This window comes from Eutrema salsugineum, unplaced genomic scaffold (genome assembly GCF_000478725.1).
Source record: "Eutrema salsugineum unplaced genomic scaffold, Eutsalg1_0 scaffold_6, whole genome shotgun sequence".
NCBI lineage: Eukaryota > Viridiplantae > Streptophyta > Magnoliopsida > Brassicales > Brassicaceae > Eutrema > Eutrema salsugineum.
In genome coordinates this window covers 4,624,917-4,758,338 of record NW_006256547.1, presented here as the reverse complement: position 1 = coordinate 4,758,338, position 133,422 = coordinate 4,624,917, and the positions used below count along the sequence as shown (strand labels likewise).

The following is a 133,422-nucleotide window of genomic DNA, read 5'->3' as shown; positions in this document are numbered from 1 at the left end:
AACTTTACCTTTGTTGTGACCTTCTCTCTGTGACTCCACTCTTCTCAAGGTACAATCTCCAAAACCATTAGTGATCCTCTCAAAGAAATCTCCAGAGAAGCTTCTGCTTCCACACCCAACAGATCTGGACCTCGACACTTTCCTCTCGCTTGGTGTGACTGTTGTTGCCGTAACCACAACGTTAGGGCTCCCATCTTCCTCTACAATCACATCAATGCCGTTTCTGTTACTACTCCCACCTCCAGTTGCTCTCTTTGACATAGAAGAAGAGGTCGAAGAAGACGAAGAAGATCCCGCCGTTGTCAAATCTCCCTTCTCTGTTTTCGACAAAACGTTTTCAGTCTGGCTCGTGGGTTGTGTTCTCGTCGTTGTTGTCTTGGAAGAATCATGAAAGTTTCCGACTTTCTTGCTGCTGCTATGGTGTTTGTAAGAGTGGAGATGCAGAAAAGACCAAAACCCACTCCGTTTCCTCGGGCTGAAGTCAGAACCTCCGTACGCCGACGTCGTCGTCGATTGGCTTCGCTTGTAGACGATATTCGCCGTCGATGAGGAGGAAGTCGAAGCTGTCAACATCTTCTTCTTCTTCTTCGCCAGCAAAAAAGGAAGCTTGTTGTTGTTGTGGTTGTTCGTGACGTTTCTAGCTCCGGCGACGGAGAGGGAGAGAGAGGCAGAGAGGTTAGCGGCGGAGGCGGTGGTGGAGCCTAGAGAGTCAGATCTGAAGGAAGGAGAGGAGGAAGAAGAAGAGGAAGAGAGGTGTTTTGGGAGTGGGAAAGAGGAAGTGACGAGCTTTCCGAGTTTTTCTTGGAGACAGAAAGCACAGATCCCACCTGGGTTCTTCGTGAAGGGATGGTTTATGCATTGCATCCCATCACCCATGTCTTGATCTTTTGCCTCCACCATTGAATGACCAAATCTTATTTTTCTTCTTCTACTTCTCTTTAGCTCCTCTGTTTTTCTTTTTGTGTATGGATTTTTTTGATTCTCGAGACTGATTTTTCTCTGTTTCTGTATGTAAAAGTGGGTAGAAAGATTCACGGCATCTAAAATGAAAAAATCAGCTTTCAGTAGTTTTATTTTTTTGTTTCTCTTCTTTTGAGAGAGAGAAGAGAGAGAGAGAGATTGATTGAGAAAGAAAATGGAGGAGGAAATGAAGGGGGGAGAGAGAGTGGGTTAGTGCAGAGAGTCTGGAGAGAGGAGGGGTCGAGTTCCCAGGTGCACGTGGGATCCTGACTTCTTTCTTTCTTTCTTGGCCTCTCACTCTTCTCTCACTCTCTCTCTCCCCTTTGTTTTTGTTGTTGTTTAGCTCTTCAAATCTTCCAAAAGTTTTCAACATTAATGTTTTTTTTTTTTTACACTCTTTAATCAAATTTAGGATGGACTAAAAAGGCTTATGGTCCATTATGTACCCCCCCACAGCGACGTGGCTTTTTCTTTTTACTATTTCCATTACCATAACTAAATCCAGCTTTTGCTTGCTTTCACTAAATTTCCCGGAGCTTCTGGCCAAAGTTAACTTAGCTTATCTATAATTTCTAGGAACTAGTATTTACTTGACGAATACCCGTGTATACGTTCAGGTTTCTTTTGCATTTTATAAGAAAACAGTCATTTAAAACTTACCATGAAGCAGCCAATAAAAATAGAAGACACCCCTATGGCCCTATTAGTAATTACAGTGATAGAATGGCTTGATTTTTACACACTGTTATCAACTGTTATGTTCACACCAAAAAATAAACTGTTATAGAATAAAAAATCAATGATGTTATTGAATTTGATCTTGTTGAAGCTGGCTATAGAAAAGAACCTTTAGAGCGGCAATGTGGTACTCAAGTTTCATTTGAGAAAAAAGGCGAAGATCTAAACAAATGTTAACTTCTAGATGATGAGCTCTACATAGAGAATCAAGTATGTGTGATGAATTGGTTTCCTTCGAGTAAGAATGATGAATGGCCGGGCTCTGATGTGTGTAGCCTAGCTATTGTTTCATTCTTTCTATATCGAATGTGTGGATCTTTAATATTTGTAACTGTGTTGTTAAATTACAAACGGATATTAGACTTTACACTTCGGTATGTTTACAGTTCTCTTTTTTTTTTTACCTCATATGTTTACAATTATCTAGATAGTTCGAAACGAGTGGGAATATATATAATTGAGAATGAATAAGAATAGATAACGAATCGAAAAAGACAATATCAATATTTTTCACTCCAGAAGACGACATTTTCTTGGACTAGCCGCTGATTTCTATTGAATATTTGGTTGTAATTTGTAATATGACCAAAAGGTGACGAGATGTGGAGAAGTAGAAAGAAGAGATCAGTGGTCCATAACAACATTGAATTTTCATGTCTTTTTGAGCTTATATTACACCATTTGACCATTGTCTCGTCTCTCTCATAGACACGTCTTCTATTTGGTTGCCCGGTCCCCATCGATTTTTTTTTTTTTCAATTCTGTATACTCCATTTTACATATGATCAATGGTTATATCTTTGACACACACAAAAATGATAGAAGGTTATATTCTTCGACAAAAAAATATGGGGGCAGTTTATGAAATAAATTTTTATTTTTTAATTTAAAAATATTCTATACATTTAAACTAAATTGCAAAGAGAAAAAAGTTAATACAAATTTAAAGATTCAAAAAAAAAATCAACAAGTATAAGTGATTAATTTTTCCAGATAGTTTTTTTTCTCATAATGTCCCATTCGTTTTTTACCAGAACGATAATATGGGTACTGGATCGGAGAATCCAATGGTGGCTGTGACACTAAGCGTGAGTTTACAATCACATGCACATCTTTGAGCTTTATTCTAGAAAACGGAGAGAGCTTGGAAAGATTTCACGCCACATTGGGAGCACATTATCTACGAACTACTATTTCCTAATTTTATTTTATTGATCATTAATTGACTACATGCATGGGCTACAACAGCCTAGAGCCTACACATATAATACTATTATAGCTTCACGTAATAGTGTAACTTGATGGAGAGACCGAAATAGATTAAAATAAGTTAGCTACCTACATTAAAGGCTAATTTGCATGGACATGCTCGCAAGAGCCTGACCTCGCTCCATACATTACCGCTACTTCATCTTCTTTTTCTAATGCTTAATTTAAAGTTATTCATTTGAACCAAAATAAAATTTCGTGATACAAAATGCCAAAAAGTTTAAATATTCGCAAAAAATGGGATTAAACTAAATGATATTTATTATAAACTGGCAAACTACACAATCAACATTAAAAAATGTGTACATGGCTAATTAATAAAAGAAAGTTATTGATGATCAGTCTATTAATAAAAGAAAGTTATTGGCTGAAGCTGAAGAGACTTGTTTCGATTACCTTGTATATAACACAAACTTTACACAAACTTGTATGTTTTGGGTCTTTGCCAATTTTGATCGATGGTCCGGATTCCTTAGGCCTTTAGGCCCAGAGAAACTAAGGCCCAAATAATTCTCCCGCGTAAAGGAAAATAAAAACCTAAACTATCTTCCCTGAGAAGTTTCGAAACTTAGTCATCCCGCCGGGAAAAATGACCGTCGCCGCCGAAGAATCGACTCACCATGCTCAGAGACCTCCCACTGATAACGATATCGTCCGTCTAGCCCAGTACCACCATTGCCAGACTGGCTTTTCTCTCCCACCATACCTTCTCTCTCCGGCTTCCCACGATTCTCTTCTCTCGTACCTCCAATCTCGCTCTTCTTCACCCTCGCCGTCGAAACCTGTCTCCGAGTATGTCGTTGCTCTTTTATCTCTTATTTCTCTGTCGCCGAATACTCCGCCTCTCTCGTCTCTCCTCGCCTCTCTTCTCATCTCCTACACCCAAATCTTCAATGCCGGCAAAATTCCGAGCGATTCGGATTCCCTCAAGACGATTCAGCTCTTCGGTACTCTCTTACGATACTTACACATTAAGGAGCTGAAATCTGTCGTCGATTCGATCTTATCGGGTGTGTCTAGAGTTGTCACTGTCGATGACGCTCAGTTGTTTGATTTATTGCCTGTGTGCTTTGATTTATTGCGAAATCCGAGAGAAGCGAAAGCTAGTGAAATCGAATACGTTGATTCGGCGATAGATCGCGTTCTTAACTGTGAGTGGCATAAAGGGTTGTTGACTAAAATGGTTTCTCTTGCAAAGGAGTTTCCATTTCTGGATAAGGAGAGAAAGAGTGAATTGCTGGAGAAGGTGTTTTTTGGTATCAAGGGTATAGACTTGCAAGATCTGCCTTCACTTGTGTATCAATTGTTGGTTCTTGCTTCAAAAGGTTTTTGCAAGAGGGAGGTGATCGGAGGAGTTGTTGGTTTTTTTGGGTCCAAAGCCGAAACGAAAGTAGCCTCCGTCCTTAGACAGATCGAGGGAACCGTTCTTCTTCATGTGAATTTCGCAGTGAAGCAGGATCCTTCACTGGGGCAAGAGGTTGTGGCGTTAGTCAAATCCGATCTTAGGGCTTTCAATCATTTTACAGTTGCGGTTCTGTTTTCGGTTGCTAGGGTCAGAAAGTTTGGTGAGAACTCCTTGGGGATATTGAAAACGGCTTTGCTTACTACATACAACGATTACAGACTCTCCAAGTAAGTAGTAGCAAACTTCTTTTCACTGTTTGTTTCTTGATGTTTCATGAGGTGGACTCTCCTTTGCTTTATAGACATGTGACTAGGAGAAACAATTACGTCGACCTTTAGTGAAAAACAAATACACTATACTGTAGGGAAAATATAAACTTTCTTCATAAATAGGGTACATTTTACCAATGTTTTCATCAATTATATACAGAGATTGCAAGTGGCTACCTAATGAGCTGAAGGAAGAGAGTTTCCTGCATGCCAGATTGGTTGAAAAATCTTTACTAAGAGCGGTATTTTCCCCTGCTTTCTTACTTTCGGGTCCTGTTTATCATACCAGGGCATACCTGTAAGAAGATTAAGTAATATATTTTCTTATATTTTATTAGGTTAGTGAATGCAGATATGGGAGGGAGCATGTGGTTCCAAGTGTTATTCAGTTTGGCTTTATGTTGCTAGAATCTGTCGAAGAAGGTAGATCCAATGAGTTTGTTGATTCTAATGGCGTACTGGGTATTGAGAAGCTTAGCATTCAGATTCTGGGAACCCTATTTGAAGTCCATGATATGACCAGAAACGAGGTTGATAACTATTTTATACTGATGCCTTAAGTTTCTTTAGACTGACACTGAAACTTTTATGCTATTTCTTTCCATCTGTAATACAAAACTTAGTTGAGTGAATTATTTTGCAGATAATTGAACAATGCAAGTTTCGCATTCTTTCTTTGAAGTGTGCAAAGAGCAAGCCAATAGTAAGGTCAGTATCTTTTAATGGATACGATTGTCAACCATTTTTCCAAGTGCTGAGGAAGTTGAGCTTGTAGGTTATTAGGGTGTCTTGTCCAGAGATACTCACTTATCATGTTGGAATTTGTCCACCATCTTAAAGAGTTATTGGATTATTTCACTTTCATGGAGGGAAATATCAGCTGTTTTCTTGTTTCTGCTATTATCCCGCTCATCAAATTCAGCCATGAACTTCAGGTAAATTAAATTTGTTGCACATTCTCTTTTGTTCTATTCTCTTCTGCAAATCTGCTTCTGCTTGGAGTGTCTATTTGTAAGCATTTTTCCAATCTATGGAATTGGGAAGAAGAAACAAGCCTATACGCCAAGACCTCAGTTTAAACTTAACTTGATGATGCAGGACTATACCATTTTGGTGATTCGGAAGGCTATGTTTAGACGGGAAGATACAGTTCGTGTTGCAGCGACAAAGGTATTAACTGATCTTATACTTGCTGAGAAACAAGCTAAGAGAGACAGCTCATTTACTCTGCAAGACTCATCAAGCCAAGCCAGTTCTAGTCAGCACACTGAGATGAGCTCTATCGTGAGGGGAAACCTCTTTACTGAACTGAATGGGTTGCTTCAAAGATGCCTCTACCAACAGGTGTCTTTTTTCGTCCTTGATCACGAAAAATTTTCTTTCTAGAATTTGACGACCTTCTTAGAGCTCTTTGGTTCCTGTATGTAGGCAAAAGTGAAGGAAGTAGTTTATGATGGGCTTGTGAAATTAATCCTGATCGATCCATCAAGTGGAGGACATGTGCTGGACTTTCTTATGCCTCACTTTCTTCGTTTCTTCAGACAGGTAACTGTCAAATGCTTCATCCTCTCTCCACTCTGAGAATGACTTCGCCGCTTTTTTGTTAAAACAGGAAAAAGTTGCTATATCTTTTGAACTTCTCTGGACCCTTCTTTTTTTCTTTCTACAGTGACAGTGAGGAGCTGTTGCGAGGTTTTTTAAACTTGTTTTAACGCAAGAAAAAAGTTCCTATATCTCCCATGACGGACACATTTTCATGCATGCTTTGTCAATTTGTGATTATCCTGGCAGGACACAGATTTTCAGCTTGGAATCACTTCATGCATTAAAGTAGAAGGTGGCAGATTTATCATTGACGAGCCCTTGGATAGACTTCTCTTTTGTATCTCTTGGATTTTGCTCCTCCAGCCGCACAACAGCTCTGATCGGCCTTCCGATACCGCGTGGCCATGCTTTGGCTTCTCACTTACACAAGAAACTGAGGTATTGCTACAGAAAAACTTGTCTTGTGTTACCTAATAGAGGGCAATTGTAAATAATAATGTGTGGGTACATTCAATTTCGTATGGCAGCAGCAGGTAGGAAGAAATGTATCTCAAGAAGTGTACTCCAGTGCTTTGGTGAAGGTCCGAAGCTTCCTACTAGGCAAGAAATTAGGAGGTACGTGACAAATAATCGTTGTTGAGAAATCCAGCTTAGCCTAACTGAACACGTTGGTCTGCTGTTACATTCGTTTTCTTTTATGTCTGCTTCGTATAGGTTGTGTGTTAGGCTTACTCTAGTCTCAGAATTGATAGGAGTATTTAAATTGTTCTGTTTATTTTATGCATTTTACAGATATTGTTGGGCAGTCTGAGGACACAGTTTCTGCATCTCTTGAAGAAGATAAAAGAAAATCCTACTGTTCGATTATATTGGGAATCGTTAAAGTGCTGCTTAATTATATTATAACGGATCTAGAGAAACAGCCAGAAGGGAAAAAAGGTGAAATCGAAAAGGAGATTGTCGCTTTGATTGATCTTTATGAATCACTTGAAAAGGACGTGGGAAAATCGAAACAGGGCAATATTGGCAAGAGAGTACGATTTAGCTCCCGTAATAAATCTGATGATGCTGATGTGGGAAACGCAAGTATTAATGAAGAGCGAGAGAAAGTTCCCTTTTTGGCTACTTCAAGTATCTACCAGCTATTTCTAGTCACTTTCAAACTCTATAGCAGTAAATCCGTTGGTAATCTTTCAGATTCGCAGGATCACAGCCAGTCGTCATCAGCCAAGACAGAAAAATCAATTTCTAGTGTTTTCTCTTTCACTTTGCATGTTTGTGTTGGACACATAAGATCATCTCTTTGCATGAAAGAGGAAAATCCACTTAGACCGTTGGTCTACGGTGACATGAAAGTTCTGGGACCTCCACTGCTAAAAGTAGTTTACCTGCTAAAGCCAGGGCCCCTTCTTGCAACCGGACAGACAAATAAAGAGAATAAAGGAAGGAAGGATGCTGAAGGAAGAAAACAGTGTCTACATCTTGCCTTTCTTGGCTTGAAAGAGCTGCTCAGTATATATTCAACTGGATCTAATTTGAATGGTTTGCTTGAAGATTTGCTGGCAGTGCCTGCTACTGAGGATGATGCTACTTTAGAAGAGTGCAGCGAATCTTCAAAAATTGAAGATCTACTTGTAAAGAGCGTCGAAAATTTCATGGAGAAAATCATGAAGCCCATGATCACGGACCTCATCGCGCAAAACTCTAATGATGTAGAGGTAAATTCCTTTTAGCTTCAAAATAAAACTGTCTGCAGTTTCTCCTGAGGACATTCTTTAACGTACAGGGAAGCTGATAATATAATATTCACTTGCATTTTCAGATTCTTTGTGACATAATGTTGATGCTTGGGGACACTCTACCTGACAAATTCAAACAACGGCATGGATCATGGGCTCATCAAATATGCAGAAGCTGTGAAACATCTAACACCACCGTTGCTAAGAGCATTGTGAAACTTTCCATCTCGCTTACTACATCCCCTGGTGATCTATGCATAGCCGTGGAAGTGGCTAAGGAGTTGCAAAACGTCATCGGTTTAGAAAACTCTGATAATTTACAAGTGTCTGAATCATACATGGTCATAAACCAGTCAACAAGTGCTTCAGTAACTTCTTGCATATTGCAATCTATTGAGTCAGCAATCGTTGACATGGATTGGGCCTCAAAGAAGCTAAAGAATTTCTATGTGGTCTCTCAGAAGAACATCCATCTCAACCATGATGCTGAGGGTACATTTGGTTTGGCTCTCGAGGAAGCCCTTTACTCAATGGCTGAGTCCACAGTCAGAATACTTTCTTCCTTTGTCTTGATGAACCTCAAAGGTGAGTTTTCACTGCTGAAATTTTCACCTCATCCGCTCCTCATTATTTCTAACTGAGCTTGTTAATCAACCTGTGCTTTCATGATCTGCAGACTCGCAAGCAGCGCAGTTTCTCAGACTAACAGTTAGGTTTTACAAACAATTAGCTCAGATTGTGAAGCTGAGGATTGCTCCCAAAGGTTGCAAGCAAAATCTTCCCAGCCTTAAATTTCAAAAACTCGTGGAACTAACTTGCAGGAGTCTCACGGTTCCTTTATATCCCTTTTTAGCTGAAATGCAAAAGGTAAAGTTGTGAAAGCAGTCATAGATTGACGTTTATTCGTTAAAAATGCATGTTCCAAAAGTGTAACGTGGGGGCTTCGTCCTAATGCAGGAACAACAGGAAAGTGTGAGTTCTAATTCCAAGGGCATAATCAACAAGATCAAACAGGAGAACAAATGCATCCCTGATTTAATATTCCAGATAGAAGACTATGAAAGATACCTTATTCAGCTAAGCAAAGTTACTAAATTTAATTTGTTGAGGCATGCCAAGCGCAGCACTGCCAGAGACTTCAAAATAATTGAAGATGCAGAAACTCCTGCAGGAGGCGAAGATGGAGGAAACCAGGCAGAGACACAGACACGGAACAATGACATTGGCGTTAACGAAGATGATTTAAGAGAAGGGTCAGAAGATGATTCAGAGAAAACATTATCCTCCCGAAATGTTAATTCCGGATCATCACGGGACTTACATTCTGATAAAGCAATAGCAGCAGAAGAGGACGACGAAGAAGAAGGAGAAGGAGAAGGAGAAGGAGAAGGAGAAGAAGGAGAAGAAGAAGAAGGCGAAGAAGAAGGAAGTGGCTTTAGTCGTCCTAAAAAGATTGCAAAGAAGAGTTGGGTTGTGGATGATTCTGATGAAGATTCTGAAACATTTTAGGTTAATGTTTGTAGATAATACTTGAAAGCAAAGAGAATGAACATAAGGCATTATACTATTAGCTCTCAGATTTCCTTGAACAGCAAGTCTTCGTGGCAGGGTCAGTTCACTCTTCAACTCTGCAAAAAAAAATTATATTAGGGTTTCCAGTGCTTATGGAACCAGCAAACATGCGAGGATTTGGACACATTCTGCGTGTTCGACATTGTTGATAAATCATGCCAATGATATGATCTAAAACTGTTTGAGTATATAATATCGCCATACTTTGAAGATCGAATTTACTCCAGTGATTTGTTATCCATTGTGGAATATATGCTACAGTCTCTAACCTTCTGAATATTTTTATTTTACTTTATTCTATTGGTTTTAGACTTTTAGCCTTTTGAGTATTTAAGTTGGAAAAAGTTGGATTTTGCATTAAAGAATGATGGTAGATGTCCAAAATATAAAATGATGGTTTATAAGGAACATGAGACCTGACTTCATTATTATTTAAGTATATTTTTCCACTTTCACTAAATTAACACAACCTTATCCGATTTTACGATCTTGAGAAGTTTTATGTTTGTAAATACATAGTTGGGATTATACTAAGCCAAGTAGATGGTAAAATGGTTATTACATTCACACAATTTCCTAAAATAAACATTTTAAAAATATATATTTGCATTAAATTATATATATTTGACGTAATCTATGAATTCATTAGCTTTTTACAGGCTGTATAATCAGATTAATTTTTGCAGTATTAAAAAAAGTCAGGCAGGCAATAAGAACCCTTGTTAATGAATGAGCCAGGTGTTATGGGGAAGGGCAGTGCTATTGCATTAAATTAAGAACATTGGTGTGTTCAACTAAAGACGAGATTCTCTAATCTTTTGCAATAAACTAAGGCTGATCACAAAACTATTAAATCCCCACCAATACAAGTAACCCACTTTGAAAGTGAGAGAGACAGGTAAGGGACCTCACTGTCTCTTCACAGTCGGATCCTATGAATATGGAGTACAAATCAATAACATTACATGGGATATTGTTACTTCATACAAAGACAAAGCAAAATGTCAAAATAGTTTTGGCCCACATTATTCCAAAAACTAAGAAGTCTAAGAATCTAGGAATCTAGTGAGTTTTGACCAAGTGATAATACTCTTGACGATCGCCATCGTGTTGAAAACCTGACTTTTGCTAGATGACTTTTTATTTATCTGCAAAATTTACATGGCAAAGATTTAAAAAACTGTCTTGATTTCAACATAAATCTCCATCTTTAAATGAATACACTCTTTAAGAGTCTTAACCACTTTTTTTAAGAGTCTTGACCACTTGAAAGAGTCTTGACTATTTTCTTCTAATATTTTGCAGAACGTTTTTGATTGGTTAACAACTTAACATTAATAAGATTACTGAAAATATACACATTATGTATATATATATATTAATACAAAACTCATACTACTGTAATAAAAAGTCGAAACATGAGTACAAATATTTGAAACTCACGTTAATCAAGTTTGTACATTAAATAAGAATTATTCTGTGGTTTGACAAATAGCGAAACCACTATACTAAATGATTGAAGTTCAGCGATCGGTACTTATCCCCTCCGTTTGATAGAATTAGGAAAATAAATAAACTTTTGGTGATGGTCAATTACAAAACGTACTGTCTGACACGAGAACCAGATATCTATTTACATAATTATGGAAAAAGATTTGTGTTGACTGAAAGGTTGTTAGCATAACATGCTAATGTTGTGTAGTATTTATTTTCGGACAATATACGAGATGATGTTTTTCCTTTATTAATAAAACAAAGTATATGTATGATCTATAAAAGAGGGTTATATGAAGTCCAGTTCTTCTTGTCAACGATTCACAATCAACTATAAATAAAAAGTTTTTATAGTTGGTAGACGTTTTATTCTGTAAGAACGAATATTACCGAATAGTTTCGTTGAAATCCTAAATTTAAAATTCTTATTCGTCTAATTGTGAATATAAAACTATACAGAAACGTATGTCGGTTAAAGGTAAAGATTCTCCCACACGTTGAAGCTAATTCGCATGAAACCAAGAGAACATTTTAATAGATAAAAAAAGAAGCACATAGTAGTATTTTTCGTACGTGTCATCTTGTTTGTCGTTTTGTGGATTGGATCAACATAGTATTAGTCTATCACCATCACTAACCACTATATGAGATATTACAAAATCAATGAGAGGTTCATCTTCTTTAAAGTTGGTACTTTTTAATGCATGGTGGCGGGAATTTTTTTAATTTTAAAACGAAATAAATTAACTGATTAAACTCTCTACTCGTAGTTAGTTCCACTAAACATAATTAGCTATAGTGACAAACTGACAATACGTTGATAATGTAGGCAAAAAGATAAAAGCTTCATCAGGAAATTAAAACACACTACAAAGTAACTTTTAATGAAATAATAATATTTTCGGAACCTACTAAATAATAAAACTAGGGACTTCCCATAGATATGCAAACCTCTAAAACACCCAAAACACCCTTTTGGCTTTACATCCTCTATGACAAAACGACAAAAAATAGCAGAAGGGTGAAAAAGTCAAATCAACAATCTCTCTTTCTCTCTCTGTGTTTCAGTACGCGAAACCGCCTGCTCTGTTTCTCGGGTCCCGGCGGTGACCGCCTGAAGTAGACGCCGGAGGGTCAGACATCGTCGTCGTCTTAACAGCCATGAATGAACAGTTCTCTCTTCTTAAGCTTTCTTCTTCTTCCATGATCATCTGCTTCGATCTACACTCCTCGCTACAAAACGCCTTATCACCTCTGACAGATTCAAACAAAAATCCCAGAAAATTAACACAAATCGAGAACTACTTTGGATTTTCGCCGTTATAATCACCGGAAAATGATTTCTTTTCATGGATTAGTTACTTACTTGTACATGTAGATATCTTTCGCTGGAAGAAGTTTCCTTCTGCAGAGAAAACAATGCTCGAGGAATCCAGAATCTGGATAGCAACTTCCACGGCGGAGATCGGAGGCGGCGGAGGCGATGGCGGTGATCATGACGGCGGATTTGTTGACGACTTGATGCGGTTTGGGACTAATTAAGCGGTCACTGAAAGTGTTGTTAGTCGACTCCAGAACAATACTTAGTCCCACCATTTTTTCTCTTAACTCATTATCTATTTTTTTTTCTTTCTTTTGATGTGTTCTTCTTATATGCTTTTGAGATTTTCTTTTCAGGTGTTAATGGCGAAAGAAGAAGAAGAAGAAGAAGGAAGGAGAAGTTTTTGGTTTCCGCAGGGGAAAATGAAAAAAAAAATTAAAAATGTATAAGAGGATAGGTGGGACCTACGAGTGTACTACGCGAGGACGATTGATTTGATCTCTTTTGCTTGATACTCGCCACGTGTTTCCTCCTCTTCATTACTTGTGTAACCTTCTTCGCTCGTTTTCCCTTTTTTTTTTATAATTTTAGAAAATAATCGAGTTTCACTTTGTCGTCTTGTGTGTTTTCGAGTTTCATATGAGATTTTGTATCTTCGAGGCATGTGATCTTGTATTTAACTTTTGTGTGTTACTCTTTCGGTGGATATATGTATCTCTACTCTTTAGTAATGTGGAATGAGTGTAATACTCGTTCATAAGTATTTCTCAATTTCATAATACAAAACGTGTATCTCTGTATTTTTATTTTGGTTTCTTAATATTCATACTTACAAATCAATGTATAGATTGAAAAAATTTATATTTTAAAAATCCATGTACGTTTGAAAATGGGGACTAACTTTCTACTCGCGTAAATCAAGTGGTCTTCATTCTTGCTGTTGAAATGAAAATTTTGAAAAGTTTTTGAGCAAATCTTTTCTAGATGGCTCTGTTGTTACCCAAACGATAAAATAATAAGTGGGTCAGAATCTATAGTTAAAGGCTATAAGCAACCTTGTTTCATTTTATAAAGGCCCAAACCAAGATCTACTCCAATCACTCAGATTTTCGTTTTATTTCTGAACAACACACATTTACACAATCTGAATTTGGTTGTCGATTTTTTACTTTCATAATGTTTACACTGGCCTAAATAAAAAATTCGCATCTACACACAGTTACGATGGTAGAAACTTGTGAACAAATATATTTTTTAATAGCTTAGTATCTTAATATACAATAGAAAAATCATGTCCAACCGTATAATCAAATTAATTATTTTGTTACGAATAATTTGGTATCTTTTGGACACAAGTCAAAGGCAGTCTCGTTACATGAATAAAACTAGTTACAAATCAAGACTGTAAATTGCTATAGTTCAACCATATTTATGATCAATTAGTTTCAAGATATTTTTTTTAGCCAACAAGTATTGATTTTACTGAACATGTCCAGCTAATATACGGACTATCTATTTTGGATAGATTTTTTGTTTTTTTTTTTAATTATTATTATTAACATGCATTACTATATTAATTATAGAGTTAGGTTGGAAGTAACTTTCTTTTTATTCTTGAAACAGTTCTTCACTCTATCTTTTAAATGTTTTCATAATGTACGTTAGCAACTTAACAGGATTTTCTGTGTCAAATAATGGAGATGTGGGGTTGTTGGTTTAGATACAAGCAAAGGTTGATTATGAAAATCATTACTCTTATTGTTGATGATTGGACTACTAAAACATCATGACTCTAAATAAACACAAATAAACATAACTAAAATTTCACTTGGATGTTCTTTCGAATAGTGAATCTGATCTTTTAAGAAGAATTTGTAATATGAAAATTTACGTGACCTTTCAATCTCTTATTTCATATATGTATCAGTGAATTATCAAACACACACATCGATATCATAGCCAGAGTGGAGAAGAACAAAAATTGGATTTCTATCCTAAATTAAATAGAAATTTCTGACATTGCATACATAAATGGGATCTTAATAAAATTTCTCGGTTATTTTAAAAGTTTACTTATGATTGAACATGTGATTAATCGTCAAGATTACATCGTCGACAAGACATAATAACTAAGAGATATGGTTATCAGTTATTTCCGATATTAGGACCCAATTGCTGTCGTTTACTTTACACAAATTCCCTTTGCTTTTCTATTTCATTCGTTTTATATAACTTTGTGTACTCGCATTTTGAAGTGCTAACAATTTGAAATTAAGCTTTGTAAGACTAAGTATATGAATCAAGTTGTTTTTACTGTTTGGCAGTAGAAAGTATAGAGATTTCGACCGTTTAGCCTTGTGGTATACAACTTTTTGGTTTAAAAAAATACTTAAGTAGTACTTTATACTCACTTGGCCTCAACTTTTTGGAGTATGAAGTATACTGTATATATATGATGAGGCCAAGTGATACACGAATCCAAAGAGATAGGGAAAACCAAGTTTTTGCATCGATCTAAATACATCGCGCTCTCCATCTGTTGCATCTATCTAAATCTGCATTTCCTATACTCTATTTGCTCCATCTAGTTTATCCATCTGCATTTTTTTTTTTTTTTTGGTTTACGGCAGAATCAATTTGTCAATAAAGTAAACAGAAGCAAATAATTTGTTTGTCAAAAAGTGTCTCAAATCCAAATCTAAACATTTGACTTCCTCTTTGGTTTTTCAAGATATTCCATTAATTACTGCTTGATTAGTTATGGACTTATGGTTAATGGACTCCACCCAAAAGTAGTCAAATATAGGAACTAGTAAGCCACAATGTGGACAATAACATATAGAATAATATATTTATGTCTCCATGATAGAATTTTGTTCAATGTGCAATAATTATAGCATTATGTTAGAGTCTAAAAAGCACATTTATAACTGTCGGAGATGTGAATTACAAAGGAGAGGACTTAAGTGATATATCTAGTGGGAAATGTCTAACTAAGCAGGGTTCCAATTCCACTTAAAGGATATTGTTATCCATCAATATTCACCAAATCTATAACTTTTAAAAAAATCTATATACATCTGGTATATCACATACATCTTTATGTTTTCAAAACTTTATGTATCATACTGTCATTATTTATAGTTAACCAAAAAAATTAAAGACTGTTTAGTCAATAAAGGACCGATCAGAGCTGAAGTATGGTTTTATTTATAATTTTCTTACTATGTTTGGGCATAAAATGGTCGTATAACCTAAGAACCACTTACAAATGTTTCTTTTGGTGTAACCGATCACAAAGTATTGCTGTAATTATTGATGAACGCGAAGTATTCACAAAATTCTTTTGCTTTGGTACCAATTAAACCAAGTGGGAGTGTGGGACTATGGATGCAACAAAGTGATATATCAAACTTAAATGTCGGGGAAAGAAAATGGTCATGATTTTCTGACTCATCAAACTAATTATAATACTAGGAACAAACGCTAACGGGATGGAATGTTCTAGAATCTAGATGGGAATTATTATAGGTGGAAAAACTAATTCACATAACATATTAGCGAAACAAAAAGGTATAAATCATATAACAATAAGAAATGTTTCGCTTCCACGATTTTAATATTCCACTTTTCATGCTTCATGTTTAATTAAACAATATAATTCTTATAGCTAATACAAATTTTAATATACATCCCTACAGTGTCGACTTAACTATTATTGTATTTTTACAAAATTTCAGTTACAAAATCGTAATTCTTTTTTGACATCCAAAAATCGTAAATCAAATTCCTTATTGCAATCTTTGACGATAGATTTAAGTTTTAGTAATATAGAGTATGATACTGTTAATTACAATTTTTAAAATCTCATTATATTTGATAGGTTGACCACTTAATTGGAGCATCAAAAATCTTTCGAGAAAATAACCGCATTTTTTATAATAGAACTAGACGGCAACTTTTTGTCGAATATGGTCGACCAAAGAAGGAAAACTAGATAACGATTACAATAACACAATATTTATCAAACATACAACGCATAACTTATTAAGAAATACTCCTTATTAGTAAATAACGCATCTTTCTCCTCCTATAAACAACACAACTCCACATATATTAGTGAAAATAAATTAAATATCAGCAATCTTATTTTTTAAAAACAGAGTACAATGAATAGTATAAACAGCTAATTAATCCAACATACTGATGGCTTGGTAGCTTGCTATGGGAGATTATATGAAGTAGACAGAGCTTACATCACAAACTAAACGATTCATAGACACGTATAGGTTAGGCATATGTCTATGCATGTGTTACGTGTAGACTGCGTGGCATTGAGATCAATGGTGGAGATGGAAGTAAGAATATAGGCACGTGTGGGAAAAGCAAAAAAAAGAGAAGAAGTGGATATGAGTGAGGAAAGGAGAAGAGTATGTTTCCTTTGTATTGGGAACATCGCGACTCTGACTCTATATGTACTTCTCCTTCACTACAACAGTACAACTTGTGTTCCTTTTTTTTTCTTTCTAAAAGTTAGTTTCGCCCACGATTTACACAACTTTCTTCTGCTCTTATATACGGTTTATTAAATAGTTACACATTTTTTTTTGGGTTTTAATAGTACACAGAAACATACATATATAAAATACGGAGTAATATGCACCATACATTAATATAGTTATACACATACACTATTATATTATTATCGTATGACGCATGCAAGGATGCATGTATGAGAATTGACGGTAGGAATAAAAATGTAGGAAATTGGAAATACGTCTTGCAAATTTAGTGGAGTGATATACAAACCTGACTTAATAATTTCTTATTAAAATGTTGACAATACTCTTAATTTTAATGGTTTAGCAGATGCTAACCATACCACTCCTTAAAATTCTTTGAATTTTTTTTTTAAATTGCAACAAATCATCCAATATAGAATAGGCTGACTTCACTGAAATTTATTGAATAATATCAGATTTTTGAAAAAAAAGAGTTTTTTCATTTTAAAAGTTGTCACCAATACTTCTCATAATTTATGAAAATCTACACATGGGTTATACATAACTTTTCAATTGTCATGATGATCGTTTTCCCACGTAAGCAGAGACAGGACGTAGAATGTCACTGGTGATAAGGAGTAGAGTGGGAATAAGCAGGAAAAAGGGGAATAAAGAAAGGAAAGGTATATATAATTTTCAAGTCGATTTTAGGTTGATAATTACAGTGCGAGGGAGACAACACATTGCGCTATACCTAATTCTAACTAGTTTCATTTCTAGACTGATGGACCAGTCATATCACTTTCTACTAATATCTTTAGTTTGAGTTCCATAAATATCTTTATCAACAATTTAATTTATCAAAAAATAAAAATAAAGAGCAAAGGTCGCTTCTAGTTCCTTCACATTTTGCTAAAACCACTAAGCTTTTAATTTCCAGACTCTAATTTAGGGCCATTTAGAATTTTAGGAAAAAAGATTGATAAATGATCCCTTCTTCTAAATTATTCTATATTTTTTGAAAATATTTTTTATCACAATTCAAATAATACTTTATTTTTTCTCCTTATAAATACGAACTCGGTTAACAAAATTAATTGATCATGATACTTTACTTATCGTCTTGGATTCTAACCAAAGAGATATTATTTGACACATCATTTTCTTGACTACTACATAAGTCACATAATTGTTGAAGCCTTGAAGGTCTTGAAGATTAGGATAAGATTCTCTAGTTATAAGAAAAACACGATTTCTTCACATACTTTCAGAAGATTCGACGATTAGATAAAGAGATGATCATAAAATGGAACTTTGTACTAATTTGATCAGCATGTTGTGAAGAAATATGATTTGAGTTTTTGTTCTTGTTTTTTGTTGTTTTAAATTGCCACATACCTACACTTTCGTTTGTTTATGTGACGCTTTTGTACGACAAAAATCTGATTCGGAATCGTACTTTTGTGGTCAATAAATTCGCTTATTTAATAAATTATAATAGTATAGAGTCGTCTTGCATTTTAAAATAACAATGGGGTTGATTTTAGTCCATTCCATTTGTATAATTGTTCCTCAAACTATACTTAAGTTTGTACTTATACTTGCATAGATTAGCGTTCCATAAGCAACACAAAGAAAATGGATAACAAATAATGAAATAAATATTTTTGAAACACACACCACGCCAAACTAGAAAAAAAAAAGTTCTATATAAAACGGCATCTTCTCTTCATATTTTAAAATCTCTCATCTCAATCAAAACAAACGCTAACAATGGTGATCGAAGAGAACTCACGTCTCATAAATCTCCAACACAAGTACAACCCGACAATGCCCGAGGTACTTAATTTTATCTAAAAGTATCCATATTCTCAGTATACTTCTGCCTCAGCCAGAGTCTTTCATATATCTCCATTTATATTATTTAATGATAATCTTTTCATTCACATAATTTATAAGGTGGTGGAGGAGATGAAGAAAATTTGGGACATAAGTTTCCCGGTGGCCGCAATGAGCATACTAAACTACCTAAAGAACATGACGTCCGTCGTGTTTATGGGCCGACTCGGTAGTCTCGAGCTCGCCGGAGGAGCCTTAGCCGTCGGTTTCACAAACATAACCGGTTACTCTGTTCTCTCCGGTTTAGCCACCGGTATGGAACCACTTTGCGGTCAAGCCATCGGTTCCAAAAACCCTTCACTTGCTTCCTCAACTCTCAAGCGAACCATCTTTCTCCTTCTCTTAGCTTCTCTCCCCATCTCACTTCTCTGGCTAAACCTCCAACCTCTAATGCTAATCCTCCGCCAACAACAAGACATCACACGTGTCGCCTCTCTATATTGCTCCTTCTCTTTGCCTGATCTTCTCGCTAATAGCTTCCTTCATCCTTTACGTATTTACTTACGTTGTAAAGGCACCACGTGGCCTTTGATGTGGTGCACGTTAGTCTCCGTCCTTCTTCATCTCCCCATTACCGCTTTCTTCACGTTTTACGTCTCTCTCGGCGTCGCTGGAGTCGCTATTTCCTCTTTTCTCACAAACTTCATCTCCTTATCGCTTCTCCTTTGCTACATCTACTTGGAAGACAACAAAAACAACAACAACAACGACAAAACCAGTTCCTCTCTTTGTCTCAAAACGCCGTTGATGCTGTCTGGTTCGAGAGACTCCTCTTGTGACGATGAAGTTTGGTCAACACTGGTCAAATTCGCGGTCCCGAGTTGTATAGCGGTTTGTTTGGAGTGGTGGTGGTACGAATTCATGACGGTCCTCGCCGGATATCTCCCGGAGCCAACGGTGGCGTTAGCGGCAGCCGCCATCGTGATCCAGACCACGTCATTATTGTATACAATCCCGACGGCTCTCTCCGCCGCGGTTTCGACGAGAGTGAGCAACGAGTTGGGAGCAGGACGGCCGGAGAAGGCAAGAACGGCGGCGGTAGTTGCTGTCGGAGCCGCCGTGGCCGTGTCGGTGTTGGGGCTTGTAGGGACCACCGTGGGGAGAAAGGCTTGGGGGAGAGTTTTTACGGCGGATGGAGTTGTCCTGGAGCTGACGGCGGCGGTTCTTCCGGTGATCGGAGCTTGTGAGCTTGCCAACTGTCCTCAGACAACAAGCTGTGGGATCCTACGTGGCAGTGCGAGGCCACGTGTAGGGGCCAAGATTAACTTCTACGCCTTTTATGTAGTTGGAGCACCAGTGGCAGTTGTCTTAGCGTTTGTGTGGGGACTAGGCTTCATGGGCCTATGCTATGGTTTGCTTGGAGCCCAGCTAGCTTGTGCAGTCTCCATTTTGACCGTTGTCTATAAGACAGATTGGAACAAAGAGTCCTCGAAGGCTCATGACTTGGTGGGCAAAAACGTCATTTCACCTGATACCGATCAAATTATTGTCAAATGCGAAGAAGGTCTACACTAACAGAATATATATGTTTCGTTTGTTGTTCGTCATACTATCTCTATTTCTGTCTCATTATTTTTCCTTTTTGTTTTTAAATTTTTTCCATATACATGAAACCAAATATACATTTATGTAAGTGTCTTCATTGGACAAGGAGAGAATGTAGAACTTTATGGAAACCAAAAATGTTAAAGAGTTGCATTATTGAAGAGAGTGGAACATGGATTGGGGTGATGAAGACTTCAATGGATGCGATTGCTATGACCATGACGCGAATATATTTATATATATATAGGGTTGCATGAGTGTATATAGAGATACCGAACCACATGGAAAATAAGAGCTAATTGGCCGAAACACATGTGCAAGCATGTGGATGTGTACCCATACCAAAATGGGCATCATATTAGTGTCCTTGTGGCTTCTCGCTTCTTTTCTTCGCCTTAATTATCTTTCACAACAACTATAGCTTTAAGGTCTCAATACTTTCATCTGATCAAGCAATGTAACCGTAGTTAGTATGTTAAGTAAGTACTGCTGTAAAAACACAAACATCACAGTCAAAATTTTGAAATACTGTGTAATACATAGAAGTATAAATAAGAGGAGATTAAATTATGGAAGATGCAATTATTAATGGTATAATAAGACTAACTAAATAATATAGAAAGCGAAGAATCTATTTGGGTGTAGTGGAAGAAAACCAGAAGGAGATGGGTGGGGAGGGGGAAAAAGGAGATAGACACATCATGTTTGTTTCCTTTGTTGTTAACAACAGATACTACTTAAGACCTTTGAGTTTTGACGTTTTTATACCTCAAACTTAACACGTGTCTTTTCATCTCTTTTTTTTTTTTATTATAACTATTTTTTTTCTCTGTCTACATCAACGTTCGTCTTTTTGAGTTTGAGTACGGGCCGAGACTGTATATATTGGGATATATTCTTCATATATCCGATATACTTAAATCTAGTTAGGATATTTTTCTATTCTCTAAGTTTCCCTATTCTATTGGGTTTAGGTTTTCCTCCAAAGTTGTATAAATACCTTCATCGATACATCTAATAACACAAGTTGATATTCAGAAATACATACTTTGTCATGGTATCAGAGCAGAGATCCAATTTCTCTTTGCTCATCGATTTCTGAAAAGTTTTTTTACCTAAACCAAGTTCTCTTCCTCATTCCCTTCTCTTACTGCTGCCTCTGTTTTTATACACAAAAACAGAGCCGCCGTTAAAATTCTTTTCACATCCTCCTCTTTAAACTTACGATGGCAACCACTGAAACAAAACACAAGACCATATCTCCTTATGACCTCACATCTAATGATAATCCGGGTGCTGTTATTTCTTCCCCGTTACTCAACGGTACGAATTATGATGAGTGGGCACTTAACCTACGCATTGCTCTCAGCTCCCGCAAGAAATTTGGCTTCATCGACGGCAGTATCTCAAAACCTACCGACGACTCGCCTACCCTCGGTGATTGGATTGCTAACAATCATCTCTTGGTTGGATGGATAAAACAAACCATTGAACCCAAGCTTCGTTCTTCGATTTCCACTCGAGAAGTCGCCAAAGACTTATGGGATATTATCAAGCGGCGTTTTTCGATTAAAAGTGGAGCTCGACTACAACAACTCCGAAATTCGTTGGCTTCGTGCAAACAAAACGGGTCGACTGTTGATGATTATTTCGGACGTTTGACAAAACTTTGGGATGGCATCGCTGATTGTATGCCGCTCAAACAATGTAGCTGTGGCAAGTGTACGTGTGATCTTAATACGTCACACGATCAAGCTCGCGAGACTCTGCGAATTCATGACTTTCTCTCTGGACTTGATGATTCAGTTCATGGTGTGGTTCGCTCACAAATCTGCGCCATTACGCCTCTACCAGACCTGGATAGCGTCTACCAGACGATCCTCCAGAATGAAACTATTCGTTCCTCTGTTGTTCAAGAGCCTCCGATGATGAGCTTCGCAGCTCAAGTTCCATCAGCGCCTTATTCTCCCCAGCCAGGCACAGTTCATACGCGTGATCTTTCTCCTCGAAATACTAGTGCGACTCCACCATCTCTTCCCAGACCTTCAAATCGTGATCCGACACGGCAATGTACTGTGTGTGGTCGTTCGGGACAAGAAGCAAGCTCGTGTTTTAAGGTGGTGGGGTACCCAGAATGGTATGGACGTGGCCGTGGTGCTACAGGACGCGGTCGTGGGGCTTCTCCTCGTGCGAACAGCACACAGATTGTGGGAGCCAATTCAGTATCTCTTCCCTCTTCGATGGCTCTTACGGACAGTGACCGGCAGGGTTTAAGCGGTCTCTCTGATGATCAATGGCAGATCATTCAGCGAATGGTTGGTTCTGCCAAGAAAGGTGATTCTTCAAGCGGTAAGCTCAATGATGCTGTTTGGATACTTGATACAGGTGCTACGCACCATATGACTGGACGAGCAGATCTTTTAGAGGACGTTCGTTCTATTACTCCTGTCTCGGTTAAGCTACCGGAGGGATCTAATGCAGTTGCTTCTACGCAGGGCACAGTTCGCCTTACTTCGCGACTGTTTTTACTAAATGTGTATCTTGTTGATGGCTTTGATACAAACCTGATATCGTTTGGTCAATTGGTCACTGACAATCACTTGGTGGGACAAATCACTGATAAGCTATTGATTTTGCAGGACCGCACTACGAGGACGCTGATTGGAGCGGGTGAAAGAGAGAGAGAGGGTCTGTATACCTTTTGTGGCGTTGAGGCTTTGACGTCATTGCATACTCAAGTTCAAGATACTTCTGTTTTATGGCACCATCGCTTAGGTCATCCATCTTCTCGTGTGATCGGGTTGCTTCCAGATGTTCGTGGTGTTAGTAGTAGTAGTGAGCTTTTATTTAAGAATTGTGATGTTTGCTTCCGTGCTAAACAAACTCGTCAATGTTTTCCGGATAGTTTGAATACAGCTAATGCAGTTTTTGATTTAATCCATTGTGATTTATGGGGTCCTTATCGCACAACAGCTTTTTGTGGATCTCGTTACTTTTTAACTATAGTTGATGATTGCTCACGCGCAGTGTGGATTTATCTTCTACCGGATAAAATTGCAGTTTGACGACATATAAGAGATTTTTTGGCTTTAGTGAATACACAATTCTCTAAGAAAGTCAAAACCATACGGAGCGATAATGGCACCGAGTTTCTTTGTCTTTCCCGATTTTTTCAAGAACAAGGAATGATTCATGAGACCTCGTGTGTTCACACTCCACAGCAGAATGGCCGTGTTGAACGCAAGCATCGCCATATTCTAAATGTTGCAAGGGCCTTACGCTTTCAAGCTCATCTACCAGTTGAGTATTGGGGTGAATGTGTCAAAACGGCAGTGTATCTCATGAATCGGACTCCTTCACAACTTCTTGGTGGTAAAACTCCGTTTGAAAAGCTGTATGGTCGTGCTCCATCCATTAAACATCTGCGTGTCTTTGGGTGTCTCGCATATGCTCATAATTTGAATCATCAGGGTGATAAATTTGCCCCTCGGAGCCGTCGTTGTATGTTTTTAGGTTATCCTGCTGGCAAGAAAGGCTGGATGCTTTATGATCTTGACAAGGAAGTCACATTTTCATCTCGGGATGTGGTTTTTTGTGAGGATCAGTTTCCTTTTGCAACGGTTACTGAGCCGATTCAAGCTGCTGATGCGTTACCTTCGTCTTCTTTACCTGTTGCTTCGGTTGAGGATGATGACGATATGTCTCCAACCATTATTGGTCAGCCGCTTGATGAAATTGCTGCCCCTGAACTTCCTTCCCCAGAGCCTATTCCTGCACACGTAGCTAATGATACTAACACTACAGCTGATATTGAGGACGAGGTTATTGAAGAATTAGGACGTGGTCATCGTGTCAAGCAACGGTCTACTCGTTTACATGACTTTATTACGAACTCCGTCACCATTGACTCTTCTCTCTCTCTCGCTCCTTCACCTTCTCCTCAGCTGTCTTCAGGTTCGCTTTACCCTCTCTCTGACTTTATCTCTTATGACAAATTTTCTTCTAAACATCGCAGCTTTCTTGCATCAATTACGGCTTCTGTCGAACCTCGTTCTTTTCGTGAGGCTATGTTAGAAGATGTTTGGAAAGAAGCGGTTCGTTCTGAGTACAAAGCTCTTGATCGAAACCATACATGGGATCTTGAAGATCTTCCTCCCAATAAGAGGGCTCTTGGCAGTAAATGGGTATTTACGATTAAATATCGTTCTGACGGCACTATTGAACGCCATAAAGCACGTCTAGTGGTTTTGGGAAATAATCAGAAAGAGGGAGAGGATTACACTGAGACATTTTCTCCTGTTGCGAAGATGACGACTGTACGAGTTTTTCTGGATTATGCGGCCAAGAATAATCATGAAGTTCATCAAATGGACGTACATAATGCGTTCTTACATGGTGATTTACAGGATGTGGTTTATATGAAACTTCCGCAAGGTTATGCTTCTCCTGGAGAAACTCGTGTCTGCCGTCTGCGGAAATCTTTGTATGGCTTGAAACAAGCGCCTCGTTGTTGGTTTGCTAAACTGGCAGATGCTCTTCTCAAATATGGGTTCGTACAAACTCGCTCCGACTATTCTTTGTTTGTTTATTCCAAACATGGAGCCTTCCTTCGTATACTTGTCTATGTCGATGACTTGATCATTTCTGGAGATGACCCTGCGGTTATACAGACTTTTAAAGACTATCTCTCGACTTGCTTTTATATGAAGGACCTTGGTTTTCTTAAATACTTCTTGGGCATAGAGGTTGCTCGAAGTCCGACTGGATTTTATTTATGTCAATGCAAGTTTGCGACGGACATCGTAGCCGAAGCTGGTCTTCTTGGATGCAAACCTGTTGGCTCTCCTATCGACCAAAATCATCATCTTGGAAGAGCACACGGACGATTGCTAGCTGATCCGGATCGCTATCGACGTTTTGTGGGTCGTCTTATCTATCTTTTGGCTACCAGACCTGACCTGGCTTATGCAGTTCATATTTTATCTCAATTTATGCACTCTCCTCAAGCAGATCACTGGCTTGCTGCAGTTAAAACGGTTCGATATTTAAAAGGAACTCTTGGTCAAGGAATTCTTCTTCGTGCAGATTCTCCTTTGCATTTGACGGGTTGGTGTGATTCTGATTATGCAGCATGTCCTTTAACAAGACGTTCACTTACAGGTTGGCTGGTTCAACTGGGCTCTTCTCCAATTTCTTGGAAGACAAAGAAACAAGAAACTGTGTCTGTGTCTTCTACTGAAGCAGAATATCGAGCAATGGGGGCGATCACCAAGGAGTTGTTGTGGCTCAAAGCTCTTCTTCGCGAGATGGGTTATGATCACCGTGATCCTATGACTCTTAGGTGTGATAGTCAGCCAGCTATTCATCTGAGCAACAATCCGGTATTTCATGAACGCACTAAACATGTGGAGACCGAATGTCATTTTATCCGTGATGAGATTGTCAAAGGTGTACTCAAACCATTTCATGTTTCTACAAAGGACCAGCTGGCGGATATTCTTACTAAGGCTCTCGGTCGCAAAGAATTTGCTGTTTTTTTGTCCAAGGTGGGCATTCAAAACTTCCATGCTCCACCTTGAGGGGGGGTATTGGGATATATTCTCCATATATCCGATATACTTAAATCTAGTTAGGATATTTTCCTATTCTCTAAGTTTCCCTATTCTATTGGGTTTAGGTTTTCCTCCAAAGTTGTATAAATACCTTCATCGATACATCTAATAACACAAGTTGATATTCAGAAATACATACTTTGTCAGTATATGTTGCCTGGCTAGTTGTGTTGTATGGTCCTTCCTTACAAAAGTCAATTGAACCAAATCCCTCCAATCCAATGTCGGGGCTCAGATGAAAATTCGGTGGGCCAAACTCTCTCTTTCATGCTGGCTCACTTTTAGCATTGGACGGCTTAAGTCGGTTGTGATTGAGAGCTAGCCTTCTAATTATCTCAAGAGTCCTACACCGATTATCCAATACTGTATTATCAAAAAGAATTGAAAATAATTTGTTTCAAACTAAAAAGTAATTTAATTATGCATGAATCAAGGATGTATCATGGAAAAAAGAATGGAATAAGGCTCTCAACCTGCGTTTGGTATGGCTTCTTTTCTCCAACAATGTCTCTCTTTGGGTTTGTTAGAACAGAGAGCATAGACTTAAACGCACCAATTATTGGCTTGCTGAAGAGAGAAGTAATCACTCTTGGATCTGGAAGTTTTTATTAGGCCTCCGACCTCTCGCCAAGCTTCTGATTGGCTGCGAAATTGGCGATGGATGCTCTGTGAGCTACTGGTGTGACAACTGGTTGGCTCTTGGTCCGTTAATTGACTACATTGGCCATGCGGGGCCCCGGAAACTTGGTATTCCTATCGGCGCGCATGTTTCTCATGCGGTCGCTGCTGACGGAACCTGGCGCCTTCCTAATGCGAGATCGAGGAGCTTGGAAATTAGAGACCTGCGAAATACTCTCATTTCCACTGTCCCACCACAGACAAGCAACGGACCTGATGTCTTTTCATGGGGAATTGAAGGTTCCCGTCGCCACCAATTCTCGACTAAGTGCACCTGGGATTTCCTAAGGCCGAGTGCTCCCATGGTTACCTGGTTCAAAACGGTCTGGTTCAAGCATGCTATTCCACGTCATGCCTTCCACTTCTGGACTGCAAACTTGAACAGGCTACCAACCAAGGATCGGATGATACAATGGGGAGTCAACGTCTCTGAGGTTTGTGTCCTCTGCAACCTTTCTCCGGAAGCACGTCACCACATCTTCCTCGCCTGCCCTTTCTCGCTCCAGGTCTGGGACAGAGTTCTACAGCGTTTTGAGGCTACTCCCTCAATATTAACTACTTGGCCAACTCTTCTCCAGTGGATGAGGACGCCAACCAGATCGTTCTCTAGGACCCTGAAATGTCTGGCTGCCCAGGCAACAGTCTATCTCCTTTGGCATGAGCGCAACAACAGGATCCATACACAGGTTTCCTTAACGGTGGAGGCTCTTTTCAGGAAAATCGACCGAACCGTGAGAGACTCTTTTTTTGCCCGCCTCCGGAAACGAGGCTGCGAGAAGCTTCTTTCTCAATGGTTCACCCACGCCTGATCATCTGCATCTTGTAATATTGTTCCTGCCCTAGTTTTTATGGCTTTTATTTTTTTTTTGGGCCTGAAGCTGCTGGTTTTGTCTAAAGCATTGTAATTAAACTTTCTTTTGGTAATATATTCACATTTTATCAAAAAAAAAAAAAAAAAAAAAGGATGTATCATGTATCTAAAATACACTTTTCTGTAGCCCATACTCTGCATAGGCCTTAATACTAATAAATAAGCAGTCTGGGGTTATTACAAATATAATGGGCTATAAGGGGCCCATATTAGAAAAAAAAATTAGTTGCTGAAAAGCCTTTTTGGACGAATCGGAGCTTTACTCTCCGCCGCGGTTTACCAGTGGTTGGATACTCCTTCCGGTATAAGGTGAATCCATTCCGTCACCGATTACCGGTGATCGGAAATGCTTCGAGCTGCCCATCGACTCTGATTTTTGTCTCCACGACCACATGAAACCACAAGCCGTTGTCGGGGAAAAGAAATAAAAGGAATCAAGTGGTTGATATTGTACCAGTGACACGTGTTACTTTTCCATCCATCGATCAAATTTTGAACACTTTTTTTTTTTCCTATAGATTTCAAAACCCCCAGAAAAAAAAAAATCACAGCAGTTGGCGCTAATTTCATTTTCTTCCACAAACCTGAATCGAAACGGTTTCTCTGTATCATGACAATCAAATTCGCTTCACTGTTGATGCTCTTCTTATTCAATGCAGCCATAAATTCCCAGTCCACAGGTTCGTTTTTCTGTATTTCTTTTCTCCATCATTGACTTCACTCAAATGCTTGATTTTTTTTGTACTGTTTCTCTTAATCGTAGATGAATCTGGGCTCCCGAATTTTACTTTCAGTTGGTCAGACGATAAGAACAATTTTACATCTGGGGAAATCGCGGGAATTACGATCAAAGTTCTGGGAAATTTTGAAACCAAAGGGAACGCTTCATTAGAGCAGAGAGCATTTAAGCCTACGCTTACTGTTAACGGGAAAAAAGGCAACAGTTCGTACATTTCTGGGGTTTCTCTGGATCTTGGTGACGATGTTAATACTTGGAAGATTACTTTTACTCCCATCTTGTTTGGGATTTTCAACATCGTTATAGACGACGAGAACTTCAAAGTCCTGGATTCGTCGCTCCATTTCGAAGTAGCTCCAGGTTCGGTGTTTTTGATGTTACTTCTGCTTCATTTTTGGTTTTCTAGTATCAGAAAGATAGTAAAAATTAAGTCTTTTTTTTTTTACTTGGTGTGAAGGGTTAATGTACCCATCCGTGTGTGTTGTTTCTTGGATGGGTCTTGCAAACGTGTTTGAGGCTGGGATGAATGCATCGATTCTGATTCTTCCCAAGGATGCATTTGGAAATAACATTTCGTTTTCCGGGAAGGAGACGGAGCTTCAGGGGTTTTCGTTGTCTCTTCTCTACGAAAATGGTTCAATCGCTGGCGATCTTAATATCACACACACTAGATGGATTGAATCTGGTTATATTTCCATTGAGTTTGTTCTTGTGACCTCTGGAAAATTCTTACTTCTTGTGGAGAGGGAGAGCCAAACCCTGAACGGTGTTCCTCTACCTCTCGAGGTTAATTCAGGTGATTTGGTTTTAACGTCTATCATGTGCAATTTAGTTTAAGCTAAGCATTTTCTTTGCTGATGTTGTTGGTTTTTGAGCAGGGCCTTTAGATGTTTCCAATTGCCTGAGCATATGGAAGTCAGAGCTCAACACATGGCAGATATTTTCCAAAATGGAGATCTTGCTACACCAGAGAGATCGATTTGGAAACCTTGTTTCTGGATTTTACGAATTTGATGCTGATGTGGTGGAGAAAGAGACGGGTTTGTCCATACCGGTAGCAGATTTCCGGTTTAAGTATGTCGAGCCAGGGATCCAGCTGATGTCTTTCAGCCTGTCTGAACCAGGGAATTTCTTGCTCACTCTTTCTGATATGGAGCACAATAAGAGCGTCTCTGGTATGCCTTATGAGTATACAGTATATATAGGTCAGTGTTTTGCCAAAAAACTGCTTCATGATATTGATGCTACTTTTTGCTCTTTGGTGAATTTACTCTTATAGCACTCCTCTCTTCTTGACAGGTTATTGTGATGGATCAAGAAGTATAGTAAATGGCTCAGGGATCAATGCTTCTATTGCTGGGGAGTCTCTTGAATTCTCTATATACTTGAAAGATGCTTATGGTTATCCTTCACCCATCCAAGTGAGTAGACTTCAGGTCCGAATCTTGCAAGAGACCGATTCCTCGTATATTTTGCCAACCATACAACCGAGAGAGACACTCAATGGTACAAAAGTATTTTCCTTTATTTTCTTACTTCCAAAATTGGTTGATGTCTTCGCTTGTGGCTTTATATTATCGAATGGTTTAACAGGGACTGGATCAAGTCACCGAACTAATACACCATTCTATGGGAAACACGGCAGAGGAGTAAGAAGTTTATCTGCATATGTGCTTATGCATACCCAATTACACCTGGAGACTTAAAGGGGTTTCCTTCTTGCAGGATTTTGACAGCCTATTGATTCAAGCAAGTACTTTTGACGTAAGTTATACTCCAAAAAGGAGTGGAAATTATAAAATCTTTGTATCATCTGGAAACATAGTCCTCAATGGAGGTCAACCTTTTATCAAGGAAGTAATTGCAGGTATCATGCTCCACACCGTAATTAGTCTAAACAACTAGATACTTTCATCTATCAATTGGGAAATGTCTGTTATCATTGTTTGTGATCAGCACACTCTTGCTTCTCTCAGGTGAAGTGAATGTGGCAGAGTGTAGTGTGACCCAATTCAATGCAAAAGTGCCAAAGCAAATCAAGAATGATATTGTGGTCTTGCTATTGGACGGGTTCTACAATCCTGTGCCTTCACAGCCATCTCGGTTAAAGTTGGAGATCACTTCGTCTAACACATCAAATTTCACTACATGGAACTTTGTTGATAATAGTGATGGGACATATACGGGTAGCTATCTGGCCATGGAGATTGGCACTTACCGAATGTGTGTATCGTTTGACAATAAACATATTAAACCTTGCCCCTTTGACGTAAATGTGTATAGCAGTAAGTACATTACTTCTTTTTTTTTTCACCATTATTTTCTTTCCTTCTCTTTCGCTGGTTAGGGAAAAAGTTAATTATTCTTAATTTTCATGGTTTTGAGATTCTCTCATGACTTAGGTGGATACTTTCCAAGAGCCTATGATGATGCAGTTAACGTGTGGGAAGATGAGTCAATCTCTTTCAATTCACTGGAAAACGACTATTTTGCTGGCGACAATGCGAGCATTCTTGGTTTTTCACAAGTGAGGAATGAATGTGGCATTTCTTCTATTTTTTTGCAGACAGTTGGAAAAATAATTTTTATTTAAACTGTCGTTTTCTATTGATTTCTGCTTATTAGCCAGGTCATGGTTCTCTACTGAGAGATGGAAACCTACTTAGATACACGCCACTCAAGGATTTTTCGGGAAATGACTCCTTTCTTTATACAATAGTTGATATCAATGGAAACTTAGCTGTAGCTACAGTGTACATCTTTATCCTTACTGCTCCTCCTCAGTTTGTCTCATTCTCCGGCGGATTGCAAGCAACTGAAGATCTAATCAGTCCTAGATCTGGGAAAGTATTCCTCATCTTTTGTTTGCTTAGAATAAGTCTATCTTAACTCTACACTTCAGCAATGTTAATCTTCGTCTTTGAATGTTATACTACTACAGTGGCTTCTCTGAGTTGGAAATAAGTTACTCAGACCTGCTTGAGAACATTTCAGTAACGGTGCAAGCAATTTCGGGATCAGTTATTCTCTCACCAATGCTGATGCAGTTTAGGCCGCCTGGAAGTGGAAGACTCTCAGTTAGCAACGGTGGTGAAGATGGAAGGCTATTAACCTTAGAAGGACAAATTGGAGTTATCAATCCTGCACTTAAGTCGATTCAGTATCTCGGGTATATATATTTGGAATCATAGATATTTTTTTCTTGTATCACAAGTTAGTTTCAAAGTTCTCTCCCATTTCAACTATTCTTTCTTCCTGTCTCAGAAACGAGAATTTTGCTGGTGTTGATTCTCTTCGGCTGTCCACAAGGAACAAGAATGGGATCAATCAACTTGATGTTCCTGTTTTCGTTGAACCTGTCAACGATCCACCGTTTATTAATGTTCCTCACTATATAATGCTCGAGAGTAATGGGGAGGAATCGCTCATATTTCACAGGGAAACAGACAAATTCAACTTCTCAGTTGGAGATCCGGATCTTGCTAACTTTCCTGGTAATGTTAACAACGGAAACTTCACTGTTGATTCACTTAAAAGCTAGCAAAACCCTTTTTTTTTTCATTCTGATAAGAAGCAAAATGTTCAGGTGGTGAATCTCATTTCTTAGTAACGTTTTCCGTCGAAGTTACTGACGGGCTTCTGCTGACAAACTTACCGTCCGAGCTTATAAACTCAACAGAGCTAAAGTTCAAAAACATATTCCAGTGGCAGCCAATTCAGACTTACACTGCCATTTCTAAACACGTGAATGTCAAAGCCAGTGGGATCAGGTTTCGTGGAACAATTAAGCAATGCAACGACCTTATGCAACAGCTGCTCCATCACGTACAGTCAAATCATCTATCTTTTCAATTGAGTGTTTTTTGGTTCTTGATATCATCATCATCACAAAATATTGTGTAGGGAGGAGAGAATGGAGCTATCTTGACCCTGAAACTGAGTGATATGGGGAACTACGGGTGCTTTCTTGATTGCACTGAGAGAATTTCACAGCCTCTACACGCGGAAGCTCGCGTAAACATCATCAGAAAGAGACCCTTGAGTTCCCTTGCAGGTCACGGTACGTGTATATGAAACATTTGGAGTGGCTTCGATTTGGTTTTAGTTTAGTCTAAATCGGTTTAATCTAATTTTTGAACATGATGATTTTAGTAAACGCACATTTTGTTAGATGAACCGTTTGGTTAGAATGTTTCGGTGTTGTTTCTTATGCTGTTTCTCTGGTTCCAGTAATAATAATACCTTTTGTCACTATGGTCGCAGTTCTAGGCTCTGTAATTGTGGTGGAGTCTGTCGTGGTATTCTCTCTCGCTACGTTGCTTCTGTTCTTCACTTGCAAATGCGCAGTTCTTCTCGTACACGAGAGAAGAAACGAACCTTATGCTCACAAGAACTCGCAGAAACCAACGGTAATTAACGAACTCATCTCCCTTGTTCTGTTTTTTTTTGGGTTAAAGTCTCCCTTGTTCTTACAGCCAAGTTGTGTCCAAACATAAAAAAAAAAGGGTACTGTATTTATCTCTTCTGGACTAGGACAATGCCGAATTGTTAGATGACAATGTTGCAACAAGAAGATACCCTTGTTGTCTTCCGAGGAGTATCTGGAATGGCCATGCCACGCAGAGGTATATCTGTGTATATATCTGATATTTTGGGGGAAATGGTTAAATTTGTATAAATAATCTCTTCTTAGGACGCTTATGTATTTTGTGTTTGTTTGGTGGTACAGACAAGTCGGCGAAACTTATGGCAATCAGAACAAGGAGCTACCAGAGATTGACATTTTTCCGCTAGAGCTAGAGAAGGCTAGAAGTTTATGAAGCTGAGCCATCAGGATTACATTACAAACCATCAGACAATCTACTGAAGAATCTCATGAAAGGTTGATGATGTTAAAAAAGTGAAAAAAGTGTTAATGGATGTATTGTCTCATTGTTAAAAAAGTTTAAGAAATTTACAATATAAAACCCTCCATTTACTTTTAATTTTCAACTAAAATCTTTATTTTAAATATTTTATTGATTTCTAGTTTCTTGTCAAGTAAACATTTTAAACAAAATATCAAATTGCCATTCCTTTTAGTGACTGAAATATAACACCTTCATTTATCACATCCAGAGCCGAGCACAGGCTAATGAAGCATATGTTTTAGGACCAGAAAAGTTAAATATTTTTTTAGGGCCAATTTTCCAAAGTTTGAATTAGTCCAAATGGTTTGTGAATAGGTGAAAGCGCGTTTGATTAGAGGTTTACCTGGGTTTGATTCTTTCCAAGCGCATATCTGTCATTTTTTCTTCTTTTTACAAACTATTTATGGGCTAAGCTGCATTAAAAAGAATCACGGCTCTGATCACATCTTAAATAAAATTGTATAACTAAAACCTCAAAAAGTTTAAATTAATTAATATATATCAAATGTTAACAGTTGTCAAAGAGGGAGTACTATTACACAAAAATTAAACAATCCTAACATTAAGTGAGATATATGTTTCAATGTTTGAAATTTTTTATGAAATTTACCATATAAAACCCTCCGTTTTTTTCAAATTTTCAACTAAAATCTTCATTAAATTTATTATTTCTGGTTTATAGTCATATAAAAATTTTAAACCAGATACCAAATTTGCACTTTTGAGTGATGAAAAATATAGCATTGTCTTGTATCACATCTTAAGTAAAATTAAAATGTGAACAAATTTAAAGAAATTAATAATCGAATCTTCCAGTTTTCAAAAAGAGAGAGTAATAATCCACAAAAGTTAAAAAATCCTAACATTTTGTATCACATCTCAAATAAAACTAATACATGAATATGTGTAAATTAATTGGTAATATATCAGAATCTTAGTTGTCAAAAAATTCCCCAAAAGTTAAAAAATCCTAACATTTTGTATCACATTTCAAATAAAACCAATACATGAATATGTGTAAATTAATTAGTAATATATCAGAATCTTAGTTGTCAAAAAATTCCCCAAAAGTTAAAAAATCCTAACATTCATTGTGAGATACATGTATGAAATGTACACAACCTTTTGGCACAGTCCTAATTCCAAAAATGAAAAAGAAATTCAGGCGGGGTTTTTTTTCATTTTTTCATTTTAAAAAAGTTTTAGCGCCGTTTATTGCCGCGCGTCGTTCGCTCGTCTCTCTCCTTCTATACCTTTTAACCCTCTCAATTAAATCCAAGCAAACCCCTACTCACACCTTACTCGTTCTTCTATCTTCTTCAATCGCCTTTTCGAATTTCTCTCTCAGATCTGCTGGGCTTTCGCATTCCTCTATCGATTTCGCTTCTAAACTGTAAGTTTTCCGTCTAATATCGTGTCGATTTCAAAGTACAGTGATTCGCAAAACCCTAGCTGTTCCCCGCTCTAATCGTTCAACAATTTAACCTAGATTCGAAGGATTTAGCTTAAAATTCTGGGATTTAGTTTGTTTCTCGTCGATATAATCGATGTAAAGTAGAAACATTCATTTCGAGGGTTTTGATTATATAGATTCATCCGATAAGATATATTTCAGATTCCGAGGACTCTTTGTTTTTTTTTCATTTAACTATGCCTGTATCTCTTCTGGAAAAATTTTCATTGAGCTTCCGTAAATTTTTGCTTCAATATAGGTTTTTAAAATGGCGCAAAAGAAGAGAGCTCTTCCAGAGAGCAAAGAGTCAGATGTCTCTAGCTCTAGGAGTACTAGACCAAAGCGAGCCGCAGCATGTACAGACTTCAAGGAAAAATCCGTCCGTATCTCTGAAAAATCTGACATTATTGAAGCAAAGCAACTACAGACTGTGGAGGAGGAGATTGTAGCTCTACACTTGACACCTTCTCCGCAGAGCGGCGATGAACCTCGTCAAACCAGGAGGCTAACTGATTTCCTCTTACATGATACAAATGGAGTTCCACAGCCTGTGGAGATGTTGGAGATTGAAGACTGTTTCATCGCAGGTGTTATCTTACCTTCAGATGAATGTCCTGGCAAGGAGAAAGAAGAAGGCGTGAGGTGTCAATCTTTTGGACGGGTGGAGAATTGGAGTATATCTGGATATGAAGATGGTTCACCGGTCGTTTGGATGTCAACCGAGTTGGCAGATTATGTTTGCGTTAAGCCTGCTACTGGCTACAAGAAGATGTATGATTATTTCTTTGAGAAGGCGCTTGCCTCTGTGGCGGTTTATAAGAAATTGTCCAAGTCTGCTGGTGGGAACCCTGACTCGAGTCTTGACGAGTTGCTTGCGGCTGTTGCTAGGTCTATGAGTGGAAGCAAGTGCTTTTCTAGCGGTTTTGCCATCCAAGATTTTGTTATATTCCAAGGGGAATTCATATATAACCAGCTTGCTGGTTTGGACGAGACTGCCAAGAAACATGAAACAAGCTTCGCTGAGACTCCTGCGCTCGTTGCTCTCAGAGATGAGAGTAGTAGACATGACAAGGCTTTTCAGATGGAAGGGAAATCTTCTAATGGGGCTCTGAGGATTGGTGGCATTTCTGAAGTTGCAGAGAGCGAGGCCTTGACATCTGATCAACGGGATGATGGTGTTGACGAGGACAGAAGATATGCTAGAATTTTACAAGACGAAGAGTATAGAAAAGCTCTGCAAAGGCCCAGGAAAAACATCAGCTCAGCTTCTGCTTCAGATAAGGTCTACATAAAAATCAATGAAGATGAGATTGCCAACGACTATCCTCTCCCATCTTTTTATAAGAATACCCAAGAAGAAACAGATGAGCTTTTAGTGTCTGATGGCTATGTGCTTGGCTATGAGGATCTACCTCGCATGATGCTTAAAAACTGGGCTCTTTACAACTCTGATTCAAGGTTGATATCCCTGGAGCTTCTTCCGATGAAGTATTGTGCTGATATTGATGTAAATATTTTTGGATCTGGTTTGGTGGTTGAGGACGATGGAAGCTGGATTTCTCTCGATGATCCTGACGCCTCTACACAGTCAGAGGAGGATCCTAATGGTGTGCCTATATTCCTCAGTCAAATAAAGGAATGGATGATTGAATATGGGTCCTCAATGGTATCGATTTCAATACGAACAGATGTGGCCTGGTAAGCTGTCTATTCTAGCATTTGCAACCACGTTTCTACGTCGTTTTTTTGGTCTGTTGCTGACGCATCAGGTTTATGCAGGTATCGACTTGGGAAACCATCGAAGCAGTACGCCCCTTGGCATGGACCTGTTCTGAAAATAGCAAGGGTCGGGATAAGCATTATTACTTTGCTGGATGAGCAAACTAGGGCTGCTAGGCTATCATTTCAAAATGTCATAAAAAGAGTGTCCGAGTTCGAGAAGAGCCATACAGGTTATATTTCTTCTGATCTCTCGGCTGTTGAGAGATATGTGGTCGTCCATGGACAATTAATCTCGCAGCTATTTTCAGACTTTCCTAACGATGATATCAAAAAGTGTCCATTTATTATTGACCTTGGAAGTAAAATGGAGGAAAGGCACCACACAAAATGGACCATCAAGAAGAAGAAAGTTTTTCAGAGGGAAGTGAATCTGAATCCAAGGGCAGGTATGGCACCTGTGGCATCCAAGAGGAAGGCCATGCAAGCAACAACAACTCGCCTGATCAACAGAATTTGGGGAGAGTACTACTCCAATTACACTCCAGAGGTTTCATCGCAGGAGAATGGTGCAGAAAATGTGGAGAATGGTGCAGAAAATGAGGAGGTAGAGTTTGAAGAGGAGGCCGAAAATGAAGAAGATGATGACCCAGAGGAAACTGTACTAGAACCTGTTGAGGTTCACCAGTCTCATACTCCAAAGAAAATTTTAGGCACAACCGGCAAAAAGGAAATAAGATGGGATGGTGAGATTCTAGGCAAAACTTCTTCTGGTGAGCCTCTCTATCGACAAGCCCTAGTTGGAGGGGAAATGGTGGCTGTAGGTGGGGCTGTTTTCTTGGAAGTTGATGAAGTTCCGGCCATCTACTTTGTGGAGTACATGTTCGAAAGATCAGACCATTGCCAAATGCTACATGGTAGACTCCTACAAAGAGGATCCGAGACTGTTCTCGGTAATGCTGGTAACGAGAGGGAGCTCTTCCTGACTGATGAATGCATGGCTCTACAGCTCAAGGACATACAAGGAACAGCCAGTTTCGAGATTCGTTCAAGACCATGGGGGCATCAGTATAGGAAAGAAAACACCGCCGCGGATAAGCTTGACCGTGCCAGAGCAGAAGAAAGAAAGGCAAAAGACTTGCCAACAGAATACTTTTGCAAAAGCTTGTATTCGCCTGAGAGAGGGGGCTTCTTTACTCTTCCACTAAGTGATATTGGCCGTGGTTCTGGATCCTGCGTTTCATGTAGGATAAAGGAGGATGAAGAGGAAAGGGCAAAGATTAAACTCAATGTTTCAAAGACGGGCTTTTCCTCCAACGGGATTCAATATTCTTCTGGGGATTTTGTCTACGTCAACCCCGAATATATAAGTATAGATGGACTGAAAGAGAGTAATGGAACATTCAAGTCTGGGAGGAACATTGGTTTAAGAGCTTATGCTGTCTGCCAATTGCTGGAGATCATTGTCCCACAGGAATCTAGAAAGGGTTCCTTTGAGGTTAAAGTGAGAAGGTTTTATAGGCCTGAGGATATTTCTGCAGAGAAGGCTTATGCTTCAGACATCCGAGAGGTTAGAACTATTTCTGATGCAATATTATATTGATGTTTTAAATAACGAAGGTTACTTTGTTGGTTTCTTGATAATTTCTCTTACAATATTTTTTCTGTCCCTTTTTCCCTTGCAAATTTTTTCAGTTGTATTACAGCCAAGACACAGATGTTCTCCCTCCAGAGGCTCTAGAGGGAAAATGTGAAGTGAGGAAGAAAATTGATATGCCCTTATGCTCTGAATATCCAATATCAGAGAATATCTTCTTCTGTGAACATTTCTATGACTCGTCCAAAGGTTCCCTCAAGCAGGTATGTACTTCTTCAATCCTTTCGTTTGCGTTTGTATAGTTTTAATAATAATTTGTTTGTTATGATTATTGCTGTTTCCGACACAAAGTTGAACTGTCACTCTTAAATGTCTTGTAACAGTTACCCTTCAACATCAAGCCGAAGTTCTCTACCATTGAGGACGACACGCTTCTAAGAAAGAAAAAGGGCAAGGGAGTAGAGAGTGAAGCTGATGATTCTGGGACTGTCAAGCCTGATGAGGTACCTAAAGAGATGCGTCTGGCTACACTGGACATTTTTGCTGGTTGTGGTGGCCTCTCTAAAGGACTGGAACAAGCAGGTACGTATTATCTCCATTCAACACTTACTCCACAAAAACGTTTGAACAAGTTCTAATTATTTGCATGTTTTATATACAAAGGTATATCTGAGACAAAGTGGGCGATCGAGTATGAAGAGCCAGCTGGGCAGGCCTTCAAGAAAAACCATCCGGAATCAACAGTTTTTGTCAACAACTGCAACGTGATTCTTAGGTAATATATCTTACAAGATAAAACACTTACTCTTCCAGTGTGGCTATTTCTTGTGTTGTGATCAGTTTGTTGTGATTATCTGCAGGGCCATAATGGAGAAAGGTGGAGATCAAGATGAGTGTATCTCTACAAAAGAGGCAGATGAACTCGCAGCTAAACTTGATGAGGATCAGAAGCGTACTCTGCCACTGCCTGGTCAAGTGGATTTCATCAACGGAGGCCCTCCATGCCAGGTATATATGTATTCTTAAGATTGTTGGTATACTTGTATAGAGTTTTTGTTGAATAAGTGAAAAGCTATTAACCTGTGCAATTTGGCAGGGATTTTCTGGTATGAACAGGTTCAACCAAAGCTCTTGGAGTAAAGTTCAGTGTGAAATGATATTAGCATTCCTGTCCTTTGCTGATTATTTCCGGCCAAGGTATTTTCTTCTGGAGAACGTGAGGACCTTTGTGTCATTCAATAAAGGGCAGACATTTCAACTTACACTGGCGTCTCTTCTCGAAATGGGCTACCAGGTAAAATTTGTAGTGCCATGTGAGCAATAGTTTTCAAGATAAAGTCTGAAGTTGAATTCAACAACTGTTCAATATGATGTTGTTTTCCAGGTGAGATTTGGAATCTTGGAGGCAGGTGCATATGGGGTTTCTCAATCTCGCAAAAGAGCTTTTATTTGGGCAGCTGCACCAGGAGAAGTTCTACCAGAATGGCCTGAACCTATGCATGTCTTCAATGTTCCGGAGTTGAAAATCTCACTATCCAAAGGTTCACACTATGCTGCCGTTCGTAGTACTCAATCTGGTGCAGCTTTCAGGCCAATCACAGTGAGAGACACAATTGGAGATCTTCCACCAGTAGAAAACGGAGAATCAAAGACAAACAAAGAGGTATGACAACAACCTTCAGGAGAAAGTATTTATTATAAACACATATATGTTAACACAAGGACATGAACCCACCATTCTTGTGTCTTGCAGTATCAGGCTGACCCAATCTCGTGGTTCCAAAAAGAAATCAGAGGAAACATGATTTCTCTGACTGATCATATCTGCAAAGAGATGTGCGAACTAAACCTCATTCGATGTAAGAGAATCCCAAAGAGACCAGGTGCTGATTGGCGTGACCTCCCAGATGAAAAGGTCAGTCTTATACATCCGTCTATGGGGAATTAAAAGGAATTGCTTTTAGAGCTTGAAAGCTTACTTTTACTATTACAGATCACCTTATCAAATGGGAAAGTGGAACCTTTGATTCCATGGTGTTTGCCAAACACAGCTAAGCGTCACAACCAATGGAAGGGACTCTTTGGGAGATTGGACTGGCAAGGCAACTTTCCAACTTCCATTACTGATCCTCAGCCAATGGGTAAGGTTGGAATGTGCTTCCATCCTGACCAAGACAGAATCCTCACAGTCCGTGAATGCGCCCGATCTCAGGTAAGCAAAAAAATTCTTAATAATGTCAAAGCACTTGTTGGTTTGGAAAGATCGTTCAGATACCTTTTATTGATAGGGCTCTTAAGAATTGGTTGGTATTATGAAAATGAATTTGCAGGGGTTTCCGGATAGCTATGAGTTTGCAGGGAACATAACACACAAGCATAGGCAGATTGGGAATGCAGTGCCTCCACCATTGGCTTTTGCTCTTGGCCGTAAGCTCAAAGAAGCGGTGCGTCTAAAGGCGTCTCTTCAACAGCAACCCTAAATTTTGGATCATCATTTAGATTGGCATTTCCACTTTTATTAGTCATTGTAATCCTCCTCTTGAAACTCGTAGTCATTGGTGTAGGAGAGATTTGTATATTTCCATTTCTCGATTGGGGTTGATGAAACATTATTTAAGAGTAATCAGAAAGATAAAAAAAGTTCAAACTACTTCAACTCATTTTCAGTTTTTTGTTTTTTGGTTTTGCTTTGTTTTTTAAATAAATCATAAACAAAATCTTACACAACGACGTTTATTACGCTTACAGAACAAACTGTAAAATATACATCTAAATTCTAACCAACAAATTACCTATCGTATATCCCTTCACATCCTGTAATTCACGATATCTAGCTTGATGTAAAACAAAAATTGATCATATCAAATCCCAGACTGATTGATAAATGCACTGGACAACAATTAATCATAATATAATTTGATGATTAAATGATAAATTACGTACCTAAAACTAGGATTAAAAACATCACAATTAATAACGGGAGCTGGTTTTAGCACCCAGTAAATCACACATACTCTTTTTTTATAGATGATCAACCCATCTAAAACTCGTAGGGCCAGATGGGCCCAAAAATCAAATCTCTCCCAAATATATATCTGATTAAAAGAAAAAAAAAGGAACTTTCTTTCATTTTCTTCCATCACGATAGGATGATCCTCTCTCTTTCTATATTTTCATACGGATAATAACAATCACGTGACCAAGTAAATAGGACCCGACATGGAAGAGGTACCGATCCTCTGCTGCCGTTCCATGGTAAGCTCCCGTAGACTCAGATACGGAATCGCTGGCGTCAGCGTCAACGACGGTCTAATCGTCCGGTACGGCGTGCTCGAACCGCTCCGGCTCTCCGTCACGTAAACCGGACCCGATATCGAACCCGCGGAGGCGCGAAAATTCCTAGCCCTCGCAATGTGAACGTCGCGATCGTCGAATCCCATGTCACCGTCGTCGCCGGCGTAATGGCTGCCGCGTCGTCCGACGGCGGAGACTGGCCATTTCCGCCAGTTGAAGAAGAGCAAAGCGTTTTTCCACCAGAACCAACGCTTCTTCTTCTTGTTCTTCGCGTGAAGAGTGGTTCTTCGAATCAGGTCGTCCTTCGATATGGGTTTCTGGAGCTTGAACTGAATACTGTCAATGGAGGAGTTTTCTTTCTTGTGCTTCCTCGCTTCTTCCAAAACCTTAGAACAGACTCAAAAAACAGAGATGAAGATAACAAGACTCATTAGGAAATTAAAAAAAAAAACAGAGGAAGCAGCAGGGAAGAAGAAAGAAACCTGAAAGTAGTCGATTTGGGGATCGAAGCCATAATCGCTGAAATGTTGAGATTGGGGAAAGGGGAAAACTGGGGAATTGTTGGACATTCTTCTTTTACAGTTACTGGGGAGAGGAGCGTGAAATGGTTTTTAATGGCGGAAAGGGGTTGGCTTTTAGGGGTTCGAGAGAGAAAGTGAGCTTTTTGCTTGATTCAATGTTCTTTCACTATCTTGTCGTTTTTCACCTTCTTTTTCGGTTATTACATCCCAAATACTTTCAAATTATACATCTAAAAATGGACATTCGTAATTATCTAAACTCAGACTTTGTATTCCTCTAGCGATCACACTGTTAATGATTTTCTTATTATACGGTCATCATGATCATCAGAATCTTATTACAAAGATTTAAATTTTAATATGATTTCTTATACTACACTTTTTTTTTTTTTTTTGGTTTTGAGTATCTCAAGATCCATTGAACATTTAATAGTACCAAGGAATTCTCCTGGGCCCTTCCTATCATTTATTCTCTCGCGTTTACTACTCACAAAAAGCATATGACTTTATCAAAGATTTTACGAAACAAGGAGTCAATTTAATACCAGCTACAGTATTATAGCTTTTCTATTTGTAGGTAACTTATTCGGATTTTGTATTTGGCGTTATAGATGTATAAAGTATATTCGCGTTCACGAAATGGTATCCAACTATCCATAGTCAATTAAGTACTATGTAATAGGTTTTCAGACGAGACGGAGATCAGATGACATACGTAAGAAAAAATCATCTTTGATAACAATTTCGAAAAAATAAAGAACAAATGGAATTTGAAAAACAAAAAAAATACTAAAGAATTGTGGAATCTACTGCATATTAGGCGTATAAGGCACATGAGTTTGTGGAATCCACAAGTTGCCGCGTAAAAATCTAGCAGGAGTGAATTTAAGTGCCTGCCTAGGCGAGATATTCTTAATTCCAGCCCAATTAACACGTTGGGCTTGGTTTGACCCAGGCCCACTATTCTGATACTCGGCGTAATAAAGCGTGTTGAGTGCAAAATCACCATCCCAAGGAAGCCAACCCGCTGGGTCAATAACGTTATCAATGTTCGTCATCATTACAATGGTCCTCGAGAACACTTTCCATGGCCTTCCAAGATATGCTTTGTTTACAGCTTTCACCGGAATATACGCCGGCTCTCCGGTGATACGGCAGTTGTGTAGCACAATCCCCGTGGATTCACGCACGTCGGTGCGTCCTTGAGCTGTGACTATGCAAGATTGGCCTCCCATGGGCTTTCTCACCACGATGTTGCAGTTTTGGAAGAGTGACTTTGCGTCTCCAAAGATGAAATCTACTGTGCCGGAGATTGTGCAGTCACGGTAGAACTGACGGTGGGCATGCACGTAGAGTGTGTCTTGGTAGCCATCCATTTGACAGTTGTGGAAAACCGCATAATCCGCAGAGACTCTTAGTGCCACGGCTTGATGTCCTTCGGGACCAGCTGTGTTCTCAAATCCGATGTTTTTCGCTGTGAAGTTATCACCGTTGATTGCTACACACGCAAACAAACTATTAGGTTACATGCATGTTTGTTTTGGTCAGAATATTTTGGACTATGTTTTAGGGTTTAGAATTGGACTCACCGACAGTGGCAGTTTGGTAGGTCTTGACTTTGCCGATGCGAAAGTTAAGATTACCGGTGATCTTAGTTCTTGTGGGTCCATCTCCGATGAAAGTGACGTGAGTCATCTTTTTGGTAACGTCGACATTCTCCTTGTAGATACCTTGCTTGATGTAGATAACGAATGGCCATCTGTTGTTTTGAGGCACAGCCTTCAAGGCCTCGTCGATACTCTTGTACTGACCACTTCCGTCTTGCGCCACCACCACGTTAGCTTTTACACCTCCTTGCGTCGCTGCCATGAGCCTTCGAGTGTTTGTTCCCACCCAGCTTGGGATACCTTCTTCCGTCGACAAAAGCTTCCTAGCGTAGTTTCCTAGATCTCCGGTTACTTCTGTTACTCAAAAAAACGTTAGTATTATTCATTTATATATGCTACTTGGGAGTGATATATAATCTGAAGTAAAGAAAAGTTACCTGTGATGTTGACCTTTCCAAGAAGGATTGAGAGGTCAGTAATCATGGCAAGACTATTACTAGTGAGTTCTTTGGATGTTTTAAAGATGTTTTTCATGTCTTGTGCAAGGTTTGACTTGACTTCCTCAAAAGTATCCATACATGTTTGCTGATACGCAATGGAGCCACTGAGCCAGACACGAAGATCCTCTACGAAGTCTTCGATTTGAGTTATTGAGAACCCATCAAAGTTATCAAAACACTTCTTCAGATCGTCCGTAGCGTCATTCATAAGATTCTCACACAACTCTAGAGCTCCCTTGGTCTCTTCGTCTTTGGCTGCCTTGGCTTTCAGCTCTGTGGAGGATCTCTTGATGCCATCTTTGATGGATCGAATGGTGACGTCGAAGCTGAGCTTGATGAGATCTAGAGGCTCAGTAGAGTTAGGAGAAGCTTCCATGAGGCTGTTTACACATGTGTCTTTGAAGTCAGTGGGTGAACAGACCGCTTGGACTGCCTTTGTTGTCGTTTTAATTTTGTCTGAAGCCTTGCAATCTTTTGATACTATGACGGCCACAGAGACAACCATGACAACGAGCAAAGCCGAGATAGCCCCGGCGATGATGCCTTTCTTCTTTTTGTTGTCACCACCAAACCCCATTTTTTAATTTTCTAGAATTCACAATTTCAAGAAATCAAGAAAGAGAATTTTAGTTCTTTTTTCTTTCAAGTTGTTATTGTAGATGGGGGAAGAAAAAAACAGAGTAGGAGGGGCCTGAACTGTGGCCTAAGCCCCTTCCGTCTCTGATTTTTTCTTTCTTTCTTTTAGGGTTTGTGTATATGATTGTTTGTTGGATGGAGTTAATATAATGGAGAGACAAAGTGCTATTATTGGGGTTTAAGAAGAAAAATGAGGCTAAGAATTTAAGATAACATTTCAGATTTTCTGTCGTTAGGGGTGTGTTTGTCTTTCAAGGTTGACCATTCTTGTGTCTTCGACTCTAGAAATAGTGTTAACTATTGTTAGATCTTAGATACCAACCAGACAAGCATATTGTCATTGATATCAAGAAAAGCAAGTCCAAAACCAAACCACGCATGGAAACAAAAGCTGACAATAGCTTTATTCAATATAACAGAAACAGAAACGCAGCAGATAGAATCCAACCATGGCTTGTTCAATGCTCATCCGCTGCCAGTGGGATTGAATTGGCCTGCAAACCAGAGAAAAAACATGACCATGTAAGTTAAGTAGACAACGAAACCGAAAGAAGAAGAATGAGTTACACTGACCAAATCACGAAACTTCAGAGAGTAAAACATCTCTAGGTAACGTCGTGTTTCTCTCCTTTCGAGCTTAGACACGTGTTTCCAGAATGCATAGACTCCAGCCAGCGTAAGCAGCCTCTCTGAGTACTTCTTCCAGGTGTACCTATACATTCATAAACCCTTAATAAAGCAATTATATTGGTGAACCGATTAGGTTTCTTTTGTTGAGCCTGTCAAGGAAAAAAAGGGTCAACCTTTCATAGATTCTCTTAAGCCCTCCTTCAGAGATTTTTCCCCAGTGATTTGGATCTGTTTTGCAGGTCTCGAAGAAGCTGACCAGAGTAGTTGCAACCTGGTCTGGATGATATGGGTCAATGTGGAACCCCGAAACTCTATTCTCGATGATCTCTGCGGGTCCACCATGACAGGTAGCAAACGTTGGGAGCCCACAAGTCATTGATTCCACAACTGTGAGCCCAAAAGCTTCATAGAAAGCAGGCTGTGGTAGAAAAAGAGAGAAAGATGAGTCCGTAAACCTTACAACGTCTTTATCAAGGGAGTGTATCTTCATGTTACCTGAACAAAAACACCTTTTGTGTCTGCGATATAACGGTAAAGCTCACCATTCCGAGCACGGTTCATTTGAGCAGCTATCCACCTGAATTCACCGTGTAAATCATACTGCTCGATCAGGCTGTGCATCTTTTGTATCTCAGCCATTTCCTCTCTGTCCCTGGACTGATTCCCGTCCACGTAGCCACCGACAACAACAAGATTCGCTACCTCTCTCAGGTTGCTATTCTTGGCATAACACTCAACTAGCCCAGTCAAGTTTTTCACCCTGTCAAGTCTTGCCATGGAGAAGATGATAGGCTTCGATTGGTCGCTCAGGAAACCACTGTATCGACACAAAAAGATTGAGACATGCAAACCAATCCAAATATTACGTGGTTGTCTAAGTTGTTTTTTGTATGACTAAATCAGAATTCAGAAATTCTGTAAAAAGACTTACACATGCTCATCATTCTGTTCGGCGCTAAAGAGGAGTTCTTCAATTGACTCGTGAAGGGCAGTGAGTCTTTTTTCCTTGTCAGAATATGGAAAATATATGGTCATATCAGCTCCTGGAGAGACTATATTAAACTTGGGATCAAAGACATCGATTCCATGTACAACTCTGTAAAGACCAGGAAGAGTGAAAGCTGTGTGGCTCTCGTATTGCCCAACATTGTTCTTGCTGTGACAAAAGCAAAACAGTGTCTGTTGGCATCAAACCACAATAACAAAGGACAACAGAATGCAGCTGAATATCGGATGATACTTTTACCTTCCCGCGATCTCTTGGTATGTGCTGGTGATGATGAAATCGGCATTATTCATGGCAATTAGATCTGCAGTGAACTGACTTGCAAAATGATACTTATCTTCATGGTTTCTCCAGTAAATGTCAGACTCGGGGTACTTGGTCTTCTCTAAAGCATGAGCAATATTACACTGCATCTCAGATGGTAAAGGAGAGGTCAGAACCAAAGCTTATACGTCTTTTATGAACAAAACTGCATTTGATATTACAGAGAAGTACTAGCATAAAACCCATCAACCTGTATGACGCCTAGCTTACAAGCTAACAAAGAAGCCACGAGATTTCCATCACTGTAGTTGCCAATGATGAGGTTTGGTACACCCTGTAACTCCGCCGAAATTTCGTTTGATGCGTCCTAGTCAGATATATAGAAGTAAAGTGTAAGCCAATATGTAAAAGAAAAGGTGCACGCGTAGATAGCTGAAACAGATTGTCCTACATTATACATACAAATGTATATTCTTTAGTTCACCCTAAGTTTAAGCCAATCCCATCTAAATAGAGAAGCAAGAAGAAATTTCAGAATTGCATAGAAATATGGCTACTAGTCCGTGCTAACCTCTGCAAAAGTCTCCAGGTATGGCCAGACATCAAACCTCGAGATCCACTTGCGAAGGATGCCTTTTTCAGTCCTAAATGGTATTCGTAGAATATGTGCATGTTCTGTACCACTAACTTTTTCTAACCTCTGGTTGCACGTTGTTCCTTTTGCTTCGGGTATCAACCTTGTTACCTATATAAGCCAGCATGGAAACATGAACGTAAATTGAAACTTGAATGCAAAAAATTTCAATGGTGAAGAGCTAAGTAGACAATCAGCAAGCAGATATACAATGAGAATCTTTGGAACAACATCCAGCCCTTGCTTCTGTATCCTAAGGAGCATCTCGTTTTCCAAAGCACGTACTTGATCAAGAATGTAGACAACCTACAAATCCGAACATCAGAATAAAAAGTTGAATCAACAGAGAACGACTAAGTTCCCACAACCGACCAAATCTACCTGTCCACCAGTATCAGGAAGACCCAACACATTTGCTTGGCCAAAGTAACCATGCGGAGACAAAATCACAACATTGAACACCATAGGAATCCTTCCTAGAAACGTCTCCAAGACAGAAGGGTCAGGTGCCTGGAGTATGTCCAGAAGAAGATGCACCATTTCTGAAACCTTCTGTGCTGTGTCACCCCATCCTCTTTCAAATCCCATCCCTTGTAGTCTTCACCAAAGTACAATGTGCAAAGAAGCAAAAGGGCAACATAATTTGGTTGCTAGTAAATACGAAAAAACGGAAATGCAGCAAATGGCGAAAGGTCTTACTCAAATTCGAACTCAGAGTATGGTGTCGCCAGAGGAAGCTTAGAAAGGAACTCCTCTGCCCTTGCCAAAGCTTCCTGAAGTGTGTAGATGGTCTGTATTCGGTCATTCAGCATCATGGCCTGCATTATACATGGAGAGTACAAAGTCAGTATTCTATACTAATTACACATTGTTTATGACGTAAACGACGTTCTCAAGTGTAGAAAAAACTAACACGCCCATCATGTTTGTGAGTGCGAAGAAACTCAAGCAAAGGCTCCATGCTAACGTTGTTACGGAACATAATTGACGAGAGGTGACGATTGAGGAATTGAACCCCATTCCCAATGGATGATGACCGAGTTGGGCGAGGAAATGTTGCGTTGAACGGTTCAAAATCAAGCTCGAGAAGATAATTCCCATTGGCACTGATGAAAAAGGTTGAGACTTTGAGCATCTAAGCAGAGAAGTATGTACTACACACAGGATTTACTTACTGTCCATTAACTAGCTCTTCCTTAAACCGAAGATACTCAGAAACAGTTAAATGATCAACGCTCAGCTCGTACACATTCACACGGACATATTCCCTAACACCAGGTCTGGGACGAATAGCCATCGCAACAAATGGAGGCAAGACAATGGCTTCCTGAATGCGAAAACTTCAGTGTATTACACATCAAGGTATATATACCAAAAGATATAATATGAACAAAACATAGTCATGATTTTCGAATGCTATATTTTCACCTCTGCAGACTGCAGAACTTTCATGAATGGACGATTGTAAAGATCTTCTGTTGCTCCATCTACTTTCACAGTCTTAAGGAACTCGTCAATTAGCTGGTGGGACTGCAATATCCCCTTTCCCTGAGCTACATATCTAATTATAGCAACCAAACTATTACTACTTAGACCAACCACAACAACACACATGCAAGGTGAAAGAACAAACTGGCTCTATTCTCAAATGACTGACTCATACATAGAAGTTTCAAAAGATGAAATATTAGTCAATTGATCAAATAAAAACCAGACCTGCAGAATCATGCATGTTACCAAACTATTTAATACAGATTCAGTGAAGATAGACCTGGAGAAAAGAGAGAGGAGCTCATTGCGTTGAGCAGAGATGGCGTCGTGAACCCATTCACGCATCGTCTCGAACCTACCGGTCGGCATGATTTTGTCTCAGAGGCAAAAACACAAACACTTGCAAGGCAAAACCCAGAAGGTGATGGAATTGTAGTAGGAGAATCCACTCCAGCATATGATATGTATACACGGGACTGAAGAAAGACGCCATTTTTAAGGCCCCTGTAACTTGGTGAGAGGTGGCGAACGAGGACGACACTTGGCGCCAGAGATAATCGTGGGTGATCTTCTCCTGCGCCACCATCTGTAAAGCTTAATCCGCCTTAGAGCGTATCGCCCGCTGTGATGGGCCTCCGGTACGTGAAAGCCACGCACCAATCGGAGATCGCTTGCTCTGATTTCACACTACACGACGAGCCATTGGTTCGTTAACTAGTCCGACCCACATCAAGACCCGCCAAAATCGACCATTTTCTTTGCTGACAATCGCAAAAGAATTATTTTTAAAATTGTTTTTGTGTTTTTTAACCTCCGGGATATTTTTCCGACGATGGTTTTTTTGGGTTATCTTGAATCTTTTATTTACCTTGGTCTTTTTCTTGTATAGAAAGGTACCAGCTTATCGCATTAGCCGGCTCATTTCAATCTCAATTCGATGTTTCAGATGAGTTTGGGCAATTCTGTATTCTATATATTTTTTACTAAATGAGTTAAGAAATCGAGCTGAATCGAGTTGGTAAGTTATACTATATGATTAAGTCGATAATCTTCGTTCGCTCGTGACGAACTTTTCAAGTTTTTGTAATGTACCCTCTATATATGAAAAACTGCAAGAGTACATTCAATTCATGAGAAGTCCGCAATATAACCGTGGACATTAACGGATTATTAGTTTGTTTGGGATTTTGTTTAAATTTTTCTGTAAATGAGATTATTATTAATTGGCAAATTATACCAAAAATGTAGACGAGTACAGAAAAATTTACAGAATTAATCAAATCAATTATTTTCTCAATAATTATTACATCATTCAATTCAATGTTTTATTTAATTTTTTGTACTGCAATTTGATATTTTCTGAAAGTAAAAAATGTCAATCTTACTCAGTTTGGCAAAAAATAAAGTTTCCGACTATTTCACTTCACAAATAATGAATAAAATCCTCAACTTTGGGTTGATTTGATATCCTTACTTAATAATTAGTCAAACTTAACATTAACGTTGAATTTTTTTGGAGCCGAAACTAGTAAGTTGATAATTTGTCTTGACTTTTGTCGTAATAAAATCTAGCCCATGCTCTAATCAAAACGAAAGCTTACACAAATCTAACAAAAAAATTATCACAATAATGACTGAATACACTTTTGTCATTGTCGTTAACTTCTTGGTCCTTGTCCTAGTCTTCATTTCCTCAGAGACAGTAATAGCTTCTTATGATGAATTCGAAGCATATGATGAAGAACAATTAGTTCCATCATCTCGATATGAAACGATCTCACCATCTGAACCTCCTTTGGGAGATTTAGACAATGTAGTTTTTGATGTCTCCGAGTTTGGTGCCATCCCCGATGCCGACACAGACAGTACTTATGTCAGTTTATTTACTTACTTTAATAGTTTTATCTATAGTTAACATTATTTTCATACAACATATCATCAATCGGTTGTTGACAGGTTTCGATCTTTTGTTTTAATTGCACTAAATATAATTAAGTTAGATAGATTCCTTGTTTTGGGAGGATTAATCTATAAGTGGAATCTAATTGAACAGGCGTTTGAGAAGACATGGGAAGCAGCTTGCAAGCACGAAGGAATAACAAAGTTTTACGTCCCAGAAGGTAAATTCTTAGTGGGAGCGATCGAGTTCAAGGGCCCTTGTAGTACTAAATCAACTTTGGAGGTAGAGATTAGAGGAGATCTAATGGCTCCAACGAGCATTAAGCAGTTTCCATTTAATCAATGGATTACATTTACTCAACTAAACGACATCGTCTTGTACGGGCGTGCTAACTTAGAAGGTCGAGGCGAAGTTGAAGCCTGGAAACAAGAAAGTTGCTGGAAAGCCTCCAAATGTGACAAACTCATAACGGTCAGTAAATCAAATATTTGTGTGTATGATTATGGAAATATCTATAATACTTCTTTTGGATGTGTTTTTTGATGTGAAAACGAACAGTCTTTGATATTAGGCAACGTATCAAATGCAATCATCAGAGACATTACGTTATCAAATGCGAAAGGGTTTCATTTGGGATTACACTTTACTCAAAACGTAACGGTCCAAAACGTTAGCATCAGTTCACCACAGGACAGTCCCAACACCGACGGGATCCACGTGCATAGCTCCTCTTACATCAGCATCAACAGCTCAACCATTGGAGTCGGAGACGATTGCGTCTCCATCTCAACTGGGAGCTTTAACGTGCTCGTTTTCAACACACGTTGTGGTCCAGGCCATGGAATCAGGTTTTGAAAATATGATAATATCCTTATCTTCTTTTCTCATTTTTTAATTTATTTGGAGTCAATTGGGTTTTGATTAATAACATAACGTAAAAGTATAAATAAACTATGATTTCTTTAATATTAATATATTAATTTGGTAATTTAATTTGGTGTGCAGTATAGGAAGCTTGGGGAAGAATAAGAACGAGGAGGAAGTGAGAGGGATTAGGGTTCAAAACTGCACCATTAACGGAACTGATAACGGAGTTAGGATCAAGACATGGCCTACATCGCCGCCGAGCCAAGCTAGTGATATGATATTCGAGGACATTATAATGATGAACGTCTCTAACCCCATTATCATTAATCAAGAGTATTGCCCTTCTAATAGCTGCAGCACCACCTTTGTAAGTATATAAATGGTCTGCTTATTTATATATATAGCTTTCTTTTTGTATATAATTCTTGACATAAAATATGGAGAAATGAAAACGCAGGCGTCGATGGTGAAGCTGAGCAACATAGAGTTCAAGAACATAAGGGGAACGTATAACACTGAGTTCGGTGTGACTCTTAGATGCAGCTCTCTCGTGGCATGTGAGAATATAACTCTTATCGACGTCAATCTTAGCTCTATCAATACGACGGAGGAGATGAAGCAAGAGAGGTTTAGTATGAAGGGTAGTCTTCATGGCTTAGCAGTTTTTAACTCCAATTTTAATTAGTTAGACTAAAGTTCACAAACAAATTAAATATCAAGGTTTATATTTTGTTAAATATATACAAGGAGTGAGCAAGAAACTTCATGATAAACTTCTGCAAAGTTTTTCTTCATTCGTTCTGTTCTATTCTATAAACCTTATCAGATTTGTGTTTATTAATCACGATTAGTAACATAAAATTAGAAAATAGAGCTTTATGAACTAGACTGCATTTTATTGATCAAATCTGCATTTTAGTGGATGAGTTTGAGACAACATTGTGTTTTTTTTTTCAAACATTTGCCAGTGAAAAAAGCTGCAAAAAGAATTTAGACGATAGAAATAATTAGCGTCAAAGCCACGGCTTGCTCTCTCGCCGTTGCTATGATATTAATTCTGACCGTGTTTGCTTAACTAGCTGGATATGTTTAACATCGGTAAATTCCTTTTCTTGTAAAACTAATTTGCTTAATTCTGACCGTGCATGATCTATGTTTTAATGTTCATTAAGGCTCATTTCAATGATATGTGAAAAATCCAAAGGTCATTTAAATTTAAAATAAATTCATTTTTTCAGCTTGTTCTCGGACGTGAAATTTACAACTTCAATTTTTTTTTTTGTTAATTTAGTTCTTCTAATATCTCCAGCCTCGACTTTACAAAGGTAAAAGAAAGATAAATTATTGGTTTTGAGGAGGTCTATATTTGTAGATTTGCCACGTGGCATCTTGCATGGGAGCTTCGTATTTCTGAAAAGAAAAGTCATAGCGCCTATACATCTTCTCTTCAAGCCTCCTTTAAAAACACCAAAGACGGAGACGAGAAACAGATTGCAAAAGAAAACCCACACCACTCCCCAGCGACTAAAATCAGACCAGAGCCGTCGCCTCCTCTGCCCATCTCCGCCGCTTCAAGAAATGACTTCCTCCAGACCGGAGAACGCTCCGTTTCTCTTCCCGAGGTTTAATTCCTCTGTTTTACCAGACCCCTCTAGATTTTTCAGCAACCATCTCCTCTCAAAACCTCTCCCTACAAACTCCTTCTTCCAAAACTACACTCTGAAAAACGGCGACCAAGCCGAGTATTTTCACCCTTACCCGGATTTGAGAATTTGAGGGCTAGAAACAATTTAAAAATAAATATTTTTTTTTTGTGATTTGGAGACTGAAAAATTAGCAAATAACCAAAGAAAATTTTTGAGGGTTATAGGCGAACGTTTCATCAGTCCCCAGATCCGGCCTTGCCCTTACCTCATAAAAAACGCTCCTTCGTCTCTCTCTATCTCCTACCCATCTCTGTTTCAAAACTCCGCCTTCTTCTACAACGTTTTCAACGCCGATATCATCATCTCCGGGTCACACGACGGACCCGACCCGAATTCCCGGAAAACTCATCTCATCACTTCGTTCAGCGATCTCGGCGTCACTCTCGATTTCCCTTCCATCAATCTCAGATTTTTTCTCGTCAGAGGAAGCCCATTTATCACCTGCTCTGTTTCCGGCAGCTCGTTCACAGTCTCAACGAGCCACGATGTTTTGTCGTTATCCGGAAACAGCTCTACCAAGTACACAGCCAAGCTCGGCAATAACCAAAGATGGCTGATTTACGCCTCTTCCCCGATTAATCTGACCAAAACCGGCGCTTCCTCAATCAATTGCCGTGGTGGTTTCTCCGGTATTATCCGGTTCGCGTTGGTACCGGGTTTGAATCCGGATCTCGAATCGATTCTCGACCGGTTCAGCTGCTCTTACCCAGTTTCCGGTAACGCCGATTTCAAAAACCCCTTTGCTTTGGAGTATAAATGGGAGAAGCGTGGCTCAGGAGATTTGCTGATGCTAGCTCATCCTCTTCATCTGAAGCTTTTGACAAGCGATGATAATCCAACGGTCACCGTTGTAGATAATTTCAGGTACACGAGCATCGACGGCGATTTGGTAGGTGTCATCGGAGACTCATGGGTTTTGAGACCGGACCTTGTTCCGGTGACGTGACATTCTATCAAAGGAGTCAAAGAAGATTCGCACCGAGAGATCATCTCGGCCTTGGTCAAAGACGTCAACGCGTTGAATTCCTCAGCTCCGGTCACGAGCTCGTCGTATTTCTACGCGAAATTGATTGCGAGAGCCGCGAGGTTAGCTTTAATCGCCGAGGAAGTTCGCTATCTCGACGTGATTCCGGCGATTGTCAAGTACCTCAAGGACATGATTGAGCCGTGGTTAGATGGGAGTTTCAAGCCAAACGGGTTTTTGTATGATCCTAAATGGGGAGGATTAATCACGAAGCAAGGATCGAGAGATTCAGGAGCGGATTTTGGATTTGGAATTTACAACGACCATCACTACCATTTAGGTTACTTCCTCTACGCAATCGCTGTGGTCTCTAAGATCGATCCTTTGTGGGGAGAAAGTTACAGACATCAAGCGTACACTCTACTGTCGGATTTCATGACAGTGGATTCGGATTCGGATTCTAATTTCCCGCGTTTGAGATGTTTTGATGTTTTCAGGCTCCACTCTTGGGCTGGTGGGTTGACGGAGTTTTGGGACGGGAGGAACCAGGAGAGTACGAGCGAGGCGGTGAATGCTTACTACTCCGCCGCTTTATTAGGGTTGGCTTACGGCGACACACATCTGGTGGAGGTGGCTTCGACGATCTTGACGCTTGAGATTGACGCCGCGAAAATGTGGTGGCAGGTAAATTTTACACTCTACCAACTATTTCGAATAAACCCGAACCGAGCCGGAAAAAACTTGATCTAATAAAGTGAAGTGGTTCGGTTTTTTTTTTTTTTTAACGTCTATGCTTATTTATATAGAACTTAAATAGTCAGCGTTTAATACATCTGTTAAATTAGAAGGGACATATGAGATACATATGTCTAACTATTTGGAATAAGAGATTTCCCTAATGTATCTGCAAAACAAAACAAAATCAGTTCGGTTTTTCCTCCATTTAGGTTTGGATTTGACTTTTTATAATTTAACTCGGTATAATTTCAACGAAAATAGTTTTTTAGGGGTTTATTGGTAAAATAATTTTAAAGCGGTAATCAGAGACATTTTAAATGCAGTTTTTATAGCAACAAGAGTTAAAAATCACTATTTGCCTTTTTTTTTCTTCTTTTTAAAATTACTCAGCCCAAATTTTTTGTTTTTTTTTTTGTTTTGTTTATGTAAAGCTAACAATAAGTGGTTGTATTTATGTATCTGAAAAACTAACCCAAATATAAGAACACTAAAGCAAATAATAGTGATAATCAAATTTGATAATTAAATTAATATCAGAACATAAATCATACTAATACGATTGATCATGCTACAAATATAATAATGTTAACTTTGATTTTTTTTTAATTACTGATTTTCTTTCTTGGTGGTGGCAGGTGAAGGAAGGTGACACTCTTTACCCAAAAGACTTCACGAGAGAGAATCGTGTGGTGGGAGTTTTATGGTCGACGAAAAGAGACAGTAGCTTGTGGTTCAGGCCTAAGGAGTGGAAAGAGTGTCGGCTTGGAATCCAGCTATTACCGATACTCCCGGTGTCGGAAATTCTGTTCTCCGATGTAAAATTCGTGAAGCAGCTCGTGAATTGGACTTTGCCAGCGTTGCAGAGACACGGCGTTGGAGAAGGTTGGAAAGGATTCGTTTATGCTTTGCAAAGTGTTTACGACAGAGATGGATCGATCAAGAAGATTAGAGGATTGAATGAGTTTGACGACGGAAACTCGTTGAGTAATCTTTTGTGGTGGATTCACAGTAGAGACGGTGATGATCAAAGTAGGTGCAATAAGTAGTATTAACTATAGAGCATGTTCGATGCAGATGTTTAGGAAGAGTGCTTAGGTAATTTTTTAAAAAAATTAAATCATAAAAATAGAATAATTTAAGCAGTGACTTTTAAATAAGAGTTGTAAGCAGCGATGCTTAACAGATATATGTTATAAAATGAAGATGATTTTAAATTTAATAATTAAATAATATTTAAGCATCTTCTTTCAATATAGTCTTAGCTTTTTGGATGCTAAAGTCAATGTTGAATTATAAGATTAACTTTGTGATCACCTTTTGGTTCTTGATTTTGCTACTGTTATATAATTGATTAGTTTCATTAAACCTGGAAATCTAAATTTTGGTTATCGGTTATTGAACTCAATACAACACACTAATTCAACCGTAGTTTCTTATAGTGAAGAAATCTTTTATTCTCTATAGTTTGTTGACATTGTTAGGAAATAAATACATACTAGTAAGTAGTAATATTCAAAACAAATAATATAATACGTTTGATATAAAAAAAAGTCAGAAAATAAAATGGGGGTTTTTTTTCCCAGCCCTAAAAGCTAAAACGCTTCACGCCGGGGATTTTCCTTAACGTTTCACCGCCGTTGTTTTCGTTGGCTCTCGCCGCGCCGCTCTCTCTCTTTCTCTCTGAAATTCGCAGATCTCAGTCGATTTATTCCTCCCAGGTAAGCTTCTTCTTCATTATTCTGCCATTTCCCTGATTTGTGTCAATCATAAACTGCTACAAAGTCCAGAGATTGATAAACCTTAGCTGTTCCCGTTTCTCAAGATTAGTCAGGATTTGCCGGGATTTTTCAATGAATCTAATTGCTGCAGTGACGTAGAAACACTAATTTCGGATGTGCCGTGTGTAATTTTTTGAATCTGAATCTGTACATTTCGTTTTTCTCCTCCTTGTGTAGAAGCAGATTCAGTTAAAATGGCTTTCTGCAATAAACTAAGTCGCCTCGTGAGGCAGGGCGCTTCTCCGAGCGAGAACGCCTCCATGATTGGCTCTCTCAACTCTTCTCTCACTAAACAAACCGTAAAGTCTTTCTCTTCAGACGCCACTCACCACAGATACCACCAGGAGACGCACAGTTTTCTGGAGCCAGAGAGCTATATCGGTAGCTGGGAAACCCCCAACGATCCCAAAGAAGCTGAGAGAAAGCTCGCACAGCTTAGGAGAGATTACGCAAAGAAGGTTAAGGTGTATCGTAAAGAGTACGTACATGAGGTTGAGATGCTTCGTGTTGAGAAGCAGCGTAAGGATGAGGCCAGATTGCTGGCTGAACGAGCCGCCAATGAGGAGAGGCGGCGATTAAAGGCTGAGGCAGCTAAAGTCAGGGCTGAGGAACGCAAGATCGCCGATGAAGAGTTCAGGCAAACCCTGGTACATTCACTTCCTCTCTTCTCAATTTCTTGTGTTGTTGTATAGATTCCATACAAGCTCTGTGTAGTAGACACCATGATGGATCTTTAATCAAGTAGTTAGTTTAGTGTGTGAGATGATTCTTGAATAAAATGGGGGAAATGGTTTGTCTGGCATTTAAAGAATCAAAATTTCATGAAAATTGTTGATTATGCTTCAGGGGGCACTAATAAACAAAGGTTTATCTATGCTTTGTGATCGGCCAGTCTAAGAGAAAGCTTATATTGTTGCTTAAACTCAAGTTGAGGTTTTGATGAATCCTGTAACCATCATGATATCTCTACATTATTCTGTTGTTCTGGTTAAACCTTTGGTAATGAAATTTATTAGTTAGAGGTTCCATTGGTTTGAGGTGGAGGTAGAGGTAACATTTACACACACTCACACACACAAACACTCTTGCCAAAGGAGTATTCACTGATTCATACATTCATTTCATTTTCTCGTGGCTGCAAAGTAGCTACTCCCTTCCTGATTCTAGATTGAATTCCTTATGTCTCTTGGTCCTAGCATCGGAGCAGTAATGGTCTAGTGCTTGTTTTGTAAGTTGTAAAGCGATTCAAGAAGTGCCTGTATCATAGACTGGTTCCGTGTTTAACATTTGCAGATGAAAGAAAGAGCGGAAAAGCTGGAGTTCTGGAGAACTGTGGGACAAAAAAGGGAAGATAAGAAGAAAGAGAAAAAGAAGCTACTGCATGAGCAAAGTTCATTGTGGATCGAGCCAAAGGAACTGGAGAAGAAGGTTACGGAAGCCCTGGTTGACTCCATTACTCTCTAAACCAAATCCCCCTCTTCTGAATCTTTGTTTGAGACGCAATGATTTTAGTAATTTTGTTGCAGACAAGACTCTTCTTTTATGAGTAGAGAAGAAAGCGAAGGCTTTTTTGGCCTTTTTGGATCAAGCACATAATGAGTATTGGTGGCTAAGTTTAATTTTGGACTTGCGACCAATCTTGTTTGTTGTTTTGGTGACGTAATATCGTTAATAAGAATTTCGTTTTAGTGTTATCACTTATCACATGCTTCTTGTCACGATTGTTCTTGTGTTCAGTGGAAGAGAAGCCTGAGTCTCTAAGAGTGTTGAAACCTTTATTTGCTTCATAACTTGAGTGGTGTATTTTCAATTTTGCATATGGTTTCCAATTACTAGTGATTACCCGTACATTTCTCTTTTATTTGTTGCATCTTATAATGCTTATGCTACTTTAAGTAACAGTAATCTTTTACCATGAGACATTCACATCACTATTACTTAATGTGTGATTTCCCTTTTGATAAAAAGAAACAGACTATATATTGATATTAAGCAAATTAAGAAGAGATATAAAAAACTGAGTCATCTGTGAAACTCTAAACAAGAGATTAATGTGTTTGTCGATTACTAATCAGTGATGATATAACTAATCTCGTTTTTCTCTGTTTTCATGTAAATAAACCGGATTGTTGTTACTGGAACTAAAGTAATTTTGCATTAATTAAGGATTTACAGAAATCTGGTAACAAAGTTTAATTCATAAAAATAAATATACATGAATAACATTCAAATGGTGAGGTTGAACCAAATCCTATTAAATTTTGACTCTGTTTTAGAATATGGGGGTTTTATGTTGAGTTCAAGTTTTCGGTAACAGTGTTTATGAAAAACAAAATTGAACTATCTGACGTCAAAAAGAACAAATAAATACAAAACTGAACTATCATATGAATAACTTTGATAAAAAGAATAAGGAAAAAAAAAACATTGGAGGAAAAACACACAAAATGACAGGCTGGCAAATTAGAAGATTGATAGAAGTGGGACCCATTGACCATTCAGGATCCCCTGTCAGCCACATGGCTTGGAGTCTCTCTCCCCTTCTTCTCCCCAACTCTTTCCTTTTCTTGTATATTCCCTCATTTAGTGCATCTCTTCCTATTTATATTTTAAACTTTTACAAATTTTAATTCTCTTGTTTTTCTTTGTGTTAGGACCGCACACTGTGTTATTTTTTTCTTTGCTGTTAATACCATGATTTAAATATAAAAAGTTGATCGTTTTTTGCAAAAAAAAAAAGAAAATAAGAATAATCTCAAGTGATATATACTTTTTTGTTTGTTTGTTTGTGTATATTTGTTCTTAAACATATACACATACGTACGTAAAAGTCTCCTAGCATATGCATATAGTTCTCCAAACAAGAAATTAAATAATATGGTCATCATATCTTTGTTTTGGAACTGAAAAACTTGTTAGATTCTCTGACAAAAGAGCTTCACGACTTGTTAGTTTGCTGCATAGATAAATGTACGGACTCATATTGGTGAAATTCAATCTATAAAGATTTTTGATCAGGTCAAAAATTGACATACATGTAGAAAAGGCATTACATCACAAAAAAACGTTTAGTTGGTCAAGAAGAAGCTTGAGTAAGCAATAGGAATAAGTTGTACCAAAGATAATCATGATGGCCGCGACTCGACGGTAGATAATAAAACGATGGATGTTCATTTTTTTTTTTGGTCTTTAAGTCCATTAAAAATATCATCAAAGAGAAATACATGTAGACTATATAGTGAAATACGGTTAAGAATATTAAGATACATAAAGCCAATAAGAGTCGAAACTCATCCAAAAATAACATCGAAGAATTAAAAAAAACTCAAGAAATAATAACAAGTTCAAACTGGAGAAACAAGCAAACAGATGAAAATCCTAAACAAAAGCTAACAGAAAATCACAAAATTTTCAATCTTCAACCCACTAACATTTACCCAAGATCGGAAAAAGTTAGGCCATGACATAAAAACCAACAACGCCTAATTAGATCTTCAAATATTTTTACCCTCTTTTGAAACATCGCATAATACAGTTGTTGCCAACTACAATTTCTTATTCTTCTTACTTAAACAGGAATTTTATTATTTTTTTAGATACAATTCAAACCATTAAAATGTTTATAATATACTAACTAGTTGTTATCTCTAAACTAAGATTTTTTTTTTTCCAAATCTTGTGTCGTATATTCATATATATATATATATATATGATATCTAGAGTATTTTACCACCTTGTCAAAAATTCGATAAATAGAAATTAATATATTAATGTGGACCGACGAATTAGTCATCTAAACGGTAACAGTGTACCATTGACGGCGACGAATCAATGAAAAAGGGGGACATAATAAAACAAAAACACTAGAAAAATCAAAGATTTAAAAATCATTTATAATTTAGAAGAAAAATAAAAACCAAACACATGGACTCTCCGAATAAAACACAAAAGATCGACTTCAGACAACCATTTTTGTCTCTTCTTTTTTTTCTTCCCCCCTTCTCCATAACTTTCTTAAAGAGAGGAAAAAAATGTCGTTCTCTCTCTCCTGTGTCAAGAAGATCTGTCGGCGACAATACGTTACGATTACTCTTAAACTGTTTGTCCCTAAACTGGTATTGATTGCAAATTAGTGGAAATCAATGATAAAATTAAATAGCGGTAATTATAAAAATCACTCTTTTTAGTTTTTTTTTTCATTTACCTTTTTTCTACGTATATTCTTTGGGTATTTTCCACCTGGCATGTTTCTATTATTCTCCATTTTTTTCTTCATATGCCCAATAATGATATAGCATAAAAAGCTGTCTTTTTGGCGTTAATCTTTTGCTACCTTATTTGCTTCTTTCTTTCTATTTTTAATGGAATTATTTTCTACTATAAAAAAATTATTCGTCTTTTCTATCATTTACACTGTTTTGCTCAATCAGCAAAAAAAAAAAAAAAAAAATTCTCTTGTCTCTGTGGTCGTAACTCTTCTCCTCCTTCTCTCACTCCTTCTTCTTAGCTCTTCTGCTTCTTTCTCGCTGTCGGGTTGCATTTGGCGCAAAAAGTTCTTCCCTTTTCTTGTTTCTCTTTTCTGTTCGTTTTCTGACAGCTTTCTTTTTGAAACAAATAAAGATGCCAGTAAGTACGTGCTCTTATTTTGAGTAGTTCTTAAGTCTATTGGTCCTTCTTTGCTGTCTTGTCTGAGATTGGTTGCTTTTCGATTGATTGCAATTTTATTCGGAAGCTTGAAACTTTAATCTATCAATCGTTGCTTCCTTGATTTCACACAGTTCGTTATGGTTTCTGGGTCTCAGTCATTTCGCTCGATCCGTTGGGAAAATCTTTTGCTTGCTTGACTTATTATGTATTGATTCGGATCTGAATTAGCCTCTCTCGATTATTGTTTTTTTCTTTCAGGTAGCACTAGCTTTGCTGCTGGCATTGTGCAGTCTGATTCCGATTTACGCGAGAAGTTACGGCGTCGGAAACGTATGCGAGCTTGGTCGGAGACCAAACACGAGACCACACAGTGTCTCAATTCTGGAGTTTGGTGCTGTGGGAGATGGTAAAACGTTGAACACACTTGCCTTTCAGAATGCTGTGTTCTATCTCAAGTCTTTCGCCGATAAAGGCGGTGCTCAGCTCTATGTTCCTCCGGGACGGTGGCTCACCGGAAGTTTCAACCTCACCAGTCATCTCACTCTCTTTCTCGAGAAAGACGCCGTGATACTTGCCTCGCAGGTGTGTGCGCCTCTCTTTCTCTCTAATGTTTTTGATCATTCTAAGGAGTAAGATCAGAGACTATTTCATATAAGATTCCTGATTAGCTGCAGAGATTCCTGTCTTTTACTCATTGTTTGATTCAAACTTCAAAGTCTGTTGCTTTACCATTCATGGTTGGAAAGAATGATTAGGCATTGTGGCTTAGGATGACCTATGGCTCCGTACTTGAATCTTGTTGAAATCTTATTGTGAGTCCAATTAAATCAAAATTTTCTAGCTATGTTCAATGATTTTTGCATTGTTACCAATCAGAACATTTGTGTAGTTGTTTCTCAATTTTTATATTCTTTTCGTCTTACCTTAATCAAAACTGCTTGAAGGATCCATCGCACTGGCAAGTCGTGGATCCGTTACCGTCATATGGACGGGGCATTGATCTACCGGGGAAAAGATACATGAGTTTGATAAACGGCTATATGCTACATGATGTAGTAGTTACAGGTTATACATGATTTGCTCCTTTCATTTCATTTTTTTGGTATTACATAGATACTCACCTGTTATATTCCGTATTCATCGGTTTTAGGTGATAACGGTACTATAGATGGACAAGGCCTGCTTTGGTGGGATCGGTTTAATTCTCAGTCTTTAGAGCACAGTCGACCTCATCTCGTGGAGTTTGTCTCTTCCGAAAATGTCATTGTCTCAAATCTTACGTTCTTGAATGCTCCAGCTTATACTATCCATTCGGTTTATTGTAGGTAAAGAAAGTCTCAAATATCCCCTTCGTTTCATTACAACTCCTTTTGGTTTAGAAAACTTTGGTTAAAAGTCTTGACTCTTGTCTTTAATATTGTGCAGCCATGTATACATTCATAAAGTAACAGCTAATACTTCTCCACAATCTCCTTATACCATCGGCATTGTCCCTGGTTAGTGCTTATGTTCTCTGTTTGAAAAACAAGTGTTGAAGTCCTAGAATCTCAAAGACTGTTTTCTTTTTCTTTTGCAGATTCTTCTGAAAATGTGTGCATCCAAGATTCTATCATCAACATGGGCTATGATGCTATTTCCCTAAAAAGTGGTTGGGACGAATACGGCATATCGTATGCAAGACCAACTGCAAATGTGCAGATAAGAAACGTTTACCTCCGAGCAGCTTCTGGTTCCTCCATTTCCTTTGGAAGTGAAATGTCTGGTGGCATATCTGATGTCGTGGTCCGAGATGCTCACATACACAACTCTTTGTCCGGGATTGCCTTTAGAACAACAACAGGAAGAGGCGGTTACATGAAAGAGATCGATGCTTCCAACATCTATATGGTTAATGTTGGTACTGCGTTTCTAGCCAATGGCAGCTTTGGAACTCACCCGGATTCTGGCTTTGATGCAGATGCTTTCCCGCTAGTGAGTCACATCAGGTTACATGACATTGTTGGAGAAAACATAAGCGCAGCAGGAGATTTCTTTGGAACCAAAGAGTCTCCTTTCACTTCTGTTTTGCTATCGAATATCTCTCTGTCGATGAAGAACTCTGGTTCTGCTGATGATTCTTGGCAATGCTTATTCGTTGACGGTTCTTCGGAATCTGTGGTCCCTGAACCGTGTCCCGAGCTGAAGAGTTTTGACAGTTCTTATGGCGTAGCTGTGGCCTTGTGAAACCAAACTTCATTGAGAGAAAAAAAAGAAAGAAAAGGAAGCTCCTTTTTGGTTCCCCCTCATGATTCTTCATATTTGTTTAAGTTAGCTAAGGTCAGATTCTTTTCTTTTCCCAAAATAAACCACAGTGTGTAGAATTTACCTGTTCCCAATCCCCATTGTTGGTGTTTTCTCCTGTTATTGCAGTTTGTGAGATTCATATATCTGTACAGGTTCATTTCTTCATTCATGTGTAACCGACAAAATTTTGTTCAGTGGAGATTCTTCACATGGCTTAAGAAAAGATCTTTCACCATCAGTTTTTGTTGTTGTTTTTCTCTGCAGATTTCTCTTGTCATGATTTGAACTTCCACTTCGTTTTTAGTTATTTTTAGCGTCCTAACTCTTAACAGTTACCAAACAATCAAATACTTTTTGTCTAATAAAAGATTCAGGTTCAACAAAATGCTTCCATTCTCTTTTATTATAAAGATCATGATTTTAATGAAATCGACCATCACCCTTCTCAACTAAAGTTTTGAGTAAAAAAATACCCTTCAGTAAAGTCTGTTAACAAAATTAGCCTTCCGTCTACAGTTTTTGAAATTTTAAACGGCGTTCTTGTAATGAGACGCAACGTTTTGATTTGTCAACCTCTCTAATAAACAAACTAACAAAGCAAATGATTTTTTTTTATACACAAGAGGAAATTTTGGAGATCATTTTTTTTTAATTCAAACATTATACTGTATTTTTTTTATAAAAAAAAATGTGTTATTTTACTACCAAATCGTAAACACTACTTATTTTTAACAAAAATCGAAACACAGATTCATTTACATGAAAGCTGTTTATAATTTTCACAAAGCTGTAATTGAAAGATTAATATAAGCCGGCCTTTTTACAAAGCCCGGCCCAATAGTAAAGAGCTGCTTCACTGAGAGACGAAACCATTCGCTACCAAACACGCACCCCTTCATTTCCCATCATCTTCCTCTTTTCGCCACATCTGTAATAAATTTTGCGCTGTTTCAACTAATTTTTTTTTATTAATATATAATTACTAATGAGTGTATGCCACTAGAAATTGATATAAATTTCCATGATTTTCTTCTCTATTTTCCTCATCCTTGGTGATAAATAATATAATCAAAATTCCTCATCCTTCATCTTCCCAATCTCTAAAACCCTAGACTCACTTGATAGTTTCGAACTCAAGCACACAGACCCAAGAATCATCTTTACTCTTCTCTTCTTCTATTTTTTCCCGGGGAGAGAAATTTGACTTTTTTTTTGTTCGGTTCTGTTCGATTTTGCATCATCTGGGTTTTTTTTCTTTCCGAGCGATCGATTTTCCGGTTAGCACAATGTCGGGTTCCGGAGGAGTTTCAATCGCCCGCTCAGCGATCCGAGGAGAGAATCGGTTCTACAATCCACCGCCGATGCGGAGGATGCAGCAAGAGGCGCAATTGCAGCAGCAGATGAGAGAGAAGCAGCGACGGGAAGAAGAAGAGGAGATGTTGATGGGTAAGGAGCGTAGGGCGGCTGCGACTGCCGTGATGCCTCCGCCGCGTACCAGGAAAGGGCTCGGCGTTGTTGGTCAGACGGAGAGCAAGAATCGGGTGGTTTCCGGGTCGGAAATGTGTGCCGACTCATCTGAATCTTCCGGGTCGGGTCGGGTTCAGACCGACGGGTCCAACTTGGATCGGTTCTTGGAACACACCACTCCCGTTGTTCCTGCCCGGTTTCTTCCCATGGTAAGACGATTCCAAATCTTTTTAGTAGAAACGTTTCAAATGTCGTTTATGGCTTGCTTGAACTGGAGATTCCTGGTGGTTTACTATAGTGGAAAGTTATTCTCTTTTGTTTGCTTTTAAAGTCCTTTTGTATTGCGAGGACTTTGGTATTTATCATGTGATTCAGTGTAGAACTCAATGCAAGATATGTCTTCTCCGTCACTTGAGCATTGCTTATGGATTCAATTTGTTTTCCAGAGAAGCAGGTTGGAACTTAAAACCCGTGAATCGGAGTGCCATACATATTTTGTGCTCGAGGATCTGTGGGAGTCATTTGCAGAATGGAGTGCATATGGTGCTGGTGTTCCTCTTGAAATGCATGGGAGCGACTCCACCGTGCAGTACTATGTTCCTTACTTATCTGGCATTCAGTTGTATGTAGACCCATCAAAGAAAGCCAGGTTAGTTGTTTGAAATGTTCTGGTTCATTTCACGGAAGATGTCTTCTTCTGCTTTTCCATTTCACAGTTTTGATTATTACCTTTTCAAAACAGAAATCCAGTTGAAGATAATGAAGGAAGCAGTGAAGGAAGCAGCAGCAGTAGGCTTGAGAAGTTACCTAATCATGCCGAGACTCTGCAGAATCCGGTGGACTCGAGTGTCAGTGAACTGAATAGAATTAGTCTGAGAGATAAATCTGTTGCTGGTTCGTTGTCAAGTGGAGAGACTGAGATCAGCAATCCTCAGGGACGATTACTATTTGAGTACTTGGAATATGAACCTCCGTTTGGCCGTGAACCTCTGGCTAACAAAGTAAAATGTCTACCTAAGCAAAGATAGCTCTTTTCGTTGTTTTATTTTCCTTGTTCTAACATAGTTTTCATACACCAGGTCTCGGATCTCGCGTCAAGATTTCCTGAGCTAATGACATACCGGAGCTGCGATCTTTCTCCATCAAGTTGGGTCTCTGTGTCATGGTATGTTTCGTCTTAACCCTCTCTTGAGTCTGGAAGATCGTTACTTTCGGAATTGATGTGGCTGGATCTGCTACTAATTCGTTGGTATGTAGGTATCCAATATACAGAATACCTGTTGGTCCAACACTACAAAATCTCGATGCCTGCTTTCTAACTTTCCACTCTCTCTCGACATCATCTCCTCAAAGTAAGTATCCTCTGCTTTTAATTCTCTGTTTTTCCTAATTGCCACAACTTAGCGGGATCTCTTACACAGTGTTGTGTTTGCATTGGAACAGGTGCTATGGCTTGTAGTGATTTGGAGCCATCTATAAAGCTCCCGTTGCCTACTTTTGGACTCGCATCTTTTAAGCTCAAAGTATCTGTGTGGAATCAAAACAGAGCTCAAGAGTGCCAAAAGATTTCTTCTTTGCTACAATCTGCTGACAAATGGCTTAAGCGTCTGCAAGTCAATCATCCGGACTACAGATTCTTCACCTCCAACAATCCACAGAGGTGAAAATGAAAGTTACTTTCTTGACCATTGATTTGGCTCTGGTCTGATCAAAAGACCCATTATCTGCTGCTCTGCTTCACATATAAAGTCTCTCTTACACCGAAGAACCACCAAATACTGGCTAGACTCTTGCGTGTTTTTCAGGCGATTTAAGAGTCTGCTGTTTCATTTCCGGAAGATGCTTTGTGAATTGTAGCTAATCTTCTACGAAAACTAGTCTTCTGCTTTTCCCTGAATAAAGGATTAGGAGCCCATATAGTGAAATTTGCGAGGAGTGCTTTTGTAATGTTGAGATGGAACACTTTTTGTGATACAATTTTAATGCTGAACTGAAACACAGCTTGGCCTATGTATCAATCTCTTTACAGGTTATGGTAATGAAAAGGTTTTTTTTAAGCTTGGACTAATTTTGAGTCCTGAGCAGAGCAAAAAAGTACTTTCATTTCCTGATTATGTAATTTCCTGATTATGTAAATACATTCGATTACAACATATATATACTCTTAATCTACACGGGTTTGCTACATACATCGAGACTAGTGTAATGATTCCTTGAGTCACCATTACCAGGTCTTTAGTGGGGTATTAGAACTTGTCTTCAAGCATGATTGACCACATCAAGCCCCGCACAAACTCGCTCTTTCTCGTCTTCTCTTGATCTTCATTTGAAAGCGATACTTGTCGTATGTCGCTGTAAAGGAATGATAAACAAGCTCAATGTGAAAACAAATATCAGTGAAATGTATTTGTTTACATCACAGTTTGAAATTATACCTTTTAGGGGTGTCCTTGTGTGAAACTTTTGTTACCGAGTCTCCTTCAGTGATGGAGTTAGCCAAAGGAGAATTAAAAATAAAGGATGAGAGCAAAGGATCAGAATCTAGATTGGATGAGGGAATGTAAGTGGAAGATCCTCCAAGAGACTGTAAGTTTGCTTCTCGAAGCTCCTTTTTAAGCATAAGATAGGCAGAGATATTTCCACCTTTACGCAACCTTCTCCTTCGCTGCACGTAAATTACTCATTCATCAAGGAATACAAAATTTCAAACTCTAGCAATGAAGGGTGGTATAAGAACAAAACTGAACAAAAACATAGAAGAGAGATTCAGATTTGAAAAGGATATCTTGAAAACGTTCCCGTGTTGCGTTGTAATATGGCCAACGATGTCCAATCCAACCCTCTTTGTGCAGACAGGACAGACCTAGTAAAAGTGAAAGCAAAGTGTTTTAGTTTACCATCTAAGCACTCTGTTCTTACATAGCACACCTAAAATTACTAATTATAACCTTCTAATTAGAAACAGAGAAGTCAGAAGCATTCCGAGAGAGATAGAGAGAGATTCAAATGGTACTAACGGACTACAATGCTCACTTGTTTAAGCTAAAGAATGTGTAAAGAAACAACCTTTTTCATTTCAAGCAAGCTTCAAAATCAAACCTAATCAATCTAAGAATCAAATAAAAATGTTAAAGTGTGAACAGCTGAGTGTGAAGATAGATTACCCCGTTCTTGGCCTCCACAGGATGCTCTTCATCAATATGACAACAAAGCCCAACAATATCAAACTCATCTGCGCAAAACGGGCAGATAAACTCTGCTTTCAAGTTCTCTTCTCCGTCGACATCTCCCAGATACAAATCTGCCTCAAAAGTTTTTTTCACCATTAGATTACAGACCCAAAAAAAAAGTAACTTTACACATGTAATCAACGCCATGCCCTTTTTATTTTCCAAAACAAATAAACCTGATCGAGACTGGTAACGCCGCGAAGAAGATGATGATGAAAATACGGAGGGACAATTGATCCACGAATTAGACTCCATTTCCTCTAATTGTTACAGGTTACGAAAAGAAAATGCAATCATCTACAGGAAATATTCTTGAGATTAGGAAGAAATCGAATCTAAATTAAAGAAACCTAACCCTAGAACGATGGGAGAGTGAGTGGAAGCAAGAGCTATGAGAAGAACTCGTTGTTGTTGATGGTCGGAGTTTTGTTTGTATTTACAGTCTTGACCAAACCGAATAAGTGGTTTGTTGTACCGCGTATCTGTTTCACTTTCACACGCGTGACTTTTGTGGCTCGTGTGTTTTTTTGTTCAGTTCTTTTTGCGACTTGTTTTTTTTTTTATCCAAGTTATGTTTTCAATATACGGGGACAAAATAAAAAGTTGTTTCCAAAAATTTTGGCTAAATTTTCTCATGTGCAATTTAAAAAGGTTTAGCTATAAAATGCTACTGACATGCATATTTTGCTTAGAATGAGATCAAATACAAGAAAAGAATAACATTAATCTGTTAATTTGTCTTTCAAAAATTATGTATATTGATTTTGTTAAATTCATTTGAAATCAATATAAATTGCCAGAAAAAGATAATAAATGATATAAGAATATTTACCACAAATTACGGAAAACTTTAAAAAATATTTCTCTTTTTTTTATTATTTTGATAACAAATGAAGATGTTTTAGAGAGAACATCTTCCGACCTAAATTTTGAAGAGAACAACATATCACCTTTTTTCAACTTTGTTTTATTAATTTCTTTATTTTCTAACTTAAAATTAAAAAATTTCCTTTTTTTGTTTGATTGGTCCAAAATGCGGCTATCCAATATATTAATTTTCTAATTTTTTTTTATAGTAATTTATGTATTTTTAAATGTTTACGCCCACACTCATTTTGGTAAAATCTACTAAATTTTTAAGAACATTATATTAATAACTTTTTGACCAAAGAAGAACACAGGTATAATGGGAGTTTTGTTTTCTTTTATTATACAAGTGGATAATAGTGAAATACTAACTGAACTTTTACATTGTTTTCATCGTCATTATTTTAACCAAAGCCTGATTTACAAACTTGGATAGCAATTCATGCTACTAGATTCATTCACTATTCTCATATGGCGTTTATGAGTGTTCTATAATAATCGGTTGCGTTTTATCGTATAAGGTTTAATTAGTTACATAACTAAATTCTTAACGTTTAAATTTTACGACATTTTCTTAAATCTATAAAGGCTTAGTTCTTTTTTTTGTCGACCTGTAAAAGCTTAGTTCAAAAAAAAAAAAACTAATTTACTAACACACATGGTTTAAATCTCTATGATATTGTTTTACGGAGCCTAGCAATCTAAAATTCTGTTACTAAATTGTGTTTTGTGGGTCCACACTTCGAGTTTGTTTTCTAATTAAAAATGTTTAACAATACTATGCGATAATATCAGATTTTGTTTTGTTTAAAAGGGGTAGAGAATCTCAGCGAAAAGGCTTGGACCCATCAAAAAATCACGCAGCCGTCAAAAGGTGAAAAATGACTGAGAAATGGGAACCTGAAATTCACGACGGAGTTGATCCAAGTAGATATCATCCAAACTCCTCCGATATGTTTCCCGGCATGTACAAGTTCCCTGAGGGTTTGCGAGTATTACTCTTTGATGAAGATCCCACTCTTACATTGGAGCAACATCTCCAAGAGTTTCAATACGAAGGTATCTATTTTTGATTGATCTTTTACGAGTTTTAATCTAAAGCTGATCAAGTGATGTTAATTTTTGAAGTCCATATCTAATTGCAGTGTGTATTTCTTTTTTTGGTACTAATCTAGGTATTTTTGAAATTGACTCAAGTGCTGTAAAAGGAATTTCTAAGTGATCGATGTTAATTTATGAAGTCTATATTACATTACTATGTGTATTTTTGTAGTGACCAAATGCAACGAAGAGGAACGAGCTATGTATCTACTCCGCAACCACAGGAATAGGTTTGACATTGCTATCATAGAAGCACAAAATGCGCACGGAGATAGATTCCGATTTATCTCGGAAATCGGATCGGAAATGGATCTTCCAATCATTAGTAAGAATATAAATATATATTTTATCAATATTTTCAATTGTAAGGTTTGTTTACATTGAACATACATTAGAAAAGTTGTAACAAACAAAAATACATTTTTATTCTTGCAGTAATATCTAACGACGATTCAGTAGAATCAGTGATCAATTGGATGAACAATGGTGCTTGCGACTATCTTATAAAACCAATACGATATGAAGATCTACGTTTGATATTCAAATATCAAACACGTGGTGAAGAAGATACAAGTATGGACGAATGTGGCAGTGGCCGGAGAGGCAGAGGAGAAAGCAGAAACCGAGAATTCATCTTCTGTGAAAGATCCCACAGTAAAAAACTCTAACAAGAGAAAAAGAAGCATTTTCCTTGAAGGACAAGAAAATAAGGAGGGTCATGATCATGATCGTGATCCCACCACCAAGAAAAGGCGAGTAGTGTGGGACGAAGAGCTTCACAGCAAGTTTATTGAGGCAGTGCGATACCTCGGCAAGGACCGTGAGTCACTTACATTAGTGGTTCATATATATAGTTACAAGGGTTTACCGTTTCAGATGTATTTATTTGAACAATTTGATTTCATGCAGATGCTGTTCCCAAGAGAATTTTAGAGAGGATGAATGTTGATGGCATCACTCGAGAAAACGTAGCCAGCCATCTCCAGGTAACGTTTTCTTATTATATCACCAGGGCCGTAAATAAACATGATTCTTATACAACCTTTTTAGATCAAAATAGTAAAAGTATACTTATTACTAATCATAAGATTATTTATGACCGTAGACTTTAGGATGTATATATTTTCACCCTAAATATTTGTTTTTCTAATAAAAATTACAAAATCCCTATTTACATTCATATGAAGAAGAAGAAAAAGTGGCTCCCAAAAACATGGTGGACTTGATCGAAAAAAACGCATAGAAGCTAAGTCACTGCATTCGGTAGCTAACTAATGGCCAGTTCTGCTGTCAAATATGGTCAATACCGGCGTAGCTAGCTAGTGGCAGTATTTATATTTTGGGTTACTCTCTTAAGAATTTGGGTGAATTTTGATAACTCGTAAAGAGAACAAAATAATATTTCTAAGTTTTATTTTAGTAGCTGTGTTATTGAATAATCATAACTCTTAATTAAGCAATCCTTCCATAAGTTCCAAAACACAATACTGATACGAATAAGAAAAATGAAAAATGAGAATATTGTATTAATGCCTCGTGACATTCATATATAATCATATGTTCTCTCAAATAATACTCTTTGGTAGTACATACAATTTTTAAATCAATTAGAACTCAATTAATAAATACATAACTATTAAATAGCCATAAACTATATTTGTGTGTAAACAACCATGGAATAGTCATGGTATATGGCCTTGGAACATAAACTGTTTTAATTTCTAAATGTAGAAAAGACATGAGTATATATCGATGTTACTCCAACTGTTAATTTTTTTTGTGACTTTCCTATCTCAGCGAATTCATCTAGAGGATTAATGGAACTAAGCATCTATATAATATAACTACAATAATACTAACAAAACAAATTATATTGAGAAAAAAACATCTTTCTTTTGTTTTACACATGTACAGTATTGATATATTTTTTTCGATGTGTAGAAATTTCGGATGAGTTTGAAGAAGCAAAATGATCAAAACGAAAAAAACTTGCGAAACCAAGTTTTAGTAACTCCACAAGAAGAAGGAATGTATAGTGGAGAAGGAACAATTGGATTCTGTAATGGAAGAGATGTCCAATTCTCAACACATCATATCAACAACATTCCTCAACTTTCTTTGCAACAACAGAGCACAAACCCTAATCTCATGACGCAGCTCATATCACCTCTTGGACATCATCATCATGATGGAGTCTCTGTTGCAATATCTGGTAGAAGCATGTTGATGGCTCACCAACATCAACATCACCAACACCATCAAAACTCTGAGTTCACATGTATCGAAAATGAAGCAGAGAGTTTGGTCTACAAGGAAGATGAGGATGGGATTGCAGACCTGACTAGGTGGCTCACACAAAACTTGCAAGATCCAGTGACAGTCAATGATAACCAGTTGTCTTCTAATCCACAACAGATGATGAACGTTTATGAAATTCCTGAATCATCCATATTACATATACCTTCGTATACTACATCTTTGGAACATACATCTTTCGGACATAGTTCACTTCTTGATCAGGTGAAGAGTCTTAATTTTTGTTTTATGATTTTTGAATAAACGATATGCATAAAAAATCTGTAATGCTTTTATTTATTATTTGTGTCTCATGTACAGCAAGAAACCATAACTATGGTGGATGTAGGAGAATTCAACTACAACAATGGTCACTCCGTGAACAGCAATTTACGTTAATCGTTGAGAATATCTTTCTTGAGGATAGCCAAGATTGGGATCTGCAAGAAGTGATTAGGATGGATCAAAATCTGGGAAAAGCATGAAAGCAGAAGACAAGTAGTTTAATGTTAGTCATTATTTTTTAGGTTTAGGGTTTGATATAAATTCTAGGTGAAGCCTTATCTTTTCTCTCCAGTATGTTTCTTTATCCACCCAGAATAAGAATTTGTAAAAATTGTCACTGGTTCTGTCCAGTATGTTTCTTTATTCACCCAGAATAATAAGAATTTGTAAAGATTTCCACTAGTTCCAATTCTTTATAAATGAATTATGTCTTATATTGTCATCGTAGTAGATCATACCTTTTTAAATGCTCTCACCAAAGTTTTCTCTTGAAATTATTTTTTGCCCATGCCTTGCTTTGTATCTGCCCACATAGTAAATTCAAGAGGAAACATCCATATGCAAACATTCACGTTCGAGACAACTATTAAATTTTCTTCTTACAAACGGATGATTTTTAAAACCACCAAAAATAGTTTCAAACCTAAATTGATTATTGAGCGAATTTCCAAAAGTTTGTTTTAAGAAACAAATTAAAATATCAAAGAATAATATAGAACACCATTTCATAAGGTTCATCAATTGTTTACTGAAAAATAACATGTTTTGAAAAACGTATTTAAAATAACTGTAAAACCAAGAGAAAATTTGGAGTAGAGTGAACAATTCGTAATAAAATAAAAAGTGACTAAAACAAACCAAATAGCCGATTTGTTGGACTGATCTTAAAAGACATACTTCGGGAAAAATCTTTGGAGTAGAGTGAACAACTCGTAATAATATTATAAAAGCCAGAGATAATTCAAGATTTATTTCATTTTCTCTGTAATCCAATAACTAATTAACACACCAATGACTTTATAACTATACTACAAATATAACCATAACAGAAGAGAAGCACACACACACACATATATATATATATACATACATATATATAGTACAGTCTCATACAACGTAACTCTTGAATAATTTGATTCATGCAACGTAAAGAAATTTAGTATGCCACACAAAAGAATCATATATTCTTTTCATGAAAACAATCTGAAATGTGATCGAAATCTGACACAAAGATGTATTGACATATTTTTCGCTGGTTTAGACTATAAGGTCCAAAAGCGTAAATTTTGTAACATCTCCGGATTCGATCTATCATATTAAACATTTCATGTAAAATCCGATCATTAGGTTCTGGCCTGTTGTGTTATCCGTGGTGAGATTACCAAATATTTCTTATAGAAATGCTGACGCCACAACAAACCCACGTACTAATTAATCAAGAAGAAAGAAAAAAGTTGATATGGTTTTCTAAGCCAAGTGAAGAAATGATTAAAAGGATAACAAACGAAACATCTCAAATGTCGCTGATTTTTTTTCAAGTTCTTTATACCCATAATTGAAAAGAGAATATCAAAATGCAAAAATAAAAATGAAAGAGAGTAATATTACTAAGAATTGGGATCTAAAAACACGTTAAACATTCTTAGACATGGAATAAAAACACTTCAAACGTTATTAGTTTTAAAAACGTAAGAAAGAAAAGAAGGTAACTAATCAACCATCCGTGGTGAGATTTCGTAACAATCCGGTCACTGAGTTTCGGTCTGTTGCTTTATCCGTGGAGGTTATTTTTATTGAATGCTTGCTCATCTCCATGATCAATCGAACGCTACAACAGACCCAATTACAATACTACCTACAATAAAATTAATATTGTTTCAAGTTCGTCAGCTTTAGACCCGAAATTGAAAAGAGAACTTACAAACATAAGAACAAAAAAGGTACAAGAACGCAGAATTACCTTAACATATTTAGACATGCCTGATAAATAAATAATTTAAACGTCGTTAACCTAGAAAACACAAGCAAGCAAACTTATTAACGATGGTTATGATCATTATTATGTCGATCATGGCTACCTATCGGTTAATGTTGGACGCATCCTTTTTCCATCATCAATTGCGAAATCTACATGGAGACTATATATACCGCAGATTTATTCTAATTCACATAGGACCATCGGCCGCTTTAAAACAAAACAAAAACCAAAAATAAGCTTTGAAAATATAGGAAAAAAACGAACTGGAACTAAGTGAAAGAAGTGAAAGGGGTTCAAAGAAAATTGTTTAAAGATGGGACATGTCATTGGGTCTTTATATACTACTCTTCAAAGGAAGAATATTACATAGATGCTCGAAGAGTTTGAAATTATTAGAGATTCTAAGAGATTTTTCTAATTTTCTCTAGATTTTTTATTTATCTTATGGGATTACGGCTAGGAAATCTGGCTGCTCAAAAACAAGATTGAATCAGTAAATACTAATGATTATCTAAATATAACCTAGAGGTTGAAAAGCATAAAAGGAGAAGGGATTGGAACGAAAGAATATTCAAGACTGGTTAAAAGCAAAACCTTCTTTACTTATCCAATTATATCTTAGTCCGGTTACAAAGATCCCTATATAGTATGTAATAAGTTAGAAAGAGATATTGTTTTAAAATACACTATCAGAATCTGAGTTTTTAAAACCAAAGCTGCAGAAAATGTTCTCACTACATATTACCATTAAAATATTTCGTAGCTAAATGACTGTTACCAATAATCCGTTGTCATGGATTGCCCATCTGACCACGGATTAGCAACTCGCTATTTTATGGCCAAATGATCATCATTTTTTTTGTCTTGGCCAAAATGTTCGGTTCATTAACCCATTAATTCAATTGAAGGAAAAGTCAGTCGAGCTCCACATGAGCCTGAGTCAATTTTTTGTGAATTGAAATATTGTCACTACCTCGTCACAATGATCATAATTTAACCAATGTTTTTATATAAATAAATATATATATATATATATATATGTATAACGATGAATAAATAGTGGTATCTTATGAAAATATCGTAACCAATTTGCATATGACCGTGGGTTTTGCGGTGAAGGTTGTCAAATGTGTGGCAGCTACGCTATTGTGGCCACGGTTTTTCCCTAATGGATTTTTTTATAGAAAATTATATAATTTACAAATAATAAATTAATAGTAATATTTAAAATGAAAATTAAATATAAGAAAATGAATGGTAAATTTAAAATAAACATTAACGAGCCAATAGTTCCTGAAGTGAGGTATGTAAAATTTGGTGCGATGAATCTTTTAATCGATGAAAAAGACAGTGACAAAAGAGCAAACGAACCAAACTTCGTAGTATTAAAAACCAACAAAAAAAATCTACAATATATGGTATATGGTATTTGAAACAACTGGAAACCGCCTTGAGTAAAGATCAAATTTATTTAACAAAAACGAATTAATCAATCAAGAAAGCATGTAGTATAAACCCCTAGAAAGATTACAACTAAAGTATAAACGCAGCAACAAAAATCGCGATACACGACAAAACCGTGACAAACCCATTTCTTCTTCCACCGCTTGCAATCGGAAGCACATCGGGAAGCATACATTCCTCGCCGTTAAATATAACTTTCGCCGGGAACCCATCGCGTTCCGCCACGTTAATCCCCGGCGTGAGCTTCTTGGTGAACTGTATCACCGATTGCTGTTTACCTGGAACCCTAAGTTTTTTCTTGGGATCCAAGTCATCTCGCTCCGCCACGAGATACTCCAGACCGGGAAGACCTTCCATGAAAATGGTGTTGTTTACACCTCCGTCCACGCTCAGGAGACTCGCGTTGAACGAATACGCTTTCTCGAATCCACGAATCGCCGGTTTCTTCATCTGAACCGCTAAAAACCAATCGGGGAAATCGATTCCTCCCCAGTTAAAAATCGTGATCCTCACTGTCCATCCACCTCTGTAATCCGAAGCCATGTGCCAGTTAATCGAGACGCCGCAATTATCGCCGCACGGCATAGGGTTTGGGACGGTTTTGTGCTTGAGTGCGTTCCACGCAACCGTAAGAGATGTTCTGTTTTCGAAAGGCAAGAGAAGAGCGTCTGGAGGGATGAGAAGCGGTGGAGACTCGGCGCTGCAGGTGCGTCGCGTCTCCGAAACGCAACCGCAAGCGCATGTGTTACAAGGGATGATCGAGTCGTTGAAGAAAGCGGAGAAGGAAACGCAGCATTTCGGGATCTCTGTTTTGGCGTGTGTGATGTTACATACAATCTGCCAGCTGGCAAAAGATGATTTGTTGGTTGGCATACCGCTCGGATCCGGATAAAAAGTCGGGCTGACCCGAACAGGTGGCCCGCATGAGTAATCCGGGTTAAGCGTCCCTTTGATCCTCCAGTTTTGCGGCGGGAAAAGAGCGGACCGGTTAAAATCAGGAGGCATTTTGGAGACTTGCATTGTGAAGACAGAGGCTGATTTCGAAGGGTCCATGATACGTGGCAAGATCGTACCGTTTCTGCAACAAGATGGGATTTTGCCTAAAGCCGGGTCCTCTGCTTTGGTCGGAGGCAAGTCAACGATGATTGGCCGTCTCTCACAGGTGAGAACGTCTGCGAAATCTAGGCCGGTGTAGATTTTGGACTGTGGACCGAAGATGCATTTGGTAGCGTCAACGATCTTTGGATACGCGCCTTGCATTTTCTGTATGAACTCGTCTCGCTTCCAGTCGAAACTTAGCTCCCAATGGTCGAGCCTGCCTAGTGGATTGTGGTTTTCCATTGTTACTTCGACTAGGTAGTTCTGGTCGTAGGCTCGGATCACGTCGTACATTATGGTCAAGTCTCCTGGTTGTCTTGGAAGGAATTTGTCGGTGATTGTTGTGTTGACTTTTATGCTTGGGTCTCTCTCGCAGCACGTCGTTATCTCTCTTTTGCCTGAAGGGCCAATAAAACTCGTTTTGTCAGAAACTTACCGAAGTAGTCAATAGAGATATAAACTTAAGAAAAAAAAATATCAAATAATATAGACTGGATAAAATTCTAAAACATATTTTACGGATATGGGTTATAGCAAAAATAAATAAAACACAATATACACGAAATATCAAAAAAAAAAACATAGGAAAAATGGAATTAAGTTAACAATTACCATATGAAATATATATCTAAAAAAAACAAATGGGATTTGATTGGAGTAATTACTTAGCGGAGTAGCAGGAGTAGGCTCAGGACAGAGCCAACCATCGTTAACAAGCGATATGTTGGATGGCATAGGAATCGCCGGAGGAGTCACCATGAACTGAGTTCCGACGAGTTCGATCCTAGCTCTCATCTGCTTTAAGTCTCCGGCGGTTTGAATGGCTGTTTTGAGGTCGGAAACAGGATAGCCACCGAAGATGGTGCCGTTTCCTACCGGAGCAGGGAGCTCTGTTCCGTTGACGATAAGCGCATCGGTGGCGGAAATAAGGATCTCGCGGTGGCGGAATCCGACGAACACTCTCCACTCTTTGAGCTCTTCACGGCCGTTGTTGAGAACTGTTAGGACTGATTCAAAACGATAAGGCTGATCGGTTGTGTCGTTTGGAGGGATCTTGCGACCGAGTTTGAATCTGTAGGAGAGGAATATTCCGTTGCAGAGTTCTGAAGGTGGAGTCGGTGCCGGCGCCGGAGCCATTATTGTCGGAGGAAGCTGAGACAGGGACGGTGGAGTAGCAGTGAATAAGAGGAACGCTCCGAATATAATCGGAAGGAGAAAGCCCATTGTGACTTCCTCCAAGAAAAAGTTTTGATTATTTTTGGAGGAAAAAGCTAAGTAAAGAAACCTAAATGATGTAGAGAGTTTTTTGTTTTGTTTTCTTTATTTGAAACTAACGCTGAGTCTATAATCTTAGGAAAAGTATGGTATAACGTTGTCGTAGGATACAAGGACGCACGTCGAGATGATGTTTTGAGTTAATTTGGAACTCGTGCCACGCACGTTGCTATGGTGGATTTGGAAGTAGAGAATAATGTAGTCGTGGACGCAAATTAAAAAATTATTAAGTTTCACAACATTAGCATGACTTGATCATTCCAACAATATGCCAACATATTTCAAAGAAATTTTTAAATACTATGGGTTAGGCCTTGTCACTCGGGCCAGCTTTTACATACAATAATAGTTTCCATAGTTTAAACATACAATAATAGTTTTACGTTCGCCCAATGAAACTCAAGACCCAAAGCTTTATAATTAATGAATTTCATTGAGAAGAGTCCAAGAGAACTTATGTACTTTGCTGTCAAACACTCAATCTTGATGATTCCTGAAAAAATAAAATTGGGTCGGATCGAGCCAAGTTGAGTTAGCCTTATTGACATGCAGCGATGGGACTGGCTTTGCGATTTTGGTTCCATCAAAACCAAAAAAATTAACTTGTAAAAACATTTTAGCAAGTGGTGGAGAAAAATTTGGGCTCAAAGGAAATGCTTTTACAAGCTATTGATTGTTTTTTACAACTTGTTTTCTAAACATGTAAATGTTTTTTAACAAGCTTCTAGGAAATACAGCAGGTATCTCTTTACCAACTACTCAGTTTATGTTTCAAAACATGATCTCCAAGAACTTAGATATATTATGAAGTGAGAAACCCAAAATTCCCTTGTAAATTTTCACTTGAACTCAGAAAGAATACAAGATAAATTGCTCATCATCTTAACAAAAAATAAATATACATGAAGGTCTGGTTAATACTAAAACCAAACTAAACCACCTTGTCTAACGGTCTAACAAATTTGAAGTACCTTAACCAATTAAAATTATACCTCTGAATTAGTTGATACGTCACATCCTCCCGGTTGGTTCCTCTAACCGAATCAGAGTGGCTGCACCACTTCTCATCCCCAAAGGCCCCAAAGTCAGACCAACATTTAACAATACTAAACAATGAAACCAATTATTGTTGAGACATACCATTGATCTTTGTCTCACTAACAATTGTTTTCTAATTTATGGCCACTAAGCAGTTACTTTCTTTCTTTTGGGTATTCATATGTTTAATGGTTCATACTTTAACGGCTTATCTACGGTCAAGAATAAAGGTCATTGATTTATTAATAGATAAATTTCCACGGTCTCATCGAAACAAAGGGGAATACTTTTAAAAAAAAATTGGATCGCTACATACTTTAGCATGTTGGGGAAACAGAAAGATATGCGTTGGAGCAAAGCTGGCCATAAATTTTTCTTGCATGTGTATTTCGAATTTCCAACGGTGAGTTTTGTAATAATACATTTTTCTGATTTAACGACAATCACATGTGATTATGAACTGATACAATGATTAAAGAGATACCAGTAGCCGTGAATTTAGCTGACTAATAGATATGGTGTATTAGTTTACTACCGTATGGTTTGACTATTAGCATCAAAAACGACAGGATTAGTTCATTAACGAGTAATGAGATTAGATATTGTAATTTCAGCGCAAATAAAGCTCAACCGACAAAATAGTGCTAAATGAACTAGTTGAGTGTAAACCAGTAAAAGAGCATTTCACAAATCAAGCATACATTTAAAAAACAATAAGTGCATAGAAAGTAACAATGCTTTATTTATGAATAACGAGTAATTAAAATGTTAATTAATAAGAAAATTACATACAAATTGTCAAAAAAAAAAAAAAAGAGGATCAAAGAAAGTGAAAGATAATAATTTGATCCAAACACCTGGTTTTCCATGATCAAAGATATCTAAAACCTTCAGAGAGACTATTGTAGATCTACCGATCTGCCACATTATTTCCAATTTTCTGTAATTTTCCGGTGAATTCCGACGATTTTCCGTCACACTAAACAGAGGAAGACAGCGAAAAAAGCAAAAATAATAGAACTAGAACCCATAAACCGATCTGATCCAGAACCTGGTGGTGGCGTATGATAGTAAAACGGGAAATAAGGGACGATGGGATTCGGCGGAGGCGGCGTAGGATAGTTTCCTGAATACGGCGGAGGATAGTAGTAACCTTGACCGCCGTCACCGTACGGAGGAGGGTATTTGCTGCCACCGGACTGAGATGGAGGAGGATAATAATAAGAGCCACCGCCACCACCGCCGGAGCTCGGAGGAGAAGGAGGCGGAGGACATGCGGTGGTGGTTGATGGTGACGGTGGTGGAGGAGAAGGCGTAGGAGGAGGAGGAGGAGGAGAAGATTGGACGGGACTACAAGGATTGTCACATGAAGAACACATTGTACAAGAAACAACCTCGTCCTTGGATGTCACTATCGGAGTCACTGACAGTAGCAGCATAACAACAACAAGTGTTGACAAACCGTATAATTGGGCTGCTTCCATTGTCAGAAATTGGATTCAGAATTTTTTGATATTTAGTGTAGAAATCTACAGAGGTAAAGAAGATGAGAGAGAGGCAGAGTGAGAAAGAAGTAAAGAAAGAAGAAGCACATTAAGAGAGGAGTGTTCCTCTTTTTATCGAGGATTTTTTAAATAATTTTTTGTTTTTTTCAGCAGGAAAAAAAAGTGTTTTTAAATAAAGAAGAAATGAATAGTAAAAGGTGACGCCGACACGTTAAACTTTTAACCGAAGGTCTTGTAATAAAGCACCGGAAATACGCGGATGTCGGGGGCTAATGCGTCATTTACAACTCCTTGATTGTCTGAAACTACGATGGTACCCCTGGTTCTAGCTGCTGTGACTGTGAGCGATGGCGTGGCGGCTGCGTGGAGGAGCAAGTAGGGTTGGGTAAATTTGAGAGGATCTTTTCAAAAAAGAAAATAGTGGGGCTTGACAATTTTGCAAGCTTTCCCACGTGGGTGTATTTCATTGGATTTTCGGTTTATGACGTGGTAGTTATCGAAGGAGTAAACGTGAAGATGACGGAACTCTTAACTGAGTGTGAGTGAGCGTATTTTCTTCTTCAATAAATTATTTTGAAAATTCGTTGAGTTGGTTGAAATTCAAAAGTGTTAACGATTTGAAGCCTTTTTTGGTGATTGTGTGGGTGTTAATAAAACCTAAGAGCTTTGACAAATGTAAAAAAACATAAAATTGAATGTCCTCCATGTCTAATACCAAAAAATAAAATAAAAAATAATTACCCCATACATGATAATAGATAATTTGACGATTTTTTTTTATACAAATTATCAGTTTTCTTGAAGATCTAAACTTCAGTGACTCATCAAGCACTTGTTAATGCTGCACTTCTCTGTTGTGTTTTTGTTTTAAAAAAAAACGGAGAATTCATACCAGATCCTAACTCATTTTCAAAGTTTACAACGGCTAAAGAGAAGATGCACATGGTGAGAGTTCAACTTTGACATAAATCAACTTAACAGTTTACTACTCGATCGAATACTACTATCACTTGGTTTAACAAAAATACTTTATACAAATATCTCTACGGTTCAAGTGAAAATTAAACAAGTTAGGCATTATGGCATTCTGTGTTTTTGGCATTATGCTTTCATCTCTCTATCAAAAATTTTCAATCAAGATTGGAACGAATTCAAACATCATGTTTTACTGTCATCATGGATATTTTTGTATTATTGGTCCAATGAGTTGTTGAGAAGTAAGCATCGAAGATATTGGTATCCTCATATCACACATTTAAACTTGGAAATTTATGTTTTTCCTTTAAATTTCTTGGATTTTCGGATTCTACAAATCTTAAATGTTATTAAAGGGTTAGTGATGATTCGATCATGAATGCAAAGTAGATATAAACGCATAGATACGACGATTTCTTTGTATGTTGACATTTTGAAATGCATTGCATAACACCGGCTTTAAGATTGGATAATACTAAAAAAGGGTATAAATCAAGAAAGCTATTTTTTACTAAAATAAACAATACAATAGTATTATACTATTATAATGTATAGAAAGAAGGAACCCTATAACTACTCTTTACCACACCTTGTTACTGTGCATTGACTGCATCACAACACCAAAAAAAAAATTCTGTCTGAGATTATTTAGAAACTCAACAAAATACAAGATTTGATAGAAAGACCAATAAGTTGACAAAAAAAAAAGACCGAAACATTTGTGCCTAAAACCAAAATTAAAGGAGAAGAAAAATTAAAAATAAAGCCAATGAGGAATGAAAAAAAAGACGAAGATATTCATACTGAACCATGATTCACATGTGCCCAACAAATCACAAATTCTCCATCGTGTTTTTGGTGAACCGCCAAGAGTATACGATTTACCTGCTGGAAAAAGTCACGAGTTACTCATTGGCCATACCAATCAAATCTTCTAAACTTTTATTATTGTATATAATTTAAAGTAAAAAAAAAGAGTTTTTAATGCGAAAAGAATAGAGGAAATATTAGCTGTAATGCACGTGTCTTTAATAGCGTGCTACGGGCCCACCAACTCATCCCACATTCCCCGCACCTACACAAACCCATACAGTATTTCGGTATAATAAATCCGGTACACTTGCTCACCGGTTGCTCAAACTTAGATCCGTAGAAGATCAAATCGGTACGAAGGATTTGCTGATATTCAGTTCAAACACAGAAGAGCGATATAAAAACAACAAAATTATGAAAAACAATTAAAAGTTAAGAATCAAACCGCGCTACTCGCATGTACTCGTTTGAATTAATATAGAAAGACTATTAGAAAAAGAAAAAAAAAAGTGCAAAAAAACTAATTCCACTGATCATTATACATGTAACGAATGGTTAGTTGATGAAGTTGATCTCCCATGGCCTAATATTTATCCACATGTAAACAGGGATAGATGGACGTTACTGAAACCAAGGCACGTGCCCTATACTGCATTAGATGTTTCAAAGGCGATCGATGTTTGTTTTTTGTTTTTTCCGGTGGATAACGATCCTACTAGTGTCAAGTCCTAGTTTTGGTGATGGACCCAAATTACCGAGAGGGTTCAAGGTTGGCCTGCAGGTTGGAAAAGAAAATTTCTAAATCTACCACTTTGGGCTAGGCCCTCTACACTTTATATTTGTGTGTATACATAATTTTACAATGAACCCATTTAAAACTTTCGATTGTATTTCAAGTCTCGAATTTAAACTTTTTCTCAGCCCAGATTTTGGTCTCAATTTCTTGCAAGAAATCGTCAAAAGTTCAATACACGTGCAAAAGATATTGTAGTTTGTTTTTTCTTTTGTAAATGAATTTGCTAGCACGTGTTATGTCATTCAAGTCTCCTAGCAAGTGATATGTAAATTCTAAAACATCTACAACTTAATGGCTTTTAGTACCATGATGTAGTGGCGACTGGACTTGATTTATTAGGACTGGGCATAAATACTTGTTACTCGTCTCGTACTCGCTACTTGTCCCGTACTCGTCTTGATAAAACAAGTATTTGTTATTGTCAAGTCGAGTAATAAGTCAACAAATTTCATTACTTGCAAGTACGGGTCAAGTATCAAGTATCGTTTTTATTTTTAATACTTGTCTTGTTACTTGTCTCATTACTTATACTTGTTACTTGTCTCATTACTTATACTTGTTACTTATTTAGTCTCTTTTAATAACAAAATCTATAACAAATATTAAAGCCCAAAGATTAAGCCCAAAAAAACTATCCAAATTTCATATAAGCCCTATATAATTGTCCATACTATTTATTTCTAACTTTTAAGAGATCTAGGGCTTCTCACCATATCTTTTCACTCTCAGTTTTAAAATAGAAAGAAAGCACTAAGCAGAAAGCGGCTGATTTTTTCTCCATCGATCTAATCAGGTTTGTTTTCATAGTATCTGAATGAATGTCTTTGTTTTTTTTATTAGGGTTCAATCTTTATGTCTTCCATCTTTGTTTAAACATTTTGAGTTGTGAACTTTTCTGTATAGATGGAATCTGAGCAACATAGTATTAGTGGAGGTAAAAAAACTGATGCAGAGGAAATGGAGAGCGGACATGGTGGTGAATCAGCTCCAACTATGGAATCTGTTGAATCTAAGGTAGTCCCTAGACAAAGATCTCCTGCTTGGGTTAACTTTAAGAAATTAGAGAATGGAGACAAAGCTAAGTGTAATCATTGTGGCCAAGTAGTTACCATTAGATCACCATCTGGTGTCAATACTAGTGTTATGCTGAAACACATGGCTAGATGTAAGAAGCTACATCCAGAACTTGAGGTTGAGACTGTCGCTGGTAAAAGACTTAAGCAAGCAACCCTGCACCATCGATCTAAAAAAGAGAATGATGAAGCTGTTCCATCATACTTAGAATATAACAAAGAAGATTGCAGAAAAGGTTTGGTCAGAATGATTATAAAGGATGAGTTGCCTTTTAGGATTGTGGAAAGGGAAGGTTTTCGAGAATTCATATACGTTCTCCAACCTCGGTTTGAAATCCCTTCCCGTAGAACTGTTACTAGAGAATGTATGAGTTTGTTTCTTGAAGAAAAGAAAAAGATGAAGCTGTTCTTTCAGAAACACAAAAGGAGTGTTTCTCTAACGACAGATACTTGGACGTCGGTTCAGAACATCAACTATATGTGTTTGACTGCACATTTTATTGATGAGAACTGGAATTTGCAAAAAAAAATCATAAATTTTTGCCAAATTCTGAGTCACAAAGGTGAGCTGATAGGGAAAATGGTTGAAAGATGTTTGGTGTCTTGGGGAATCAGCAAGGTTTTCACAATCACCGTAGACAACGCAAGTGCAAACGATGTAGCACTGAGATTCTTAAAAAGAAGAGTTAAGTCATGGGGTAATAGTCTACTTGATGGTGAATATCTTCACATGAGATGTGGTGCACATATCCTAAATCTGGTTGTCAAAGATGGATTGGAAGAAAATAAAGCCTCCATTAGTCGAATACGTTCTGCTGTTCTGTACGTAAGATCCTCTCCGGCAAGATTAGACAAATTCAAAGAGTGTCTTCTTCACCTAAAGCTTTCATCTACTGCTGGTGTATCTCTTGATGTTGAGACCAGATGGAACTCTACATATCTGATGTTGGAGTCAGCTTTGAAATTGAAGAGAGGTTTTGATATGCTTGAGTTAGAGGATGAGAAATACATGGTAGAACTTGGGAAGTTGGGCGGTGTGCTTACTGAATCAGACTGGGACTATGCAAAAGCATACTTACCTATTCTCAAGTTCTTTTATGATGCAACTCTGAAAGTTTCAGCAATTCGTTACGTTACCGGGAATTCATATCTGAAAGAGATTTTTGGAGTTGGTATAATGATACGAAAGATGGGATTGAACAAAACTGATCCTAATCAGAAAGCAATGGCTATTAAGATGAAGGCTAAGTTTGATAAATATTGGGGAGATATGGAGAACATGAATTTGATGATTTTTGCTGCGTGTGTTTTTGATCCACGATATAAACTGAAGTATGTGAGTTGGTTGATACGTGAGAGCTACAGTGTTGGTGGTAATAGCATAGCTGAAGCTTTGATTGTGAAAGTAACACTGGTTATAGAGAAGATGTTTCAGTACTATGAAGAGAAAGTCTCTAGTTCTTCAACGCAAGCTAGCAGAGGTGAAGGAGTAAATATTTCTTCAGAAGTAGCAGAAGAGGCTGCAGAAAGTTATGACCTTGATTCTATGATTGATATACATGAAGAAAGTGAAGAAAATTGTGCTTATCAGTCAGAATTGGAGAGCTATTTGGCTGATAGATGTGCTCCTAGATCAGATCCAAAGTTTGATGTATTATTTTGGTGGAAAAAGACGGGATCGAGGTATAAGACTCTCTCTGTAATGGCGAAAGATCTACTTGCTATGCCGGTTTCATCCGTTGCTTCTGAGTCAGCTTTTAGCACAGGTGGTCGTGTCATTGATCCTTTTCGTAGTTCTCTCACTCCAAGAATGGTTGAAGCTCTAATATGCACTCAAGATTGGATTCGCAATGATTATGAATAAAGTAGTTTGGAAGACCAAATTGAAGAGCTTGAAGTTCTAGAAAATGGTATACACTTACTTTTTCTTATTTATGAATCTTTTCTTTTATTTGTGAACTTACAAGTTTTATGTTGTTTTACAAGAATTTACGACTTCAACTGCTTATGGAAACTTGGCACAAGGAGTTAGTTTAACTTTGGAGGAAGAATGAATGGTAAGAAACTAAGAATACTTCACGTTTCATATCTTGCAAGTTATCTTAATTATTCATATCTATATCTAATATCTCTATTTTTGTTTTCTTTCTATCTGAATCTTTTTTACTTATCCACCCAATTTGTTTTTTGAATATAAAATTAGAATCAGTTACGTGTTCTTAGTTCCCACTATTGTCAAATACTTTGCACATTAGTCACCAACTGGTGGCTTTTATTTTTGATTGTCAAACATGCAAAATTATCATTTTCTTCTATATACTTATGTTTATTGTATAATTTTGTAGGAACAAAAAAGGAACCAAAGTAGACAAGAAATCTTTGGAGCATTGAAACAAAACCAGAAGAACAATGTTTTCAATATTTCAAATGCTTATCTTTTGTTTGTTTGTCTACTATTTTAAGTTTTTATGTGGTTTTAGAATGTTCATTTGGATATGCGTTTGAAGAGATTTAATTATGAAGGGATTTATTTATCTTATTTTAAGTACTATTTTAAGTTCAAATTTTTAAATATTTCAGATTCAAGTATCAAGTAATGATTTGTATCAAGTAACAAGTAACAAGTAAATTATGAGTCAAGTAACTTGCAAGTAGTCAATTTTTAAACGAGTACTTGAAATAACGAGTACTTGTTATGAGCGGGTCAAGTACAAGTAATAAATTCAATTACTTGAACGAGTCAAGTCAAGTAACAAGTATATGAAATTTAACAAGTACTTGTCCCGTGCCCAGCCCTATGATTTATAATTAAAGAAGCGCATTTAGTTGGATTGACTACTACACTACTAGTAGTACACGTGAATAAAGAAAAACATTTTTCATGCGGCCAGACCAAGATCTGTGTTAGTTAGTTATGGGACATGTTTTAATGATATGGTTTTTACGTTGATAGTTCCATCATAGTAACATGATTATCATCATCTATTGTGTACAAAAGTGATAATTTTGAACTATTAATACTTCTATAATGGTTTGGTGCACACGGTTTTGATCAGAAAAGAACTTTAATGTTAAATTATTCTTCTTACTAAAATCAGTAAATCTAAATACTATTGATGGAAGTCAAAAGAAGTAAAAAATTGACGAGCGAAAAAATAAATAAAAAGTGGCTTCACAATGAAAGTAGCGGGCAAACTCAAAACATTGTAATTTCAAATTATTATCTTTGGTCACAATTTTATATTATTTCTTTGACTTGACAAGATTGTGCTTAACAGATAGGCAAGTCCCATTCCTGTCCTAATAAAGACAAATTTTCAACAGAACAATAATTTAAATTTAAATTAAATAGTAATACTCCATTTTTCTTTTTTTGGGTCGAAAAATACTCCATTAAACTAATAAACTACCACCGAAAATCTTTTATTCATTAATCTTTCAAAATTTGTGATGTCCAAATCGCAGCATCGAGAGTTCGAGATACTCAAAAAAATTAAAAGAAAATAAAAGGAAAAGAAGTTGATTGAAGATCACAAGCCAAACAAATTTCCGACAAAAAAAGAGAAGAAATTTCACAATCATTTTGTTAGTCATCATCATTGCTCTCTTCGACTTCAAGAAAACCCTAATTTTTTTGTTTGTTTACTTAATCACCACCGTCTTCAATGGTGGGGGAATCTAGAAACCACTAAGCGTACACTGATCCATACGATAGAGCCATGAGAAGCACGGCGGCTTGCTCTTCCTCGCCGAGCTTCCGTCGCTGCTTCTCCACCGTCGATTTCTTCGCCATCCCCAAATCTATCATCCTCTGTTTCAACGATTCACCAAATTTAGGGTTTCTTCTGAGATCGCCGCCACCAGAATTTGATTTCTTCGGCTTCTTGTCATCTACTCCTCGTCTTTTCTTCCTGTTTCTGATCCCACACGCGTTACAAAGCGACTACGTAACAAAAACCAAACAAATCAGATCGGATCACACCAAATGATCAAACTTTGGTTTTCCCAAATCGGAAAAAATTAGGGTTTTAAAGGTCCGACCTTGGGACCGGCGGGACCACCACGCCAAAGAGGTGTCTTGCTGGTACCACAATCAGCGCAAGTCTTCTTGTCGTTACTACTAGTCTTGTTCTGTTCGATCATATCTCCAGCTCTTCTTTCCATGGCTTCAGAATCCACCAAGACCTGAAATCAAAGAAGATCAACACAGAGTGATCAGCTTAAAACTGATCAGTACCAGAATCAGGGAAGCTATGGAAGAAACAGAGATCGGAAGATCAGATCACTCACTTTCTCGCTGTGATTTAGCATTTCTTCACTTCCGAATTCGAAATGAGTTGAGGGGTTTAATCGAAGTTGGCGCCGCGATCGGGAATCTAGGGGTTTGAAAACAGAGATCAAGGAAAGGAAAGAAGAATCTGGGTTTTAGGGTTTGAGAAGATCACGTCTCTCTTCAGGAAACAGAAGATCCGAGAGAGATATTTGAATCCGGAAATGGAACCGACATGCAGAGGATTTAGAAAGCAACAGGAGAGTGAAGAAGAGTGTCAGAGAGACAAGAGAAAGAAAGAAAGAGAGAGAGATAGTTTTTTAAAGAACCGAACCGACAGACACCGCACGGTGCTGGATCAAAACCAACGCGATTATAAATTGGTTCGAATTAAACCCTAGCATTTTGCGTTTATATGACGAAAATGCCCTTGAACTCTTCCTCAATTATCTGAGGGAGCCACCCGCCAAAATGGCGTAACATGGAGTTTTTGAGGAAAAGGTTTTCGCATATGTGATTTGGTGAAAAGAAAATGGCGCCACTTTGACCCGTGTGAGAACGGTTTCTTCGAATGGTCAATGAATCACGAGAATTAGATCATAGCCGTCGATTAAGATCTCTACGAATTTTACATTTTAGTGTATGTGGGGATTTAAGGAAGTTGACTTGAGTGCACACCAACTCACTCAAACCTCACATATCAATCTTCGATTCTTATCATTCATATTTCTTTTTGTTGGGAACAAATTGGCATCTACAAATTGGTGGGGTTGCAAACTAAGCAAAAGGAAAACAAACAAAAATCCCCAAAATTTGAAGTTAAATGTATGTAAATATCAATTTCTTGTTTATAGTATCACATACAAATTGACATCTGGTATAAATGTACTTTGATTCGGTCGCTATAACCTTTTTAGAGATTGAAAACCTTGTCAATCTATGAATCTTTTTTTTTAACTTCTATATATATTAATGTGAAGAACATACATAGTCACAGTGTAATACAATAGTTATTACATAAGGGATTAACGAATGATAAACATAAGAATTATTTCCTTTATTGTCAATCTATGAATCTTTTATTGAAGTAAAAAATCGGCAAGTTTTTATAAATTGGATGCATTTGGTTATATCCCTAAGTAAATGATCCACTTGCAAAACAAAAATATAGTGCAAACTTGAGATACTAATGATGGATTATTTATATAGAGAAATAAACGAACAAAGAGATAGCACGAGTGGCAAAGAGTATAGCCAGGTAGATAGGGATTCAGACCATATATTATTATTCTGCATGGTTCCAAATAAGATAGTGCTTTGTGTGTAATGTTGAATTATTTCCTGGTCAAAGTGACAATACTAGAAATAGTTTTAATATTGAAGGCATTTCCTAAAATGTAAAAAAGAAGATAGTCATCTTGCGGTTTAGAATTTGACAGAGAAGGAAAGAAAGGGACTGATTGTCTTATTCCTGTCCCTGGACCACCTCTCTCTCTTTCTTAATGGTAGGCCTACTTAATGGTGTACGAGTAAAAAAAAAAAACTATGTATGCTTATTAGAATTAAGCAGGAAGTTAATGTAAGTTGAGCTGAGCATAGTAACGTCACCTAATGACTTAAATAAAAACTCTTGTTGCTCTGCTTTGGTGAATTTCAAGAAGTTGAGTGACTTTGTACAGAAACCTTTTCTACTACTGACACCAGATTCTGCAACAAACAAGCACAGAAAACAACTCTAATAACCCCAAAACTTCACAAACAAAAAACAAAACAAAATTCAAAGTACACTTGTGACCTTTAATATCGACTATGTACTTACAGTTGACGACCAAGTAAGCCGTGAGAAAACAATGATAAATAGACCGAAATGTCACCAAAAAATTGACTCTAGACTCACTCTTTGATACCCTCCATCAAAGGTGCAAGCTTTTAGTTCCATGTCAGGTTTTTTTTTTTGCCTAATCAAACTAATATCAGACTGTGAGATCTCATCCTATAGAAGAAGACTATTAACAGTTTAAAAGGTTTGTTTTTTAACAGAAGTAGAATTCAGGAAAAACTTGAACTTGGTCCCTTCTGAAGCGAAAACCCAGATGAAAACCATCTTCCTCTTCAACCCAGTATGTCTCCAGAATCTTCACAGCCTTCTCGTAGATCTCATTGTTGTCATTGCTCTGCAGCTTCTCAATCTTTTCTAGCCCTTCCGCATCTTCAACCAGTTGGATAAAGTTCATGTGTCCTCTGATCTTCTCTGCCTCTCCGACCTTCAGAATTTTTCCCAATACGTCCAGACAAAAAGAGATGATTTCTAGATCTGGACATACCAGAATATCACATAAAGGTTTTATGCAACTCTGCTCCACCAAGTATCTGAATCACACCAAGAGGAGAGATTGTGAATTGATTTGATCAATAAGCAAGACAAAAGTGAAAAAAGAAAAAAGAGAGAAGAAAGGGGGTGTACCTGATTTGATCATGAGAACCACCTGCAATGGCATTTGATATTGCCCATATAGCTTCTTTCTTTATGTCAAATTCAGCATTTTGAGCCAGGTTGATCAATACTGGAATCAAATTTGCATCAATAACTGACTGTATCATCAGGGGAAAGAAACGGGAAGTTGGTCATATACAGAAGAGTAAGTTTGTTTATGTTCTGCAACATTATTAATAATCAGAAACTCATGCATGTAATGAAGCAACGAAAACTACTCACCTGAATTTGTTCTTCAGTGCCTGCAGTGATGTTTGAAATCGTCCAGCAAGCGTCCCTCTTTATGCATCTCGTAAAGAATTGAGTAGTCAGGTTGGCAAGAATGGGTAAAGCACCATTATTGATCACACACTGAAGAATAAGATCAAAAGAGGTTTATTCAGATGAAGATGTAGTGAAGTAAACGACGTTTAACAAAAAAAAGTTTCTGATAGTCCTATTCAAGACGATTGACATAAATGGAATATGAATTGCATACCTGGGTCTGCAGAGTATTTCCAGTAACTATATTACCAATGGTACGAAGTGCAGGAGTAAGCACAAATGGAGAAGGATGCCTGCAAAAAGAAAAATAGTATCAGAGTTCATTATCAAAACATGTAACAAAGGGGTTAAACATACATATATTTATTAGAGAAGTACTAACAGGAGAAGTTCAACTAGTCTTGGGACAACACCAGCCTCGATCACACGTTGAATTTCTTCTTCTTGACCATCAGACAGATACGAAAGTCCCCAGCAAGTATCCGCCAAGACTTGTTCATCACTCGAATGAACAAGTCGTTCAAATGCAGAAAGAGCAGGTTTCACCTGTTAATCATGTTTCAAAAACGTTAAACAAACTGAGGAAACAAAGCCTGGAGCGAGAAAGAAAGAGCTAGAGACCTGGTCAAACGGTGGCTGAGGCTTGCCACGGCAGAAGTTTGACAAAGTCCAAGAAGAAACTCTGAGCAAAGACAGCTTAGAATGCTCGTTAAGCAGACTCAACAGTGGCATCAAAGCCCCACACTTGAGAACAATGTCACGGCAGTGTGTTGAATCACCAGCAACATTACCCAATGCCCATATAAACTGAAAGTTACAAGCTTTTCTTGAATATTAGATATGATAAGCATTCATATCATATTCACATAACCATAATACAATACCTTCTCACGGAGAGCCTCATCACGGGAAGAAAGAAGATAGATTAAAACTGGAACAGCGCCGTGATCAATGACCACCTTGGTGTGCTCCCATGTCCCAGTAGCTATGTTTGATAGAGCCCGAGCCGCCTGAAGCTGTAAAAACATCAATGGAATATCTGAATCAGAGATTACAATGATCATCGTAAATGTGAATCGATGTGGGTACTACTTTTCTTCTGACCTGAAGCTTGGGGAAATCGTCCTTCTTAAGAAACTCAACCAGACGAGGCACAACTCCATATTGTATCAAGTTCTCGATAGAAGGCATCTCTGGACAAATACATAAGAGCAAGAAATTAAAGAAAAGTAAAAATCGATCAAGAAAATGAGAAAAAAAAGTAAGAAGATGAAACTTACGGATCGATAGAATAATCCTAATCTGAGTAGTGGACTCGAGCTGCGACGAAGGGTCATCCGACCAAAACCCGGCGATCATTGATAAATCCTCCAACTACGAGTATTGAAACCCATCGCTTATCATCATCTCGGAGAATTAGCAATGAAAAAACTCATCTTTTTCGAAACCCAAAACTTAAAAAACTCATCTTTTAAAAATTTCCGGCTTACCTTGTTCTCGGCGGAATCAGAATCAGGGATTAAATCTTGAAGATCTTGCATAGAGTCGCGCCGTTTCTTCATCAAGCTCTCTTCGCGTTTGTTTTTGCGGATTTCGACCAAATTTTCCTCTCTTCTTCTGCGTCCTTCCTCCGCATCCACGGCCACCTTGTATCGGTTTCGACGGACCTCTGTCTTCTCGTGCGGTCTCAGCGACATAGCTTTTTTCCCTCTTCTTCGACCTTTCCAAAGAAATTGAATCAAATCGAAGTGAAATTCACTCAGAAAACTGAAGAGAAACTTAGAAAGAGGGATAGGGATCGCAATTGAGTAGAATGCAAAACAGAGCCAAGGAGCGAAAACAGTTCAATTCAAAGAAGCGGGTTTTTCTTATTATATCCTCTCTTTTTTTCAATTTAACCATTAATAAAAGGGATGGTAAATCACTAAATCCTAACCAAGAGAAAAGAAAACAAATTGAAAAATGAAAAAAAAGACTTTACACTGACATCAAAATAGACTTTTATATATGTGTTTTTGTATTCATCTATCATATATCATATTTCTCCATTCATCTTCTGAATTTCATATTTCCAATTATCATCCAAGCATAATAAAGACGTAGTCTAAAGTCTAAACATCATGCGGTTATGATCATAACAAAGGTTTTCGTTTTATTTACACGAGAGGAAATTGGTATAATGTATAGAATGTTATAAAATTTTAGGCACATTTCGACTTGATGTATTAATCGAATGTGTGAGAATTAATATCTTTGCTCTTTTTCTCTTCTGATTTACCAACGTTAATTAGTAAATCTTATGTACTATACATTATACACTATATAAACTATACTATATTTGCAAGTTTTTTTTGCTCTGAAGAATCAATATATCTCAAAGACGTCGATGCATCTCTAACCGTAGCAGGACCTTCTCGAGCTACGGGAGCCATCCGATTCGTCGGCGATCTTGGAGGAGATGCATAGAGAACTGATGCCTCGAGGATTTCTCTATGTGTATTTTCAAGATCTTTTGAGATTCTATGTGCTTGAAGAGCCGTTAGGTAAAGTCCCGTGGCTAGGAAGACAGTTAGAAGCGATAACACTCCTGCGGCAGAGAACAAGCCTTGTCGGATTACTAGACAACTAGGTTTTGGCTTTGACCAGTTCTTTAGATGTCCTGATTCCACACTCAGTCCCACCAACAGTAGAACCTCCCCAACACCAAAGCAAATCCTTATAGGTAGGAACAAGAAAAACATATAATTACCAAAAATATTATTAACTTAGGTCTAACAAGTAACATTGTACTACAATCACGGTAAAATATAACAAAATGGAATGTCATTCCACAGTTTTTCCCCGGCTTACCAATTAGAATTGTAGTAAGGAGCTTTAATGTTATTTTCAACATGAAGTTACTTGTTGCGTTAGAATTAGTCTACTTACCACGTTGAGACAAAGAAGAAGGCTGCTTGAAAAGTGAGCGTCTTCGCAGGAATTGAGTCAGGATCCCACGTAACCAGAACCAGCGGTGGCGATGTGGTGACTGCGATTAGTAAGTACATGTGCAAGCCCACCATCGCCACTGCGAGTCCTACGAACGCAATCGCACCGCACAATAACGGCGTTTTCCCGTTGCCGTTGTACACGCACGTGCTGCTTCCCCATGTAGCCTATATGAAAATGCGAGTCATGAACATATTTAGGACCGACCATAAGAAGACTGTAATGGCAATGATATACTATATACTAGCCATAATTATTGAAATTTGAACCATATCACAATTTTTTTTAAAAAAAAATCTTAATTTGATCAGTTGATATGTTTTCTTTATCAATGATGTCTTTGGCTCGCCAAAAAAACTAACTAGTATGGTCTAAACATCTCTTAGGACCGAATAGTAGAACGGGCTTTTAAAAAATATGTTTCATGTATGAGACACAGTATTCATGTTCAAATCCCATCAAATTAAAACTTTAAAAGACTCCCTCTTCGACTAATTGAACTAACCGCGCTTGAGTTGTGAGTTACAATGTTTCTATTGTTATTTTACGTTGTTTCTATTTGAATCTATTTATTTTGATAATATGATCAAAATAAAAGAGAAATTTAATAGACACATCCATAAAAATGTACCTGTGATCTCGTGGCTTCGGCATAGAGACAGAGAACAAAGCAGGAGAGGCCAAAGATTATGGTCAAAACCACGACGAAAATACCGGTTTTGCTGCTGAGATCGGTGGTTTTAGGGTTTGGAACCAGATCTTGATGGGTCACAGCTCGTACTCGTGTTCTCGACATGCCTCTTGTCAATGTCTCATAGATAAAAATCGATGTTTCATGTTTTGAAAGTTAGTTTACTTTGAATTGTTTTACATCTATATATATGAGAGGCATTGAAAGTGGGAGGAAAAGAAAAAGGTGGGCATATTTGATAAACAAAAAATTAAAAAGGAGAGGAGAATAGGAGAATTGCTTCGGCCAAAGGTTACTTAAAGGCCAAAGATTCGAAGGTTCCTTTCCGGATTTCTTTTTAAAAATACTGTAAATTGTTTTGGTATACTGTCCATTGAAAGATGATGTGTAAAATATATAATGTGACGAGACTTCGTTAATGGACCTAGTTGGATGATTCTTTTCATATCATACGAGTACATATTAGAACATTTTTCTTCTAATTTTTATTTTATTTATCTTGTCATCTTGTGTAGTTGTGTTCATACATGAACATCGTACGGGTTGAACATGTAATCTATTTTTATTTCATTTATCTTGTGTAAGTTTATCAGGTCTGCTGTTAATAATTTATTTATTAATAGATTAAATTGAAAACCCATTAGTATACGCAAATCCTAAATTAGTATCCTTTAAAATTTGATACCGAAATATTCAAACACTATAGCAATAGTAAACGAATCACTAAAAAAAACGAAGAAGCATAACGTGCTTCAAACTGATCTAAACTAGAGGCTACATTTTATCCCTATTAACTTTTAAAACACTCCAACAAGCTACTACATAACCTCAAGATCCACTATAAACCAAACAAAACACTAGGCTTTACAATCAAAAGATAGATGCATGTTTAATCGGGTTAATACGCGTTTTCATATACGATCCACTTGCTTGTAATATCATTCGATTGTGATCTCTCCAATATCCGATAGATCCCAGAGATCATCACTTTGACAATTCACACTACCTTGAAACTCCCAATCAAGCAACTCCTCACCAGTCCCAAACCCAACTTCCGTAGAATCAGAGAGACCAACCCACCAATCTGTATCACCATTTTCATTTGAATTCGAACTCAAAACACTTTCCTCTCTTTCTTTTTCCACACTCATGTCATGATCAACCTCTCTGTTACCAAGCTTTCCTTGTTCTTCCTCAAACATATCCACACAACAGCTACTACTATTGTCTCCACTCTCACACACCTTTTTCTGATCTGGCTCACCATCATTTACTTCAATCACAGCGTCTCCACTAGAACATTCCCAGACGAAACTACTCATGAGCCGCTCTATCTCCCCATCCAACCACTCATAGGGACCCAATAAAGACTCTCCTTCGAAATGACCATTTTGCCCTTCTTCACTGGTCTCACTCTCTAACACTTTCTGTTGTGGGAAACATGGCGAGGCTGTCACCATTTGCTTGTGTTTCTTCATGGATGACCTGCTAGTTCTTCCCTTCTTCTTCTTCTTGGTCGTTTTGTTCTTGTTCTTGGCTCCCGAGGAAGAAGAAGATTTATTCAGGACTAAATCCTCAATATTTAGATTGTGTTCGTCTCCGGAAACGGCAGTGAAGGCGTAGATTTTGCGGCTGAGATGTGAGTTCCAATAGTTTTTAATTTCGTTGTCTGTTCTTCCTGGTAGATGTGTTGCAATGAGCGACCATCTACATGAAAAATAATAGAGGCACAGAGCACACAGTGAGAAAATATTATAAATTTTGAAAAATCAGCTATATAAACTTGGCTTTTGATTTTAGCAAAAAAGAAAGAATTGGCTTTTAATTCTTCGTATTTTCCCCTTTTAATGAGATTCAATACCATGGGATGGTTTAGTTATGTGTGTACGAATTTTTGTATTTAAAAAGGTTGGACCGTTCCAACAACGAACAATCACTCATCGTTAATTACAGTGGTCAGAGAGGCAGTAACAATCAGGGCCGTACACAACGCAGATGCGACACAGAAATCAATTCAGTTAGGTCTTTAGCAGCATAGTGCCAATGCTAATTATTGACAAAAATCTATATATTTTTTTTTATTTGATGAATTTAATTAGATTTTTTTTTTTGAAAAAAGGTTGGACCTTTCCAAGAGCATACAACCGCTACATTGTTATGATGGTCACATGATCCCTTTGTTTTTTTTTTTTTTTTAATTTGAACGGTTGGATCGGAGTCTGACCAATTTTTTATTTTCTAAGTTGACAAGTCACAGGACATGCAAATAATTGCACTGTACCGACCCCGCCCGCTTTACAGTCACTATAGTCAGAGACTGTGGCAAAAATTGTATATATAACACGAAATTCTGATTCACATATAATTTGTGTAATATGTTTATATATATATAACACGAAATTCTGATTCACATATAATTTGTGTAATATGTAAATATGCGAAGGACGTGACGTGGATTAAATCAGATTATTAATTACCTGTTGCCGAGAAGGGAATGCAACTTGACGATGATGTCTTCTTCCTCGGCCGTAATATTTCCTCTTTTCAAGTCCCTTCTCAAATAGTTTATCCACCTTAGTCTACAGCTCTTTCCACATCTCAACAATCCTTCACATTTTTGTAATTATTATTAGAACATGAATAACATTGTGTTCATCTATTAAATTAGATTTTAAAGTCAAATTTAACATCACAATTAAGTTTTCGATTGGCATTTCAATTTGCACAGTTGCATGTTTCAATTCATCAATAACTTTCACTTCTGCTATTGTTACCACAACATGGTTACTTGTATATAACAACTTGAAGAATTTAGTCTCGTTCTCTCTAATGTTAAAACCAATTTTCAGCAAAAAAATGGTAAAACCAATTTTCAACAAAAAAATGTTGAAACCAAACAATGTTATATAAATCTGGAAATTAAAGATCTAAATATATACCGGCTTTCTTAGGCAAAGACCGCCAAGAACCTTCACCATTGGTTTGAATATAGTTAGTGAGGATCTCATCTTCCTCGGCGGTCCATCTCCCTCTCTTCAACCCTACTTTCTCACAACACGGAGCCCTTCCCATCGCTTCTCGATCTCTTCTTTCAAAAAGAAAAAAGAGAAAAGAGAAAGAACAAAAAAAGAGAAACCACTTTTTGGACCCAATTGAGTGAGAGAGGGTGAGTGAGTGAAAAGGAGAAATCGTCCAGGTGATTAATATAGAGAGGACAAAAGGGAAAGAGAGAGTTAAGGTTTGAAAACGACGTCGAATAGGTGAAGAAATGAACCACGTTGCGGTGGAATTAAAAACTATTATGTATTGTGTCCATCCTCCTCTAAACCATCGCACAAAAGACAGACACTCCACGTACCTCTCCTTCTAACCTTTGGTCCATCTGTCTACCCTTTTCCGTGCTTACAAGATATTTATTACTATGTATACTTTTATACCTAAATACGTACTTGCATGCATATATACATCTACATGTCAAGTAGCTATATGCATATACCTACTTGTATACGCATTTAATGAATGTGTCTTCAACATTCTTTTGTTAACTTATTTCCCTCCTCGACAGGTTTAATTCATTTGTTTAAGTTAAATGGTGCACACGAGTATAATTAATAAATCAAAATTAGTGTGTTTACAATTTCTAAGATATTTGATTGAATCGCTCAAGTACAAATATAAGACAGTAGTTATGTATCCGGATTCGAATCAGAAATTGCTAGGACAAACGACATTAATGCAAACACCGTATAAAATTCATGAGAACAAGAGTCAATGAAACGAACACGTCTAATGAAATTAATTAGAGTCCCACAATGGTTATGTTAATGATATAAATTAAAGTCGTTTATGTGGAAGATCTTGGACCATATTCATAAGTGGGCATGTATTGATTTGTGCTAGGCCATAGTCATTTTGTTGGTTTAATTGTTGAATAGTGGTTACATGGATCGGTTAATTCCGGTACCATCCAGAAGGTAGGTGGAATCCAACGACTTTCTTGAGCTCTTGGTCCATATAATGTACTACTTTTCAATTTCCATGGTGTTAATCGTACGTGTACCTATATCTGTCCGATCTTTTTTTCCAATAGTTCTTTCTATAGCAGTTCAGCTTCGCCAATCATTATACATATCGTACCGACTCGGAAACAAACGGTTAAAATATTAGATTCTTCCCTGACAAGAAAAACAAAATAGATGTCAGTGTGAAAGAATGTATAACAGACCATGAGCTGAATAGAATGTATATATATATATTAGTGTAAAATGATTGAAAAATATTAAAATAGAATGAGCGTAAAATAAAATTAAAGATTATTATAGGTTCATACTCACAATTTTATTAAAGAGATGGACGCTGAGACCAGCCACTTATCTAACAAAATGAAAATACATGAAGAAGTGTATATATAAAAAAGTTTATTAATGGTCCAAGGAAAATTAGGCAGAGTTTGAGAGAAGGAAAGAATGGAAAAGATAGCGGAAACTGCCTTTTTCTCCTAATACATGTTTTTTTTTTAGTTATTACATGTCTTTTATATAATAAGATTACAAGGATGTAATAACATAACAAAATAATTTTATTCGTGATACAACGATAAAAAGTCGACACGCCAAGTCGCCAACTATAGTTTTTTTTTTTTTTTGAAACAAAACGCCAACTATAGTTTTGTCTTTTTGTTGTTGCAGTAGATCGTACTAGAAAAATCCTGAAAACACTATTCATGTTTGACACCTTTCTGAGAAGCGAAGAAAAATCATACTCCACTAATATTTAAGAAATTGCTTTGATATAAGTTTAAAACAAAACAAAAAAATTGTTTTGATATCGATGGTAGAAACTGTAATATTTCTTCTGATTTGTTACTGCCAATACTGTCAATATAATATTTTGTTTTAAGTATTTGGTTCGATTTTTTAGTTAATTGTTTAAGTAGAATAGATTTTCGGATCTTGGATTTTAATCGTTTTGCTGATGCTTGTTAAAGTTAAAAAAAAAAGAGGGAACTTTGAACCTATCCCACTATTTTATTCTATCTTTTCCTGAGATCAAGATTGGATCAGAGGAAAAAAAAACAAATTTCCAAGAAAATTAAAATTTTAATGAAACAGTGCTAAACTGAGAGAAACTTCTCATCAATGGGTAGTTTAGAGAAGGACTTAAAAAAGAAAGAAGGATTTTGGATATAATATTGGTTAAGCATATATATAAATATAACTGGTGTAAGAAAAAAATTAACTAAGCAGAAACGAATGTATAAAATTGGTAAAACATGGGCTTTCGGCCTACCTATTTTATCCAAATTAGTAGGTCACGGTTTATAGACTAATCTAGATTAGTGGCATTATAATTTGACTCAATGCATGACTCTCTTTAAAGAATAGTATAGTTTGACATCTATCTTTGCTGTAGTATTGCTTTTTTAATAATTTCAATTTCTTGATTTGACTTGTTATTTTTTTTTATTTAACCCAAACACGATTACTATATTTATTTTCAGCTAGCTTCTTCATTACATTTTTATATACAACTAAGCTTCTTTTTGCCCTCCGTCCTAATCTAAATTGTAATTCAGGACAGCATATAAACTTTCAAAATCCTCGTTAACGTTTAGATCGCTTTGGTGTCAGAGGAAACTCGGGATCAAATCAATTATATGTTGAGCATGAACTTTCTTTTTATAAAGTGCATCCACTGATCCACATACACTTTCTATATCATGTCGTATTTGCATAGCTTAATCGAGTAGTAGATTATCTAAATTATGCTCTCAATGCAGTCACATTTTACACATCCCATTTACAATTTTTTTGTCAACTCATAATAGTAATATATAACCATGAAAAACAAAATGTTGTGCTGAGCCTGTCCATTCGCATCATAAAGAAAAATAAAATCAAATATGACCGTAATATATATACATAGAATATATATATATATGTCTATTATGGTATATGTATATGTAAGTTAAGTATAAAAATAAATAGTGAATGTAGAAAGAGTGAATATATGGGAAATGGATGATGACATTACATATGAGCCAGTCACGTAGACATCACGAGTCTCTTTAGTAACAACGAGAAAAAGCCTTGCCATTTAAGGCACTGCTCTAAATTCTTTTTGTCTTTCACTTCACCTGTGGTCTCTCTCTCTCTCTCTCTCTCTCTCTCTCTCTCTCTCTCTCTCTCTCTCTCTCTCTCTCTCTCTCTCTCTCTCTCTCTCTCTCTCTCTCTCTCTCTCTCTCTCTCCCTCTCTCTCTCTCTCTCTCTATCTCTCACCTCTATACATTGTAAAATTCATAGAACAATCCAATCTACATTGAATGTTCACCGATTCTTAGCTCATTAAAATATATTTTTGTTGAAAAAAACATTATGTTTATTATTTTGCAGGATTATATGCATGTGCTATACTTTCTCTTGATTAGTTCACTAAGTTGAAAATCTTAATTACGTCTCAAATTTTTCGCAGATGACTTGAAAAGCTATCCATCTGAGTATTGATTGCGTTTGAACAGGCGATGACGTAGTTCAGTTGAATTAGTAGTCTAGTTTTGATAATTATCGTGGGGAAAAAAAAACATCTGTCTAGGATTTTGTCTAAGCTTTCTGAACGGTGGTGTAATTTATTTCTTTTGCAACCATGTTTTGGGATCTCCCCTTATTGTTTATCGAGAGTTTTATTAATACAAATTCTAAAGACGCATTTTTGTGAATTCGATTTTTACACCAAGTAAGACCTAAAACGAAGCTTTAACGAAAATGACGCCTACTAACATCTCATCCTGATCTAGATCGCGGGTAGAGTACTGTCACACGAACTTCCGATGTTACCTATGTGCTAGAATTTTGCACCAATTAAAATCGTAATCACTAGCTAATCACTGTGCTTTTATTCGGCTTGTACATTTTTCTCTTTTGTGAATATGTGAAATTGAGAGTCGAGATCAAGAGAGTTGAGCTCCTATTTGAATATCTAACTGAACATCTATATTAGGTGAATCTAACATACAAAAGTTGATTGACACAAGGCATCGTGGAAGATTATATATAGGCCAAAGGTTAGGAATTTCTAATGTTTATAAAAAATAACAATCGAATTATAGATTTTTTGTTTTCACTCATTTGTGATACTAAATATTTTATATTACATAATGTTCATGTACCAGAAATTCTAGAAAAATTTGACCAAAAGAAAAGATATATTAGAAAAAAAGTTGTAGACCACAAGAATATCATGGTATTAGTATACGCAGATTTCTAAATCTTAGTGAAATTATTATATATAAAATTTGATGAAAATGTTTTTATTTGGGTCCACGCGTGAGGGTCCGTTGGTATAAATAAAATGTATAAAGAGGGGAGGTTATAATGGCCATGCAGGTCCATAAGGATCCTGCGATCCTCTCACCAACTTACATAAATCTGACCTTTGATATAAATACGCTTTGTTTTGCATATGAGCACTTGAGCAATCAATAACCCTACCTATTTCATCGACATGTCCTGCATGTAACCATATACCTATACACTTGTACTCCATAGCTTTAGAAAGCAACACTATTTTGTCCTATAAATGATTTTTTCTTTTTTGAAATCTTAATTAAAATGATTTTTTATTTATAATAATACCAAAAAAGATAATCAAATGTTCATGCTTTGTGGAACTCTAATCTATATGTTCTCTTTTAAGTTATAGTATATAGCAAATTATGCTTTAGGATGAATTATGCATACAGCAAATTTTTAAAATGAATTAAGGTAAATAACAATGATAAATCGTATATTAAGAATAATAGTATCTATATAACAATTGAATCTTCCCTTTATAGCAGAAGGAATCGCCATGCTTGAAGGTCTCTTAGGCATTCAGTGCAAAGGCCAAGGCAATCGAGCGGTTCACATAAAATCTAATTAATATACAAAACTTCAGTATACTCTCTTATCACTCATCGATCAGTTCAGAAATGAATATCGTCACTTATAGATTATAACTTATAGCGTCTTCGAAGACATGTATACATTTCAAATTAAAGATTAACTTGGCCTTTTAATTTCATTAACTGCAAATGTGGCATCTATGCGGAGGGTTTTTGGGCAGCTAAGAAAATTCAAATTTATTTTTCTCATTAAAAATCATGAATTTTGGATTCATATTATTTCCAAACTATTTCAAAACGAAAATTAGTAAAAAAGGTAATTACACAGAGAAAGAATCACAAACAAAACCAGTGAAATTGTGATAAGCCCCCAAAAGCGAATAAAAAAAAAAAATTGAAAGAAAAAATATTCAAAAACATGTTTCTTTATGATTATCAGATTCTAGTCAAGGCTCGTACACCTTCCCAGACTTGAGAACAAAGCATGTTAAAAAGGAAAAATAATTTATTCATCAACACTTTGATTCTTCGATATTTTATACCCAATTTTTTTTTGTGTGTGGATTGTAACAATGTAACATTATATAGTATGATATAAATACGATTGTGCTTATATTAATTAAGAAGAGAATGAAAAAATAGGATATTGTCTAAAAAAAATGTTAACACCATATTACCGTTCACACAATTTACCACCCCCCCCCCCCTCAAACAAATGAGAAATTCCGGTATAATCAGCATGGGTGTGAAGAACATCACGATCATATGGAAATTGAAAGGCGGACACAAGTTGGATCTTTTAACCCATTGCCATTAAATTTTGCTTTAAATACGATACTGTATTTGATCAAATTTAATACAAGCGAATATGCGTTTGAAATCTAATTGAATACTGAGAAAACGGTATATTCTCTCTCTCACACACACACAAAAATCTAGAACTCTTTCTTTCACTAAGTAGTTTAATTTTTTTTTTAATCATCCTAATTTAACTGATTGAGTTAAAAAGGAAGAACTAAGAACTACAAGATATTAGCAAAAAGGATCTGATCATTTTTAATTTTAGCATAGTTTGGCCATAAGTTTTATCCATAGTTACCACTACAAGAAAACATCACATATTCCTACCATATATTTCATCAGAAAATTGTAGGAAACCGGTTTTTCCTATCAATTTCCTACCAAATATTTTTGTAGGTTTTATGCTGTCGGAAAATTTAAAAGGTAGAAAAATCGTAGGAAATTTCCTACGAAAATTTTCGCGATAGGATATTCGTAGGAAAGTACCTACCAAATTACTTCCATCGTCCTTTAGTTTCATTCTTTCCAATTTCAAATATTCCTACAATTTTTCTACCATTTGCCAGATTTTGTAAAAAAAAATTGTATTTTTAAAATTAAAAATTAAATTAAATTTAAACTAAAAGATAAATTAATTATTAATTCAATTATTACTATATATAGAGATACTATATATAGAGATATTATATATAGAAAAAAAAACAAATTAATTAAAAGGAAGATGAATGTCTTATTTATAGAACATTTCCTCATGTAAATTATCTCAGATCATCGATGTGGGACAAATCAAAAGTTGAAATTTTCCTACCAAATTCTTACGATTTTCTTACACATAATTTTTCGTCAAAAATTGGTAGAAAATTTTCTACGAAATACTTACCAGCCATTGGCCCTACCACTTTCCTTTCAAATTTTGACCGCGTGATAGGTTATTGGTAGGAAATATCCTATGAAATTTTGACAAAATTTCATAGGATTTCCTATCAATTTCCCATCACTTTTATTTTTTTCAAAATTGCATAAAAAATTGGTCATAAAAATTTACTACCAAATATTTCGTCAAATAGAAATACATTTAAGCAAAAACCACTTCTTCTTTTTTTTCTTTTTTTTTTGTTAAAAGAAGCAGAAAATCACTCCATGTCAGAAAAAAAAGTTGAATAATAGAACCAACTATGAACTATTGAAACTGAATCACAAATCACTGAGGTACGATCAATACGAGTTATATTGTTTCGATTGATTATGATTGACAAAACTAACTCAAAGTAATAAGTACTGTTTTATATACGAATATATATATCTGAAATGAAATCGAATACTCCATAATTCGAATTATCTTACAAATAGCCCTCAGTTTTATAATTTATATATAATGACCATGGTACGTAAACGTGAAATCTCGAAATAATTTCAGAAAATTAGTTTTTAAATAATAAAGGAAAAAAGAAAATAGAGAGTCGAAATTAGCTTGAACTTCAGCAAATAGTGGAACCGTATGGTTCTCTTTGTATAAAATGGCAAAAAAAACAAAATTAAATACGAGAAGCTCCTAACCGAGCGTGGAGAGGGTTCTAGAGTTGTACAGCTTCTATATCACTGGGACTTATTCTTTTCTCAATGTTTCAAAAGAGCAAAGAAAACTAAAGCTTGAAAAGATCAACAAACGAGTAGCTAATAAAAGAGAAAGAAAGTAAAACACTACTATATCTTACAAGAGAGTTCCAAGTGACTTGTAAGGCAAGGAACCATGTGAAACTAGCAGAGTAGCATAGAGAAGCTGGTTCCATGAGTCAGGAACTCCAGGTAGGCACCAATGGCTACAATCTTGGAACATTCCGGTCGTAGGAGAACTTCCTCGGACCTCCACAGGCTGTCTGTATACCGAAGGGTGACCATCGGTTCGATACCAAGTCATCTTCGTGATGTTCATGTAAAACACAGGCGTTTTCATATCCGAGATCACTGATTCCACCACTTTCATCATCCATGGATACCCTCCTGTGTACGCCTCGTTCTGTATCGGCCTTGTTTCTCCATCGCATTGCCCTCCCATGTTCCAAGCCCCTTTTCTGCAGTTAAGTAAACCCAATGTTAAAAGAGAAATTGCTTGAGGTAAAAGAAAGTTCTTCCACTCCCTAAACCCTAAAACATTAACAGAGACTTCTTGGGATGAAAGAATGCTGTTCTTAGTTACCTGAAATGTGAAGATGAGTAGCCGACGAAGAATACTCTGGTTTTGGTGCTGTTGATATTTGAATCAACCCAATCAGCCCATGTGTGAAGAGCTTTAGTGTAAGCTTCTTTCACTTGTAGTTTTTCGTAAACTCGATTTCCCTCCTGGAAATAATCTTTCCTGCAAATATCGAAATCCAATAAGAGATATGGATACAGACATCATCTTAATAAAAGAAGAAGGTTTTATATATAAAATGTTGATACCCTTCGTAGGTTTTCTGGTGAGTCCACCAGTGACCAGTGTTGAATATGACAATGTCTGCGTTTTTGGATATCTTCGTGATCGATCGTTGGATCATATCAAGCCTAAGTGTCTCTCTCCTTTTCCCGTATCCATCTAAAACTTCGGATTCTTGAACGAGGAACGGTGATTTTATGAAGTCTATAGAGCATTCGAAGTCCTGAGGAAAACATTAAAACTCATCATTCGATTAAAACGATCCAAAGCAATAATAAGAGATCTGAGATACTTACTTTGAATCTGAAACCGTAAAAGCCTTCGTTATGGAGATCACTCTGTTTTCCAGAAACTTTAGAAACTCTGTTCTTGTCTTCTAATGTTGACCTAAGTGAACAAACCAGAGACTCCCACATGTTTCGATTCAATGAATCACCAACGAAGACTAGTCTTTTCCCTCTCAGAATCTTCAGCATCTTCTTCCCATCGAATCTACAGATCAAGAGAAGAAGATAAAAAAATCCACGGAAACATCTTACGAAAACAGAGTCACAAGGGAATGGTAGAGTCGTAATTAACGAATAACAAGAACTGACCTTGGAATGGAGCATCCGTGAGGTTGCCATCGATGATGGAGAAAACCCGAATCGGGTCTGCCATTTTTGTAGCAATTGAATTTATCTTCAACGAAAGGACAGTAACCAGGAGGATAAATCGGCTCAGAATCGTCCAAGACCCAACTTCCATCAAATATGTCGCAAGAACTAAGTTCTTTGCGCGCGAAATCCATCTTCTTCGACGACTCGTTATTGACGTGGGTTCTTCTCGGAGAAACCAAATAGAGCGTGTTTTTGTCTGAAGCAGTCGACGAAGAAGAAGAAGGAGAAGAGAAGAAATTCGCTGCCGTGAGGAGACGAGAGGTGAAGCTCGAGACGATCAGTGATGGAGAGAAATCTGAGAGAGAGGAAGAGGATAGGAGGAAGAGAGAGAGAAAGAACAGAGAGGTTAGAAAAATCTGCGTCGTTGATGGGTGTTTCGTGATGAGGAAGAGATTCTTCAGATCCGCCATTGAAACGTCTCCGATCTTGTTCTCTCCTCTCTGTTTCTTTCTTCTTCTCTGTTTTCTGGGAAAAGGGAATGATCTGATTCCTTTTGGAGGGAAAGGGGTGATCCAACGGTTGGACATTAAACAGCTTTTAAATGTGTTTTTCAGTATTTTATACGGCTGTACCACTCTCTTGTAATCAGATTCTTAAAAATGTTATATTCCGAAATATAAAATTGTCCAAGTGTGTAGCTAACTTTTTTTTTGTCCAACCACATAGTTATGAAGTGTATACGTGTATTTTAAATTCTGAAATACTAAATTAATAAATATTTTAGTTACAGAATTACTCTAGTTTTTTAATAAAAATATACGTTATCATAAGATCTTCATTAAGTGGAAAAAGTCTTTGATTGGTTATTTTTATTTTTTGTTAAAGTCGAGTAGTAGATTAATGAAAGAGTCGTCTAATGATCCAATAGTAAAAACATTATAACTGAATAAAGTTTTTATAGAACACTAAAAACGCTAAAAAGGATTTTAGTAGATTAAAAGCATTTCATTTTTTTAATTATATTCTTAACACATATAAAACTTTATAATATATAAACGGTGAAAATATAAATTTACAAAAAAAGAGTACTTCTCAAATTCTAGTGTTATCTATCAATACAAAGAGATCGGTTTCTATTGTAATTATCAATAAAGCAACATATATAACATATATAAGGTAGTGGCTAAGATTAATAACTAAGAAAGATCTTAAAGAAGCAAGGCAATGGCGAACAACACAATCCCAAGCAGCGGTCCAGATCTTGACTTCATCCTCTCTTTTCCATTTTCTTCTCCATCTTCGATGTGTTCAACAACGTTGAAGTCACCTGCATATATACAAAATCAACCCAACATTAAACTAGAAACGAAGTAACCGGTCTAAACCAAACCAAGAACCGGTCGTCAAAATGAAAACCTCGTTCAGGTCCATAGCTGCACCCGGACTTGAGGGTTTGACGGATGTCGTGAATGGTGGCTCTGTTAAAGAATCTGAAGTGGTGAAGAATTTCGTTAATGCAATTCAAAGCCAAATGTGTTTCGGAGAAGCATGGTCCTTCGCAGAACTCTTCCGTCCTCGCCACCGGAATATTCAGTTCTCCGTTTAACGTTAGCCTCCATGCATCTTCACACTCTCTGTAAATCTGCATTGCATTTAGGAGTTTTGAGTTTAAAAAATCTGTAATCAACTAGATTAGCTGAGGCTGAGATATGTAAATACATAATATTCTATAATTAGAGTGGTTATTTGATTTTGTCAATCAAGCCAAGCTGAATCTACTAGCTTGGAAAAACTAGTTCCAAATCGAAATATGCTTTGATATGGTTTTTTAGATATCCAAATTTTTCAAATGAAATCTGATCTGAAAAAAGAAATATGAAACCAAAGTTTTTTTTTTTCTTTTTGAAGATCAGAAGGATCTTTCCATTAAAAAACGAACTCAAACCTAAACCAAAAGTGTATCAAAACTAAATCAGGGTCGGTGTTTCTTGCCATGCAAGAAAGATGATATGAATTAAGTGATTCAGTAGGAAAATTGAATTATCCGGACCAAAATCCGGAATTAACATTCTAAACCAAGGTTCGCAGTTTATTGTGGTGCAAGTATACGATATTTAGTTACGTGTTTCTCATTTAAGCACTCCAAAGCTTTCTCAAATATCTCCGGTGGATAGTCTCCACCTAAACCGCCGCCACCTAATCCTCCTCCTCCTCCGCTGCCACTGCCACCCAATCCTCCTCCGCCGCCACCAATGCCACCCAATCCTCCTCCACCAAAACCAGTTCCTCCGCCGCCAAATCCTGACCCGCCACCACCTACCCCTCCGCCTCCAACACCTGTGCCACCACTGCCAAATCCTGGCCCGCCACCGCCTCCTAGACCTGTCCCACCACCGCCAAATCCTGGCCCACCACCTCCAGCTCCACCTGCCGCCTCTGAGTCGTCTTCTTCACCGAATGTGATCCCTACAAAATACACATTTGTAAAGAAATTAATGTCTGCCAGCGTTTGGGACAACCTGAGTAACATATGTATGCATGTGTGTAAAATGAAGGACAAACCTGGAAAGGAAACTAAGAGCACAAAGAAACCAACAAGGGTGATCGATACCCGGAGGTCTCTGATGAGTAACAACGCCATTGTTAGAGTTCGAATGAACATAATAAGTATATCATTTTATAGAATACTATGTAGGTGTTTCTGGAAAGTTTGAAGAAGACTTGTGGTGCAAGTAAGCCGATTTTAGTTTTTTTTTTGTAGAGAGTCAAAAATACAGAGGAGAATTTTGTGGCAGCTGGGTACAAGTCACCAACTGCTCATTTTTTTCCGTTTTTACTTTGGCTATTGTAAAACCATTTATTGACTGCCATGAAATTATACCATATTGAGAAGGAAACTTAAAAATCAAACCTAAAAGTGATATCAAGACGACACACGAAAGAAGTTGTTTTGCATAACTCAGGAATGATCTGGAAAGCTTTTACAAAACTAATTTCTGTACACATTCAAACCAAACCTAAAAGTGATCTCAGATACGAATGAATGTACTTTTTACATAAAATCCTGTCCACCACACCAACATGTTCACAGGCTGTTTGTTTTCGCAAGACATTCCTTCAGACTTACATATGATATATATTAGTTCATTTCTCCTAACACAGAGTGTTCTGTTCTGCGTTTTAAATCAACAAGTGAGATTTGTCATCGATGTTTTACCCGGAAATAGCAGTAAACAAACAAGTGATATCCCATCGACACGAAAATTGTTATATATCGCCAACGGAGAGAAATCAAGTATATACATAGATAAGGTATCAAAAGCAACTATATAGACTATAGTAAAAACATTCCATAACTCCACATATACAACAACCAGAGAGAGATTGAGAGAAAGAGAAATACGATATATATCAAATTTATAATTTCATTTTCTTTTAGTTTCAACATTTTACAAGGGCTCCTTTTATATTTTGGGAGCCACAAGTTACAATATCTTTGGCAATTGACACGAAAATAAAATCTAAAGAAAACACATCCAAGAAGCGACCCTTTGGTGCTTCTTTACCGATTGAAACCTTTCTCGACTAGTTTCACAAGAAAAAAAAAGACCTATTTCTCTATATTATAATATAAGAGGAAACACTTGGTTAAGAGGTTTTCCTTATTTGTTGTTCCCTTCTTTTTTAATATATGCCTCCGTTAAAGTTGCGGTTGGACCAAGATAGTATGTTTAAGGTCACCAATGTGTAACTTATGTTCACCCATAGGGATTCTCCTTTTTCCATGCTCATCCACTACACCAAGATGCTTGCAAGCATCAACATCGACCCGGATGGTCCGTTTTGCACCTGCCGTGACATGAACCTTCTCAAACGCTATCAATTGTTTGTTCATACCCAATCCTTTTATTCTGTTTTTCGGCGGCTCGGCAAAGACGAACACCGTGTGGGTTCCGTCGAATTCTCCGGTGTTTGACACTTCGACATGGAGTGGCATTTTTGGAAACATTTCGCAGTTGGCATGAGACACTTTGATGGAGTTAGATGAGGAGTTGAAAATGGCAGAGTTGAGATTGTAAGGTGAAACCGATAATTGGGCCAGTGGGCTTTGTGCTAAACTGTGAGCGAAGGTAGTGTAACTTAAACCGAACCCAAATGGAAACACCACTGGACCTTTGTAGAATCTGTACGTCCTTCCTGGGTAATTTCCAGATGCTCTCATGGCCATTACCGTCATTGGCACTTTTGCCAAGTAATCTTGTGGATACCATGTCATTGGTAGTTTTCCTCCTATCATAAGAGACATAATTTATTCACTATTAGTTGATAAATTACGATTTCTTATACAGTATTAATCAAAACCAAATAAAATTAGTTTTACGTTGGTTTAAAGGAAAATAAAATCATAATTACTCATACCAGGATTAGCAGCACCAAAGATGATATTGGCGATAGCAGCTCCACCCGCTTGACCCGGATACCCGGCCCAGATGATGGCAGCAACACGTGGATCGTTCTTAGCAAAGGTTACATCAATGGGGCCACCACTCATAAGGACCAGAATAACTGGACCTCTAGAGACTCTAGCCACACGGGTCACAAGGTCTTGTTGGTAACCTGGTAATAGCAGCCCGGTTCGATCTCGTGTCTCAGCCTCTATTGACTGGTCCAATCCCATCACAAGAACCGTCGCATCTGCTTCACGTGCCGCCGCCTCGGCTGCACCAAATCCTTGGTTCCCTGCGCAAGCCACGCCGGCACAACCAACTTGATGAAGTGTCCTAGCGTATCTTGATATTCCTTGTAACGGCGTCGTATAGGTGCATGCTTTTCCTGTCGAAATTATATATCAATATTCTGTATTTACTAATAATAATTATAATATATATATAGAGATATTTTAATGAAATATCGTATTTACCTGCATAGTTTCCGATCATGGTCTCAGTGACATCGGAGTTGGGTCCAATCACGGCGACTGTGCGGTGGCGTCTAGGGGAGAGTGGAAGAGAGCGACCAGAGTTTTTGAGAAGAACAATCCCTTGATGGGCCGCTTCAAGGGCTAGATGCCTATGAGCAAGAGTACAAACATCTCTAGGCCCAAGGTTAGCGTAGGGCCCAAGATTGCCATCAAACATACCAAGTCTCATCTGGACCGTTATGGTATTAGCAAGTGCCAAATTGACGTCGTTCTCTGTCAACAACCCTTTCTTCACAGCGCCTTCAGTGAAGATCGCCAAAAACGGCCCGCAGTCCAAATCCAAACCTGCAAAACGACACGATGTTTTCATAATCATGGAAGTGATCAATATATAGTCCTTTGTGGATAAAAACATCAACGGTGAAAAACAACTCACCGGCTTTAATGGAGGCGGCGGCGGCTTCCTCTGGAGTTGTGGTGTAGTGTTGTTGGTTGAAGAAAACATCAACGGAATCACAATCTGATACAATGTACCTGTATGCATTGATATTAAACTGATGTGTGAGGAAGGGAGCCAAATGAATCTGAACCGTTGATTATGATGATATTTTAAATCTTACCCGTTGAGATGCCATTGACCACGAATAGTGTTCTTTAAGAGATTTTCATCTGCACATGTTGGTATTCCGTTTACTTGGTTGTACGAACACATAACACTCGCGACCTTTCCCTCGTAAACACAGGATCTGAATGGCACATTGTATGTGTCCTCTAAATCTTGTTTGGTGACCTAAATCCATCATAAACTTACTAAATAAGTTAACATATTAGCTATTTAGAAGCATATATATATATATATATATTATACACATCATTTCATGAGTTTTTCGTTAGATTATTACGTTTTGAATTATATGTCCAAGTGAAACGAATCTTTTTTTTTGTTATGATATAATTTAGAAGCCTATATATTTGGGAGAACAGGATAAAAGGCAAGGAGGTTGGTTCTAGTTGGTCCACATGACCAATAAGGATAAGATTCTCCCACCACTATAAGTCTATAATAACATAAGACTACGATATGCCACATCACTTAAGCCACACTGCCTATTGGCTTAGCTGGTATTGTTTGTAGTCTGACTGTGACATGCCTACAAATATATTCATATTTGCCCACTTGAGAATAAATTTCATGAAAAGTCTATTTTGCAAGATTACGAAGTGACGCGTATCCTACGGAACTATAAATAACTAACTGCTAACGATTGCGATATATCTATATATGAGCTATTTTCTGAATTTAAAGAATCTAATCACGAAACGAGATAAAACTTAAAAGACGATAAGCCTTGCAAGAAACGTATCCATTCCAGTCACATCCAATTCGTTACGTGGAGCTATAAATAAATTCTTGAAAACGATATAAAGTAGAGCGCTTTCTAATTTTAGAAAGTAAATTTGTATCTTTCAGCAGAAATTCATATTTTGTTTTCAGTTTTTTTTTTATTTATTTTCTTAATCGTTACTTCTATTAATTTCTAACATGAGGACTTTTTTATAGGGTGATATTAAATTACAAACCTTTAAATTTTAAGAAAAATAGGCTCACGGGTTCTCTTATTTCCACACAAGTTTTTGCTAAAGACAACTATATTTCCACACAATTATAAATTTATAATGTCTAGTATCTAAGTTTAAGAAGAAGAGATTAAGCATTTATATATACATATGTATATATAGGCTCATTAACGACTTTTCACATTTATGAGTTTTGAAAATATAAAATTGAAATTTAAACATGCAGTCAAAACTTCAAAACACACATATATGATACATATATAATTAGATATAAATACATATAATTATAATTAAATATGCGTATAAGGAAATTTACCTTGGCGTTAAAATGGAAACGGTCCACGCCATTCCAGTTATCAAGATCATAAGCAGTGTAATGTTTGCAACATGCGGCGACTTTGAGGCGGTTGCCGGCGCCGTTGCCCTGAAGTCCCCGGACGTAGCTGGCGGCGTATTTTCCGGCGACGACAGGATCTTCTCCGGGAGTTTCCTGGCCTCGCCCCCACCGTGGGTCCCTCAGTATATTCACATTTGGGCTCCAATACGTCAAACCGGCCACGCCTCCATTGTACATAGCTCTTGCCTCATCAGACACCACCTTTTATTTATTTTAAATCATGTTAATTCTAATTAATATATCCTCCATACAACTTTGTTTTTGTTGAAAGAAATAGATGTCATCCATTCCATATATATATACACCACATAATAAAAAGTGTTGCCTTTTATTTACTGGTTATAAGCTTATAGCAAGCTTCCCCATCATCGTATTAATTCTTTAATATCGCAGATAAAACGAGATAAACGTAACAAAATCAAATTTCCCCATATATATTGGTTTTGGATTTTCTTATAACCTACCTGTCTGACTTATTCGATAGACTGATCATGTCATAGTCAGATTAAAAAAACATGTGAATTATAAATTTCCAAGATATATATATATATATATATATAATTATATAAATATAGGTTTCTCAAAAAAATTATATAAATATAGAGCGTCCCACTAATCAAACTCTAGTGTATTGACCGCTACGATGTCGATTTCGATGTCGTTTTTTCACGTAGGAAATCACAAAATTTAGTATTATTCTCATTTTCTAAAATGTATTTTCTATCTTAAAATTTCTAATTTATTCTCACCCGTCCGATCTCTTCCCAGAGTGACTGGTTGAAAGAAGCTGCGGTGGTGATGACCTGAGGGAAGCTGGTGGCACCGGGAAAAGCACCACCGAACTTAGCGCCGGGACCGACGTCAGAAACGCCGTGTAGAGCCTCCGACCACCACTCATAGCCTCCAATACCAAGGCGTGGCACGGCGGCAGCATTGTTAACGAGGAGGCGGATCTTCTCCTGCAACGTGAGCCGTCCAATCAAATCTTGAACCCTCACGTGGACCGGTACATTGACCCGACAGAACCGGAGCGTCCGGGTTAACCCGTTTGCGGGGTTGCATGCAAACAGTGGGCGAAGTGACTCGGACGGGTGAACCAAACATAAGAGGAATAATAGAAGTGTAACTACGAGTCTGTTGCCAGTTAACAATGCTTTAATATTAAAAGACATCTTATATATACTGTATCTGTATTTTGTGTTTGTGTGTGTTTGTAAATATATGTATATCTATATGTGATGTTTGTGTTGTTTAGTTTTCCTGGGAAAGAAAGTGAATGGGGTATTTATAGGGAAGTTTTTCAGCGAAATTGATGACAAAGGATAAGAGGCTCTTGTTATTATCAAAGAATAAAGATAAAGATAAAACAATCAAGTTGTACAGGTTACCGAAAAGAGATATCTCAAAAAAAATTAAAAACCTTTGAAAATAATTTAATAGATTTTTTAATACTTTTTTTCTAAGCGTCCGTCTGTTTTTCCTTCCTTCAACATAAATTCTACGTTTTTTTTTTGAACCTTTAAATTCCACTTTTCTCCGTGACCACGTACTACAATGTCAATGATGATAATAAGCTATGATATGACTCTTTGAACTTCACAATGTCTCGTTATAATTTCATCTTAACTTACAAATGTGACATTCCACTTCAAAAGTTGTGCAATAAAATCACATATTTTTAAGTCGAAAAGAAATCACATATTTTAAATAAATTTTATTATGAAAAATTTGGTAGTCAGATATGTTCGAGTGCATATTAAAATCCATGGATAAAATGGAGATGTATATGCGAACAATTCATAATTACTATCATATATTTAAATATAATATAACAAAATATGAAGTAGTTTTTGACAATATACCATGAAAATTTTAATTATTTTTTTTTTAAAAAAATTTCCTCAACTTTAATCTTTTATATATATATATATATATATGTTTCTATATATGGATGTAGCCTCCAGTTGGACTCGTTTGCCACCGCCGACCTTCAAGCTATTCGCTACTGCTACAGCCACTAAATTAGCATAATCGCTAACGCAATAAGCAATAAGCAATCGCTAACTCAATTATAATCGCTAACGCAACGCAATAATATGTTGTTTGAAAAACTCAATTTGGTAGGAGAAAATGTTCTCGGTTACTCTCAAAAGTTAGCGCAATGGTAAAAGAATGCTATGAATGCTAGTATAGTTAGTATTGCCTAACTAGTGCTATTTTATTTTATCCGCGTCGATTCTTAACTTATGTAAAGAAAATTTGAATATTTATGTAATCGAGTATAAAAGTAGCTAGTGGTGCAAATTACTGTGTCATTACTTTTGTATTAACCTCTATAGTTAGTAAGTTTCCTCTCTATATGCGATTTTTGATATATACTCTTTTTCATGACTGCATACCATCTTGGTTATACTCCCTTATTTTCACAAAAAGTGTCATTTTAAAATTTTTCACAATTATTAAGAAAACTATTAAAAATACTACTTTACCCTTTATTAATGCATTAAATAACTTTTTTCTTTAATTAATACATTAAATTAATAGGGTCAAAACTGGAATATTGTTTAAAATTCTGCATTAAAAATATAAAACGACACTCTTTGTAAAACAAAAATAAAACCTTAAAACGACACTTTTGTGAAACCTTGGGAGTATAACTTATATATGCAATCTAGATTTGATGAATGAAAGCAATTGCAATGCAAAATGTATTTCATAATACAAGCAATATTTATTGATATATTTGGTGCAATAGGAACAGAAATTTGTTACACATTGATTTATATTTATGTCTAATTCATGATTTTCTTAAAACTAATGTAAAGTGTAAATGAACGATCGATTTATCGTTAACTCTCGTATTATCGTTATTCAATCAAAGAATGATTGATATGTCTTTTTCAACGAATTAATAAATGAGATGTTGTTAGAAGGAACTTAAATCTTTATATATTATGTAAAGTTTTGTATCCAATAAATCTCTTAAGATTAAGTCTCCAATTAACCTAAACCAGATAATGACGTTTTTTAATTTAATAATGTAATAGTTTGTTATATACTGTACTGTTTATCACAACAGCAGTTTTTGGTTATATTAGATAACAATTGTAATATAATCCAAGACACAAAAACAAGACAAGTTTAAGTTGAAGGGTCAATTATTTAATTATTGACGAATGTCTAATAATGTTCAAGGGAAGTTAAGTAAAGAGACCAACAATCAAGAACATTTCGGAAAAAAGTGTGGGCAACATGACTAGCTGCTGAAGGACTATTATTTGGTGAAGAGTCGAAACCCGTGACAACCTTCTCTCCTTGTCTCTCAGCTTTTTTAGGTCTTACGTTTCATTAAAAACTTTTCGTTTATACATAGCTAAATGTGTATACGTTTCTTTATACCCTATATATATATTAATATATGTTATGTTCATTACTTTATGTATAACAAACATAAATCTTGTTTTTTACTACCTGACTAATCTTTCAGGTTCATCGAAATTATATTTCAACTAATCAAATAAAAGTAATTAGATAATTCATCATTTGCGAAAATTGATCCCTGATCTACAACTCTTTAAGAAGTAAGTACCTATATGTTATGTTGTTTCTCTTTCTATTTATTTATTGGGTTCTATTGCCATCTTCTCGTCTCACCATGATCTTGTTCGCGTGGCTTTTGTTCCCATGCCTATGCATCTAATCATATATGTATATAATATTCCATGCCACCAAACTTTTTTGTTTTTAATTCCACCGGCTAACAATTCTAATCATAGATTTAATACTCTTTTTTTTCATTATTAATACAAAGCATGATAGTATACCCCAATTTTTTTTTTTTTGGTGCCAAATGAGATTCAAATAAGATTATACTACTGTTATCTGTGAAATTAAAATGGCTAATAATCTATGTGCGAGCTAAGAAAATTTTAAGTCATTTGTCAGTTGTATAATGGCATGCCAATATACAATCCTTGGAATTAATTGTTAAAAAACAAGAAGAAGTAATTCACAATAAGTGTGAATGTGTTTAGACTACAAGGCTAAGACAATTTTCTTTTCTTGATATTTGAATATTACTAACCAAAAATTAAAAGAAAAATAATGTCCTTATTTGTCCACTAGCCGTAATATCACTTAACTTGTAGCAATCGATATTGATAGTGTATTTTACATGTCCAATAACGATGAAAAACAAACTATTGTTAGTATTTTGGTAGTAAGTGAACTTGGCAGGTATAAATATACTTCAAGTTTGTTAAATTAAGTTTTGTAAAAAAATATTATTTGTAGCATATACTTGTAACAAGTCTCTTAAAGATAATTTGATCAAGTAAAGCCACAGCAATTTAGTTTATAACCAGTTCCGTGTAGATATGGTTATATGTTGTATGTGAGTATGTCTATAGACAACCACCCAGATATTTAAAAAGATATTTGGACTTCACGACGACTAATCATTGTTGTGACGAGCATAAGATAATTTTAAGAAAATATCACATCAATTTTCTTGAATATTTTACCTTGTTCTTGTTGTTTATGACATGCATGACTGATTTGCTACCTGTATATAGACCAACTCGAATAAATTAATTCCCGCCACAACGATAATTATTTTCCATGAATATGTATTAAATAGGGATTTCTAGTATTTTAAAGTTCAAAATTACAGAAGAGAAAATAAGGAAAAACATGCCAGATAGAAAGGCCACGTAGACACAAGGGACTCTAATTGCTAATGGGCATGTTTGTTTTTTTTTTTTGTCTTTTTTTTTTTTGCTTATAAACGATTTACTCCCAAAATATTCGTTTTACCTAACTAAGACAAAAGAACAAATTGCACAAGGTTGGTAAGGTTGAACCAAACAAAAGCCAAAAACGAAGAAATTAATAAAAAAGCTACGGGGAGAGAAATTAGTTGACTTCTGTTTAAACAACTTTCAGAAAAGTATATAATGAAAAATAGGAATCTGAAAAGGAATTGGTGGAATGGTTTTAACTCTACGGTTCACAAGTGGTCTGAGCAACCAATAAGTTTCACAGACACGTGATGCCCAACGAAAAATACTCTCTCGTGAGACTTTATTTTACTTTGGTTATATATTTTCTCTCAGAAAGTAGCAGTTAATATACTTTGTCTAATGTCTACTACATATAAATCATGATATGAATATTTATATTGTTTTCTTCTTAAAAATAAATATGCAATTACACTAACTCGAAACTGACTCTCCAAAACCAATAACATTCCGGATTATAAATTCCAACGAAAGTATAGTTGAACTATATAGTTAACATAAACCCTTTCTCAAAAAAAAAAAAAAACTATATAGTTAACAAAACCCATAAACATATGTAATGATGGAGAATAAATAAAATATACGTGCCAGTAATCTAAAAGAGAATGCGCCGGTAAATAACTCATGGAAGGAGATATTTCAATTTTCAAATAATATCTCACGATAACAAATGATTAAGCTCCCTAACAAAACAAAAAAGTAATATAAATGATCAAGCAATTAGTACATATGTTGATTAAAATAACAAATATACATACTCAAATCAGTGCTCTAAAAAGTGGTTTACACTGTCTGTTAAATATGGTCTAATGATTTATGTTGAGTCTAATATGAACAAAATTCTGATAGGATTTATATATAGTTGATTGTATTTTGATAAATAATTTCATTTATTTCGAAGTTCAACATTCTTGATTTTCCGTATGAATGTTTAAGTACTTTTTTAATGTTTTAGTTAACATGTATTATATTTCTTTTGATTTTTTTTTAATGTAAACTCCTAAATTATTTAAAATTTTGAAGTTTTTCAATATTAGTTTAAATGCTCATGCATTATCTTTTTTCCTTCTGCAAATAGTAATTCTATTAAATAAACTTTGAGGTTACATAGTCACAATACAATGCTTATGTTAACCAATAAGGTGGATACAAACGTCCAGAATACAAAATCTGATTTGGAAGTCCAGTTTTTTAATGCTCATTATCTTATACTATATATTTAGTATATATTTATTTTATTTATTATGCTCATTATATTATACTATATTATATATATTGGTTTATTTTTATTTAATATATAGTTTGTTGTAATAAACTTTTAGACCACTTAAAATCCTCTAGATCCTGTAATATCTTTTAAGCGTTAAGTGTAGGTTACGCATTTTTAACGCAGCGTCACCATGCTTTTAGCATCTAGTGCTTCATGAATACTGATCAAAATTTCAAAGTCTGAAAGTCAAACCTGGTTCAAACTATATATTGGGTATTTTACATGGCAGTCTCACATCACTATGGAGGTTTGTCTTTCTTGTAGTAAATCTACTACCAATTATCAAAACATATTTTCATGTTATATGAACTCGTACAAAGTAATAAGATTTTTTTTTTTTGGGTTTTATACAAAGTAGTAAGTTGAAGAAGTATTTTGGGTTTAAGACGTAGAAGAACGTTGGAACAAGACCGAATGCAAGCCATAAAATCTAGCTAGACTATACATCTAGCAATTTGCCTTTTATAAAACCAAAAAAAAAAAGAAGAAATCTCTTCTCAATCTTACGAACAGCATGTCGTTAAAGTAAACGGACATTTCTAAATAATTATTCTGTTATTTCTAGCAGATGATATGTATGCGTACATTTCAACCAATAAAACAATATGGTAATAACCATATATGTGTGTGTATGATAAATGTTGGTTACTGGGTGATGCGAGGGGCCGTATTTATATACTTTTCTCAATTATAAATGTATTTAGAAGAAACAAAAAAAACTATGAAGGTTAAGTATGCGGATAAAACTCTAAAAATTAGTTTTTTTTTTAAAAAAAAGAGAGAATTCATATGATTCGATGTGTCCGTTTCCGTTAACTTCCTTCTCTGGAGTTGATTATGACATTTCTTTGCCACGCCAGCATTCGCAATCCAGGTCAATTCGTGTTAATCCACCGAACACAAATCATTTTCTTTTGAAAAATAGTACTGGAGACGTATTCGTATCTCTACATCATTTTGGATGATAAATGAATCATTATATCTTTAAAATTTAGTCTGAATAGAATTTTAGACCAAGAAAAAGCTTTGGAAAATTACACTAACAAGTCAAAATATGTTACGTGTATAGATCTGACCAACCAATTACCAATATATATGTGGCTTTCATAAAATATGTTTGAAGAGGGCATCTAATCTTTCTCAAAGCCGATCATAATTCAGATCGGGTATTTACTGATAAAAAAAATCTCAATACGAATTATTGATGCATGTTAGATGATATATATGTAACGAGTGATATAGATGTGGTGGATATACAACTCATTTTTTTTATTAATAAACAAACAATCGCATTAATGATGAATGGGTAACATTTGTAGACAAACTTATACAAGTTGGAAGAAATTTTAAGATGATATGTATGGGAATCTCAAAATAACAGAAAAAAAGAAAAAGGGGATAATTTTAGGATAAAAAGTTTTGTGGCTTGCTTGGAGGCATTGCCAACTAACAATATCTGTCTCTATGTATTCACATACTCGTATGCATGCACATTTATATTATTAATAATTATAGTTTTATACGTCCTTTGTCATAGATATTATTAATAATTATAGACAATTCAATGTGTTGATTAAATTGGCAACGTAACGTGACTTTGGTGCAAGAATGCGTCTTCTTGTTTCCAACCTCCCAATGATATTAGACAGCTCTATCTCTATCTTAACTACTCATTCCCTTTTCCGGATTGTCTTACACTCTATCCACACATCTCATCTCATCTAATCATATTCATATTCGATATATGTATAAAAATTTAGCAAAAAGTTGAACTATAAGGGATCATCTACAGACTTAGTTTATGTAGCGAATATACTTGGTGTAGACTTTGGCGTCTAGAAGGTAGTATCTTTGTCCCATCTTAATTTCGATATGAGACGCTGGAAACTATTAAGTTTTTGTAGAAAAAAAACAAAAGAGATAAGGCCGAGACTGGGCCCGAGACAAGCCTAATTTGATAACAAATCTAAGTTTGATCCAATCCATAAAACGTCAAAAGGTTTCGCAGTCTAGGTCACATCGGTTGCAGGGTCATGCTATCACACAAATCCGGTCCGAAACATTTGAATTTGATGGGTGTCTTCTTTTACACGATACGTCATAATTTTAAAATTATTGCTCCATATGATATTTTTAGGTTATCAAGAACGATTCAAAAGCAATCACAAATTAAGAAAAAACTAAAGTAATTTGATGTAATTTTCAAAAAGGAGTATAAAATTATCTAACGACTTATTCGATCAAATGATTTAATGTCAATTTCATATGTTAGTATTCGTTAAAGGTTATTCATATGTCTATAGATAATATAATATACCATACTATATAAGATATTCATGAATCGTGATAATTTATGGAAGAGTTATAAAAGATATAGGGTGTAACTTTTATGTATCTAAAGGGATATTTTGAATAATATGAAACAATGAATAATTTTGAAAGGAACAACAAAGAAATATATAGAATGATCAATAAAATGGGATAAAATGATCAATTGTCAATGGAATAATGATTCCACATATTCCTCTACGTTTTAGAGGTGGGATAAATTTTCAAAGGATTTTGGTTTTTTGTCCATTCAAAAAATGGAATAAAAGGGAATAAAATGGAATTGTTTTTCACTTTTATTCATTACAACTGGTTAATTTAGAAAGGATTCTGTATTCATGATAAATTTATCCCGTTATAAAGATATCCAGTCATAGCCATTAAGTTCATGAAAAGTCCAATACTTTTTTTGTTGTCGTCTCGAATGTTGCTTAGAAGCAGCAATTTGAATGAATGTTCTATTATAAGTAATGATATCAATCAAAACGAACAAATTCAACACAATTTTTCTACAGCCACAACAAATAGTTTTACTCACATTCACAAAAATTATGATAAACAATTCTATATACACCATATCCATATTCAAGATAATCAGTTACTTCAATATACGAAACCACGGTGAAGGATTCCACCTACATACTGTAATGTAATACACTCACTAATACTATAGATATTTAGTAAGGGTATCTCCAGTAATCTACAGAATTTTAAATTTGATGAGAATCAAAACCCAACTTAGTGTGGACATATTAATAGGGTTTTCACAAATACAAATAGATTAAACAATATATTAACACAGTAAACGAATGACAATACTTAAATTATTTCCAAAACGAATGATAGTTTCTAATTTTGTATCTCATCTATCTATGTATATAGGGATGGTATGATTTCATAGAGTGGACTATTGAGTCAATTCAATTGACGGTTCTCGCTTAGTTTGATGAAGAACATACTGGGCTTTTTATGAAATGTGATCCACCTAAAAGCCTATTTATCCCAATAATTAGAAAGGCTTATTATGTAATGGGTTTAGACTTTAGAGATTCTTATTTTCTTTTCTTTTTTTGGTCAAAGAGATTCTTATTTTCTTAAGACTATGGTTTGGTCTAAAGAAATAATTTAAATGACTATATATTGACCATATTATATTTTAGTTTGTTGACAAATAACTTCAAAATATTCTTATTGAACTTGTAAAAACTTTGATAGCAGACTTCATCAAGTGACTAAAAACAAAAGTACAGGTAAGCATCTCCTTTCTTTGTTTTTAAACCATTTCTGAATCAGTTAATCTAGGCTTGCTTAGCCAAACTAATGTACTTATTTACCATGATACGTTTTGTTTGTATTGCTAAAAAATGATAAGTTTTTTATTTTATTCCTTAATTGTGCAGATAATTACACGAAGCCAAAAGATAGTTGATATAAATTGGACGGATTTAAAATAGATACATATAAGCCCTTTTTTTTCTCCGCGTGAGTGTGTGTAATTTTTCTGCTTAATTTTGATTTCTTTTTTCCTTCTTTTTTCTTCGCTGGTCTTCTGCGTTACGAAGGTCGTAGAAGAAAAAGCTTTGTGCGCAGGAAAAAAAAAATAATAGAGAAAGAAAAGAAAACACACATATACAAAGTAAGCAGAGAGATACAAAGAGCGAAGAAATATCAATGTTTCTTGGTTCAACGTTAATGGCAGTTAGGAGATTCTGTTGATTTTTCGTCACCTCTAGAACTTACTCTCCCGCGTCTTTCTACTCCGTCTGGTTCTGTATCTCTTCTCTTTTGCTCCAAGAACCCTAATTTTGCTTCGGTCTCGACCCTTGGACCACCGGTACTGTCTTTGGCGGCTCGATTCGGGATCTACGGTGGGGAAAGCTAGCCATGGCCGCCCCGGAAAACGCGCAATCTAACACGAATTCGACGCAGGTGTGTCTCTAGCTCTCTCTTTGGTTAGTTGGTTATCTGCTTTCTTTTTGATCGTTAGCCTGCGCGGGAGAGATTACTGAGAATTGGGTCCTCTTGAATCGTGACTAGCATGTATTGGCTCTTCTTGCGTCTTTGATTCTTCTTCGAATCAGATTTACTATTGAAGTGGCTTTTTTTTTTAGTATCTTTGAAGATGGGATTCAATGGATTCGCGCTCTGTTGGCTAGTGTAGCAGAATCTAATACTGTAGTCGGATAATGTAATATAAGTATCTCCTTTCATTTTTCAGAGAGTGAAGGTTTATTGTTTGAATGAAGATGGTAAATGGGATGATCGAGGAACTGGACTCGTCAGCATGGACTATTTGGAGGTTTGTTCTTTATGGATCTCTCCTGCTGCTAGAAGCGCATTTTGGAAATAAACTTGTAGCTAAATGGAAACGTATACAATGCAGCGATCGGAAGAACTTGGCCTATTTGTAATTGATGAAGATGACAATGAGACATTGCTTGTACACCGCATCAGCACTGAGGACATCTACAGGAAGCAAGAAGGTAGCCGTTGTGTATTGTGGTTGCATTAACTATTTTATAACTTTGGGTTTCTGTTTGTTTGGATAAGTGGTATCTATATCAATGTACAGAGACAATTATCTCATGGAGAGACCCAGAGCGCTCAACAGAATTGGCTTTGAGCTTTCAAGAGACTGCGGGATGCACTCATGTATGGTGAGTGCCATAAAAAATTCTCTTGTATATGGATGAGCTTGCATTATACAGATCATTCTGCTGACTGCAAAAATGGTTCTTCTTCCTATACAGGAATCAAATATACAATATGCAACAAAATCTACATTTCAATTCTGTGAACAGTAAGAGATCTTTTCTGACCGTATATATAGTTTAACTTTTCTACTAGTCTCATTTTCTGCTTATTTCATAACTCATGCCTTTCCTTATATATTATACATAAATTCTGTTAAATGAATCATAGGACTGAGTTTAAAGTTTGCATTTTGATTTTTCTGTTCAAAATGTTTACCTTGATGGTGTCATCAGAGTTGTGTAGTTAGACATTTATCAGAGTTGTGTGGAAAATTGCTCATTTATCTGTGAACGTTTAGACTATAATATAGAAAATTATTTTGTTTTTTGCACTTCCACGATAATGAAACTTTTGATCATTTTCTAAGCTTTTTTTTCCTCTTAGATTGGTCATGAATTCAAACCTGAATAAAATCATACGATGACTGCAACTTTTTTGTTTCCGCACTTTTTGATGATCGTTTTGCTCAAGAGTTTGCATTTTGATTTTTCTGTAATAGTAGTTCAAGGGGGTTGCCTTACATAAAGTTATCAGATTTGTGTGGAAATTTCTCATTTACCATCTGTCAACGATGATGAAACTTCCGATCGTTTTCTAAGGTTTATTTTGTTCTTGTATCGGTCACAAATTTTTATTTGGCAATATTGTCACCTTTGCTTGAGCAGGCGAACCATTTTACAACGGGGAGAGTGAGTTGAAGGAGCTTCCTGATGTTGAGATTTCTAATCTCCCCCAAATACTCAAGGTTCTAAGATAATATTGATATTGTGCTTTCTGTGCATTGTGGGTATTTAAGATGCTTTACCCTTCTTGACATGTATCATTTGTGTTGATAATTGCAATTTTACAGCCTTAATTGTAATAGTTATTGTAGGGGTGGAAACTTAAATTGTTTCTCCCAGAACTACAACTGTTTCAAAATTTCTTTTGATAGTTTGTTTCTCCCAGAACTACAACTGTTTGTTCTCATCTTTGGTTATAATGTCAGTGTGAGAGTATGTGATCTTTATCTGTGGAAGTTTCTTTGTGTTAAAAACCGCCCATTAATGTCCTGAATTTGTATGCTAGGTCGAGTTTTTGAAGTATTTGTTTCCATCTTCCCTGCAGATTGTTACTGAAAGTGGCATTACAGATCAGATGCGGTTAGCCGAGCTTATGTTGAAGGATGTAAGTATTAAGTTCCTTCCAAAGTTCTACTGTTTCTTTTTGTACGAAAGAAATGGGTACTTATTCTTGTCCCTTTCATTTCATTTAGTGTAATAGCTTTCTCTCTGTACATACTTTTTCTAAGCACAGGTTTTTGCTAACTGAGATTTGTCGTCTTACATCATTTAGCCCGAGTTGTAGTTTTGTAATGCTTTCGAACAAACACTTTTTCTTTTGGTACTGATGAAGTTGTTATTCTTGATAATTTTGTTAAGGAATTGCCACCGAAAACCTTTAACCCACTTTCTCTCCTGATACATGATGCAGCCTGATTTCTTTGGGAATTTGATGAACGTATTTGAAATCTGTGAGGGTTCGAAAGATATTGATGGCCTTCGCATGATGTTCAGTATTGTCAAAGGCATCAGTGAGTATTCACATACATCTCAACATCACTTCTTTCTTACTTGAGCTCCTAAATTTTATGTAGTAAGCAGCATTTCTTGTTTCTATTCTTACGCAGTTTCGCTCAACAATTCTCAGATCCTGGAGAAAATCTTAGGGGATAATCTGATCATGAAAATTATCGGGTGCCTTGAGTGTAAGCTTAATGCCTCTTAATTTTCGGTGACGAAGAAGGGCTGACCAGTAGACTGTAGCTGTTGAGTATCTATGGCATAGACCGTTTTAGAAACATATTAGATGCTAATACTATATTGTAGCGTTTAATTCGACAGTGAAGAATTTACGTGCTGTTGGCTTTGTATCCTTAGATGATTAAATGGAGGGTCCTTGCTGTTTGCTTTAATAAACATGTTACCTAGGGTGTGCATTTGGGACCGCAAAGGTTATAGGCCAATGTATGCATTTGTTTCTTGCCCAATTCCTATCTTTTGATAATAAAGAACGCTGCGTGTTTTGTTTTCTCCTCACAGATGATCCCGATGTTCCTCAGTCTCAACCTCACCGGAAGGATCTGAGAGAGCATGTTGTTTTTAAGGAGGTATACAATGTGCTCGTGTGTTCATGATTTTATGTGGTTCTGGACCAGTTAGCATAGACTGAGCTTAGGGAACACATTATCTCGATAAGAAATATCGGCGACACAATATGTAGGAGTTTTTTGGTAAAAGTTCGAGACTTGATAACATCGTAATTAAGTCCCATTATTGTTTTCAGGCTATACCAATTAAAGATCCCCTGATCCTGTCGAAGATACACCAAACATACAGAATTGGTTATCTGAAGGTTCAATCCCATGAACTCTTCTGAAATTTTTTATATTTCAGAAACCGGTCTCACTTTATTCTCATTTCTTGCAGGATGTTGTTTTGGATAGAGTACTAGATGATGCTACAGCTGCAAACCTAAAATCAGTAATCAATGCAAACCAAGCTAGTGTAAGTCATCCAAATAAACATTATAGAATTTAACGACACTGACTGCAATATGCATGCACCCATATTTTGCTTTACTAATGACTATCTTCTGCAGGTTGTTACACTGCTGAAGAATGACATCACCTTTTTCCAAGAGTTATTTGCAATGTTACGGTCACCTTCTACATCTGTGGAATCCAGGAGTAATTTGGTATTTCCTGGCATCATGAGGCACTCGTCGTTTTCTTAAGTTTATAATTTTTGTAATTCAGTTATTGCCAGTGAGATTGTCTGATTGTGGGCAAGGTTGCTGTCAGTAAGATTCTTAGATAATACGAGTTCCACACCTTTGTGTCTGTACGCCTATTCAGATATTCATTGAAGGAAATTCAGCTTAACTAAAAGCTTTTTTGGGAAAGCAGTGATATCTCTGCCGTTCTTGTCTAGCTTTGTGTCTCCATTAATAGTATCTTCCCCAAATCCATGTCGTTTCCTGGGTGAGTTAGACTGACGTATTTTTTTTTCCCAAAAAATAGGTACATTTCTTGCACGAATTTTGTAGTCTAAGCAAGAGCCTCCAGATGGCATCGCAGTTATGGCTCTATAGGTATGTACTTTCCAGATATTAAATCTGAAATGGATCATGGGTGTAGCAGCTATTGCATTATCATTTCTGGATTATAACTCCAGTGCTTTTGAGAATGTCGTCAGTTTTCTGTATCTTACATGATTATTTAATTATCTTGTAGGGAACTTATGAATGCAGGAATTTTTGATATCATAACCGAAGTCTTGCAAAGTCCAGATAAGAAACTCGTATTAACCGGGTATATTATAACTTTTAGCTAATTTTACATGATAGATTCTTTAGTTATCATTGACATATGCCGTCGATCTCATATGATGGTTTTTTTGAGAAAGAATAAGTACATAATTTCCAATGATATACTTAAGATAATTATTGGATAATGGATGCAGGACAGATATCCTCCTTATTCTCTTGACTCCAGATCCCAACCTCTTACGCTCTTACGTTGTTCAACCGGACAGTCGCCTACTTGGTCTCTTGGTAGTTTTTCTTTAATTCTTGTTTTCTTTTGGATTGTTATTCTTTTCAGCTGCGAGGCTGTTCCCTGTTTCTTTTCATCTTAGACTTATACTATGTGTAATAGGTGAAGCGAATGATGGAAGATTTTGGTGATGAGCACTGCCAGTTTTTAGAGATTTTTCGTATTTTACTGGATTCAAATGCATTATCTACTGGAGCTCAGGTGCGTTTATGTTCCCTTTCATTATCCTGTTTCTCTGATAAGCAGAATGAGATTGTATTCTCCTCTTTTAATATGCACCGTTGTATGAAGAAGTCATAGACAAGAAAGTACATCAAGACAATGTTGCTATCTTTCTTATGACTTCAGCATTTCTGCTCTGATTGGTTAAAGTTTCATGTAAAACTGTTTTCCTGAAGTCCATACGAAGTTAGTTTTTATTGCCTTGTATTGATTATTCTCCAATACATAACCGCTAGAATGTTGGGTACATGATCCTTTTATCTTCAAGACATCTAGCTGTGTATTAAACAGAATTCTTCGATAAATGTTTCATTTTTGCAGCGAGCGAATATTATGGATATTTTCTGTGAGAAGCATCTACCTGAGTTAGCTAATTTCATAACTGCCTCATGTCCTGGCGATGCATCTGAATGTGCATCCAGAAGAGTTGGCAGCCACTCTGGGACAAAGCCCAAAGTCCTATTGGACATTTGTGAATTGCTGTGCATTTGCGTTCAGCAGGATTCATCAAGGACAATGTAACCTTTATGATGATTACCACATTATTTTTTTGTTTTATCTACACTGTAGTAGCCACCTAATACTCTTGTGAATCTTCTTCTCTTGTCTGCAAACGCACAGTCTTCTCCTAGAAAGTGTGACAAAAAACGTTTTGTTTCTCACACGGAGAAAGGAAAAGCCCGTAGTGGCTGCGGCTATACGTTTTTTCCGCACTCTCCTCTCTGTCCATGTAAGTAGTCCTCGGTCAGCATTTTTTCTAATATTCATATGCGCATTCTCCTCTTGAGAATGAATCTGAAAAGATAAAAATTGGTTATCTGGAGTAGTTGGAAACTGAGGGTCAGAGGTTTTTAGTATTATTTTTCCAAGATTCTTGTTAACATGTACTCGAACCCATTACATTAATTTCCTTAAGTAAGTTGTAGTTCAGTGTCACATGTCAATAATTGCGCTAACATGAACATAGATTCTCTAATGGGTACAAAAGCTTCTCGGATAACAATAACTCATTAGGGATGCTGTGCAATTCTAAAAAAAATAATTGTTCTACTTCAGGATGATAATGTCCAGAGTTACGTTGTTAAGAACAACATGCTGAAACCAATTATAGACGTTCTTGTTGCCGGTGGTAATCAGGACAATCTGCTGATTTCTGCTATTTTGGAGCTTCTTGAGCACATACGCAAGGTTCGTATTTTTCATCCGTTTCTCCATTTGTTTCTTATGGGTGTTCCTCTGTACATATTACCATTCTGTGTGCAGGCAAATGCAAGTGTGTTGCTCAAATACGTAGTTGATACATTTTGGGACCAGTTGGCTCCATTTGAGCAGCTGACTTCCATCCAGGCTCTAAAAAAGAAATATGATCAGGTATCGAGCTTCGATCTAAACTTTTACTTTGGAAAGTTTTCCTACAGTATTCTTTGCTTAAAAATTTTGTCTTCAGTGCTTAAAAAGCTGGGGACCAAAGAGCACCATTGATGATATGAGAGGGAATGAACGTGCTTTGAACAAAGAGGAGGATAATTACGTCAGAGGAAACAGGTGGATCCCTTAGGGTGTCAAAATCATCAGTGGGTTTATCTTCATTTTTCTTTTTCTCTCTTTACCTTTTCTCATCACGTTGTATACTGACAGCAATGAAGAAAAGGTGGCTGCTGCTTCTAGTACACAGAAAGAAGAAGCTAAGCCCCATAAATCCAATGTAGCAGCTGCAAGTCCTGCTTCTCCGAGGTATTTCTTTCTAGCCTCTCTCTATAGAAAACCATGACAGGTGTATCATAAGCAACAACGAGAGTAAACGGATTTGCTTGCTGCTTTCTATATAGGCTGAGGTCTGGAGGTTTGGTTGATTATGAGGATGACGCAGATGATGAAGACTGTAAATCTCCTCCTGAGAATTCTCGGCCAGAAGCCTCAGAGGAGGGAAGGGAGGAGCTCTTTAGGCTGGAAAACAAAACCCATTGCAGAGAAAACGAGGAAGGGCACTGTAATAAAAAACGGAGGCTGTGTTCAACAGTTAATGGAAACAAGAGCTCCCCAGAGGAAGGTGGCGAAGCTAGAAGCAGTGACGACAATGGCAATAGTTTAGATGAAGCAAAGGACAGCAGACTTGGGACAGCAGACAATGGAAAGCTAGGAGGAGGTGATGAAATTGCGTTGACACCTCCAGAATCCACCACATCAACAGAAATGGATGTAAATGGTTACTGAGATTAACATTCTCAGACATTAGGATTTTGGTATATCTTATGTGTTTTTTGTAGCTGTGGACACTTATGTAAAGCAGTCCAAACTAATCAGAAAGTAGGCGAGGAAGAAGATATAGTATCTGGGAAACGGAAGAAAGTCAAAAAGAAAATGTATAGCCACTAAAAGAAATGTTTTGAAGACAATTCGATGCTCTGTGTTAATGAGTAATCTGCAATTGCATTTTGTAAAAACGCAATCTATCTTTTTTTTACTTGTATCTAGGTGATGGGCTTTTTTGCTAGCTATAGTTACTTGATTGAGGTTCTTTATACAGCAAAATCTAAAGAAGCTGAGGATTTGGTTGATAAGATGATCGATTCAGGGATATGATCTCTAGAGCCCAAAATTATTTGGTTCGAAAAAGTTAGTAGTCTGTTTTAAAAAATAGATAAAGAGGAAAAGATGAGAAAGAAAAAAAAAAAGAAAAATTAGAGGGTTTTTTTTTCAAGAAGAAGAAGGTGTGATGGACTTGTGAATAAAATAGAAAAAAATCAGTATTCTGTTTCTTCTTCTTCCTCGCTTTGCGCCGCCTTCTCACAAGACCTCTCAAATTTCACTCATATTTTCCATTAATTCCTCCCAAGCAAGCTGCTTCGATCTTCCTCTTGCTGATCTCGTTTCTAATTGTAAGTTTTCTTTTATTCCTATGCCAAGCTTTGTGTAGATCTTGGAATTGAGTAAATAGATCGATAAACCTAGTTGCTTCTGTTCTATTCTAGAATTCCTCGGTTTATAATCGTAAAGTCTTAGAATTTAGGAATCGAAGTTCATTGTGATGTTTATTTAAGTTAAACCCTGATGAATTGCATCGAGTAGAGAAACCCTAATATTCGGAGCCCAGATTTCTATTTGTTGAAGATACATATTTTCTTTTCCAACTGTGTGAATAGACTATGAACCTGTCTTAATACATTTTGGTGTTTTGTTGAATGCAGAGGATAAAGAATCTCTGATATTGGCTACAAGAGACATGTCTGATTCAAAAGAAGAGAAAGCACAGGTCGCAGCTGACAGGATCAAAGCTGCTGCACTCACTGCTGCTAAAGGTCTGAGCCGTACACAAGCTGAGCGAGCAGCTGCTGCAGCTGCGAGAAACGTCAACGCTTACGGGCAAAAGGAAGAAGGTCCAAGCAGATGGCAGGAGAAGAGGGAAGCCAAGAGGCAGATGTATTTGATGAGTACAGAGAAAGCTGTCAGGCTTGGAGAAAGGAAAGACAAGTCAATGTCTGCATCAGTCGTGGGAGGCAGCTCAGCTGCTTCACAGTGCCAGAAATGTTTCCAAACTGGACACTGGACTTACGAGTGCAAGAACGAAAGGGTTTACATCTCGAGGCCTTCGAGAACCCAGCAGCTTAAGAACCCTAAACTGAGAATGAAGCCTTCTGCTGATGATCTTGATGATGATGATGATGGTGATGATGAGAAGCCAGTTGCAGCAAATGGGAAAGAAGAAGGTGAGAGACGGTCCAAGAAGAGCAAGAGAAAGCACAGGTCGAAAGATGATTCTGGTAGTGACAGTGAAGCATCTGTGTTTGAAACAGAGAGTAGCGGCTCTGAATCATCTGGAGAGAGTAGTTCAGAGTACAGTTCATCGTCAGAGTCGGAGGAGGAAAGGAGGAGGAGGAGAAGGAATAAGAAGAAGAGCAAGAAGAAGCAAAAGCAGAGGAAAGAAAGGCGAAGAAGATACAGCTCTTCTTCATCTGAGTCATCCGAGTCAGAATCAGCTTCAGACTCGGATTCTGATGAAGACAGAAGCAGTAGAAAGAGGAAGAGCAAGAGGCACAGCAACAACAAACGTCGTTGAATTGGTTTTGAAGTGGATGAAAAATTTTATGCCTCTTTTAGAGTGAATGAATCATCTTGAGATACATGAAGAAACTCACACTGCTTATTTCTTATTTTCTTCTGAAGCTCAACTTTTCTTTTTGTCAGCCATTTATGGCTTTGTGTTGTACTGATATATTTGAGAATCACCCTTAGTTACAATAATAGCTCTTGGAGAAAGTTGTAAACCCAAAAGAAAATTTCCCATGTTTACAAGACTATCCATATCTGGCAGATATGTGCAAATATGAGTGAAGTCAAGGGCTTACTTTGTAAAACATCCTTTACTTATGCATCTTACATGTATGGTTAACATTGTGTTTGTAGCCAATTCGCGATCGATTACTTACAAAGTCCAAGCCCTCTCCAGTCTCCTTCCTCACAGACTTAACTCTCTCTCTCTCTCTCTCTCTCTCTCTCTCTCTCTCTCTCTCACTCTCTCTCTCTGGGAAAACGAATCTTACATTCACGACTTCTTTGTACCTTTTTGTACCACTTCTTCTGTTGATTCTGAAT

At 36.9% G+C, this 133,422-nt stretch overlaps 26 protein-coding genes and 1 pseudogene across 33 annotated transcripts in view; 12 read left to right on the top strand and 15 right to left on the bottom strand.

Moving 5' to 3' along the window:
- Positions 1-1,246, bottom strand: part of LOC18011949 (serine-rich adhesin for platelets) — a 1,664-nt gene extending 418 nt beyond the window's left edge. The window contains exon 1 of the mRNA XM_006395033.2: positions 1-1,246. This exon is cut by the window's left edge and continues 418 nt beyond it. Within this exon, the coding sequence (XP_006395095.1) occupies positions 1-900 (900 nt within the window). The 5' untranslated portion in view covers positions 901-1,246.
- Positions 1,247-3,556: 2,310 nt separating this feature from the next.
- On the top strand, positions 3,557-9,568 carry LOC18011881 (Fanconi anemia group I protein homolog). Of its 2 annotated transcripts, none has more exons than XM_024151902.1 (13): positions 3,557-4,599; positions 4,802-4,883; positions 4,980-5,171; positions 5,285-5,349; positions 5,417-5,576; positions 5,740-5,985; positions 6,070-6,186; positions 6,433-6,624; positions 6,717-6,801; positions 6,979-7,904; positions 8,009-8,510; positions 8,602-8,792; positions 8,883-9,568. In XM_024151902.1, exons 1-13 carry the CDS (start codon positions 3,557-3,559, stop codon positions 9,432-9,434), a joined length of 4,353 nt encoding a protein of 1,450 aa, XP_024007670.1. In that variant the 3' UTR covers positions 9,435-9,568. The 2 variants fall into 2 exon arrangements, with proteins under 2 accessions (XP_024007670.1, XP_006395094.1); XM_006395032.2 differs by having other exon boundaries at positions 6,714-6,801.
- Positions 9,569-11,855: 2,287 nt separating this feature from the next.
- Positions 11,856-12,726, bottom strand: LOC18011880. The gene is made up of 2 exons (XM_006395031.2): positions 12,358-12,726; positions 11,856-12,245 (listed from the first exon to the last, which is right to left on the bottom strand). The coding sequence occupies exons 1-2, from the start codon at positions 12,585-12,587 to the stop codon at positions 12,056-12,058; spliced, it is 420 nt and encodes a 139-aa protein (XP_006395093.1). The 5' UTR covers positions 12,588-12,726; the 3' UTR covers positions 11,856-12,055.
- A 5,846-nt stretch (positions 12,727-18,572) lies between these two features.
- Positions 18,573-20,228, top strand: LOC18012001 (protein DETOXIFICATION 55). Its single transcript, XM_006395030.2, has 2 exons — positions 18,573-18,653; positions 18,774-20,228. The coding sequence occupies exons 1-2, from the start codon at positions 18,588-18,590 to the stop codon at positions 20,226-20,228; spliced, it is 1,521 nt and encodes a 506-aa protein (XP_006395092.1). The 5' UTR covers positions 18,573-18,587.
- Positions 20,229-28,029: 7,801 nt separating this feature from the next.
- Positions 28,030-32,978, top strand: LOC18011703 (protein GAMETE EXPRESSED 2). Its single transcript, XM_024151077.1, has 17 exons — positions 28,030-28,099; positions 28,183-28,518; positions 28,616-28,954; positions 29,037-29,363; positions 29,458-29,664; positions 29,752-29,807; positions 29,884-30,025; positions 30,135-30,443; positions 30,561-30,685; positions 30,784-30,996; positions 31,095-31,327; positions 31,423-31,652; positions 31,745-31,983; positions 32,062-32,218; positions 32,422-32,567; positions 32,692-32,783; positions 32,888-32,978. Exons 1-17 carry the CDS (start codon positions 28,030-28,032, stop codon positions 32,976-32,978), a joined length of 3,312 nt encoding a protein of 1,103 aa, XP_024006845.1.
- A 1,367-nt stretch (positions 32,979-34,345) lies between these two features.
- LOC18011702 (DNA (cytosine-5)-methyltransferase 1) lies at positions 34,346-40,493 on the top strand. Its single transcript, XM_006395028.2, has 12 exons — positions 34,346-34,461; positions 34,781-36,219; positions 36,301-37,810; positions 37,936-38,100; positions 38,221-38,419; positions 38,501-38,612; positions 38,698-38,845; positions 38,934-39,131; positions 39,222-39,500; positions 39,591-39,752; positions 39,831-40,049; positions 40,168-40,493. Exons 2-12 carry the CDS (start codon positions 34,790-34,792, stop codon positions 40,315-40,317), a joined length of 4,572 nt encoding a protein of 1,523 aa, XP_006395090.1. The 5' UTR covers positions 34,346-34,461; positions 34,781-34,789; the 3' UTR covers positions 40,318-40,493.
- Positions 40,494-40,853: 360 nt separating this feature from the next.
- LOC18011797 lies at positions 40,854-41,764 on the bottom strand. Its single transcript, XM_006395027.2, has 2 exons — positions 41,614-41,764; positions 40,854-41,517 (listed from the first exon to the last, which is right to left on the bottom strand). The coding sequence occupies exons 1-2, from the start codon at positions 41,698-41,700 to the stop codon at positions 41,029-41,031; spliced, it is 576 nt and encodes a 191-aa protein (XP_006395089.1). The 5' UTR covers positions 41,701-41,764; the 3' UTR covers positions 40,854-41,028.
- A 693-nt stretch (positions 41,765-42,457) lies between these two features.
- LOC18011895 (probable pectinesterase/pectinesterase inhibitor 58) lies at positions 42,458-44,495 on the bottom strand. Its single transcript, XM_006395026.2, has 3 exons — positions 43,697-44,495; positions 43,242-43,613; positions 42,458-43,150 (listed from the first exon to the last, which is right to left on the bottom strand). Exons 1-3 carry the CDS (start codon positions 44,334-44,336, stop codon positions 42,459-42,461), a joined length of 1,704 nt encoding a protein of 567 aa, XP_006395088.1. The 5' UTR covers positions 44,337-44,495; the 3' UTR covers position 42,458.
- Positions 44,496-44,635: 140 nt separating this feature from the next.
- LOC18011894 (sucrose synthase 2) lies at positions 44,636-49,166 on the bottom strand. The gene is made up of 15 exons (XM_006395025.2): positions 48,701-49,166; positions 48,358-48,490; positions 48,105-48,256; positions 47,843-48,035; positions 47,629-47,747; positions 47,311-47,527; positions 47,140-47,235; positions 46,867-47,040; positions 46,546-46,662; positions 46,272-46,438; positions 45,957-46,181; positions 45,521-45,842; positions 45,199-45,443; positions 44,969-45,107; positions 44,636-44,889 (listed from the first exon to the last, which is right to left on the bottom strand). Exons 1-15 carry the CDS (start codon positions 48,787-48,789, stop codon positions 44,854-44,856), a joined length of 2,424 nt encoding a protein of 807 aa, XP_006395087.1. The 5' UTR covers positions 48,790-49,166; the 3' UTR covers positions 44,636-44,853.
- An 815-nt stretch (positions 49,167-49,981) lies between these two features.
- LOC18011553 (exopolygalacturonase) lies at positions 49,982-51,872 on the top strand. The gene is made up of 5 exons (XM_006395024.2): positions 49,982-50,293; positions 50,474-50,791; positions 50,879-51,168; positions 51,326-51,554; positions 51,645-51,872. The coding sequence occupies exons 1-5, from the start codon at positions 50,051-50,053 to the stop codon at positions 51,870-51,872; spliced, it is 1,308 nt and encodes a 435-aa protein (XP_006395086.1). The 5' UTR covers positions 49,982-50,050.
- A 772-nt stretch (positions 51,873-52,644) lies between these two features.
- Positions 52,645-56,286, top strand: LOC18011552 (probable endo-1,3(4)-beta-glucanase ARB_01444). Its single transcript, XM_024151123.1, is given in 4 exon segments — positions 52,645-52,938; positions 53,092-54,541; positions 55,231-55,624; positions 56,179-56,286. Coding segments are annotated over 4 exon segments (2,058 nt in total). The 5' UTR covers positions 52,645-52,765; the 3' UTR covers positions 56,220-56,286.
- On the top strand, positions 56,151-58,074 carry LOC18011617 (vicilin-like seed storage protein At2g18540). The gene is made up of 3 exons (XM_006395022.2): positions 56,151-56,313; positions 56,551-57,020; positions 57,667-58,074. The coding sequence occupies exons 2-3, from the start codon at positions 56,568-56,570 to the stop codon at positions 57,835-57,837; spliced, it is 624 nt and encodes a 207-aa protein (XP_006395084.1). The 5' UTR covers positions 56,151-56,313; positions 56,551-56,567; the 3' UTR covers positions 57,838-58,074.
- A 2,734-nt stretch (positions 58,075-60,808) lies between these two features.
- LOC18011699 (probable polygalacturonase) lies at positions 60,809-63,261 on the top strand. Its single transcript, XM_006395021.2, has 6 exons — positions 60,809-60,999; positions 61,279-61,602; positions 61,965-62,085; positions 62,171-62,345; positions 62,446-62,516; positions 62,597-63,261. The coding sequence occupies exons 1-6, from the start codon at positions 60,994-60,996 to the stop codon at positions 63,241-63,243; spliced, it is 1,344 nt and encodes a 447-aa protein (XP_006395083.1). The 5' UTR covers positions 60,809-60,993; the 3' UTR covers positions 63,244-63,261.
- A 1,051-nt stretch (positions 63,262-64,312) lies between these two features.
- On the top strand, positions 64,313-66,830 carry LOC18011586. Its single transcript, XM_006395020.2, has 6 exons — positions 64,313-64,979; positions 65,217-65,419; positions 65,513-65,771; positions 65,850-65,935; positions 66,028-66,122; positions 66,214-66,830. The coding sequence occupies exons 1-6, from the start codon at positions 64,590-64,592 to the stop codon at positions 66,432-66,434; spliced, it is 1,254 nt and encodes a 417-aa protein (XP_006395082.1). The 5' UTR covers positions 64,313-64,589; the 3' UTR covers positions 66,435-66,830.
- Positions 66,831-66,854: 24 nt separating this feature from the next.
- On the bottom strand, positions 66,855-68,447 carry LOC18011585 (protein DEHYDRATION-INDUCED 19 homolog 7). 2 transcript variants are annotated; one of them, XM_006395019.2, is made up of 6 exons: positions 68,356-68,447; positions 68,177-68,260; positions 67,935-68,071; positions 67,556-67,633; positions 67,206-67,441; positions 66,855-67,122 (listed from the first exon to the last, which is right to left on the bottom strand). In XM_006395019.2, the coding sequence occupies exons 2-6, from the start codon at positions 68,253-68,255 to the stop codon at positions 67,017-67,019; spliced, it is 636 nt and encodes a 211-aa protein (XP_006395081.1). In that variant the 5' UTR covers positions 68,256-68,260; positions 68,356-68,447; the 3' UTR covers positions 66,855-67,016. The 2 variants fall into 2 exon arrangements, with proteins under 2 accessions (XP_006395081.1, XP_024007077.1); XM_024151309.1 differs by having other exon boundaries at positions 68,177-68,420.
- A 1,301-nt stretch (positions 68,448-69,748) lies between these two features.
- LOC18011565 lies at positions 69,749-72,662 on the top strand (annotated as a pseudogene).
- A 3,397-nt stretch (positions 72,663-76,059) lies between these two features.
- On the bottom strand, positions 76,060-78,312 carry LOC18011563 (COBRA-like protein 9). 2 transcript variants are annotated; one of them, XM_006395015.1, is made up of 2 exons: positions 77,754-78,312; positions 76,060-77,486 (listed from the first exon to the last, which is right to left on the bottom strand). In XM_006395015.1, the coding sequence occupies exons 1-2, from the start codon at positions 78,310-78,312 to the stop codon at positions 76,060-76,062; spliced, it is 1,986 nt and encodes a 661-aa protein (XP_006395077.1). The 2 variants fall into 2 exon arrangements, with proteins under 2 accessions (XP_006395077.1, XP_024007149.1); XM_024151381.1 differs by having other exon boundaries at positions 76,060-77,477; positions 77,754-78,213.
- A 1,811-nt stretch (positions 78,313-80,123) lies between these two features.
- On the bottom strand, positions 80,124-80,986 carry LOC18011680 (proline-rich antigen homolog). Its single transcript, XM_006395014.2, has one exon. The coding sequence runs from the start codon at positions 80,883-80,885 to the stop codon at positions 80,376-80,378; it is 510 nt and encodes a 169-aa protein (XP_006395076.1). The 5' UTR covers positions 80,886-80,986; the 3' UTR covers positions 80,124-80,375.
- Positions 80,987-88,068: 7,082 nt separating this feature from the next.
- Positions 88,069-89,184, bottom strand: LOC18011551 (GATA transcription factor 16). The gene is made up of 3 exons (XM_006395013.2): positions 88,854-89,184; positions 88,605-88,748; positions 88,069-88,506 (listed from the first exon to the last, which is right to left on the bottom strand). Exons 1-3 carry the CDS (start codon positions 88,872-88,874, stop codon positions 88,252-88,254), a joined length of 420 nt encoding a protein of 139 aa, XP_006395075.1. The 5' UTR covers positions 88,875-89,184; the 3' UTR covers positions 88,069-88,251.
- Positions 89,185-90,835: 1,651 nt separating this feature from the next.
- On the bottom strand, positions 90,836-93,288 carry LOC18011550 (importin subunit alpha-1). 2 transcript variants are annotated; one of them, XM_006395012.2, is made up of 10 exons: positions 93,082-93,288; positions 92,872-92,965; positions 92,696-92,784; positions 92,476-92,607; positions 92,213-92,398; positions 91,974-92,137; positions 91,806-91,884; positions 91,550-91,678; positions 91,298-91,425; positions 90,836-91,203 (listed from the first exon to the last, which is right to left on the bottom strand). In XM_006395012.2, exons 1-10 carry the CDS (start codon positions 93,286-93,288, stop codon positions 90,867-90,869), a joined length of 1,545 nt encoding a protein of 514 aa, XP_006395074.2. In that variant the 3' UTR covers positions 90,836-90,866. The 2 variants fall into 2 exon arrangements, with proteins under 2 accessions (XP_006395074.2, XP_024007106.1); XM_024151338.1 differs by having other exon boundaries at positions 92,872-92,959.
- Positions 93,289-93,812: 524 nt separating this feature from the next.
- LOC18012916 lies at positions 93,813-95,483 on the bottom strand. The gene is made up of 3 exons (XM_006395011.2): positions 95,211-95,483; positions 94,520-94,746; positions 93,813-94,306 (listed from the first exon to the last, which is right to left on the bottom strand). The coding sequence occupies exons 1-3, from the start codon at positions 95,373-95,375 to the stop codon at positions 93,919-93,921; spliced, it is 780 nt and encodes a 259-aa protein (XP_006395073.1). The 5' UTR covers positions 95,376-95,483; the 3' UTR covers positions 93,813-93,918.
- Positions 95,484-95,935: 452 nt separating this feature from the next.
- LOC18012915 (transcription factor MYB111) lies at positions 95,936-98,414 on the bottom strand. The gene is made up of 3 exons (XM_006395010.2): positions 98,210-98,414; positions 97,748-97,877; positions 95,936-96,977 (listed from the first exon to the last, which is right to left on the bottom strand). The coding sequence occupies exons 1-3, from the start codon at positions 98,340-98,342 to the stop codon at positions 96,209-96,211; spliced, it is 1,032 nt and encodes a 343-aa protein (XP_006395072.1). The 5' UTR covers positions 98,343-98,414; the 3' UTR covers positions 95,936-96,208.
- Positions 98,415-105,661: 7,247 nt separating this feature from the next.
- Positions 105,662-107,435, bottom strand: LOC18012504 (protein trichome birefringence-like 4). Its single transcript, XM_006395009.1, has 5 exons — positions 106,963-107,435; positions 106,663-106,858; positions 106,393-106,589; positions 106,148-106,306; positions 105,662-106,022 (listed from the first exon to the last, which is right to left on the bottom strand). The coding sequence occupies exons 1-5, from the start codon at positions 107,433-107,435 to the stop codon at positions 105,662-105,664; spliced, it is 1,386 nt and encodes a 461-aa protein (XP_006395071.1).
- Positions 107,436-108,000: 565 nt separating this feature from the next.
- LOC18012503 (protein argonaute 18) lies at positions 108,001-109,606 on the bottom strand. Its single transcript, XM_006395008.2, has 4 exons — positions 109,528-109,606; positions 109,088-109,431; positions 108,382-108,607; positions 108,001-108,292 (listed from the first exon to the last, which is right to left on the bottom strand). The coding sequence occupies exons 1-4, from the start codon at positions 109,604-109,606 to the stop codon at positions 108,174-108,176; spliced, it is 768 nt and encodes a 255-aa protein (XP_006395070.1). The 3' UTR covers positions 108,001-108,173.
- Positions 109,607-110,412: 806 nt separating this feature from the next.
- LOC18012889 (beta-D-xylosidase 1) lies at positions 110,413-115,120 on the bottom strand. Its single transcript, XM_006395007.2, has 7 exons — positions 114,611-115,120; positions 113,781-114,062; positions 112,507-112,676; positions 112,323-112,420; positions 111,887-112,231; positions 111,385-111,798; positions 110,413-111,255 (listed from the first exon to the last, which is right to left on the bottom strand). The coding sequence occupies exons 1-7, from the start codon at positions 115,031-115,033 to the stop codon at positions 110,666-110,668; spliced, it is 2,322 nt and encodes a 773-aa protein (XP_006395069.1). The 5' UTR covers positions 115,034-115,120; the 3' UTR covers positions 110,413-110,665.
- Positions 115,121-123,758: 8,638 nt separating this feature from the next.
- LOC18012888 (serine/threonine-protein phosphatase 4 regulatory subunit 3) lies at positions 123,759-131,295 on the top strand. Of its 4 annotated transcripts, XM_006395006.2 has the most exons (24): positions 123,759-124,187; positions 124,477-124,557; positions 124,642-124,741; positions 124,831-124,915; positions 125,009-125,058; positions 125,678-125,757; positions 126,120-126,179; positions 126,486-126,585; positions 126,682-126,759; positions 127,094-127,161; positions 127,338-127,406; positions 127,481-127,558; positions 127,653-127,748; positions 128,074-128,144; positions 128,287-128,364; positions 128,516-128,606; positions 128,710-128,808; positions 129,151-129,347; positions 129,451-129,559; positions 129,886-130,017; positions 130,093-130,200; positions 130,277-130,374; positions 130,468-130,563; positions 130,659-131,295. In XM_006395006.2, the coding sequence occupies exons 1-24, from the start codon at positions 124,143-124,145 to the stop codon at positions 131,041-131,043; spliced, it is 2,454 nt and encodes an 817-aa protein (XP_006395068.2). In that variant the 5' UTR covers positions 123,759-124,142; the 3' UTR covers positions 131,044-131,295. The 4 variants fall into 4 exon arrangements, 3 of the variants coding, with proteins under 3 accessions (XP_006395068.2, XP_024007008.1, XP_024007007.1); XR_002897635.1 differs by lacking the exons at positions 130,093-130,200; positions 130,277-130,374; positions 130,468-130,563; positions 130,659-131,295 and having other exon boundaries at positions 128,521-128,606; positions 129,886-129,988; XM_024151240.1 differs by lacking the exons at positions 128,074-128,144; positions 128,287-128,364; positions 128,516-128,606; ... (6 more) ...; positions 130,468-130,563; positions 130,659-131,295 and having other exon boundaries at positions 127,653-128,051.
- A 261-nt stretch (positions 131,296-131,556) lies between these two features.
- Positions 131,557-133,127, top strand: LOC18013064 (zinc finger CCHC domain-containing protein 10). The gene is made up of 2 exons (XM_006395005.2): positions 131,557-131,708; positions 132,018-133,127. The coding sequence occupies exon 2, from the start codon at positions 132,053-132,055 to the stop codon at positions 132,884-132,886; it is 834 nt and encodes a 277-aa protein (XP_006395067.1). The 5' UTR covers positions 131,557-131,708; positions 132,018-132,052; the 3' UTR covers positions 132,887-133,127.
- Positions 133,128-133,422: the final 295 nt, after the last annotated feature.

Coding starts and splice junctions, on each gene's coding strand:
- LOC18011881 (XM_006395032.2), top strand. CDS start 3,557: ATGACCGTCGCCGCCGAAGAATCGACTCACCATGCTCAGAGACCTCCC. Junction 4,884..4,979: donor AAAAATCTTTACTAAGAGCG/GTATTTTCCCCT, acceptor ATATTTTATTAG/GTTAGTGAATGCAGATATGG. Junction 7,905..8,008: donor AAAACTCTAATGATGTAGAG/GTAAATTCCTTT, acceptor TTGCATTTTCAG/ATTCTTTGTGACATAATGTT.
- LOC18012504 (XM_006395009.1), bottom strand. CDS start 107,435: ATGGCGGATCTGAAGAATCTCTTCCTCATCACGAAACACCCATCAACG. Junction 106,859..106,962: donor CACGGATGCTCCATTCCAAG/GTCAGTTCTTGT, acceptor CTTGATCTGTAG/ATTCGATGGGAAGAAGATGC. Junction 106,590..106,662: donor TTTACGGTTTCAGATTCAAA/GTAAGTATCTCA, acceptor TGTTTTCCTCAG/GACTTCGAATGCTCTATAGA.
- LOC18012916 (XM_006395011.2), bottom strand. CDS start 95,375: ATGTCGAGAACACGAGTACGAGCTGTGACCCATCAAGATCTGGTTCCA. Junction 94,747..95,210: donor CCGAAGCCACGAGATCACAG/GTACATTTTTAT, acceptor ATTTTCATATAG/GCTACATGGGGAAGCAGCAC. Junction 94,307..94,519: donor TTCTTCTTTGTCTCAACGTG/GTAAGTAGACTA, acceptor CCTACCTATAAG/GATTTGCTTTGGTGTTGGGG.
- LOC18011895 (XM_006395026.2), bottom strand. CDS start 44,336: ATGGGGTTTGGTGGTGACAACAAAAAGAAGAAAGGCATCATCGCCGGG. Junction 43,614..43,696: donor TGGAAAGGTCAACATCACAG/GTAACTTTTCTT, acceptor TTTGAGTAACAG/AAGTAACCGGAGATCTAGGA. Junction 43,151..43,241: donor CTACCAAACTGCCACTGTCG/GTGAGTCCAATT, acceptor TTGCGTGTGTAG/CAATCAACGGTGATAACTTC.
- LOC18011703 (XM_024151077.1), top strand. CDS start 28,030: ATGACAATCAAATTCGCTTCACTGTTGATGCTCTTCTTATTCAATGCA. Junction 29,665..29,751: donor ACCGAGAGAGACACTCAATG/GTACAAAAGTAT, acceptor ATGGTTTAACAG/GGACTGGATCAAGTCACCGA. Junction 32,568..32,691: donor AGAACTCGCAGAAACCAACG/GTAATTAACGAA, acceptor CTTCTGGACTAG/GACAATGCCGAATTGTTAGA.
- LOC18011680 (XM_006395014.2), bottom strand. CDS start 80,885: ATGGAAGCAGCCCAATTATACGGTTTGTCAACACTTGTTGTTGTTATG.
- LOC18012503 (XM_006395008.2), bottom strand. CDS start 109,606: ATGGCGTTGTTACTCATCAGAGACCTCCGGGTATCGATCACCCTTGTT. Junction 109,432..109,527: donor GCTCTTAGTTTCCTTTCCAG/GTTTGTCCTTCA, acceptor TGTATTTTGTAG/GGATCACATTCGGTGAAGAA. Junction 108,608..109,087: donor AGTGCTTAAATGAGAAACAC/GTAACTAAATAT, acceptor AATGCAATGCAG/ATTTACAGAGAGTGTGAAGA.
- LOC18012889 (XM_006395007.2), bottom strand. CDS start 115,033: ATGTCTTTTAATATTAAAGCATTGTTAACTGGCAACAGACTCGTAGTT. Junction 112,677..113,780: donor GTTTCCATTTTAACGCCAAG/GTAAATTTCCTT, acceptor TGATGGATTTAG/GTCACCAAACAAGATTTAGA. Junction 112,421..112,506: donor GGTCAATGGCATCTCAACGG/GTAAGATTTAAA, acceptor CAATGCATACAG/GTACATTGTATCAGATTGTG.
- LOC18011797 (XM_006395027.2), bottom strand. CDS start 41,700: ATGTCCAACAATTCCCCAGTTTTCCCCTTTCCCCAATCTCAACATTTC. Junction 41,518..41,613: donor CCCAAATCGACTACTTTCAG/GTTTCTTTCTTC, acceptor GTCTGTTCTAAG/GTTTTGGAAGAAGCGAGGAA.
- LOC18013064 (XM_006395005.2), top strand. CDS start 132,053: ATGTCTGATTCAAAAGAAGAGAAAGCACAGGTCGCAGCTGACAGGATC.
- LOC18011894 (XM_006395025.2), bottom strand. CDS start 48,789: ATGCCGACCGGTAGGTTCGAGACGATGCGTGAATGGGTTCACGACGCC. Junction 48,491..48,700: donor CTCCTCTCTCTTTTCTCCAG/GTCTATCTTCAC, acceptor TGCTATAATTAG/ATATGTAGCTCAGGGAAAGG. Junction 48,036..48,104: donor GAAGAGCTAGTTAATGGACA/GTAAGTAAATCC, acceptor CTTTTTCATCAG/TGCCAATGGGAATTATCTTC.
- LOC18011586 (XM_006395020.2), top strand. CDS start 64,590: ATGTCGGGTTCCGGAGGAGTTTCAATCGCCCGCTCAGCGATCCGAGGA. Junction 64,980..65,216: donor CTGCCCGGTTTCTTCCCATG/GTAAGACGATTC, acceptor TTTGTTTTCCAG/AGAAGCAGGTTGGAACTTAA. Junction 65,420..65,512: donor GACCCATCAAAGAAAGCCAG/GTTAGTTGTTTG, acceptor TTTTCAAAACAG/AAATCCAGTTGAAGATAATG.
- LOC18011880 (XM_006395031.2), bottom strand. CDS start 12,587: ATGGTGGGACTAAGTATTGTTCTGGAGTCGACTAACAACACTTTCAGT. Junction 12,246..12,357: donor AAAGATATCTACATGTACAA/GTAAGTAACTAA, acceptor TGAATCTGTCAG/AGGTGATAAGGCGTTTTGTA.
- LOC18011699 (XM_006395021.2), top strand. Junction 62,086..62,170: donor ACATGATGTAGTAGTTACAG/GTTATACATGAT, acceptor CATCGGTTTTAG/GTGATAACGGTACTATAGAT. Junction 62,346..62,445: donor ATCCATTCGGTTTATTGTAG/GTAAAGAAAGTC, acceptor AATATTGTGCAG/CCATGTATACATTCATAAAG.
- LOC18011553 (XM_006395024.2), top strand. CDS start 50,051: ATGACTGAATACACTTTTGTCATTGTCGTTAACTTCTTGGTCCTTGTC. Junction 50,792..50,878: donor AATGTGACAAACTCATAACG/GTCAGTAAATCA, acceptor GAAAACGAACAG/TCTTTGATATTAGGCAACGT. Junction 51,555..51,644: donor ATAGCTGCAGCACCACCTTT/GTAAGTATATAA, acceptor ATGAAAACGCAG/GCGTCGATGGTGAAGCTGAG.
- LOC18011702 (XM_006395028.2), top strand. CDS start 34,790: ATGGCGCAAAAGAAGAGAGCTCTTCCAGAGAGCAAAGAGTCAGATGTC. Junction 38,101..38,220: donor CCAAAGGTTCCCTCAAGCAG/GTATGTACTTCT, acceptor GTCTTGTAACAG/TTACCCTTCAACATCAAGCC. Junction 39,753..39,830: donor GTGACCTCCCAGATGAAAAG/GTCAGTCTTATA, acceptor TTACTATTACAG/ATCACCTTATCAAATGGGAA.
- LOC18011550 (XM_006395012.2), bottom strand. CDS start 93,288: ATGTCGCTGAGACCGCACGAGAAGACAGAGGTCCGTCGAAACCGATAC. Junction 92,399..92,475: donor ATGAGGCTCTCCGTGAGAAG/GTATTGTATTAT, acceptor TGTAACTTTCAG/TTTATATGGGCATTGGGTAA. Junction 91,885..91,973: donor AGACTAGTTGAACTTCTCCT/GTTAGTACTTCT, acceptor TTCTTTTTGCAG/GCATCCTTCTCCATTTGTGC.
- LOC18011563 (XM_006395015.1), bottom strand. CDS start 78,312: ATGGGCTTTCTCCTTCCGATTATATTCGGAGCGTTCCTCTTATTCACT. Junction 77,487..77,753: donor TACTCCTGCTACTCCGCTAA/GTAATTACTCCA, acceptor TTGGCCCTTCAG/GCAAAAGAGAGATAACGACG.
- LOC18011617 (XM_006395022.2), top strand. CDS start 56,568: ATGGCTTTCTGCAATAAACTAAGTCGCCTCGTGAGGCAGGGCGCTTCT. Junction 57,021..57,666: donor AAGAGTTCAGGCAAACCCTG/GTACATTCACTT, acceptor TAACATTTGCAG/ATGAAAGAAAGAGCGGAAAA.
- LOC18012888 (XM_006395006.2), top strand. CDS start 124,143: ATGGCCGCCCCGGAAAACGCGCAATCTAACACGAATTCGACGCAG. Junction 125,758..126,119: donor ATCTCCCCCAAATACTCAAG/GTTCTAAGATAA, acceptor TCTTCCCTGCAG/ATTGTTACTGAAAGTGGCAT. Junction 127,749..128,073: donor TGGAATCCAGGAGTAATTTG/GTATTTCCTGGC, acceptor CCCAAAAAATAG/GTACATTTCTTGCACGAATT.
- LOC18011585 (XM_006395019.2), bottom strand. CDS start 68,255: ATGGAGTCTAATTCGTGGATCAATTGTCCCTCCGTATTTTCATCATCA. Junction 68,072..68,176: donor GCGTTACCAGTCTCGATCAG/GTTTATTTGTTT, acceptor CTTTTGAGGCAG/ATTTGTATCTGGGAGATGTC. Junction 67,442..67,555: donor AACACGGGAACGTTTTCAAG/ATATCCTTTTCA, acceptor TGAGTAATTTAC/GTGCAGCGAAGGAGAAGGTT.
- LOC18012915 (XM_006395010.2), bottom strand. CDS start 98,342: ATGGGAAGGGCTCCGTGTTGTGAGAAAGTAGGGTTGAAGAGAGGGAGA. Junction 97,878..98,209: donor GTCTTTGCCTAAGAAAGCCG/GTATATATTTAG, acceptor AAAAATGTGAAG/GATTGTTGAGATGTGGAAAG. Junction 96,978..97,747: donor CATTCCCTTCTCGGCAACAG/GTAATTAATAAT, acceptor TTTTTCATGTAG/ATGGTCGCTCATTGCAACAC.
- LOC18011551 (XM_006395013.2), bottom strand. CDS start 88,874: ATGCTAAATCACAGCGAGAAA. Junction 88,749..88,853: donor TGCTAAATCACAGCGAGAAA/GTGAGTGATCTG, acceptor CTTTGATTTCAG/GTCTTGGTGGATTCTGAAGC. Junction 88,507..88,604: donor GTGGTCCCGCCGGTCCCAAG/GTCGGACCTTTA, acceptor TTTGTTACGTAG/TCGCTTTGTAACGCGTGTGG.
- LOC18012001 (XM_006395030.2), top strand. CDS start 18,588: ATGGTGATCGAAGAGAACTCACGTCTCATAAATCTCCAACACAAGTAC. Junction 18,654..18,773: donor ACAACCCGACAATGCCCGAG/GTACTTAATTTT, acceptor ATAATTTATAAG/GTGGTGGAGGAGATGAAGAA.